Raw genomic sequence first — 128910 nt, forward strand, 5'->3', positions numbered from 1 at the left:
AGTTTGGTGTCATCGGCAAAGACTGACACTGTACTATCAATCCCATCCACAAGGTCATTAATATAGAGAGTAAAAAGAATTGGTCCTAGCACAGATCCCTGCGGCACCCCACTGCTGACTATAGCCCATTTAGAGAATGTAGCATTTATGACTACTCTTTGTTTCCTATCTTTTAGCCAATTCCTTACCCAGTTGCATATTGTGTCCCCTAGTCCTAGAGGAGATGATTGTTGCAGACCACAGGCAGGAACAACTATAAACTGCACCCAAAGCACCCCAGGGTGAGGTTTATAAAGAAAGTTAGAGGCTGGCAACTGATAGGAAAAACTGATAGTTTCCGCTGCTGCAGAAACAGGGAACTGTCAGATAACAACACATGCTGCAAATCTCTGGGAATTTCTAAGACTTGCTGCCACTGAATTGTTAGCCAGACGTGACAACTCCATGGCAGGCCATAACACACCAGTGACAATTTTAGATTATATTGCAAGCAAGTGAAAATAACTTATAAAAAGTAATGCTATACTTATATGGATCTTTCCATTCCATCAATTATAAGCAGGAAGCTGAAGACACACACATGCAGTAATAAGGGGCAAAGGAGAGGCTGCAGCTGTGCATTGTACAGCAGCATGCATGTCACAGGTAGAATGAAAATTCCTTACCATTGCAGAGACTGAAGAGGAGTGATTGGTTAGAGCAATTTAAAATAGTTCACATAAAATTAAAAGATTTTATGAGGAAATGGAAAGACAATAAAATAATACACAAGGCTAAGAAGATTTTAATTCTTGTTAACAACTTTTTCCAGTATGAGGCAATTGGTCTTTTTGTCTGAGGTTTCTTATCCAAATTTATGCTTGGCTGTTGTAAACAAAATCTCTTGAGTACTGGTTACTAGTGATGGGCGAACCCAAACTGTAAAGTTTGGGTTCCATACCGGACACTAAGGGGTACTTTGCACGTTGCAACATCGCTACTGCGATATCGTCGGGGTCAAATTGAAAGTGATGCACATCCGGCTTCCGGTAACGACATCGCAATGTATAAATCCTAGATGCGCCGATAAATGATCGCAAAAGCATCGAAAATCAGTGATCTGTGAAGCGTCGTACATTTCCATAATGTCGGGTCGACCGCAGGTACGATGTTGTTTGTCGTTCCTGCAGGTCCACACATCGCTGTGTGTAAACCCGCAGAAGCGACAAACATCACCTTACCTGCGTCCCGACGGCAATGCGTAAGGGAGAAGGTGGGATGTTCTGTCCCGCTCATCTCCGCCCCTCCGCTTCTATTGGCCGGCCGATTACTGACATCGCGGTGACGTCGCTGTGACGTCGCTGTGAAGCGAGGGATTGTTCGGCAGCCACAGTGACGTCGCCGACCAGGTATGCGCGTGTGAAGCTGCCGTAGCGATAGTGTTTGCTACAGCAGCTATCACAAGATATCGCATGTGCGACGGGGGTGGGTACTATCGCGCTCAGCATCGCTAGCATCGGCTAGCGATGTCACAGAGTGGAAAGTACCCCTTAGTTTCTGTGCACAGACCCTGAATATAAGGACTCCTCATGGAAGTCAAAGCTACTGTTCGGGTTCAGCCACCTGGATAAAAAAAGTTAAAGAAAATAAAATAGAGATTAAAGCAGGAGAATTATACTTTCTGAGTGTCCCATATGGCTGTCACACTGCTTCTGGATCTGATCATTATCTCTCATGCAAATTCACTGCTTTCCCCTCCCACACTCTGGGACAGCATCTGTGATTGGTTGCAGAGTGTAAAAATAAATGTATAATTGTAAAATATTATTTTGGCTGTGTATCAAAATACAAGGACCTTATGGGTATTTCTTAAAAATCATCAAAAATAATTTAAAAAAACAGGGTGAAGTCCCCACTAATTTTGACACCCAACCAAAATTAAGCGGACAGGTGGGGCTGGTATTTTCAGGCTGGGAGGCTTATGATTATTGGGCCTCCCAGCCTAAAAATAACAGCCTACAGCTGCTCCAGAATTATCGCATCCATTAGCTGCAACAATTCTGGCCCTTTACCCGGCTCACATGATTGCCCTGGTGCGGTGGCAATAGTGGGAATATAAGGGCTTAATGACAGCTATGGTTGTCAAAAAATCACAGCTGTATTCAAGCTCGAGGTTAGTAATGATGAGCTGTCTATGAGACACCCCATTACTAACCCTGTAAGTCAAAAGAAAAAAAAACACAAACACACAAAATTCTTTTTTTAAAAAGCAAAACAGAAAAATATCCTCTTTCTCCAATTTATTAACCTCCAAAACTCCCCTGCAGGTCTGACGTAACCCACACAAGAACCCTCGACAATCCCGACTCTGCTACATCTGAGGTTGAATATATAAAAGAAAAAAATGACATAAAATATTGTACATTTTATTAATGTTTTTAATAAAAAACAAGAGTTGAATGCAAAATAATCTGACATACAAAAGGGTTATTTAAAAAACAAAAAACAAAAAAAATCTCCTGGTTTGGTTTTTATTAAATACATTAATAAAATTTACAATATTTTATGACCTTTGTCAGTTTTTTCTTTTTGATACTCTATCCGGTTTCTTTCCGATGGTCAGTATGGTGATGGTCCCATCACACCCCCTATGGACACTTTGATTTAAGTTCAATAATAATATCGATATTTCATATGTAGTGCGGGGTATTATTTTGCTTGTGTTTTTCTATATACATCTGAGGTCGCAGCATGCAGTCACATTAGAAAACGTGCGAGCTGCCGAACACACTGACTGAGCCGCAGCTATGAGCGCTGATGTCTCTGAGTTTATCTGAGGTCACCTCTGGAGGTTCACATGGTACCCCCGATGTGACCTTAGGTGAACTGACCTCTGGTGAACTCATTGAACTCAGTGACCTCACCTCAGTTGAAGTCATTGAACTCAATGCCGGATTTCCAGTTTAGACAATGTACAGGTGCCGGGAAGGTTTTAAATGCTATTAACCTGCAGATTAACCCTATATCTGCAGGTTAATAGCATTTTTTCATGTGACAGGTTGACTTTAAATTAAGATAAATAAAAATGTTAGAAATGTATTCCATGTGCCTTAAAGAGATAAAATTGACAAGAATCTTGTACTCACAACCAAAATGTATCCATCTGCTATTCCTTAGGGAAGGTAAATAAAGTCTTATTTTATTTTAAGATTAAACTTAATGAAACAAACAAGACACAAGTGTTCTCTATTTGGAAAGAGTAAATAGAGAGGTCTTTTGGGTAACTCCTTATTGTATGGGCCATTACTGCATTGTTATCCCGGAAGCTTGGAATATGTGGTGTGTTATGGTATTACTGGAGAGATGTCATCCATCCCATAATACAATAGTTTCTTTACATTTCCAAAGAGTACTTATATCATCCCCAGATACCAGGACGAGTAGAAGAAAATCTGAGAAGATACTCATTCATCCACAATGAGAAACCTGGTCACTTTACTTTGCATGATCTCCGCTCTTGTCATATCAGGTAAGATGGGTGCCGTCACTCTCCAGCATTTACGTAAAGTATAACAAGGAGCATCTGCAAACTTTCCTGCATTATTTGTTTATGATTTTCAATAGGACTTTGCACATTTTAATTTATCTTGCACCTTTTTAGTAAATGAGGTGACATTAAGCCATTTTCAAAGATGGAAAACGATTTTATATCAACATTAGAATTTTTACAAATGCAATTAAAGTATTTTTTCAATTCTTCTCTTACCTGTCTAGTGCTATGTTCCTATAATTCCAAATGTTTTAAGTGCAGTGACTTTTATATATGGACCCATCGATTACTCTTCTAATTCTTTCAAATTTAGTGATAGTTCTAAAAGATTAACCTCTTACCAAAATATAACATACTATTATGTCATATGGTTTTCCTTTTTTATGAAGACCCCCTGTGCCAGTATAGACAGTACTACTATAGATGCCAGACTATGGCTGAAATTCATGGGACACTATAACTTTTGCTATACCCAAAAATACTATGTTATTACTAAATATAGGACAAGTGATTGGATGATCAAATATTTGAGTTCCCAGTACAAAATACATTAAAAAGTTCAAACAAAATGTTTTTTAAAATAGGAGATGAATAAAAAATATACTGGATTTTTTGGCTTATAAGACGTACCTCAAATTTAGAGAAAAAAAAAGGAAAAAAAAATATAGGGTCCGTCTTATAATCCAGTGGTGTCTTACCAGAGGGGGGCGGCAACGGTGTTGGAGCGGGGCGGAGGAGGCAGGGGCAGTGCGAGAATAGGGTGATGCTGCCGTCGGTGCAGCGGTGTCCCAGATGCTCGCTGCGGAAAGGTGGCGTTGAGAGGCTCTTTTGAACTGTGCTGTGGGCTCTGCTGCACTGCGCTGTGGGCTCTGCTGTATTGTGGGCTCTGCTACGCTCCAGACGGTAAGGCAGGGGCCGCCATCCTGAAAATTGGTGGTGTGGGCTTCAAAGAAATGGCGCCTGGAGTTGGCATGTGCGCATATTGAGCTATCGGCTCAATCGCAAGCCTAGATGTCTTCTGCGCATGCGCCACCTCTGGGTTCCACTTTCCTTAAGTCCACTGCTGCGAAATCAGTGGGTCGCAGACGGCGCATGCACAGATGAGCTCTTGAGCCGAGAGCTCCATTTGCGCACGCGCTGACTCCTGGCGCCATTGTTTGAAGCCCGCCAACATTCAGGATGGCGGCCCCTGACTCACCATCTGCAGCGCAGCAGAGCCCACATTGCAGTGCAGCAGAGTCAACAGTGCAGCGCAGCAGAGCCCACAGTGCACTGCTCACAGTACAGCACAGCGCACAGTACAACCTGCAGCATCGTCCCTGCCTCCTATGACCCCTATCTAACAGCCCCGGTAAGCTATATTTGGCTTATAAGACTCACACCTCATTTTTCTCCCAAATTTTTAGGAGGAAAAGTATATCTTATAATCTGAAAAATATAGTAGATGTTAAAATTATACTCCTTTCCCCCCCATAATAACCCAACTATTCATATAAGTCCAATCAATCAAAATATAATATTAATTTGTAAATACAGTTATGAGAAACAAATCAAAATGTCATTATTGTTTTTTTTGGCTGCAACAACATCACAAAAAGTGCAATAAGAGATGAAAAAAAAATTATATAACCCATAAGGATGTCAAACATATCACAAAAATAGGTCTTCACATACAGCCATGGCCGAAAATGTTGGCACCGTTGAAATTTTTCAGAAAATGAAGTATTTCTCCCAGAACATCATTGCAACTATATAAAGTATGTTTTGTTACACGTTCATTTTCTTTGTATGTATTGGAAAAATACAAACAACCAGAGATAAAAAGTCAACTTGGACATATGTTCACACAAAATCCCAAAAATGGGAAGAGAAACGTTTTGGCACCTTTCCAAAATTGTGTGGGAACAACTATGTTTCAAGCATGGGGTGCTCGTATATACTCACCTGGGGCAAGTAACATGTATGGGGAATATGAAAATCCCACCTGAAATCAGATAAAAAGGGGAGAAGGTCACTCAATCTTTGAATTGTCTGTCTGTGTGTGCCACACCAAGCATGGAGGCGAGAAAGACTAGATGAGAACTGAGGATTTGAGAACCAGAATTATTGAAAAATAACAATTTCAAGGTTACAAGTCCATCTCCAAAGATCTTGATGTTCCTTTGTCCATGGTGCACAACATAATCAAGACATTTACAACCTATGGCACTGCAACTAATATCCCGGGATGTGGACAGCAGAAAAAAATGATGAAAGGTTGCGATGTAGAATAGTCCAGATTGTGAATAAGCAGCCCCAATCAAGCGCCAAAGAAATTTAAGCTATCCTAGAGGCTCAGGGGGCATCAGTGATAGCACGAACTTCCTGTTGACGTTTGAATGAAATAAAACATTATGGCAGAGACCCTGGAGGACCCCACTGCTGACACAGACATTAAAAAAACCAGATTGCAGTTTGCCAAAATATATGTGAGCTTCTGGGAAAGCCTCTTGAGACCAATATAGAGCTGTCTAGTAAAATCATTCTAATCATTAGCTAATCATTCAAGCACATCTCCATATTCGTAAAGATCAAGTTACAAAAAAATAAGGTATAAAAAAAGTAATAAAATAAAATTTGGCTTGTATCAATATATAGACGACCGTTATAAGTCATGAAATCATGTTGCTGTAAGACCAAGTTATTTGCATGTGTTTTTGGCTGTGATTATGAAAAACATGATTGTAAGGATAACCAAAATATTTTTTTTTACTGACCTCAAATAACATCCCTGGATTGTCCATTCGATTTTCCAGTAATTTCTTTTAGATGTTACTCTTGCTTGTCCCGCACCTCTGAAAAATGTAACGTGTCTGAGACTGAATGCCTCGGAAATCGATGTATGACCGCCTGTCAATACTTTTACAGTGGTGAGTACAACTCAGTTTTCACTTTAATAAACAAAGTATCAACATCTGCACTCTGATTTTATTATGTCAAATTACTTATTTTGTAGGTGGAAAGGAGTGTAAGTCAATATATAAAGGTTGTGCCAATGATACTTTGTGTGGAATTAAGGGAGAAGAAATTATGGAAAATATCAGATATCGATTTCATGCGATTTGCTGCACTGGGGAATTATGCAACACTGCGCAATATGAACGTAAGTGTCATAATGCTACTAATTATAGATTGATTATACAGTTTTCATTGTATAGTTATTATTGACAAGTGGCAAAATACAGTCTAATGTAAAAGAAAAGTTTTTCAAACTTCCAATAAATGTTAGAGCACTGGAAGGTGGGGCAATAAAAAAAGGAATTATGGTGTTCCAAATTAGTACTAAGAAGGTATTCAAGAAATGGACATGTTTTGACAGCAAGCAAAGATACTTGGCATTTATTGGAATTAAATTAACCCCTTTATGACCGAGGATGTACCTGTGTGTTTTACATCATGAAGGGGTAATCACCTCCGGCTGCTGCGATGAGCTTGCAGCGATCTTTGCACATGTGTGACTTACAGGTGCAGGTGGATCCACAATCCACCCATGCCTGTTAACTCCTTAGATTGCGCTGTAAAAATGTGATGGTGCAATTGAAATGGCCTTTCCCCACCGCCATTGGAGGCCCCATGATGCAGTCACGGGAAGCCAACGGTTGCCATGGTAGCTGTCACGCGGGCCTTCTTCAATTTCACACAATAAAAGCAAGAAATGGATAAACCATCCAAAAAAGATTTATTCCAAGCAAAACAGTTGTCCAAAATATAATCCACCACACAGAGAGTAAAATAGTCCAGTAATGGCATAAATGTCCTGGGGAACAGTCACAATCCTCCAGCAGTCCTTCTCCAGGGAAATAGGGGTTTCTCGCAGTCTCTCTGGGATGCTGGCCGCAGCCTCAGCTTCTCCCTCAGAGGATCAACCTTGCTTCTTCTTTCTTGAAGTTCTCACCCTGAATGACCAATTCTTCAGGTAAGAAGATAGCTTAGGTGGATCCAAGTTCCCCTCCCCCAGAGTTAGGGACAGAAACACTAAGGGGTGATTACCTACAGACAATACAATGTACACACAAGGAATGCACAGAATGGACAGTGAACTATGCCTGCAATATGAACCTACACAACATGATACACAACCCCTCATATTCCACCATCACAGTAGCGATGGGTCATGTGATGACTCCTTTCACTATCATCACGTCAGTCCTTGTAGATCCAGCAAAGCAGCAGCTGTAACAGGATTGTAGCATTTCTGCTGATCAGAGTGGTGCAGCTCTGATCAACAGAAATGAATCAGCAATCAGACTACTGATCCTAGGAGGACTTGTACAATAAAAAAGTAATAAAAAAGTTTTAAAATTTTTTAAAAAAGATAAAAAACCTAAAGTTCAAATCACCTCCTTTCACCCCATTAAAAATTAAACAGTTAGAAAAATAAAAAGTATACACATATTTGGTATTGCCGCATTCAGAAATGTCTAGTCTATCAAAATATAAAATCAATTAACCTTATTCATAAATGGTGTAGAGGCAAAACATTCCAAATGCCAAAATTACGTTTTTGGTCGTTGCAAATAAAAAACATAGCATCTGCGCAAAAAAGTTACCATTAAAAATGTCAGCTCGAGACGCAAAAAATAAGCCGCCACTGAGCCCCATATTCTGAAAAATGAAAACGCTACGGATCGTGGAAAATGGCGCAAAAAGTGTGCCACTTTTTTGGACAAACTTCTGAACTTTTTTAACCCCTTAGATAAACGTAAACCTATACATGTTTAGTATCTACAAACTCGTACTGGCCTGAGGCATCACAACGACACATCAGTTTTACGATATAGGGAACACGGTGAATAAAACACCCTCAAATTATTGTGCAATTGAACTTGTTTTGCAATTTTTCTGCACTTGGAATTTGTTTGCCTTTTTTCAGTACACTATGTGGTAAAATGCATTCATTTAACCCCTTCACGACCTTGGACGGATCTATCCGTCCAGGATCGTGTCCCGTTAAGCCCCACCCCCTGCCATGGGCAGGCGGCGTGGATCGGCACACATATCAGCTGTTTTCAACAGCTGACATGTGTGCCTGCAAGCCGCGGGTGGAATCGCTTCCACCCGCGGCCATTAACCCCTTAAATCTTGCTGCCAAAGTCTGGCAGCAAGATTTAAATGCGCGCGGCCATGTTTGTTACTTACCGCCGCCCCCACCGGAAGTCACGTGTGTTATCACGTGACTATCGGTGGTTGCCATCGTAGCACAGGGTCATGTGTTGACGCCTGCTGCTATGATGTTTCACTTTCATTTTCCCTCGGCCGAGAGCAGAGGGAAAACCAAAGTGACTGTATCTGCTGATTACAGCTGTATTGCTGTGATCAGCAGATAGCGATCGGATTGCTGATTGCTATAGCCCCCTAGGGGGACTAGTAAAATAAAAAAAAAAGTAAAAAAAAAGTTTTAAAAAATAAAAAAAAACCAAAAAACCTAAAAGTTCAAATCACCCCCCTTTCCCCCCATTGAAAATTAAAGGGTTAAAAAAGAAATAAATATACACATATTTGGTATCGCCGCGTTCAGAAATGCCCGATCTATCAAAATATAAAATCAATTAATCTGATTGGTAAACGGCGTAGTGGCAAGAAAATTCCAAATGCCAAAATTACGTTTTTTGGTCGCTGCAAGTTTTACGCAAAATGCAATAACAGGCGATCAAAATGTAGCATCTGCGCAAATATGGTACCATTATAAACGTCAGCTCGAGACGCAAAAAATAAGCCATCACTGAGCCAGAGATCCCAAAAAATAAGAACGCTACGTGTTTCGGAAAATGGCGCAAAACGTGCGCCACTTTTATTGGACAAACTTGTGAATTTTTTTTAACCCCTTAGATACAAGTAAACCTATACATGTTTGGTGTCTACAAACTCGCACCGACCTGAGGCATCACATAGATACATCAGTTTGATCATATAGAGAACACTGTGAATAAAACATCCCAAAAACTATTGTGTGATCACACTTTTTTTGCAGTTTTTCCACACTTGGAATTTTTTTGCTGTTTTCCAGTACAATATATGGTAAAACCTATGGTTTAATTTAAAAGTACAACTCGTCCCGCAAAAAACAAGCCCTCATATGGCAAGATTGACGGAATAATAAAAAAGTTACGGCTCTCGGAAGAAAAGGAGCAAAAAACAAAAACGCAAAAACGGAAAGTGCCCGGGGGCTGAAGGGGTTAAAAGTACAACTTGTCCCTCAAAAAACAAGCCCTTACATGCCAAGATTGACAGAAAAATAAAAAAGTTACGGTTCTCGGAAGAAGGGAAGCAAAAAAAACCAAAAACGAAAAATGGAAAATTGCCCGAGAGTTAAGGGGTTAAGGAGTAACTCTACTTTTGAGTAACTTTTCAGAATAAGCTTTACAGTGTGTATTTATGAAGAATAACATTGTATCAGGTCATTATATAACTTGTATCCTGTATTATCATTTTTTTATTCTATAGGTTCTATTTCTTACCTTATAGTCACTTCTGCGCCCATTTCTCTCATGCACAGTACAGCACGCGGAGATGGATTCTTGCTCTTCATTCCTTTGTACAACTGCTGATGCAGCAGCATGGAATATGGTACTTCTGTGTGTTCCTCTGCTTGTTTCCTCAGTCTGCTCCCCACATATATTCCCTGCTCCATTTCCATAGCATATATAGGGCTGTGCCATAAGGAGCTAAAGTCATTTTTGTCTGAGAACAATGGAGTTGAGCTGTTTTGCAGATTGGATAATGAATTCAGGAGATGGGGAGGGAAGAAAAGGCTCATAAGTGGAGAAAGAAGCAGAATTCTCTCATAAGATGTATTACAAAGTTTCCTAAATTTGCACTTAGTTTATTTATTTTTAAAACATTTTGAGGCATTATTTAACAAAACGAATTTCGAGGACATTTCATCAGTTTTAGCATTTTACATTGGACACATTCAGGAATAGTGGCTGCAGAGCTGAATAAAACATTTGTTAATTTTGTATTTTTCATCTCTATTGCAGAAATATTAACCTGTAAATTTTACTTTCACATTTTAGCTGAGACCAAGGGAAAGTTAGAAGAAATTCTTGTTTGATGGAAGTTTTTCTCCCCTGCATGAATTTGATCAATCGTAAGAAGGGAAGTGTCATAAAATGGAAAAATAGAAAACGGCCCTAGAGAAGGTCAAACCTAGCTTTTTTCTCTGAGACATGTAATGACACACAACCCTCTTCTCAGTGATATGAATGTTTCCACTGCATAGAGTAGAGTAAAACTATATTTCATTACAAACACCTCTTTCATATTTCATTTCACAGCACTGAGTGTGGGGGGAGGGGAAATTGAGAAGAGCTATGTGTCATTACAAACACCTCTTGAATATTTTAATAGTTAACACTGTGAGTGTGGGGGAGGGGTAGTTGAGAAGAGCTATGTGTCATTACAAACACCTCTTGAATATTTTAATAGTTAACACTGTGAGTGTGGGGGAGGGGAAGTTAAGAAGAGCTATGTGTCACTACAAACACCTCTTGCACATTTTAATATGCAAAACGGTAAGTGTGGGGGTAGGGGAAGTTGAGAAGAGCTATATGTTATTACAAACATCTCTTGCATATTTCATTTTCAGCTCTGAGAGTGGGGGAGGGGAAGTTGAGAAGAGCTATGTGTCATTACAAACACCTCTTGGATATGTGATTTTACAGCACAGAGTGGGGGAGGGGGAGTTGAGAAGAGCTATATGTCATTACAAACACCTCTTGCACATTTTAATATGCAAAACTGTGAGTGTGGGGGTAGGGGAAGTTGAGAAGAGCTATGTGTCATTACAAACACCTCTTGCATATTTCATTTTACAGCACAGAAAGGGGGAGGGGAAGTTGAGAAGAGCTATATGTCATTGCAAACACCTCTTGCACATTTTAATATTCAAAACTGTGAGTGTGGGGGTAGGGGAAGTTGAGAAGAGCTATGTGTCATTAAAAACACCTCTTGCATATTTCATTTTACAGCACAGAAAGGGGGAGGGGAAGTTGAGAAGAGCTATATGTCATTACAAACACCTCTTGCACATTTTAATATTCAAAACTGTGAGTGTGGGGGTAGGGGACGTTGAGAAGAGCTATGTGTCATTACATACACCTCTTGCATATTTCATTTTACAGCACAGAGTAGAGGAGGGGAAGTTGAGAAGAGCTATGTGTCATTACAAACACCTCTTGCACATTTTAATATGCAAAACTGTGAGTGTGGGGGGTAGGGGAAGTTGAGAAGTGCTATGTGTCATTACAAACACCTCTTGCATATTTCATTTTACAGTTCAGAGAGTGTGGGAGGGGAAGTTGAGAAGAGCCATGTGCATTGCAGACACCTTTTTCATATTTAATACACAAAACTGTGAGTGTGGGGGTAGGGGAAGTTCAGAAGAGCTATGAGTCATTACAAACACCTCTTGAATATTTTAATAGTTCTCACTGAGTGTGGGGGGAGGTGAAGTTGAGAAGAGCTATTTGTCATTGCAAACACCTCTTGAACTGTTAACTCTGCTCATCTCCCCCTTACTCCGCATTCACAGTGCAATGAGATGAAAACTGCAAGAGGTGATTTTAATGACACATACCTCTAATCTTTTCTAAACCAAACAGGAGGTGTTGACATCCAGATCACAGAAAAGATCAATACAATGTGTTATTACATGTCTCACAGGGGAAAGTCAGGTTTGCCCTTTTCCGAGGATGTGTTCTTTTTTCCCTTGTATGACACCTCCCGTCTGCTTATGATTGTTCTCTGTTGTGGACATATTGGCTTGTAAAGTCAACATAATAATTTTGCTATGAGCAAGAGGGGTATAAGTAGGGATTCTTCTCTGGGGGTGTGTACTTTTCTCCTGAATGCTCTTGCCCAATCATACTCAAGAGGCGTCATTGAGGGGAAGAGGACACACCCCTATAGAAAAATCATTTTACTCAACTCTGCAACTACTGCTCCGTGATGTCGACAGTTTAACTTGTTACTGGTGAAAAATTCTCTTTAATTAGAAAAATAATTGTCTGTATTTCCAGTTGCTGAAGAAGATCCAACACCAAATGGTGTAATATGTCCAAATGCTTACTGTAATGACACTTTGGAGGAATGTATGACTGAGAAGACGATAAACTGCACCGGATCCATGAATAGATGTGTTGACTATAGGGGAAAAGTGAGGAATCCAGGTGAGAAAATGTGATGTTTTTGATTTTGCAATTATGTAAAATAAATCATATATTTTATAAATAATCTAAAATAAATCAAATTCATAATCTTGATCCATAAATAGTCATGTGCACACAGATCCGGGGCATAATTGATTGTTTAGATCCTTTCAATTTACCGGTACATTATTATTGTTTTAGACTGACAAACCAATCTGGCTGTCAGTAAAGAGTCTTATAACTGCAATGCTCCTCTGGGAAATATTTAAATTGTCTCTTCTGGGATGAAGGAAACAAACTCTAGCGCCACCTATTGGAAGTAGCAATCCTAAAAGTCAAAAGTGGCTCTTTAACAAGCCTTGTCCTATGACTTAAGGCTGCTTTACACCAGACAATCTATCGTGCGATAGATCGTCGGGGTCACGGTTTTTGTGACGCGCATCCGGCATCGCTGGCGATGCCGGCCTGTGTGACACCTCCTAGCGACGCAGTATCGCTCACAAATCGTGAGTCGGGTACTGCTCGCTAGGTTCCATAATATTGTTTAATTTAGTTGACCATCGTTTCTGTGGTAGCACACGCCGCTCCGTGTGACACCACGGGAACGATGAGCAGCTCACCTGCCTCCCGCGGCCGCCGCCAGCTCTATGTGGAAGGAAGGAGGTGGGCGGGATGTTTACGTCCCGCTCATCTCCGCCCCTCCGCTTCTATTGGCCGGCGGCCGTGTGACGTCGCTGTGACGCCGAACGTCCCTCCCACTCCAGGAAGTGGACGTTCGCCGCCCACAGCGAGGTCGCACGAGAGGTAAGTATGTGTGACGGGGGTTACTAACTTTGTGTGACACGGGCAGCGATTTGCCCGTGATGCAAAAAGGACGGGGGCGGGTACGATCGATTGTGAAATCGCCCAATCGGTCGTACCGTGTAAAGCAGCCTTTAGGATTTATACCAGATCAGAACCTCAATTTACAGACACGGAGTTTCAGGATGATTGTCCCTCATCAGTGCAAAGTATGAGATCTGATCTGGCTGTATGAGAAGCTCTAGTGGGGTCTACAGGGAAAACTGTTCTCTTTGCGGAGACTGACAAACCAATCTGGCTGTCAGTGGGGAGGAGTCTTATAGCTACAATGCTCCTCTGGGAAATATTTAAATTGTCTCTTCAGGGAAGAAGGAGACAAACTCTAGCACCACCTATTGGAAGTAGCAATCCTAAAAGTCAAAAGTGGCTCTTTAACAAGCCTTTTCATATGACCTAGGACTTATGCCAGATCAGAACCTCAATGTTTCGGGATTATTGTCCCTCGTCAGTGCAAAGTATGAGATCTGAGCTTCTCATATAGCCAGATCAGATCTCTTACTTTGCACTGACGAGGGACAATCATCCTGAAACACCGTATCTGAAAATTGAGGTTCTGAACTGGCATAAATCCTAGGTCATATGAAAAGGCTTGTTAAAGAGCCACTTTTGACTTTTAGGATCACTACTTCCAATAGGTGAAGCTAGAGTTTGTCTCCTTCGTCCCTGAAGAGACAATTTAAATATTATTTAGAGGAATTTTACCACATCTAAAAATTAGAGAATGTAGAAAAGATATTTTACATAGTTTCTGTTGTTTTTATGTCTACAGATGGGACAGTGGAGAAATATTCTATCAAAGGTTGTGTTAATTCTGACTGCTGCCGATACAGCTATGACAGCAACATTGCGATAGAGGAACAATACAGGGCGCTGCTTAAGTGTTAGATGTTGCAGCACAATCCAGAAGACCTCAGGAATAAGTTAATCACCTTCAAATTTAATGATATTTGTTTGATTTGTTTTAATTGCAAATAATATAGTATACAATTTGCAACACCTTCCATATTACCATCAAAATTACTTTTGGACTTGTCGTTGAAAGTTGTTTTTTTATCATAGTCAGTTGAATACAAGGCGATGTTTTTGGTCTACACTCTTGAAAATCCATAACACAATGTTACTGGTAATGCTGGGAGTTGTAGTATCCCAGCAGCCATATATTGCTTATAACCTCATGGGCTGCTCAATATACTGATATACTGGAAAAAATCAATTCTGCAACTTAAGTATTAAATTAAGATGTGATTTTCCTAGCTCTTTAATAAATTTTCACTATGCAATGTGTTGTCTCTGTATAAGTTCATGGAGAGGTGATAATAAAGGTTGGGTTACAAAGAAGAACTGATAAGGGTCAAATTGTTACCATTAGAGAGAATCAATTTTAATTAATAAAAAAAATGTAGCAATGTTATAATTTACATCAATATTTATATTAGAGAATAAAACAATCTTGAAATCTTGCAGTTTTTACACTGAGCCTGAAAATAAGCTGACACTTCCTGTTAGGCCTCTTTTCGACGTCTGTGCCTCTGGTACATGTGTTGTCTGTTTTCACACATACTGGAGACATGTTCACAAGCTTACTTAATAAAATGAATGAGGATCTTAACATCTTTGTGCTTTCACATGAGCCATGTGTCCATTTGAACCACGTGCGAGTCCGTGTGATCCACATTTTTCTGGCAGCACAGATGAAATACATACAGCACACTCATGGCATCTGTGTGACACATACGGATGGCATTCGTGTGACATGTACCGGAAATGACATCAACCCAATAAACCATTACCCTCATTGCCACCCAAGCAGGGTGTGATAGGGAAGAGTTGGGTAAAGCATAAGAATTGGAGCATATAATGTGGCATATAATGTGGCATTTAATGTAGCAGTTGTGGGCTGCTATTTTGAGGCTGTCGGACCCGTACCGGAAAAAAATGCATGACACTTAAATGAATGTTTTTTTATCTGTTAAAGATGGGCAAAAATAGATATATAGATAGATAGATAGATAGTTTGATAGATATATAGCTACATAGATCTTCCAGCTATTTAGCCAAATAAATAATTAAATTAAAAAAAAAATGGCATGGGATCCCTCTATTTTTGATACCCAGCACAGGTAAAGCAGACAACTGTGGGCTGCAGCCCTAAGCTGTCTGCTGTACCTTGGCTGGTTAACAAAAATAGAAGAGATTCCTTTCCCATTTTAACTTAACTATCTAAATAATTTGATAACTAGTCAAGGAAAAGCAGACAGCTGTGGGCTGGTATTATCAGGCTGGGAAGAACCATAGTTATTTAACCCTTCTCAGCCTAAAAATAGCAGTACGCAGCTGCCCCAGAAGTGGCAGATCCATTAGCACCAATTCTGACACTTTGCCACACTCTTCCTGATTACCCTAGTGTAATATCAATTGGTGTAATGGTTTATGGGGTTGATGTCAGCTGGGAATCATCAGCTGACATCAAGCCCAGGAATTAGCAATGTAGAGGTATCTATCAGAAAAAAACACAGAAAAGGCTTTTTTTTATCCCCCCTGATGCTCACCCTTGTTCACCAACTGGTTAAAAAAAAATAAATACATCTGTGAATATCTTACGTAATCCAATCTATCCAAAGTAATCCACAAAAGTGAAAAGAGAGAATTAAAGACTGGACACAGTCCCTTCTTCACCAATTTATTCCCAAAATAACTCTTATGTAGCAACATAGTCCACATGGAAGTTCCTCGATGTTCCCCAACTTTTTCACCCAGCGTATGGAGCCTTGTTTATAGAACGAAGCTCCATTGGCTGTAACAGCAACCTCTGCCGAGTCTAATGCTGCGCTCCGCAAGGGCGTTAGTTCCCTTGGTTAGTCAACCAATTTGCATGCAAGCATGCCTCTGTAGGCGTACTAACAGGCTAATGAATGCGCAGTGTCAGAGGCATGGTCGCGCTCACCTCTTGGCTACCACAGCTGGTTTTCAGCTCATTGTGCATGATCAGAAATCCCGGACTTCCAGTCATGCGTACTTTGAAATTGGGTGTACGCATCCCAGCTTCAAATTGGTGTAAAGTGCATGACCGGAAGTCTGGGGACGTTCTGATCATGTATACTGACCCTTTGCCCAGCAATGCAATGAACACAGGTAATCACATTACTGCCGATAATGACGCTGGGCAATGGGCATTGAATATGTGGGCCCCTGTGGGCATACTAATATGTTAAAAGGGCGGAATGAGCGCAGGAACTAACACCCTTGCAACTAGTCCCCGTGCTCATTAGCATATCATAAAGGATCTTTAGAAATACTTTTCCTAAAAGATCTTTTTATGTATCCTACTAATTGCTGGGTCAGTTGGGCAGGGATTAGCAATATGCAAGCCAAACTACTCATGGTACTGGGTGCATATTGCACTTGACAGGTTCCCCTTAATATGAATGTGAAAAGAAAAGTCATATAAAGCATATGCTACAAGGTGTTGAATGAGACACATAGAAACAGAAAACACTTTAATACATAGGAGTTCTATTCAAAGATATCAGTTTAAAGTACACAGTTTCTACTCCTATTAAAGTTCAATTTGCTGAAGTGTGGCATGAACTGATAAGAATGAATTTAAAGGTCCATTGACACGCTACGATATCGCTAGCGAGCGTACCCGCCCCTGTCAATTGTGCGTCACGGGCAAATCGCTGCCCGTGGTGCACAATATTGCTAGGACGCGTCACACGTACTTACCTGCCTAGCGACGTTGTTGTGGCCGGTGAACAACCTCTTTGTTAAGGTGGAGGTTTGTGCACCGTCACAGCGACGTCACACAGCGGCCGTCCAATAGAAGAGGAGGGGCGGAGCTAAACCGCATTAACGACACGACCACCTCGTTGCTGGAGGACGCAGGTAAGGTGTTGTTCGTTGTTCCCGTGGTGTCACACGTAGCAATGTGTGCTGCCTCAGGAACGACGAACAACCTACGTGCACAACGCCCAACGAGATTTTGAAAATGAACGGCGTGTCAACGATCAACGATTAGGTGAGAATTTTTGATCATTAACACTCGCTCGGAGCTGTTACACGCAACGACGTCACTAAGGACGCCGCTTGTGCGTCACGAATTCTGTGACCCCGACGACATATCGTTAGCGATATCGTTGTGTGTAAATGGGCCTTAAGGGTAATAGATGTACCAGAAAATGTATGGACCTTGTGGGAGATCACATTGAGAAAGTGCTACAAAAAAATAAGAAGTTCAAATGTGGAGAGAAAAGACTGGGCACCACAGACGAGCAATAATCAGCTTTGCACTGGTCTAAGGAACCAGACCGCTATTGCGGACATGGGACACCTGCCCCAGAATGAATTTGAATTCACATTCAACACATTTTATTGTTCAAATATCGATGACATATAGTGCAGGGAGGAGGAGCCAAAGCCGCGGACAACGGTGACCGTTTCGCGCTAGTGTGGCGCTTCTATGGGTCCTATCAATGCACACATCTTTAGTATATAAGACATGGCTAAGAACATAGGGAGAAGCACGACAGTCATGCAAAGAACAAAAAGGCAATATATGACATTGCACAAGCAATTCAATTGTGATGTGATAGTATAACTGTGTGCTACAAATAATAATTATAAATGAGTATAGTAAATAGAAGATAAAACAAAAAATGATAAAGAACTGATAATTGAAGTGCAAGCGAGTGATAGTGAAGAGTAAAAAGAAATATTCTATATAGAATGACAATAACATGTAACAAGCAGTATATTTAAACACAGTCTTTTGTGTATGAATAAAAGGTAATAAAAAATAAGAATAAAGTTGTTACCAGTCATGCATGTGTCCCGCCCCCGGTAGAAATCTGATGTCATGATGGTGGGTCACGCTGTCCGAGTGGCAAAATGGCCGTACCAGGCGCATGCGAGAGGCTTCTCTGATGGGGTTTAAAAATAATATTAAAAAGAGGAGAGAAAAAAAATTAAATAAATAAATAAATAGTCTGTGACGCCAGTTGGGATGTTCAGCTTTGGTATAGCCAGGCACTGCTGAAGGTCCCCAGGCGTTAGGTGATGATGCGCAGTGGCGGAGTGTTGTCCCCTCAGCCACCAAACTAGGATTGGTTCCTAGAGGATAGTGAGGTAGGGATGACGCAGCAAAGAATAATTCAGTCACAGACAGGACAGGAAGCTGTTTCCTTTTACTGAACCTATGCAGAACATGCCGGAACATTTCTTACAACATTCCCAATGATGGCGGTCTGGCCTGCCCTAATGAGTGTTTGGCTTCTCTGGTGTGTGGTGGTTGTGTATTTCTCCTGCTACTTCCCTACCTGGTAGAAGGTGTCTTGAAGTCCTGGGATTTTCAAGACAAGAAAACTCTGGATCTTTGATCACTTCCAGTGAGCGGCGACTTGAATCCTGAGGGAAGTCTCACTGTTTCTTCTAGAGGTTTCCAGACTCAATCATGCAACTGAGCTCTCGGGCAATTTCACTGCTCCTTATGAAAAGGCTAATAGCAGTCTCTCAGTTTGCCACTGACCTTGAAAGTTCTGGTGGCCTAGGGACCGATACCCTGTCAATTGGTAGCTGGCCCCTGCAGAGGTTTCAACAGTCACCTCAGGACAGGGCCATCTCCATGTTACCTCTTCACTTCACCTCACACTGACTTCAACTCCCACTCTCAGAATTTTCCTCACACCTAAGCTCCTCTCCTTTCTCCTTCTAGGGTGCACACACAAGCCTTGTTATTAGCTCAGGTGAAAAGTCCCAGTAAGGGAGTGTGGACAAATGTGTGTTTGTGGTGAACAGCAATTGTAAGGGAGTGTGAGAAAATGTGTGTATGTGGTGACCAGCCCCAGTAAGGGAGTGTGGGCAAATGTGTGTATGTGGTGAACAGCTCTTGTAAGGGAGAGAGGGTAAATGTGTGTATGTGGTGAACAGCCCCAGTAAGGGAGTGAGGGTAAATGTGTGTATGTAGTGAACAGCCCCAGTAAGGGAGTATGGGCAAATGTGTGTATGTGGTGAACAGCCCCAGTAAGGGAGTGTGGGCAAATATGTGTATGTGGTGAACAGCCCCAGTAAGGGAGTGTGGGCAAATGTGTGTATGTGGTGAACAGCCCCAGTAAGGGAGTGTGGGCAAATGTGTGTATGTGGTGACCGGCCCCAGTAAGGGAGTGTGGGCAAATGTGTGTATGTGGTGAACAGCCCCAGTAAGGGAGTGTGTGCAAATGTGTGTATGTGGTGAACAGCTCCAGTAAGGGAGTGTGGGCAAATGTGTGTATGTGGTGAACAGCCCTAGATAGGGAGTGTAGGTGAATGTGTTTATGTGGTGAACGGCCCCAGTAACGGAGTGTAGCCAAATGTGTGTATGTGGTGAAAGGCAGAGAAAACCAAATCTCATTAATGCTGGCAATACATGTTATAGATATTAAAATTAGAGATGAGCGAACCGGTCACGGTCCGGCTCGAGGTCGGTTCGCCGAACGGACGTCCCGTTCGAGTTCGGTTCGTCGAACGTTCTTCGAACCGAACTCGAACCGCATAGGAAACAATGGCAGGCATTCACAAACACAGAACAACACCTAGAAAACACCCTCAAAGGTGTCCAAAAGGTGACAAACAACTCACAACACAACACAAACACATGGGAAAGTGACAAGGACATATACTCACGCGAAAACAAAATAGCTGGACAAGGAAAAAGAGGAGGAGACACAGATATATGAGTATATGCAAGGAAACATCGATGCCATTACTGTGCAACTTGAGCCCTGCTCATTTTAGGCTTCCAATCTGGATAAATTGCCTGAGCTTGCCACGTACGCCTTGGGGATCTTGTCATGTCCTGCAGCCAGCGTTCTCTCGGAACCTGTCTTCAGTGCTGCTGGGGGTCTGCTGGCAGATAAGCACACGTGTCTGTCCACTGACAATGTGGACATGGCTCTCAGAGGACTTTTCTTCCCCTGGCTCAGCCAGGGGAGGCGAAAGGCACGCGTATTTTTGAGAGTGCTTCATGCAAAGCATCTTTTTCTTTTTCAAAAGGGGGGTCAACTGATGCCAGTCAAGTGGGGTGTGTGTGGCCCAATTAGTGGCAACGAGGGAGACTGTGGTTGGAGTCCCCTCGCTGTGTTTCTAAAAGAACCAAGATGAACAAGTCATGGCTCTCAGAGGACTTTTCTTCCCCTGGCTCAGCCAGGGGACGGGAAAGGCACGCATATTTTTGAGAGTGCTTCATGCAAAGCATCTTTTTCTTTTTCAAAAGGGAGGTCAACTGATGTCAGTCAAGTAGAGTGTGTGTGGCCCAATTAGTGGCAACGAGGGAGACTGTGGTTGGAGTCCCCTCGCTGTGTTTCTAAAAGAACCAAGATGAACAAGTCATGGCTCTCAGAGGACTTTTCTTCCCCTGGCTCAGCCAGGGGAGGCGAAAGGCACGCGTATTTTTGAGAGTGCTTCATGCAAAGCATCTTTTTCTTTTTCAAAAGGGGGGTCAACTGATGCCAGTCAAGTGGGGTGTGTGTGGCCCAATTAGTGGCAACGAGGGAGACTGTGGTTGGAGTCCCCTCGCTGTGTTTCTAAAAGAACCAAGATGAACAAGTCATGGCTCTCAGAGGACTTTTCTTCCCCTGGCTCAGCCAGGTGACGGGAAATTCACGCGTATCTTTGAGAGTGCTTCATGCAAAGCATCTTTTTTTTTTCAAAAGGGGGGTCAACTGATGCCAGTCAAGTGGGGTGTGTGTGGCCCAATTAATGGCAACGAGGGAGACTGTGGTTGGAGTCCCCTCGCTGTGTTTCTAAAAGAACCAAGATGAACAAGTCATGGCTCTCAGAGGACTTTTCTTCCCCTGGCTCAGCCAGGGGAAGCGAAAGGCACGCGTATTTTTGAGAGTGCTTCATGCAAAGCATCTTTTTCTTTTTCAAAAGGGGGTCAACTGATGCCAGTCAAGTGGGGTGTGTGTGGCCCAATTAGTGGCAACGAGGGAGACTGTGGTTGGAGTCCCCTCGCTGTGTTTTACATGATTTTCGAAGGGCATGACATGCCTAAGAGGTTGAGCTTCATCATCTGCAACTTGTTGGCAACAGAAAGGCTGCCTTTACACCCTTTTGAGACCGAGGATTTTCGAGACCTTATGCCCATTGCTGTGCCCCAAGAGCCGATGGCCAGTCGTCACTCCTTCTCCAAGAAAGGCGTGCCCGCGCTACCACAGTAGGTCGCACACAACCTCACCGATTCCTTGAGAAACTCTGTGTGTGACAGGGTGCATTTCACCACAGATACTTGGACCAGTAAGCATGGACAGGGGAGTTACATGTTGCTGACTGGGCACTGGGTAACTATGGTGAGAGATGGAGAAGGATTTGCTGTACAAGTCTTGCCGTCCCCACGACTTGTGTGTCAATCCTTCCTCTGTATGTACAAGTTCCTCCACTGCTTCTTCCTCCTCAACCTCGTGTGGGTCCTCCACCTCAGCCCAAACCCTGTGTGGTCAGTCCACCCTTCCTTGTAACTGCGCCCAAGGAATCCCACACACCTCCTTACTATGCTGGCAGCACAGCTCAAGGCCATCAGGCGGTCAAATGTTTACTTTGAAATGTAGGGGAAATGTGAGACACCGCTGAGGAATTGTGGATGGTTAGCTCTGGAGAGTGAGACCGAGTTTCATCAATGGTTGTCTCCACTCAACCAGCAGCCAGGCAAGGTCGGGTGCGACAATGATGCAAACCAGTCTGCGACCCTTCTTCAGGGCAATGTGGAACACGTGCCTTGTATGGCTCACGTGTTGAACCTGGTTGTCCAGCAATTTTTAAAACACTATCCCGGCCTACATGGCCTTCTGACCAGGGCACGGTGTAACGCCTGCCTGGATCGACACACTCAGATGGGCTGTAAAGGATAGGCTAGAGGCAAGCCACTCACCAAGCTGGATACCCAGAACCCTAAAACCCTTTAACCCCTATACAGTGATTTGGAATTACACAGGGCCCAAGTTGATCAATACCTGTGGAAGGCTGCAGTTCCAGAGAATAGTAGTCATGCAGGGTCAAAAACATTAATTGAGGAAGAGGAACAGAATGGGATGGCCAGGACTTAATCAGAAAACAAGCAGAGGTGAAATGCGGATCGGCCAACGAGGTACATAAACAGCAAGCAGGAAAAGTAGTCAGGTAACAAGCACACAAAATCATAAAACTGAACTGGGGGTAACAGTAACAAGAGGTTGATAGCTTTGTCTGGCAGTGGTTTGCAGACAGGAGGGGCCTAAAAAAGTGTGTGGTGTCTTCCCATTGGTTGTAGCTGAATGATGGTACTTCATCTGTGAGATACCCACCAGCTACATTCAGCCAGAGATTCTGCATCTGTCAAGGTAATGCAGCCCAGTGGGTGAGCATAACCTGCGTCCACCTGCGCCGCAGGCATCGACTCCTTTCCCATCATCAGCACTATGCACGAAAGGAACATGTTGTCACCTGGCGACCGGAGTACAAATTGATGGAGCGGACTCCGTTGGTGACTTAACAGCCGTGTGCGGCAATGATGCAAACCTGGCTGCGGGCCATCGTCAGGGCAATGTGACACACGTGCCTTGTATGGCTCACGTGTTGAACCTAATTCTCCAGCAATTTTTAAAACACCATCCCGGCCTACATGGCCTTGTGCAGCGGGCACGCTCGCTATGTGCTCACTTCCATCGTGCGCACACAGCAGCTCAACAACTTTCATCGCTACAGAAGTCTTTAGGTCTGGTGGTTAAACGCCTGAAATGCGATGTGCCGACACGCAGGAATTGGAATCTGCACATGTTGCAGCGTTTGTGGCAGCACCGCCGAACCCTGCTGCAATACGTTATGACATATAGCCTGGGATAACTTGATCCAGAGGTGGTGCAGATCACGCTGCTGGAGTGGTGTCAGATCAAGGACCTATGCACCCTTCTACACAGTTTACAAATGTCGACGAAGATGTTTAGCACTGGCAATGCCATTCTCAGCGTGACGATTCTGGTCATCTACATGATGGAGCACACTGTAAGCATTATTCGGAGTCAGGTATTGGTCCAAGAGGAAGGTGAGGAAGTACAGGAGGAGTCATATGCGGAAGGGATAACAAGATCTACGAGGTCCAGATGGTCAGCGGCACCTAGGCGGCAGTCATGGTGAGGGAGAGGGATTAACAAGGGCGCATAGTATCAGCAAAAAGTGTTGAGGAAGGTGCAGGAGCCCATGAAGAAAAAGAGGACGAACTTGCGATGGGCATGGAAGACTCAGCAGATGAGTGAGAGCTTGCTCACATTTCGGTTGTGCGAGGTTGGGGGGAGAGGGCAGAGGAAGGAGGCACGATTCTCACCTCTCTGCCACCAACACACCAAGGACTTGGTCCTCCTGGATGCACAAGACACATGAGCGCCTTCTTGCTGCACTACCTACAACATGACCCTCGGATTGTACGAATTCAAAGTAATCCTGACTACTGGGTTGCCACACTGTTAGATCCCCGGTACAAGACAAAATTTGGCGAAATAATTCCTGCCATAGAAAGGGACGCACGTATACAGGAGTATCTGCAGAAGGTGGTACGCAATCTTAGATCTGCTTTTCCACTAAACACCAGTGCTGCACAGAGTGAATCTCAACGCTTTGTCATGGATAGGAGGAAATGGTCTTTTACTTGTCCACAGCTGAGGGACCGAGGGCTGGCTGCTGTGCTGAGATGGCGTTGAGTACGGTGTCCCTGCAGAGTTGCACTTTTGGTCATATAACAAAATGAGTTGAAAAAGGACAGATGCTGGTGGAAAGGGGAACAGGTGTGTTGGAAAGGGGAAAAAAGTTTTGGTCCGTGGGTTTGGTGGTTAAGCAACATTAACATTTGCTGAAGAAACACCATCTGTTACAGTGGGACTGGCAGATTTTGATAAGGTGGTATATACTATGTTACCGCTATATAACGAAAATTAATAAGAAAAGAAAGAGAAAGGTATATATCCCCATCAGCAGTCAGTGTCCACCATGCTCCCAGATGGAAAAGGAGAGGTTGGCAACTGGAAGGTTTGGTAGAGGATACAGAGCTGTGTGGCTATGAAACTAATAGTAGACTGAACTGAGTTAGACGCCATTCGGATCTGGAGACTGGGAGCCCTGTTAACGTCACAGGGTCCACATGCCCACCCAGCCCAGGAACTCCCTGTTAACAACACAGGGGCCATTGAGTACGCTGACCGTGTGCATAGGGGCCACACCTGTGGACAGCAGGCGCATCAGCAGCAGCAGGTCTGTTAATGCCACTGGGCTGCACAAGCAGGACTGGTAGGACAGGAGCTGGTCTTAACCGTTCTGCGTTACCAACTGTGGTGGTGGCCTGCATCGACACCCTATCCCTGCCTACCTCTGGCCTAAAGCCGCAATGGGTTCAACACATGGAGGTGTGCTCTTTCGGAGCATAATAGAAGACTGCGTACCTCCTTGTTGGCTCCAGCCCCTTTTATAACCTGGGTCCGCCCCAAACCAGGGTGAACCACAATGCACCTCCTGGAGACAAAAGCAGAGTGACACGTCATGAGTGGCATAACTAGCGTCCTATTTGGAACCGCAACTTCAATGATGACCTCATGGCTGCCATGATCCAAACACCTCACCAGTCATCGTCTGACCATCAATAATGCGGTGACAAGTCATAGGGGCAGGCCTCTGCAAGCCATTTGGGAGTGGCCTGGCCACATCGTCAGGACACCTGATGCCCTGTGGTCTATATGGGACCCCCACATCAGGGGCAGGGCCAAAGAGTTCATTACCGGACCTAGTCTCTGATGCAGTAAGTGCCTGAGCATGCTCAGTAGCATGAAATACAGTCTCTGAAAAAAGACTATCAGCTTTAGCATGGTGTCTAGGCACAAAACAGGACTTAGACCCGGCACGGAATGCAAGTACCTGTGCAAAGAGGCTTTTCGCACTAAGTGTGGGAGCATGCGCTGTATCCTGAAATGAAGACTTAGCCTCAGCAATGGCACAGTCAGGCTCAGCATACTCACTAGGCGAAACACTGTAGTTAGGCTGCGGCTGGGGTAAATCGGCACACGCATGCGCACTAGCTGCCTCTCCACACTTAGACGTGGAGGAGAAAGTAGCCAGCTGGACAACCCAAGGCACAGCCCTAAATGGCAGCTGACGCCTGGGCGCAAATGAAACCGCAGCAGGCTTCAGGTTACAGGTTTTGTAACAACAAATACCATCCAAAAGAACAGGTGTACTTCTTCCCATGGATAATCTGATATGATCCTTTTTTTCACGGACACAACCATCGCTAACAAATGTAGATGAGGCCAAAACAGCAGCTGCTTCAATGGATCTCAAGTGCTCCATAAAGTGGCCTCTCCTCCACCCCAATTTCAAGATCCCAAATACTCCATTCCTCTGTGGTGTCAATCCAATCGCACTTGCTTCCTAACAGCTCTCAAGTTTCCACCAGCCCTGCTGAGTATGGGGTAACAGAGATGGTTGAGTTTGCATAGCTGTTCAATCGCACTATAGCCTGGGAATCAGATGTCTGCTCCAAAGCTGCAATGAGTACAGACAAGGAAGTTATTATTATTTTTATTATTATTGATTTATAGAGCACCATTGATTCCATGGTGCTGTACATGAGAAGGGGGTTACATACAGAATACATATACAAATAACTATAGACAGACTGGTACAGAGGGAAGAGGGCCCTGCCCTTGCGGGATTACATTCTAAAGGATTTTTGGGAGGAGACAGTAGGAGTGGTGTAGGTTGAGCGTCAAGTACGTATGGTGGTGGTGTCATTGAAGGTTATAGTCATTTCTGATCAGATGAGTTTTCAGATTCAGTTTGAAGCTTGCGTGTGTAGCAGATAATCTGACGTGTTGAGGTAGCGAGTTCCATGAGACAGGGGAAATGATCTGCGCAGATGGCCAGAAGCTTTGTGAGTGGGATCCAGGCCCCGATGAAGAAGGTGCTGAGCCTAATCTACACCCTCATTTCCAAAAAGTAAATCCTCCTGGTGGAGACAATGGGGAACATGATGAGGAGCACAGATACCTGATTGGAATGACAACTTTACTATTCGGTCAGGGCAGGAAGAGGTTGTCTCGGAGGACTCAGGACGAGGGGAATGAAAACACACAGGGTTATTGATGAGGTTGGAGACCACACTTACTGTCAAACCAAAGTCAGCCAGTCGATGAGGTCAGCAGAGGAGGTGGAGGAGGATGCTACTGATGACAAGGTTACGTTGCGTCTTCCTGGCCAGAGACAAAGTACTGGAAGCACGTCAACAACTGAATCCTGGACCACAACTTTGACTCTGAGCAGAAGTCGTGTTGGCTATGCAGGTCGCATGGGCTGTAAGCCTTGCCTAGCCTGTGAATTTTTGGACATCGCAAAGGATCACCCAAGTCATGGAATCTGTAAGATTTGTCAACAATCTGTAAGTAGAAGGCAAAAACTCACACCTTTGAGTAGTTCCTCCATGAAGTGTCACATGGATATGAATTGACAGCGTGAAGGTGTATTGCTCAGCTTTAGCCACTGTCAATGCAACATGCTTATTTGCCATTGCATGCATTGTTGCAGACTACACACAAGGGGCTGCTGTTATTTTGGATCTGCCTTTGTTTGGTCACTATAGCAATATAAAATTGCTCTTCGGGTGTGGACTTGGAGATGCTGTCTATGAACAGAAGGAAAAGCTAAAGGTGTGTGTTACAGCAAGGAGCCACCGCGGAAACACTTCGTTCAATTGTGAGGGGAGTCATGTTGTACTTTGATGATGAGCCCCGTAATGCCAGTGAGCAGCATCCTGTGCCACAGACCAACATTCTTACAGTGCTGTCTATACTGTTTACCGTGAGAGGAGCGTAAAGTCTGTATTTCTGGCAACTGGACATCAGAGTACCCGGGTACGGTAGGCTGTGCCCAGACAATAATGCGGGCACGCAACACTTTGTTTTATTAGCTAAACACATATCTGTTCTGGGTAGGCCGACTATATAGACAATAAGACTTGCTGCCTCTGCACTGTCAAATTGTCACGTACAGTTTAAATCATAGAGGGACAGCAACACATGTTTGCATTGACTGTTGCTTTTCAAGATTTCCATGACTGTGTTGCAGAGCTGTGTGGTTTGCATTCACACTGTTATCATCTGCATTATCTGTGAGGTTTCAGCAAACAAGGGTATTCAGGGGGGGTAATATGTTTTGTCTATGTTTAGGTAGATAACTTGGAAGCTCTTGTGATGCGCCACTGGTAAGTCGTGTTCGCACACACACACACACACACACACACACACGCACAAACACACAATTACTGCTACACAGAGGGATTAGCAGGTAGTAGGCAACAGAATAGATTGTTCAATTATTTAAATTGTATGCATGGTTCTTATTGTTTGTTTTGGTAAAGTTAAACAATCATTTATCAACCCAACTGACTAGAGTCCTTTTCCTGTTGCCTGGTTTTGCTGCATACTGGGTAGCCCACCCTGTACACAACTTAAAATGAAGCATAAGTCGCAATGTGAATTTCACTGTGCTACAATGCGGCCTAGCGTGCCTGTGCAACCACCGCCTGCCCCATCAAGTGCATCTGCGTGCTCTTCATCCTCTGTGACTGTGGGGACAGCAGTCACACATGGTTTTTCACACTGAACTTCCACTCCTTAACCCGCAACACGGAGTGTGATTGGCAGGTCATCACTTGTTTTGGAAGTGGAAACAGAAGGTATTGTTGAGCTGTCAGACATCGAGAGAACCATCATTGGATGCAGGCTACATTATATCCACGCCTGCACCTTCGTCACAGATTGCCTGGACTACCTGCAGTTAATAATTGTATTCCAGAAATGGAAAGGAGTGTAGAATGCACATGTGTTGTACCTTGCTTGGCAGCAAAGGAACACTAAAGGCCCTGTCACACACAGAGATAAATCTGTGAAAGATCTGTGGTTGCAGTGAAATTGTGGACAATCAGTGCCAGGTTTGTGGCTGTGTACAAATGGAACAATATGTCCATGATTTCACTGCAACCACAGATCTGCCAAAGATTTATCTCTGTGTGTGACAGGGCCTTTACTTAGTATTCCAGACAATTTTAGGATGGCAGAAAAAGAGTCAGCTCTTTGGGCAAATTAAATAGCGTGGCAGAAGTGGACAGATGGGTACAGTGGCCGTGTTCTGTGGGTACCAGGACAGTAAAAGAAGCCTCACTTTCTATCCCTCCTAATGATCAAATGCAGCAAGGAATTCCCTGAGTTTGCTATAAAATTAGCATAGCAAAATGTGCAGGAGGGTGACATGCAGAGGTGCTTGAGATTGCTTGGCACAAGTGGCACAATAAAGGAGTCCAACAGCCACTTTTTGTATGCCACTAAGTTGCAGTATTTTTTGCTATCATTATAGCTTATTAAAAACAGAGCAGGAGGGTGTCATGCAGAGGTGCTGCACATAGATTTGCACCAGTGGGGCACTAATGGAGTACAACAGCCACTTCTTGTATGCCACTAAGTTTACTCAATTTTTGGTATTATAACGTCTTAGTAAGTAACAATGAGTTTGAGTGTGCAATGCAGGCAGACGTGCTGCAAATATCTGTGCACTACTGGGGCAATACAGCAGTCCAACAGCCACGTTTAGGATGCCACTAGGTACACTGAGTGTTTGCTAGTATAATGTCTTAGTAACAATGAGTTTGAGTGTGCAATGCAGGCAGACGTGCTGCAAATATCTTTGCACTACTGGGACTATACAGAAGTCCAATAGCACGTTTAGGATGCCACTAGGTACACTGAGTGTTTGCTAGTATAATGGCTTAGCTACAATGAGTTTGAGTGTGCAATGCAGGCAGACGTGCTGCAAATATCTGTGTACTACTGGGACTATACAGAAGTCCAACAGCCACGTTTAGGATGCCACTAAGTTCCCTGAGTGTTTGCTAGTATAATGGCTTAGTTATAATGAGTTGGAGTGTGCAGAGGACAGTAGGGTACAGTGCCAGGGTTGTGAATCTCTGGGTAGGGGAAAGGAAGCCTGCCTTTCTATCCCTCCTAATGGGGAAATGCAGCGAGGAAATCCCTGACCTTAGCTACACAGACGCTGTCTCTGTTTTCAGGACCTGTCACCTATGGCTCTGACCCTGCCAGTATGAGCCTTTAAAAGGACTGATAGAAAGTGCTCTCCCTAAGCTGTCCACGCTGTGTATGGAGCGCATACAGCTGTATCGGTGATAGGACTCAGGACGGAGCTGCCCAAGTGATGTCTGACACCAAGGACGCAGAAGAGATAATGGTTTCCGGACGGGCAGATACTCGTTTTTATAATGCAGGGACATGTGACATGGACATCCTATCACACATGCCGTTGCTTCTCTGGCTAAAAGTCCACTTAGCTGTGTGTGTGTCTGGGATTGGCTGACATGCTGGGCCGCCCCACTACACGCGCGCGCTTAGGGAAGGAAGACAAGGAAAAAAAAAAATGGCGATCACCATTATCCAAACAGCAGTGATCTGAATGCGCTGTTCCCGCACACTGAAATGTCATAATAGTGTGAGTCACAGAGTGACTTACACTATTACAGCGGAAAGCCAGCTAGGAATTAGCTGTTTTTTTTGCTGCTAGAGCCGTTCTCGAACGTATCTAGAACTATCGAGCTTTAGCAAAAAGCTCGAGTTCTAGTTCGATCTAGAACAGGCCCCAAAATCACTCGAGCCTCGAACTGGAGAACCACGAACCACGAACCGCGCTCAACTCTAATTAAAATACACATGCAGCCATTCTTTGTAGTGACTCAGGCACAGAGTGCCACATTATAAGAAAGATGGTGAAGCCTATGATGATATATCACAATGTATTCCAGCTAATTTTCCAAAATGAGGGGAGTAATGTAAGGAGATGGATGAGATAAGCTGGAAAATAAATAACAGCTTATAAATAAGTAACCAGTAGAGATGAGCGGCCCCATGGAACTTCGGTTCGGCAGTTTCAGACGGACTTTAGCTAAAGTTTAGTTTGGGACCCGGACTCGACCAGAACCCCAATGAAAGTCACTAATTGGTCAGTTTGGGTCTCTGCCCACATGCAGCCAGCTATAAACAGAACACTTTTTTTGGTGCACATTACATCTGATCAAACACGATCAAACACTGAAAGTAGCTCACATCAGGCTGAGCATTTGACTCGCCCCAGGGCTATGAGGTACTCGGTCCCAGGCCACATATTTACCGGGACAGTTCACTTGGTGGCTATTGCCCAGTTCCGTGACCTAGGGAGTTGCTTTAAAAGGGGGGTTATGTACAGAGGAATATTTATAAAGTTTGTATAGCGACGCCACTTGCGGGTTGCGGTTATGGTGATGCAACCACCACTGCACAATTTCTCACCGCTGGGGCTGATGTTAGTGGCAGCCTGGATGTGGGCCCTCCGCAAGTAGGGCCGGAGCCCCAGGGGCTAGGTGATGGAGTTAGGCACGGAAAGAAGGTAGGCTACACAAGGGATTGCAGTGTAACTATGTTCTTTACTCACAGCGGTTTGATGGCTGGTACTCGGAGGAAGGCTGATCTTCACTATTGGTTTCCTTAGTCCAAGTGCCGGTTTGGTGACCTGGTGGCTTCTTTCCCCTGCAGCTTTCTCAAGTTGATGGGTCCCCATGGCTTGGAGTGTCTGGGAGTCCCCTCTTTGTAGTCTCTCGGTCTTTAGTCCGTATGGTGGGCAGTTTGAACCCTGTAGGGTTGGTATTCTGTTCCGGTCCCTGGTTCTCCCGTCACTGCTGGTGCCCCTGGACTCTTTGGTCAGTGAGGTCCTGGATGGTCCCCTGACTGTGCAGATTTTATCAGTTCTGCTTGGAGCGTTTGCCTGACCTAGAGCTTTGTACCCTGTTTGTGCAACCACACGCCTGGGCCCTCAGGTCACCGTTACACATTCCCGTCAGTACTGTTATGTCCGAATCCTTTCACTTCCAATTACTTACTGTCTGTCCCCTCCCACCTGGTCATTGTCTAGTGGACTGGATCAGCTCCACCCCTAGATGGCCATCCATTGGGTTCAACCCTACTCTGTCACCAGTTCTTGGGGAAAGGGAAAAACAGGGATTATAATATGTTTTGGTATTTCCGGCACTGGTCTTCCAGGTTCCTGGGGGTGGGCCCTGCATCTTTGACAGGATGAAATACCTTGTAGTTCCTGATGGGCTCAGGGGCGCTACATATTGAGCATACCCGAGCACAGTGATGCTCGCATGATTAGGTTGCATACGTAAAGCAACAGATCTCTGAAAGCAAACCCTATGTTTTTTGTAAAACCTGTGTTCGGTACGGACAGTGATCACCAAAACTCGGTTTTGATCATCTCTAGTAACCAGAACTAAAGGTGGCTTTACATGCAATAATATCGCTAACGATATGTCATCGGGGTCGCGGAATTCGTGACGCACATCCGGCGTCGTTAGTGATGTTGTTGCGTGTGAAATCTATGAGTGAGTGTTAACGATCAAAAATACCTAATAGTTGATCGTTGACACGTCGTTCATTTTCAAAAAATCGTTGCTGTTGCAGGACGCAGGTTGTCCGTCGTTCCTGAGGCAGCACACATCGCTACGTGTGACACCCCAGGAACGACGAACAACACTGTACCTGCGTCCTCCGGCAACGAGGTGGGCATGACTTTCATGCGGCTGCGCTCCGCCCCTCCGCTTCTATTGGTGGGCCGCCGTGTGACGTCGCTGTTACACCGAATGAACCGCCCCCTTAGAAAAGAGGCTGTTTGCTGGCTACAGTGGCGTAGTTAGGAAGGTAAGTATGTGTGACGGGTCCTAGCATTATTTGGGTGTCACATGCAGCGATTTGCCCGTGATGCACAAACGACGGGGGCGGGTGCTTTCACGAGCGATAAAACGCTGCGTGTAAAGCAGCCTAAAGTTAAAAACATCAAATAATATATGTGAACGTGTGTTCAAAAGGAAAACACAAGCGCATGGATGAACATTGAATGAAACTTGAATCTTTAGAGCAAACTGGGCAACTAGCGCACATTCACTGGTGGGAAACGCCTGACGGCGGAGGCAACTGGCTCGGGTGCAAGGACAGAGATTTATTGCGTGTTAATCAGACCAGGATTTTAAAGCTATTCAAAATAAGATAAATAAAATTGTTGGAAGAGAAACAATTGACAAGAATCTTGTATTTACAACAAAATGTATCCTCTTACAATTCCTCAGGGAAGGTAAATACAATGATATTTTATTTTGAGATTAAACCTAATTAAACTTTACACAAACAACAAACAAGACTCGTGTTCTCTATTTGGAAAGAGTAAATGCAAAAGTCTTTGGATTAACTCCTTAAAGTTTGAGCCATCCGTGCATTGTCATCCGGCAGACTTGGAATATGTGGTGTGCCATGGTGTTACTGGAGAGATGTCATCCATCCCATAATACAATAGTTTCTTTACTTTCGAAAAGACTATTTATATAATTCCTGTGTACAGACAACAGGACGAGTAGAAGAGAATCCGAGAAGACGCCCATTATCCACAATGAAGAACCTGGTGGCTTTACTTTGCATGATCTCCGCACTTGTTGGCTCAGGTAAGACTGGTGCATATACACAAAGTATAACGAGGAGCGTCGGCAAACATTATTGCGTTGTTTCTTCATAATTTTCAATAGAACTATGCAAATTTGAAGAGATCTTCCACCTTTCTAATAAATGAGATGACATTTTCAAAGATGGAAAAAGATTTTATGTCAACATTAGAATTTTTACAAATGCAATTACATTTTTTTCTATTGATTTCTTACCTGTCTACTGCTATGTTCCTATAATTCCAAATGTTTCCAGTGCAGTGAGTTTTATATATGGACCCATCGATTACTCTTCTAATTCTTCCACATTTAGTGATAGTTCTAAAAGATTATTTGCTTACTAAAATATAAAATATTATTACGTCATATGTCGGCTACCTTTTTTTATGCAGACTCAGGAATTGTGACAGATGATGGCTGTGATATTCAGCCATCATCTACATCTAACAGCCCCGATTGGAGCAGATCTCTGCCCATGGCTGTTAATCAGGTAACATTTAAACTATGCTGTCCGACTAATCCACCTCTCTCCCCGCTATTCCCCAACCTCTCCTCTGCCAATCCCTTCACTGGCTTCCCATTGCCCCATGACTCCAGTTAAAAACCTTAACCATGACATTCAAAGCCATCCACAACCTGTCTCTTCCATATATCTGTGACCTAGTCTCCTGAAACCTCAGATTCTCACAAGATCTCCTTCTCTACTCCTCTCTTATCTCCTCTTCGCACAATCACATACAAGATTTCTCCCTTCCGTGATTCCCCATACTCTGGAACTCTCTGCCGCAGCACATCAGACTCTCACCTACCTTGGAAAGCTTCAAATGGAACTTGAAGACTCACCTCTTCCAACAAGCCTACAACCTGCCATAACCCTGAGTCCGCGATAGCGCGGCACAACCAGCTCTGCTCTAACCTACTGTATGCTCACCTATCCCTTGTAGACTGAGCCCTTGTGGGAAAGGTCCTCTCTCCTCCTGTACCTGTCTGTGGCTTGTTTTGGTTCTGAAAATTGTACTTGTCCCTAATAATGCTGCTGTCAATCTCACAGGGACAGTTATATCTCACAGCCTGCAGGGGGCGCATTGTTATAACCACTCATAATTGCTTATGGGTTCCCATGACAGCTGGGGATCTGCTGAAGTCTACCATGCTTGTCAAGATGGTACCACTATGAAAGCCAGCATATGGCTGGTCTTCATGGGACACTGAGACTTTTGCTTTACCCAGAAATACAGTGTTATTACTGTGTATAGTACAAGTGATTGGATAATCACATTTTCCAGTCCCCTAAGTGAAAACAATTTTTTTTTTGTAAAAAAAAATGAGATAAATAAAAATATATGTTAACCCCTTCACCACCCGTTTTTCGTTTTTTCCTCGCTTTCTTCCAAGAGTAGTAACTTTTTTATTTTTTTCATCAATATAGCCCTATGAGGGCTTGTTTTGAACTGATGTCAAATAATATCCCTGGGTTGTCCCTTCTATTTTGCAGTAATGTCTTTTAGATGTTATTCGTGTGAATCTCTTACCTCTGCAAAGTTTAACATGTCTGAGATCGAATGCCTCGGATCTCAATGTATGACCGCCTCCCAATACTTTCGTAGTGGTGAGTTTGGCTGAAATTTCCCCTTTAACAAACATACAGTTCTGGTTCCGTGATGTCTATAAATTTTTTTTTGTAGGTGAAAAGGTGTTTAAGGCAGTATATAAAGGCTGTGCCAATGGAACTTTGTGTGGTATGAAGGGATCGGAAGTCATGGAAAATATCGCATATAGATTTTATGTGAATTGCTGCACTGGGGAATTATGCAACACTGATGGATATGAACGTAAGTGGCGCCATGGTAATAATTCTACACTAATTAAATATTGTTCTATGGAGTCATTGATTAGTGCCAAAACTGCCATGTTGCAACTAGAGATGAACCCAAGGTTCGGTTTTCGATCCGAGCACCAACCTAAACAAAAACAGAGCTCTGGTTTGGAGTTTAGATACTTTATGTGCAAGCATAACTCTCGCGAGCAATGATGGGTTAAGGTATGCCTTTGGGGTTCTGCCCTATGCGAGCTGCTTGCAGTGTTTGAACGGCTCGCACTGGGGGTAACAACAGAGTGATAAGATGTAGTGTGTGCCCAACAATTTTTTGGGAAAAGCCCACCACTTTTCCCCGGAAGTGATCTGCTTATGGCTGGCTGTATGTGGGTGGAGAATTAAACTGACAATCGGTGATTCCGAACCTCCTCCGGCCATGTTCAGACCAGTGAAGATTCGGTTCATTGGCTGCTAGCAAACCAAACCTCCAAAGGTTTGCTCATCTCTAGTTGCAACCTTCCATTAATCAGTATTTTATTACCTTTCCCTATGTAAGATTCTTATTAAGAGGCTGAAATTCTACAGTAGATGTAGAAACTTGGCCCTCAAGATTCATGTGAATAGTGGTCTTTTATTGGCGTAGTCAGGTTTGCCACATAGACAGCGGTAGACACCGCGTCATACCTTACTAAGCCAGTTGCTATACCTTCTGAGGACCCTCTGCACACACACTGATGAAGTTCTTTGACTGAAATGTCTGTGCTTGGGCTGGTCCTACAAGTTCTTCTCGATAAAAGACCAATTGTCACATTTATCTTGAGTGCCAAGTTTCTACATCTGTTTGAGACGGTTTTGGACCCTACTTGAGCACCACCACAGAAGTGCCGTGAGTTGAAATTCTATAGTAGTCCAGTTACTTTCTGAGGTTAGATCTTTAGAGGTCAAGAAAAGGATATATATTTGTGATGTTGTTTCTCTGCTTGGAAATAATAAAATGTATTATGTTGTTCCAAATTGTTACTAAGAAGGTAAAATTTTTGATAGCAAGAAGAGATTTTCACAGGACGGAATGGAAGTAACGGGGATAAGGGCTCCTGGACTGACCCTCAGGTTAAGGGGGCTGTAGCTAAAACTAATCCCAGAATTACCTCTGATGGTGAGGACGTCTGGGCTGCCACCCTGGCCTTGCTCCTAACCGACCTTGATCTAGTACCCTCTCTCAGAGGGGTAACCCCACAGAAATTAGACAAACAGGGGGAAAACCAAAACTCAGTCACACTGCACCCAAACACAGAGGTATAAGACAAAAAATGGTAAAGGGGGAAAAGCAAAGCAGGGAAGAAAATGCAAGACAAAGGGGTAGCTCCACAAAAACAGCAATCATACAGCAACACTTGCACCAACAGATGCAAACGACTCCCTCTCTCCACGGCAGGACTAGGTAGAATAAGATTCTATCAACCGCAAAGAAGAGGTGGCTGATGGGCCTTTTTTTTAGGAGGGGGAGTGGCCACAAAAGGCTGCAGCTAAACTACAATTAAGCAACTTGCAGCACGGGAAAACTGACATTAACCCTTGCTGCACCAACAGTAAGAAAGTTGGTGAGTAATTTTGATCGTTAGCAGTCGTTCGTGATTTTCATACACAACGACGTTGCTAACAAGGCCGGATGTGCGTCACGAATTCCGTGACCCCTCGTTAGCGATGTCGTTGCGTGTGAAGTGGCCGGTAGTTTTTCCCCATGCAGGCTCTATTTCCTAAATTGCAAATGACTATGAGTTGGTAGGACGAGAATAGTTTTTTCTATGTCCCCTGTACGAAGTACAGCAGGTAGGATTTCTTAATTTCATAGCATACAGAAAAAATCAGCAGCATGGAGGAAATTACACAGCAGTGGATGTGAATCCTGCTTTAGATGAAGTAAAAGACTTGTTAGAAAGCTCAGACTGATGATTCTGTGTCTCCTGTTTCCTCACTCTGTTCTTAACGTCTCCTCCTCTACCCTTCCCACTCAATAGAATATAATAACAGCAGAAAGAGATATCAGTCTGTCTTGTTTGAATAAGGGCAGAGTCACACTTTCGTATTGCTTCTGATGCAAAAGCATCGGATGCGATATGCTAATGACCCTCGGTTCAGGCTCTGCTGGGAGCGTGAGTCGAGTGCCATGCGACTGTGGTCCATTCCTGAGATTGGATCATAGCTGCGGAGGAGAGGGAGAGGTTAATCTCCCTATCTCCTCCTTTGTCAGCCCACGCTTATATCGCACTGCATTTGGATAATATCCGAGTGCAGTTCAATGTTTCTCTTGCACCCATAGACTTGTATGGGTGCGAATGACTAGTCTCTTGCAGACAATCGCTACATGCTGCAATTTTTTCCTCAGTCCATTTAAGGCTGAGGAAAAACTGGGAGATCTGAGCTGCAACATTGTTTTAAATGGGGCCGAGTGCAATGCGAGATTTTCTCACATTGCACTCGTGTGAGTCATACACAAGTGAGATTTTGCCCTAAGATAGATTTGAGCTGTTCTTCGGAGTGGATGGTGAGTTTAGGTGACAAACGAAGAAGTGTCTAAAAATTCGGGAAATAATTAGATTTCTCTCATAAGATATATTACAAGGTTTCTTATGTTTTCATCTACTACTAATTTGTGCTAAACTAGTTAAAAGTACAATTCCATTTTAAAATATTTCAATGTAGAGATACCAGGAGAAGGTTGCTCCCACAATGGCAGAAGTAATCCAACAAAAAGGTTACTAGAGGCATAATATAAAAGAAAAATTGACTTATTAACACAACGTGTTTCGCCTGTTTCCAGACTTCTTCAGGTTCACTGTGTTTTCAATTTGTTTTTATGCTTTATATTATTCCTCTTTTGATTTTTTTCATTGGATTACATCTACTATCATGGTAGTGCCATTCACCGGGTTTCTCTACCCTCATCATGTACTACCGGAAATGTTTTGGACTTATTTCATTAGCACAGAAGGTCGGCTGCACATAGTGGGTATATTTTATGCATCTTTAGGAATTGTGCCCAAACACAGCTCCTTCAGGTGAGCTAATTCCCTGTTTATTTTATTTTAATCTCGCTCTTTTAAACCTACTATGCTCAAAAAGTGCCATCATCTCTCCTTTTCCTCTAGGGGAATTCCACTCTTGGTATATTGTAAAACATTTATAGGATTTACGCAACCAAAACATTTAACTAGAACATAAATTTTGTCTTTTTCCAGTTCCTGAAGAAGATCCAACACCAAATGGTGTAACATGTCCATCCGCCTGCTGTAACGACACTTTAGAGGAATGTAAGACTGACAAGAGGATAAACTGCACCGGATCTATGAAACAATGTGTTGACTACAGGGCGAAAGTGTTTAATCCAGGTCAGAAAGATTATTGTTGATTTATTATTTTACAATTATTTTTTTAAAATTATTTTGCAAATAATTGAAAACAAAACAAGCTTGACCCAAATATAACCCGTAGTCATGTGCACTGCACACAACTCTATGTCATATTTAATTATTTAGACAATTTCTACATACCATCATTTTCATATTATAAAATGCACTTTTCCTCCTAAAAATTTGGAAGGAAAATGAGGGGTGCGTCTTATAATCCGAATGTATCTTACTGGGGAATGGTGGAGAGGGGTAGCAGGAGGCAGGGGGAATGTTGCGGCGACTGTGCTGGGGCTGCGGGTGGCTTTGCTGTAGCGGCTGTGGTGAGGGTGCCGGCAGATGTGCTAGGGCTGCGGGTGTCGCAGGCGGGGGTAAGTCCTCCGTCACGGGGGACTTCTCGGGGGATCACGCTCGGGTCCAGTACCTTCTCCTTGGTGGCTCGAGTGGGGCCAGACCCGGGGCTCGAGCAGTGCTCCTCACCCATGAGTGAAAATAGGGATTGGATTTTGGATAAGGTTCTGATTGTCCGTGATGCCACCCATGGGTTGTGGTGAATAGATGGACACCACCGCTACGGTGAAGGTGGGGGCTCCCGGGAGCGATGTAGTGGCGCAGCTTGGTGTTAACCCCTCCGTGGGTAGGGGCGGTGTGTCCCGGGGTCCGGTTGGGAGGTTGCAGGGTGCAGGGTTGCGGTGCGGTGCAGTGCTGGATAGCACTGTTGTACTCACGATTAAACCACACAGAGTCACTGGTAAACTAGAAACTGCCGGTGTCCGCAGCCTTCGGTACGGAGGGTGTTTGTATCTCACACACGATACAACAGACCCCTGTTCTTGCCCTGCAGCCTGATGCCTCTTTCTCCTTCCTTGTTCTTCACTCTCTCTCGCTCCTCAGTCGGGAACAGGGAGCCCACTTCCCCTGCAGTGATCCGGGTCTTCCCTTGGTGCCGGCGGACCGCTACCCTGCCCCGGTCACCTCAGGCCCCTTCCTCACGCTTCCCTTCTCTTCTCCCTTCTCTTCAGCAGCTGGGAGCTATCTCTCCCCCCGGTCTGCTCTGTTCACCCTCCTCACACACTCTGCACCAGCCCCTCCCCTGCTGCAAAGTTTAGCTCTTAGACTCCAGGGGGGGTGAAGTGGTGTGTCTGCCTTGCTGCACCAGTGTGGGATCTGATTACCAAGGAGGATTAACCCTGTGACTCCCTGGTTTTGCCAGGGCGTCACACGGGCAGCTGTGCTGCAGCAGGTGTGCTGGGGCTGTGAGCGCTGTGCTGAGGCGGCTGTGCTCAGGCTGTGGGCAGCTGTTCTGCTGTGGCTGTGCTGGGGCTGAGGTAGCTGTGCTGGGGCCGGGAGCGCTGTGCTGCGGCAGCTGTGCTGGGCCCCTGGGTGGCTGTTCTGTGGCAGCTGTACTGGGGCTATGGGTGGCTGTTCTGCAGTGGCTGCGCTGGGGCTGCGGGCGGCTGTGCTGGGGCTGCAGATGCTGTGCTGTGGTGGCTGTGCTGGGGCTGTGAGCAGCTGTTCTGTGCCAGCTGTGCTGGGGATGTTCTGTGGTGGCTGTGCTGGGGCTGCGGGTGGCTGTGCTGTGGTAGTTGTGCTGCAGCAGCGGGTGTTGAGGCCTTCAATTAATGGTGCCCGGAGTCAGCGCATGCGTAGATGGAGCTCTAAGCTCAAGATCTCATCTTCACACTTGCTGATCTCCCGGCAGTGGACTTAAGGAACATGGCACCCGGAGGTGGCGCGTGCACAGATGAGATGTCGACTTGTCATGAGATCTCGGCTTGATTGTTCAATCTGTGCACACGCCGAACCCGGGCACCATTTCTTTGCAGTCCACACCGCTGACACTATCTAGGACACCCATTGCACCGCCTACAGCATCACCCTGCTTCACCACCACCCTTTGTTCCTGTGACTCCTCTCCACCACTGCTGCCGCCCCACCAGTAAGACACCACCAGATTATAAAATGGACCCCATTTTCTTTTCATTGTTTTCTCTCAAAATTTGGGGTGCATTTATAATCTGGTGTGTCTGATAAACCGAAAAACACGGTATGTTGTTGCTGTTTTAGAGGAATTATATCACATCTAAAAATTAGAGTATTTAGATAAAATATTCCTTCTAACGATGTCTGTTGGTTTTGTGTCTTCAGATGGGACAGTGGAGAAGTATTCTGTGAAAGGTTGTATTAATTCTGACTGCTGCCGATTCAACTTTGACAGCAACATTGGAATAAAAGAAATCCAGAGGGTGCACCTTGAGTGTTAGATCTTACATCTTATTCTAGACGTCTTAAAGAATGAATCAGTCACCTTTAAGTCTTATACGTTTCATTTGCTTTGTCTTTATTGCAATTGAAGTAGGTTACAGTGTATAACGCCTTCCATTTGGGCATCTAAATTAATTTTTTTGCTTTTGGGGCTTTTTTTTGGTCTACACTGTTGGAAAACTACAACACTCGGTCTTCCGGTCATGCTGGGAAGTGAAGTCTCCAAGCCGCCAAATATTGCAGTCCATTATGTTATCTGAAAACCTAAAACTTCACCTGCTGCTCAAAATACGGAAATAAATTATTTATGAAACTTAAGATTTCATTTAAGGTGTGATTATCTGGACACTTAAATAAACTTCACATTCACTAAGCAATATGGGGTCTCTATATGAGTTTATGGCAAAAGTAATAATGCCGTATATCAGGATGGAACGGCTGTGACGAGGTAAAGAGTTGCGGTTGAAAAAAAAAAAAGGAGTAATATAGTGTTGAGATGAAAGGGGATGAAATAGAAGGTAACACCCAAAGGCGTAAATAGGGTCCGATGGTCTTTGGTGTAGAATTTGGACCTGCATGTTCGGCAGATCTATTGGCCTTTGCAGCATTCCAGATCCTGTGAACACATATGTGTCCCCCCCATGTAATAATATTTCCCATTCTGTAATAATGTCCTCAATCCTGGCTCCTTTGTGTAAAAATGTTCCCTATCCGTACTGCTTCCAGCAATAATGTCCTCCGTCGTGGCTCTTTCCTGTAAAAATGTACCCATCTTGGGCCCCTTTTTGTACTAATTTTGTCCACACTGTTCCCCTTCTTGGTGAAATGTCCACCACTTTGGGCCCCTTTCTGGTATATTATGCCCCATCCTAAGCCCCTTTTTATTCTAATTCTCCTACCCTGTTCCCCCTTCTTAGTATAATGTCCTCCACTCTGAACCCCTTTTTGGTATAATATCTCCCATCCTATGCCCTTTCTTGTACTCATTTCTCCCACCCTGTTCTCATTCTTAGTATAATGTCCTTCATTCTGGCCTCCTTTCTGGTATAATATCTCCCATCCTAGGCCCGTCTTTGTACTCATTTCGCCCACTCTGTTCTCCTTCTTATTATAATGTCATCCAATCTGGCCCCCTTTATTGGTATAATATCCCCCATCCTATACCATTTTTCGTATTCATGTTGCCCAGCCTATTAGCAACAACCAGGACAGTGAAAGCAGACTTATATAAGGTAAAAGGCAACAACTTCAGGAACATATTGAAACAGCAGAAAAAAAGTCTTTAAATTTGCCTTATATTACATCATATCCCATGGCCCAAGAACCACCAACACCAAAGTAAGTTGCACATAGAAAAACTTTAATTGGTTGGGTCAAGCATATAAATATTACATGGGATATAAAAATTGTGACAAGTAAGAAGGTTAAATGACATATAAGAGCGAATAAAGAACCCCATGTGGGGCTGCATGGATCAAATTAGGTGCATACAAAAAGGTGTACTCCCAGCAGGGCCAGTGTAAGTGCCTTTTACAAAACGCAGGTTCACCTAATCAAGAACTCTAGGCACATTACAGATAAATGGACAGGGATATATTCCCAGCAGAGCCAGTGTAAGTGCCTATACAAAAGACAAATTCACAGTCAGTGACAGAATAACACTTTAATAGATGACAATAGGCATGTTACTCACACACATCATCCGGTGAACAGGGATATGTTCCCAGCAAGGTCAGTGTAAATGCCATTGCAATAAACAGGTTCACAGTGAGTGATAGAGTAACATTTAAGTATATGAACATAGGCACATTGCCCAGGCATCTAGTCCAATGGACAGGGATATATTCCCAGCAGGGCCAGTGTACGTGCCTATATCATAAACAGGTTCACAGCAAATGACAGAGTAACACTTTAGTGAATGACAATGGGCACATTACACAAACACATGGTCCAGCGAACAGGGAAGTATTCCCAGCAAAACCAATGTAAGTGCCTTTCCAAGTTCACAGTAATGACAGGATAACACTTAGTACATAATCATCGGCACATTACCCAAACACATAACCCGGTGGATATTCCACCAATTATAGCACTCACATGCAGTCACACAAGGGGAAAAAAGTCCCAATACGTATTTCGTGGTGACTTCCTCAGGGGACCATGGACAAAAGGAGGGAAATGGTTGCATTTATACACTAGTGTATATTAGATCATTTGCAGCACCTGTCGCGGCTACAGAGCACTAAAGCACGCTGAGCAGGCGTGGGTGGCTACTCCAGCGTCACCTGGGCCAGGGAAAACCCCTTTGATGACGTCATTATTACCCAGGGGAAGCTTCAAGGAGAGCCACACACACTGCGCATGCGCAGAGCCGCAAACAGGAAGTAAAGCTGCAAATGCCATGTCTACTCCTGGCACAAGAAAGGGCAAATCGCATTAGGAATCATACAAAGTGCATAGCACTATAGAGGGATAAGAATACATATAATTACATCATAATTACATCCAGTACTGTATACATAGAGAGTAAGGACATTATTCATGCATATAACAACATATTAAACAGTAAGACGCAGTCCAGTGAACAATCTCATATAGACGATCAGGATATACTGTATTCCTTCCCAGCTCATTCTCCAATGCAGGCAGACCACCAGGTTAGTGACACAGAGAAATATTGCACCAAGAGCACAAACGTAGACAACTGTAGAAAAAAAGAGGACACACAAAGAATCCAGTTAAAAAAATATATATAAAAAAACCATTATGTACAAAGCAGATTCAATCACAGGGGATCCGCAACCAAACAAATATTGCCCGTAATGGGGTATATGTCAACCGCAGACGAGACCTACTGGATTATAAATAGGAACTAAAGGTCTGCCTCTCATTCAATCCTCGAGGGGCCACTGTGTCAAGGAGAAATATCCAACGACATTCAACCCGTGCCAACACCTTATGAATATTACCACCCCTCAATCCAAGGCGTACACGGTCAATCCCCCTCACCTTAAAGCTTGAGGGGTCAGACCCGTGATGCACCCTAAAATGGCGGGGGATGGTCTTCAGGAAATCAACATCCTCAGGTTTCGCTTTTTTAGCCGCGATGATGTCCCTAGTATGCTCCCTCGTCCGGACCCGCAATTCACGACTAGTGAATCCGACATATATTAAGTCGCAAGCGCACGTAGCGTAATAAATTACGCCCGTGCTACTGCAAGAAATATATTGCCGGATCTCAAATGTTTTGGAGCCGTCCGAGGAGGCAAAGGATGTTGCCCTGATGATGTTACCGTGACGGCACGCAATGCATGAGCCACATGGAAATGATCCACAGATAGAACGTCCCATCATAAATGATGGTTTTTTTTGTGCCACATAGTGGCTGTGGACCAACATATCACGTAGGCTCCGGCCCCGACGTGCCGTCATGAGGGGTCGGTCTGGAAGCATATCTTTCAGCACAGGTTCCGTTTGTAAGACAGACCAGTGCTTAGTTAATATGCCACGAATATGATCCCATTGGCGGTTGAATGAGGAAATAAAACGCACCTTCGGTTCAGCAGGCTTCGTCTTATCAGGATTGAAATTGCGACTTAATATATGTCGGACTCACTAGTCGTGAATTGCGGGTCCGGACGAGGGAGCATACTAGGGACATCATCGCGGCTAAAAAAGTGAAACCTGAGGATGTTGATTTCCTGAAGACCATCCCCCGCCATTTTAGGGTGCATCACGGGTCTGACCCCTCAAGCTTTAAGGTGAGGGGGATTGACCGTGTACACCTTGGATTGAGGGGTGGTAATATTCATAAGGTGTTGGCACGGGTTGAATGTCGTTGGATATTTCTCCTTGACACAGTGGCCCCTCGAGGATTGAATGAGAGGCAGACCTTTAGTTCCTATTTATAATCCAGTAGGTCTCGTCTGCGGTTGACATATACCCCATTACGGGCAATATTTGTTTGGTTGCGGATCCCCTGTGATTGAATCTGCTTTGTACATAATGGTTTTTTTATATATATTTTTTTAACTGGATTCTTTGTGTGTCCTCTTTTTTTCTACAGTTGTCTACGTTTGTGCTCTTGGTGCAATATTTCTCTGTGTCACTAACCTGGTGGTCTGCCTGCATTGGAGAATGAGCTGGGAAGGAATACAGTATATCCTGATCGTCTATATGAGATTGTTCACTGGACTGCGTCTTACTGTTTAATATGTTGTTATATGCATGAATAATGTCCTTACTCTCTATGTATACAGTACTGGATGTAATTATGATGTAATTATATGTATTCTTATCCCTCTATAGTGCTATGCACTTTGTATGATTCCTAATGCGATTTGCCCTTTCTTTTGCCAGGAGTAGACATGGCATTTGCAGCTTTACTTCCTGTTTGCGGCTCTGCGCATGCGCAGTGTGTGTGGCTCTCCTTGAAGCTTCCCCTGGGTAATAATGACGTCATCAAAGGGGTTTTCCCTGGCCCAGGTGACGCTGGAGTAGCCACCCACGCCTGCTCAGCGTGCTTTAGTGCTCTGTAGCCGCGACAGGTGCTGCAAATGATCTAATATACACTAGTGTATAAATGCAACCATTTCCCTCCTTTTGTCCATGGTCCCCTGAGGAAGTCACCATGAAATACGTATTGGGACTTTTTTCCCCTTGTGTGACTGCATGTGAGTGCTATAATTGGTGGAATATCCACCGGGCTATGTGTTTGGGTAATGTGCCGATGATTATGTACTAAGTGTTATCCTGTCATTACTGTGAACTTGGAAAGGCACTTACATTGGTTTTGCTGGGAATACTTCCCAGTCCGTTGGACCATGTGTTTGCGGTATGTGCCTATTGTCATTCACTAAAGTGTTACCCTGTCAATTGCTGTGAACCTGTTTATGATATAGGCACGTACACTGGCCCTGCTGGGAATATATCCCTGTCCATTGGACTAGATGCCTGGGCAGTGTGCCCATGTTCATATACTTAAGTGTTACTCTATCACTCACTGTGAACCTGTTATTGCAATGGCATTTACACTGACCTTGCTGGGAACACATCCCTGTTCACCGGATGATGTGTGTGGGTAACATGCCTATTGTCATTTACTAAAGTGTTATTCTGTCACTGACTGTGAATTTATCTGTTGTATAGGCACTTACACTGGCTCTGCTGGGAATATATTCCTGTTCATTTATCTGTAATGTGCCTAGAGTTCTTGATTAGGTGAACCTGCGTTTTGTAAAAGGCACTTACACTGGCCCTGCTGGGAGTACACCTTTTTGTATGCACCTAATTTGATCCATGCAGCCCCACATGGGGTTCTTTATTCGCTCTTATATGTCATTTAACCTTCTTACTTGTCACAATTTTTATATCCCATGTAATATTTATATGCTTGACCCAACCAATTAAAGTTTTTCTATGTGCAACTTACTTTGGTGTTGGTGGTTCTTGGGCCATGGGATATGATGTAATATAAGGCAAATTTAAAGACTTTTTTTCTGCTGTTTCAATATGTTGCCCAGCCTGTTCTCCTTCTTAGTATAATATCCTCCATTCTGGCCCCCTTTCTGGTATTTAAGCCTCCATCCTGGGCCCATTTTTGTACTCATTTCACCCACCCTGTTCCCCTTCTTCATATAATGTCCCCCATTCTGGGCCCCTTTCTGGTATGATATCCGCCATCCTAGGCCCCTTCCTTGTATATTGTCCCATGTCCTGGTATACTGTTCTTTATCCTGGGCTCCTTCAAGTAATAATGTCCCTGTTCATCTTCTCCAACAAATGTGAAAAAAATTAAAACGATTTTTCTTACCTTTTTCCTTTCCCATTACATGTGGCGTCCTCTTCTTAAACTAGCACAGAAGCTGGCAAATAACTGTAGCATACAAGTGGCAGGCAATGCATGAGATCATGGCCATCTGCTGCCTGTGACTAGTATGCCAACATCATTTGCTTACCTCTCACAGGCTGCCTGTAACGCACGGAGTAGATGATGTCCATATATAATGCGTGATACCTGCAAACAGACCAACGGGCATCTGACACAATACAAAAAACTTCCCAAAAATGGGGGAACACTGGAGTAACAATACAATGGCAGTCCCTGCTGCTCAGAGGGAAGTGGTGAGGGGGCACCTCCTGAACTCACCTCAAGTTGACTCCTGAGCTCCCTAGTGTCCCTACAGGTTCTTTCAACCTGTCAGGGAGCAGGATATCTTGGTCCCTCAGCTAAGCCTAAACTCACCCTGACTAGTGAATAGACTGACGAGTACACTAGACTCGCCACTACACTAATAAACACGGAAAGGAAAGACAAACAGGGAAATAAACAGAAGGATACAAAAAACAAACTACACTGTAGCAGACGGACTCTAAAATAGCAGGTGGATGAGCACAGGATAAAACCTCAGCAGTTCCTTCCACCAGGCTGGCCAGAGTAGAAATGATTCTAACAGCAGCAGGGTCTGCTGAGAAGGATCCAGTATTTAACCTAAATGGACGTAGGTCTAAAGCAACAACAGCTGACCTGCCCTGCTAAGAGCTGCTGACAACAAAAACTGAAATTTACTCATGAGTTGCCAAAGGGAAAGGAAACTTCATTTAAATTAGGAGTCAAAATGGAGATGGGAGGGTCCGGTCCTACGGCTGTCACTAGTTTTATAACAGCAGGGGACATTGTATAGCATCACTTTAATTCTGTTCAAATTGTCTCTCCTGGGAGGAAGGAGACAAACTCTAACGTCACCTACTGGAAGTAGCAATCCTAAAAGTCAAAAATGGCCCTTAACGAGCCTTTTTATATGACTTTATACGAGATCAGAACCCCAATTTGCAGACACGGTGTTTGGGGTGATTGTCCCTCGTCAGTGCAAAGTATGAGATCTGATCTGGCTGTATGAGAAGCTATAGTGGGGTCTGAAGTGGGCTTTACACGCTGCGATCTCGCTAGCGAGATCGCAAGTGATTGTACCCGCCCCCGTCAGTTGTGCGACACGGGCAAATCGCTGCCCGTTGCACACAACATCGTTTACACCCGTCACACTACTTATCTGTCTGGCGACATCGCTCTGGCCGGTGATCCACCTCCTTTCTAAGGGGGCGGGTTGTGCGGCATCACAGTGACGTCACATGGCAGCCGTCCAATAGAAGCGGAGGGGCGGAGATGAGCGGGACGTAAACATCCAGCCCACCTCCTTCCTTCCGCATTGGCGGTGGAGGCAGGTAAGGAGATGTTCCTCGCTCCTGCGGTGTCACACACAGCGATGTGTGCTGCCGCAGAAACGAGGAACAACATCGCTAATGAGAGGTAAACGATTTTTTGTTTTAGGACAACCTTTCCGAGGCAAACGATTTTTGCCGCTTTTGCGATCGTTTTAGGTCGCACATAACTGTTACACGCTACGATATTGTTAATGGCGCCGGATGTGCGTCACTAACGACGTGACCCCGACGATAATTCATTAACGATATCGTAGCGTGTAAATCCCGCTTAAGGGGAAAACTTTTCTCCTTGCAGAGACTGACAAACCAGTCTGTCTGGTTCTTTTAAAACATCTAAAGGATTAAAAAAAAAAAAAAAAAAAAATGTTATTTTAAATACAATCGGGGTAATTTTTTAAATTCGGGTGATTTTTTTGAGGTTGGTGGAAGAGGTTTATATTTTACACCATCTAAAAACAACTTCAAGCTGGATTTTTTTTACTAAAAATAAATGTTATAAATGTTCTTGAAAAATATCAACATTTCACTTTAAACCATCGGAAAATAAAAACTAAATGTAAAAAAAAATGCTTAAGTAAAGAAGACATTGGTAAACATTTATTTACTAAATTTAAGGGCATAATTTTTTCTTTTAGAATCAAACACTTATTAATAAAATTAGAAGATTGCACTGTACGTTCCATATTTTCTAAAAGTGTTTATTAATGTTTGGAAATCTGCTCACCCCATATGGACTTTAATTTGAAAAATATAAAAAAGCATGAAATCACAAAGCAACAATCTTGCAGTCACTACAATAAATAAACCCCTTCCAAACATTTTTATCAGAAAAAGAGATCCAACTCCTATTTACCATATTTTTTTGATTATAAGACGCACTTTTCCTTCCAAATATTTGAGAGGAAAATGAGGGGTGCGTCTTATAATCCAAATGTTGCTTACTGGGGATAGTAGAGCATGGTTGTAGGAGCAATGCCGCGGGTGCTGTTCTGGAGGTGCGCTGTGCTGGGGCTGCAATCCGAAGGTGCTCTGCTGTGCTAGAGCTGCGGTGTAATGCCTGCCTGGATCCACAGACTCAAACAGGCTGTAATGGATAGGCTAGAGGGAAGCCACTCGCCAAGCAAGACCCCCAGAACCCTGAAACCCTTTAACCTCTATACAGGGATTTGGAATTACACAGGGCCCTGGAGATCACTACCTGTGGAAGGCTGCAGTCTGAGAGAGTAATCGTTAGGCAGGGTCAAACCGGGAATTGCGGGAACAGGGACAGAATCGGCAGGCAAGGACGTAATCAGAAACAAGCAGAGGTCAAAACCGGATCGGGCAGCGAGATTCAAAAACAGCAGGCAGGAGGGTAGTCAGGAAACAAGCGGTAATCAGCACACGAAATCACAGGACGAAACAGGAGCCAGAATTCTCAGAACTATCTCTGGCAGAGGTTAGCAGACAGAAGGGAAATTTAAAAGGGTGTGGTGTCTTCCCATAGGCTGTAGCTGAATGATGGTACCTCAGGTGGGAGACACCCGCCACTTACAGTCAGCCAGTGGCACTGCAGATCCCCAGGAAACCCAGACCAGTGGATAAACGGAGCCTGCGCCCACCAGCGCTGCTGGCATTAACTCCTCTCCCATCCACGGCAGGAATGCGGCGTCACCTGGTGATCGGAGTAAAAGTCAATGGAGCAGACTCCGTTGGTGACGTAACATGCGGGCACCATTCTGAAAATGGTGGTGCGGAGTGCTAAATCATGGCACCTGGAGTCGGCATATGCGCAGATGGAGCTCTTGCCTCAAGATCCCATCTGCGCATGCACCACCTCTGGATGCCATTTTCCTTAAGGCTGGCGTCACATGCACCTATTTATCGTCATTTGTGCGTCACGGGCAATTTGTTGCTCGTGACACACAAAGTCGTTTAACCCCGTCACACGTACTTACCTGCCAAATGACCTCGCTCTGGGCGGCGAACATCCTCTTCCTGAAGGGGGAGACGTTCTGCGTCACAGAGACGTCACACAGCGGCCGCCCAAATGAAGCGGAGGGGCGGAGATGAGCGGGACGTAACATCCCTCCCACCTTTTTCCTTCCGCATTGCCGGCGGACGCAGGTAAGCTGTGTTCGTTGTTCCTGAGGTGTCACACGGAGCGATGTGTGTTGCCATGGGAACGACGAACAACCGGCGCACAGAAGGAGGAACAACTTTATGAAAATGAATGACGTGTCAACGAGCAATGATAAGATGAGTATTTTTGCTCGTTCACAGTCATTCGGAGGTGTCACACTGTACGATATCTCTAACGATGTCGGATGTGCGTCACAGAATCTGTGACCCCGACGACATATCGCCCGATATATCGTACCGTGTGACGCCGCCTTAAGTCCGCTGCTGGGAGATGAATGGTCTGGAGGCGGCGCATGTGCAGATGAGATCTTTAGCCGAGAGCTCCATCTGCACAAGTACTGGCTTCGGGCGCCATTATTTGAAGGCCGCACCGCCAACATTTTCAGGATGTCACCCACAGCCCCAGCACAGCACAGCACAACATCCACGACCTGCAGTCCTAGCACAGCACAGGGCAGCATTCTCTGCTTTAAATTAGAAAAGCTCCATGATACCATAATGATCATAACTGCGGTCAAGGTACCACCCGTGGGTCACATGCCGCAAGCACAAATTCCATATAGACATGTAAAAGACAGGAGAAAAATGGAATAAATAGTGCAAATAAATTTTATTATCAAAAGGAAAGGGGACACACAAAAAAGGGGGGTTCAAGTGGATATACATAAAAACATTGAGTGATTAAGAACATTCAAAATGGGAGCTGGGTGCGGGCACGGATAATACATTAATCTGGTAGAAAAAATGGGTACATATAAGTAATAAATACCGATGAAGAGTGAACATAATCAACAAGCAGAATACTATATTAAAGTGTCAGTGCATACATTTTCACAACAAAACGCTTGTGTCTCAAATAATTTAAAATGTCACATACATCAGTAGCCTAATTTGCAGAGCATAATAGCCATTATAAGTACCCACCAATAAAGTGCAGTCGTGCCAATGATAGTAGCAAGAAAGGCCAAGCAGCCAGGTCCCAGAAGGAAAAGTTCCCCCAAACCCACCAACACGTGTTTCGCTACTGGTGGGGGCTTGTGCACCCCACTAGCTTCATCAGGGAGGGAAAAGAAGACATGAGCGCTTTACTGCGAAAGTGTTTTAAATATGCCGCCCTGTATGGTTTCCGCCTACGTCATCGCATTAGATGACGCATGCGCAGCCGCCCGCAGCATCACCGCAGGCAGGGAAGCCGTCAGACAAACACGACGCATGCGTGGGAGCAAAGACGCGTCATTCCGATCCCGCGCATGCGCCGGCGTCACCAAGACAGCACCCGGCCAGCGGCGACACAGAGGGCAGCAGCGCATGCGTACAGAGATGACGTGCAAGGTAAACACAAATAATGATAGTAATAGTACAAGATGACGTGCACAGCGGATGTAGAGGGTAGCATATAGAAATAGATCTGAACCACCGAAAAGAAAAGGAGAAACACAAAATAAGTAAATCTAAAAGTATTATTGCAGAGTAATAAGAGGAATTGCCACATTATACATTATTATGCAGATAGGGAAAGAAAATATTCTTTGTCTGTTCTAGACTGATGGCAGTATCCATCTCATCCTTTATTCATAATATCGAGAGGCAGAGTAGTTCGGAAAGTAAGGTCTTCAGTGGACCGCTCAATCACTGCAAAGATAGGTGGATCAGATCTAAATAAAAATAAAAGATGTAACACTTTTAATACAAAGCATAAAATACGCTCATGCCAAGGGGGACAAACAAGATAAGAAATTGTTCTTTGCTCCCGCGCATGCGTCGTGTTTGTCTGACGGCTTCCCTGCCTGCGGTGATGCTGCGGGCGGCTGCGCATGCGTCATCTAATGCGATGACGTAGGCGGAAACCATACAGGGCGGCATATTTAAAACACTTTCGCAGTAAAGCGCTCATGTCTTCTTTTCCCTCCCTGATGAAGCTAGTGGGGTGCACAAGCCCCCACCAGTAGCGAAACACGTGTTGGTGGGTTTGGGGGAACTTTTCCTTCTGGGACCTGGCTGCTTGGCCTTTTTTGCTACTATCATTGGCACGACTGCACTTTATTGGTGGGTACTTATAATGGCTATTATGCTCTGCAAATTAGGCTACTGATGTATGTGACATTTTAAATTATTTGAGACACAAGCGTTTTGTTGTGAAAATGTATGCACTGACACTTTAATATAGTATTCTGCTTGTTGATTATGTTCACTCTTCATCGGTATTTATTACTTATATGTACCCATTTTTTCTACCAGATTAATGTATTATCCGTGCCCGCACCCAGCTCCCATTTTGAATGTTCTTAATCACTCAATGTTTTTATGTATATCCACTTGAACCCCCCTTTTTTGTGTGTCCCCTTTCCTTTTGATAATAAAATTTATTTGCACTATTTATTCCATTTTTCTCCTGTCTTTTACATGTCTATATGGAATTTGTGCTTGCGGCATGTGACCCACGGGTGGTACCTTGACCGCAGTTATGATCATTATGGTATCATGGAGCTTTTCTAATTTAATTCTGTGTTTATCTGTGTTTTTCACAGTTTTCTCCATTACCGAAATGGACTTTAGAGCCAGAGACCGAGTATGGCTCGACAAATTTGAGGACTGTCTTAAAGAAACGGGTGGTTCTGGTGCTGTTAATGGTGGTTGCAGCTCTCATGAGACTTTAATACCCAAATATAAAGAACTTTTGAAAAAACGTTTACGCTTATCTTGGAATAAGGCATTACTCATTAAGTATATTGAAAGGGATATGATCCCACGCGGTCTGAGGATCCAGGTCTTCCCGTCATTCACTATTGATGATGAAGAGTTTGTGAACAAGTGGGAAGACCTGGCCCAGACCTGCTCTAAAGGGTTTTTATCCTTATTGAGGGATCATAACAGCCAATCTCTAGCTAAAATGGAGTCCGAGTTAGAAGATATTGAGAAGTCCTTAAAGGATAAATGCTCTCCTGAGTTTGTATCCAAACTTAATGAGGAAATAGAGCAGGAGTTGTCTAAACTTGAGAAGGATATAAAAGAGTATAAACTTAAAAAATTGAACAGGGACATTACAGATTATTCTACATCACGGGCATACAAGTGGCGGTCTGGACAGAATAGGGAACGTGGCAGGACCAGACCTGACCCCTCTTCACGTGAAAGATCCTCATCAACTCACTCTCATACTTCCGGAGACGATTCCTCTTCAGGGGCCTCTGGCGGGACACTGGATATGGACCAGAGTGTTGGGGCAAGAGTCAAAAATGGCCGTAAAAGACAACAATCATCTTGGAAGAACCCTCGTAGGTGTGTCTCTAACCAATTACAGGTCATTAATTTATCCACCCGTGTCCTTACAGAGGCCCAGTTGGAGGTACTGTCATTGGGTTTGTCCTTCTCACCAACTAACAACTTCAATTTATTTTCAGCGCAAAGAGATATTAATCTCTTTGCAAGAAAGGTGATGTTGAGAAGACTCCATCATAGGAACACAATGGACGTTGAGAGTGAGTTGGAAAAGGAGGCTCTACAGGCTCTAGAGGATCTCCTACAAGAACAGGAGACAACTAATTCAGGTGTGTTCCCTAAGGCACTTTTACCCAGATCGACCAGGTTCCCTCCTTTGTCCCTCTGCCCAGCAATCGACATCTTTACCAAGCTCGTCATGAATGATTTCAAAAAAATCTCCACGAGAAGGAGATTTGATAATCTCACACATAGACATCGACGGGCTTTGGAGGAATTAAAATCGTATAAGGATGTCGTTGTTAAGGCGGCGGACAAGGGAGGCAACGTGGTGATCTGGGCCACCGAAAAATACGAGAGGGAGGCTTTACGTCAGCTGAGGGACAGGGACACCTATACTAAGCTCTCACATAGCCCCTTGGTCTCCTTTACTGGGGAATTAGCACGTATCCTGGAGGCGGCGCTTGAGAAAGGTATCATCACTAAGAAGATGATGGAGGGGCTTCTCAATACATCCTCAAAAGTACCAACTTTATATTTTTTACCTAAGATCCACAAAGATGCTGTCAATCCTCCGGGACGTCCGATTGTGTCCGGCATAGAGGGGCTGTGTGAACCAATTTGTAAATTTATAGATCATTTTTTAAAACCTATTGTTGAGACACTCCCCTCTTATGTTAAGGACACTACGGATGTCCTCAACAGGATTGACGGCATCTTTGTGGAAGAGGATGTCCTCATAGTAACGGCAGACATTGAAAGCCTGTATACCAGCATTGGACATGAGGATGGCCTGGCAGCGGTTCGCTTCTTCCTTGGGATGGACAGTCGGTGTGGCAGGATGGGGGATTTGATCATCGAGTTGCTCCACTTTGCCCTCACTCACAATTTTTTTTTTTTTTTTTTTTCTTTTTAAAGATCAATTTTATCTTCAGAGGCGAGGCACTGCGATGGGTGCGGCCTGTGCGCCTTCGTACGCCAACCTCTTCCTGGGTTTCTGGGAGAGGTTGGTTTTTGGTGACGGAGGCGCTGGGGCTAGCGCCCATGTGCAGTGCTGGCTAAGATATATTGACGATGTTTTAATTTTTTGGCAGGGCAGTGTGGAGCAACTCGAACTCTTTATGGGGCAACTGAATCATAATGATCTTAACATCAAACTTACTTACAAGCATAGCAGCAGTTGCGTTGATTTCTTGGATATTAAAATCGAAGTAGGTCCGGATCGTCTCATTCAAACGGACGTTTTCCGTAAAGATACCTCTGTCAACGCACTGCTGCATGCTTCATCTGCCCATACCCCCTCAACTATCCGAGCCATACCGACTGGACAATTCCTAAGGATGAGGCGGATTTGCTCGTCAGACCAAAAATTTGAAGCCCAATCCTCGGATCTCAAGCGCCGTTTCCACGACCGTGGTTATAGCAATAGAGCCATTAAAAGGGGTTATGTGAGAGCTAGGGGGACACCCAGACCTCAGCTCCTCTCGTACACGACTAAGAAAGAACCTCTGGAGCCTAATTTGAGATTTATCGGGACGTTTAATCATGAGTGGGGCACCATGAAGGAAATTTTGAACAGGCATTGGCCTGTCCTTTTATCAGATCCCATTCTATCGGATGTCCTAACTGATGCCCCACTCATGACGGCACGGCGTTCCCGGAATCTCAAAGATATTTTGGTGAATAGCCACTATGTCCCTCCTGCCATTAATCCTTTTAGCACGGGCCCCCCTTTAACAGGGTGCTATAAATGTGGACATTGTATGGCCTGTAGAAATATAATCCGGACCAGGACCTTCTCGTCCTCAGATGGAGTGAGACACTTTGATATAAGGAGATATATCAACTGTGGGACCACACATGTGATATATTACGCCACATGTCCGTGCTCTCTGATCTATGTGGGGCTCACTTCCCGTGAGCTCCGCATTAGGGTCAGGGAGCACGTACGTGAAATTGAGGCTGCCAGATCTGCTGATGATAACGTTTTTCTTAAAACTATCCCTCGACATTTTAAGGCGTTCCACTCCTGTGACTCCTCCAAGTTGGAAATAAGGGGTATTGACGTGGTGAGTGGTGGATCCAGAGGTGGTAACCTCAAAAAAAGATTGGCCCAATGTGAGGCCCGATGGATCAGCACCCTCGACACGTTGGTCCCCAGGGGACTGAACGAAAATATTAGTTTTGCATCATTTTTGTAGCTGCCAACCATTACCAATCCTTTTTCATCATTTTAGGTATATCTGTTTTTAAAAAAAAATTTTTAAAAACAATTTCTTATCTTGTTTGTCCCCCTTGGCATGAGCGTATTTTATGCTTTGTATTAAAAGTGTTACATCTTTTATTTTTATTTAGATCTGATCCACCTATCTTTGCAGTGATTGAGCGGTCCACTGAAGACCTTACTTTCCGAACTACTCTGCCTCTCGATATTATGAATAAAGGATGAGATGGATACTGCCATCAGTCTAGAACAGACAAAGAATATTTTCTTTCCCTATCTGCATAATAATGTATAATGTGGCAATTCCTCTTATTACTCTGCAATAATACTTTTAGATTTACTTATTTTGTGTTTCTCCTTTTCTTTTCGGTGGTTCAGATCTATTTCTATATGCTACCCTCTACATCCGCTGTGCACGTCATCTTGTACTATTACTATCATTATTTGTGTTTACCTTGCACGTCATCTCTGTACGCATGCGCTGCTGCCCTCTGTGTCGCCGCTGGCCGGGTGCTGTCTTGGTGACGCCGGCGCATGCGCGGGATCGGAATGACGCGTCTTTGCTCCCGCGCATGCGTCGTGTTTGTCTGACGGCTTCCCTGCCTGCGGTGATGCTGCGGGCGGCTGCGCATGCGTCATCTAATGCGATGACGTAGGCGGAAACCATACAGGGCGGCATATTTAAAACACTTTCGCAGTAAAGCGCTCATGTCTTCTTTTCCCTCCCTGATGAAGCTAGTGGGGTGCACAAGCCCCCACCAGTAGCGAAACACGTGTTGGTGGGTTTGGGGGAACTTTTCCTTCTGGGACCTGGCTGCTTGGCCTTTTTTGCTACTATCATTGGCACGACTGCACTTTATTGGTGGGTACTTATAATGGCTATTATGCTCTGCAAATTAGGCTACTGATGTATGTGACATTTTAAATTATTTGAGACACAAGCGTTTTGTTGTGAAAATGTATGCACTGGCACTTTAATATAGTATTCTGCTTGTTGATTATGTTCACTCTTCATCGGTATTTATTACTTATATGTACCCATTTTTTCTACCAGATTAATGTATTATCCGTGCCCGCACCCAGCTCCCATTTTGAATGTTCTTAATCACTCAATGTTTTTATGTATATCCACTTGAACCCCCCTTTTTTGTGTGTCCCCTTTCCTTTTGATAATAAAATTTATTTGCACTATTTATTCCATTTTTCTCCTGTCTTTAGCATTCTCTGCTTGCAGCCCCAGCACAGTGCAGCACTCTCGGCCTGCAGCCCCAGCACAGTGCAAATTCTCGGCCTGCAGTCCCAGCACATTGCCCACAGCTCCAGCACAGAAGCCACAGCATTGCCCTATTCCACCACTTCCCTGCTTCATGTGACTCCGCTCCATCACCGCTGCCGCTCACTCCCAGTAAGACACCATCGGATTCTTAAGTGGGCTTTACATGCTACAATATATCTAATGATGTGTCGGCGGGGTCACGTCGTAAGTGACGCACATCCGGCATCGTTAGTGTTGTTGTAGCGTGTGAAACCTATGTGCGACCCAGATTGTGCGATAAATTGTTGGTCGCATTCACGTTATTCAATTTCTAAAAATTGAACATCCGGTTGTTCAATGTTCCCGAGGCAGCACACATCGCAGTGTGTGACACCCCGGGAACGATGAACTCAGCTTACCTGCGTCCCGCGGCTCCCACCGGCTATGCGGAAGGAGGTGGACGGGATGTTTACATCCCACTCATGTTCGCCCCTCCGCTTCTATTGGCCGGCTGCTGTGTGACGTCGCTGTGACGCTGAACGTCCCTCCCACTCTAGGAAGTGGATGTTCGCCGCCCACAGCGAGGTCGTATGGAAGGAAAGTACGTGTGACGGGGGGTTACTCGTTTGTGTGACACGGGCAACAAATTGCACAAGCTGCACAAACGATGGGGGCGTGTCACATCGCATACGAGATCGCATAGGAAATTGAAATGTGTAAAGCAGCCAGACGGACCTAATTTTTTTACCTTTGTTTTCCTCTAAATTTGGGGCGCATCTTATAATAAACATGAAGATGCGAACCGCTCACCAGACTGTTGAATGAGGGTGCACTGACCGGAAACCTGACCGGCAGTCAGATGGAACTTGAGAAAAAAGTGAAGGAAAATCTAGCAAATGCATATAAAATTAAAACATGACTTTATTTGAAAAATTAAAAACTAGAAAAAACCATGACAATACTCCAAGTAGACGTCTAGATAGTCCGTCTACGCGTTTTGAACAGTTAACCTGTTCTTACTCATGACGATGTTTAGGTTGACGATGAGGTTAACTGTTCGATACGCGTAGACGGACTATTTAACCTACTTGGAATATTTTTTCAATAAACCCATGTTTTAATTTTATATGCGGATTCTGGATTTTCCTTCACTTGCGTCTTTTAATCCAAAATATATGGTAAGTGTACTATAAATTAACCTAATGATGTTTGATCATTGACGTTGGTCCGGCATTAAATAGCGTTTCATGAACTCTTAACCTCCCATTTCATGCCTTTTCATTGTTTTGGTTTTTTTTTTACCTTTGAGTAACTTTTTAACCCCTTCACGACCATGGACAGATCTATCCATCATGGAGTGTGTCCCGTTAAGCCCCACCCCCTGCCGCGGGCAGGCGGCTGCGATCGGCGCACATATCAGCTGTTTTCAACATCTGACATGTGTGCCTACATGTTCCGAGTGGAATTGCATTCCACCCATAACGTTAACCCCTTACATCTCGCTGCCAAAGTCTGGCAGCGAGATGTATATACGCGCGGTGAAGATTTTCACTTACCGCCGCCCCCACCGGAAGTCACGTGAGTGATCACGTGACTTTCGGTGGTTGCCATGGTAGCACAGGGTCATCTGATGACGCCTGCAGCTATGACGTTTCACTTGCGTTTTCACCCGGCCCGGAGCCGAATGAATCAGGAAGTGACCGTATCTGATGTTTACAGCTGTATAGCTGTGATCAGCAGATAGATCAGAGCGATCGGATTGCTGATCGCTATAGCCCCCTAAAGGGACTAGTAAAATAAAAAAAAAGTAAAAAAAAGTTTAAAAAAAAACAAAAAACAAACAAACCTAAAAGTTAAAAACTCCCCTTTCCCCCCATTGAAAATTAAAGGGTTAAAAAAAATATATACACATATTTGGTATCGCCGCGTTCAGAATTGCCCGATCTATCAAAATATAAAATCAATTAATCTGATTGGTAAATGGCGCAGTGGCAAAAAATTCCAAACGCCAAAATTACGTTTTTTGGTCGTCGCAAGTTTTACGCAAAATGTAATAACAGGCGATCAAAACGTAGCATCTGCTTAAAAATAGTACCATTAGAAATGTCAACTCAAGACACAAAAAATAAGCCATCACTGAGCCATAGATCCCAAAAAATGAGAACTGTACGGGTTTTGGAAAATGGCGCAAAACGTATGCCACTTTTATTGGACAAGCTTGTGATTTTTTTTAACCCCTTAGATACAAGTAAACCTATACATGTTTGGTGTCTACAAACTCGCACCGACCTCAGGCATCATACCCATACATCAGTTTTACCATATAGTGAACACCGTGAATAAAACATCCCAAAAACTATTGTGCCATCACACTTTTTTTGCAGTTTTTCCGCACTTGTAATTTTTTTGCCGTTTTCCAGTACACGATATGGTAAAACTTATGGTTTCATTTAAAAGTACAACTCGTCTTGCAAAAAACAAGCCCTTAAATGGCAAGATTGACAGAAAAATAAAAAAGTTACGGCTCACGGAAGAAGGGGAGCAAAAAACAAAAACGCAAAAACGGAAAGTCCCCCGGGGCTGAAGGGGTTAACAATAAAATACTCACTTATACTACGTCCTCTTGGATCCACTTTTCATTCCATCCAGACTTCCAGCAAAAAAGGGGCAACCAGTCCAGTTAGCCCAGGCCAACACATCTAATGCACAAACAGGATGCAGACAAGCCTCTCAACATGATGGACACTTCACAGGTGCAAGGTAAATTGCACACCAGTGGCGCGCATAGGGCACTGTTCACACTTGTATGCGCATGGTGTCCAGCCAGCAACCTATTACCACGCCCTTACTATTAGATTAGGCGGGTTACTCGGACACTACTCACTGCAGCACGCAAGGGACAGAAATTCCACTATGCACGGCCGTATTAAGAGGCCCGGCTGCACCCCGCATAGTCAAAGTGCAAAAAATACATATAAAATATATGTGAGGTATTAGTTTGTAAATTGGCCAATGTACGTAAGCCCACAATCCTCATCACGGATCCTCACGCTTGCGGGTCCCTACACTGATAAATATCAAAAATAGCAACAAAAAGAGGAGATAAAAACTCCCCCAAAAAAAAAGTAAAAAAAAGTTTAAAAAAAAACAAAAAACAAACAAACCTAAAAGTTAAAAACTCCCCTTTCCCCCCATTGAAAATTAAAGGGTTAAAAAAAATATATACACATATTTGGTATCGCCGCGTTCAGAATTGCCCGATCTATCAAAAAATAAAATCAATTAATCTGATTGGTAAATGGCGCAGTGGCAAAAAATTCCAAACGCCAAAATTACGTTTCTTGGTCGTCGCAAGTTTTACGCAAAATGTAATAACAGGCGATCAAAACGTAGCATCTGCTTAAAAATAGTACCATTAGAAATGTCAACTCAAGACACAAAAAATAAGCCATCACTGAGCCATAGATCCCAAAAAATGAGAACTGTACGGGTTTTGGAAAATGGCGCAAAACGTATGCCACTTTTATTGGACAAGCTTGTGATTTTTTTTAACCCCTTAGATACAAGTAAACCTATACATGTTTGGTGTCTACAAACTCGCACCGACCTCAGGCATCATACCCATACATCAGTTTTACCATATAGTGAACACCGTGAATAAAACATCCCAAAAACTATTGTGCCATCACACTTTTTTTGCAGTTTTTCCGCACTTGTAATTTTTTTGCCGTTTTCCAGTACACGATATGGTAAAACTTATGGTTTCATTTAAAAGTACAACTCGTCTTGCAAAAAACAAGCCCTTAAATGGCAAGATCGACAGAAAAATAAAAAAGTTACGGCTCACGGAAGAAGGGGAGCAAAAAACAAAAACGCAAAAACGGAAAGTCCCCCGGGGCTGAAGGGGTTAACAATAAAATACTCACTTATACTACGTCCTCTTGGATCCACTTTTCATTCCATCCAGACTTCTTCAGTCAGTAGAGCCCAAAACTCAGTATTTTCCTCCAGGAAGCCTGAAAGAGAAGCAAACAATAACAAGCTTGTACAAACAAAAAAAACAAATCCACCAAAATAGATTTCTCGGAGATATTTTAAGGTAATAAATATTGTACAAAACCAAACAAGACCCAACTGTTCTTCTCTTTTTGGCAAGATCAAATATACAGATATTTTGGTCTCCTCATTATATAAGCCATCACGTCATTTTTGTATAGTGCTAAAAGTATAACTTTTGCAGGGAGGACATTATTCTGCCAGGGATATATGGAAATATTGGTATGTCATTGTGTTATATGAGTGATCTTATCCACCCCATAATACAATAGTTTCGATACCTTATGAAACGGTATTTATATGATCCCGGTGTACAGACAACACGACGAGCAGAAGAGAATCCGAGAAGAAGTCCATCATCCACAATGAAGAACCTGGTGGCTTTGCTTTGCCTGATCTCTGCTCTTGTCGGCTCAGGTAAGACTTAAAAAAGTCAGTCAATTGACTTGAATTGTTCCCCCATTTTTGACCGGTCTACACTAATATAAAATGCAAATTTTCCACTCTTCTGGCTAATCTGGAGACATCAAGTTATAATAACATATGGAAAAAAATATTACAAAATTAGACAATAAATTTGCCCCAAATAATACAGAATTAGTATTATTATTATTTATTATTATAGCATCATTTATTCCATGGTGCTTTACAAGTGAAAAGGGTATACATAAAAACTAGTACAACAATCATGAACATTACAAAACAGACTAGTACAGGAGGAGAGAGGACCCTTCCCGTGAGGGCTAACAGTCCGCAAGAGGAAAGGACCCTGCCCGTGAGGGCTCACTGCCTACAGGAGGAGAGATATTCCAGTCCATGAGGGCTCACAATCTACAGGAGTAGAAAGATCCCTGTCCATGAGGCTTACAGTCTACAGGAGGAGAAATATCCCTGTCCATGAGGGCTCACAATCTACAGGAGGAGAAATATCCCAGTCCATGAGGGCTCACAATCTACAGGAGGAGAAAGATCCCTGTCCATGAGGGCTCACAGTCTACAGGAGGAGAAAGATCCCTGTCCATGACGGCTCACAGTCTACAGGAGGAGAAATATCCTTGTCCATGACGGCTTACAGTCTACAGAAGGAGAAATATCCCTGTCCATGAGGGCTCACAGTCTACAGGAGGAGAGGACCCTGCCCATGAGGGCTCACAGTCTACAGGAGGAGAAATATCTCTTTCCATGAGGGCTCACCACCTACAGGAGGAGAAAGATCCCTGTCCATGAGGGTTCACAGTCTACAGGAGGAGAAATATCCCTGTCCATGAGGGCTCACAGTCTACAGAAGGAGAAATATCCCTGTCCATGAGGGCTCACAGTCTACAGGAGGAGAGGACACTGCCCATGAGGGCTCACAGTCTACAGGAGGAGAAATATCCCTGTCCATGAGGGCTCACAGTCTACAGGAGCAGAAATATCCCTGTCCATGAGGGCTCGAAGTCTACAGGAGGAGAGGACCCTGCCCATGAGAGCTCACAGTCTACAGGAGGAGAAATATCCCTGTCCATGAGGGCTCACAGTCTACAGGAGGAGAGGACCCTGCCCATGAGGGCTCACAGTCTACAGGAGGAGAGGACCCTGCCCATGAGGGCTCACAGTTTACAGGAAGATAGAGGACCATGCCCACGAGGGCTCACAGTCTACAGGGAATGGGAGAGGTGACAGTAGGTGAGGACAGAGCTGGTTGCACCGTGGTGTACTGGTCTGAGATTTACGGCAGGTTGTAGGCTTGTTGGAAGAGTTGGGTCTTCAGGTTCCTTTTGAAGCTTGTCAAGGTAGGCGAGAGTCTGATATGTTGGAGTAAAGCATTCCAGAGTATGGGGAAGGCACGGGAGAAATCTTGTACGTGATTTTGGACAGAGGAGATAAAAGGAAGTAGAGAAGGAGATCTTGTGAGGATCTTAGGTTACATGCAGGTAGGTATTGGGAGACTAGGTCACATATGTACAGAGGAGACAGGTTGTGGATGGCTTTGTAAGTCATGGTTAATGTTTTGAACTGCAGTCTTTGGGCAATGGGAAGCCAATGAAGGGATTGGAAGAGTGGCGAGGCTGCGGAATAGCGATGGGAGAGGTGGATTAATCGGGCCACAGATTTTAGGATAGATTGGAGGGGTGCAAGAGTCTGTGAAGGGAGGACACAGAGCAGGAGGTTGCAGTAGTCGAGACGGGAGATGATGAGGGCATACACTAGGGTTTTTGCTGATTCTTAGTTAAGGATCCACCTCTTCCATGTCTACTGGTGTGTTCGTAGAGCTTCACATCTTTCATGATGGTGTAAAAGATGTAGCAGTTCCTTCCATGAGGCACAACCATATTACAGCAAGTCTAACTCGAAAGATAACTTGACTTTAATTTTTTTTTATTCAGTTACAGTTTTCTGCATCAAAATATTGATATTGTTACCATATTGTGTGTTTTGTAAAAAATGATGCACTTTTGTAATTTTATGGAGTCAAATCTTGCTCTATCAGAGATATTTAAAAAAAACAAAACAATAAAAAAAAGGTCAATTCAAAAAAAGTACAAGTGGGAGTTGAAGAACATCCACAATCTAAATTTGGGGTGCATCTTATAATCTGGGGAATCTTATCAACTGAAAAATGCAGTAAATTAAAAATATTTACCCTTTGAATTGAATGCCACTTTTTGATTGTTTTTAATATTGTCTTTTTTACAGTCTTTTCCTACAAATGTTTATCGGGTGTGTCCTACAACTCTACAACATGTAACGTGTCTGAGGCTGAATGCCTTGGAGATCGATGTATGACCGTCTGCCAATACTTTTATATTGGTAAACAGATCTCAATTTTCCCTTTCCAAAAAAAGTATCACCATCTCACTTTTGGTTTCGTGATATCTACAGTATTTATTTCTTTTATAGATGGAATTTGTTTTAAGTCGATATATAAAAGCTGTGCCAATGAAAGTATTTGTGGACTCAAAGGTTCTGGATTCCATGAAGCTATGATGTTTCGATTTTATGTGAATTGTTGCAGTGGACACTTGTGCAACACTGATGAATATAATCGTAAGTGTCAAACTGGAGTTTAACGAAGGGGAATATTTTACTAATGTCAAACCTCTGTCAATGTAATAATTTACTAGGTCTAAGGGGAAAACTTTTCTCCTTGCGGAGACTGACAAACCAATATTGCTGCCAGTGATGAGTCTTATAGCTGCAATGCTCCTCTGGGAAATATTCAAATTGTCTCTTTAGGGAGGAAGGAGAGAAAATCTAGTGCCACCTATTGGAAGTAGCTATCCTAAAAGTCAAAAGTGGCCATTTAATGAGCTTTTTCATATGACTTAGGATTTATGCCAGATCAGAACCTCAATTTGCAGACACTTTGTTTTAGGGTGATTGCCCCTCGTCTGTGCAAAGTATGAGATCTGATCTGGCTGCATGAGAAGCTATAGTTGGGACTAAGGGGTACTTTGCACACTACGACATCGCAGGTGCGATGTCGGTGGGATCATGTCGAAAGTGACGCACTTCCTGCGTCGCTCTCGACATTGTAGTGTGTAAATTCTAGATGATACAATTAACGAGTGCAAAAGCGTCGTAATCGTATCATCAGTGTAGCGTCGGCGACGGTCCGATGTTGTTCCTCGCTCCTGCGGCAGCACACATCGCTGTGTGTCAAGTCGCAGGAGCGAGGAACACCACCTTACCTGCGTCCCGGCTGCAATGCGGAAAGAAGGAGGTGGGCGGGATGTTTACATCCCACTCATCTCCGCCCCTCCGCTCCTATTGCCGTGTGACGTCGCAGTGACGCCGCATGACCCGTCCCCTTACTAAGGAGGCGGTTCGCCGGCCAGAGAGACGTCGCACGACAGGTGAGTGCATGGGAAGCTGCCGTAGCAATAATATTCGCTACGGCAGCTATCACAATGATATCGCAGCTGCGACGGGGGTGGGGACTATCGCGCTCGGCATCACAGCATCGGCTTGCGATGTCGTAGTGTGCAAAGTACCCCAAAGGGGAACATTTTTCTCCTGGTGGAGATTGACAAACCAATCTGGCTGCCAGTGAGTAGTCTTAAAGCTGCAATGCTCCTCTGGGAAATATTCAAATTGTCTCTGCAGGGAGGTAGGAGACAAACTGTAGTGCCACCTATTGGAAGTAGCAATCCTAAAAGTTAAAAATGACCTTTGAACAAGCCTTTTCATATGACCTAGGATTTATGCCAGACCAGAACCTCAATTTGCAGACACAGTGTTTTGGGGTGATTGCCCCTCATCAGTGCAAAGTATGAGATCTGATCTGGCTGTATGAGAAGCTATAGTGGGGTCTAAGGGGAAAACATTTCTGCTTGTGGAGATTGACAAACCAATCTGGCTGCCAGTGAGGAGTCTTATAGCTGCAATGCTCCTCTGGGAAAGATTCAAATTGTCTTTTCACGGAGGAAGGAGACAAACTCTAGTGCCACCTATTGGAAGCAGCAATCCTAAAAGTCAAAAGTGGCCCTTTAATGAGCCTTTTCATCTGACTTAGGATTTATGTCAGATCAGAACCTCAATTTGCAGATATGGTGTTTCGGGGTGATTGCCCCTCATCAGAGCAAAGTATAAGATCTGATTTCTCTGTATGAGAAGCTATAATGGGGTTTAAGAGAAAAACTTTTCTCCTTGTGGAGACTGACAAAAAGGGCCACTTTTGACTTTTACGATTGCTACTTCCAATAGCTGGCACTAGATTTTGTCTCCTTTCTCCCTGAAGAGACAATTCGAATAATCTACAGAACACTTTTTTTGGCCACTGCTATTGTGACCCAAAGACACAAGGGTGTTTGGCTCAGAAGTGGTGGGGCCTGGCTTAGACTTGTAGCCATAACACAAAGACAAAAATTACCCCCACCCCACACTGGGAATTGACCTATTTTTTTTTTTAGGTTTTACAGCCTTCCAATGAACTTTGGGTCAATCTTTTTCCATTTACCCTGTTCTTGCCTTCAGTAAATGGGAAGATTTTTGTTCGGAGGCTGAAACGCTGCACAGGCCTTTGGTTACTGTTGTGGGTTCGAGCCCCAGAGCTCAAGAAAGACGCGAGAAGAGAAATTTGTTTTTCTTCTGTGTTTGGCTCATACATTTTTTTTTTACAGAGGATTGGAACCAAAAAGATAAATAAAGTAGGCACACATTCGAATGATATTAACATATTTACTTGACCGTGAGTCATAACTAAATGATAATATTTCATGAAAACAATTGTATTCTTTTCTCTAGTTCCTAAAGACGATCCAACGCCGAATGGTAAATTTTGTCCATCCGCCTACTGTAACGACACAGTGGAAGAATGTAAGAGTCCCCACATAGTGGAGTGCACCGGCGCCATGGACACTTGTTTTGATTATAGGGCGGAATCAATAGTTTTTGGTGAGCAAAATGATATTTGATCATTTTTTAATAGTGTATTAGGCTGAGTTCACACAACCATATTTTCTCCAAACAACAAAAACAGTCCCATTAAGTCAGGAACAGCATCTGATCATGGTGGGATCCGTTTTTCTCGAGGTGGAGAGGAAGAAAAGGTTCTTCACCTACTCAATTCTATGAGTCTGTCAAAATTGTTTCTGATTTTTTCCATGGACCCATAGACGTGAATGGTAGAGTGTGATCCGATTTACGAAGGCAAATTGTGCATGCTGCGATTTTTTTCCTCAGACTGAAAAAAAAATTCAGTCATGTACATTGTCTCATTGAATAACATTGGGCCAAGTAAGATCTGACTTTTTGACAGATTGCAAAAATACCACTACCTGCACAAACCCCGTTACGACTTTTTTTGCACATGTGCATCAAAAGTCATGTCCCTGCCTTTGTTGTGAGATTGAACACCAAGCCTGCATCATTCCCTGTAGATGATGTCTGATTTAATTAGCCATCAAGTGTCTTTATCAGGCTTGGCTGGTCCGATGTTCCACTTGCAGCTGTTAAGCAATTAAATCTTTCTATCAATCTCTGACAATATCATTGATCATACATTGCTCGGCCGCCACTGAGATGGTGCATTCATCCTCTTCCCGGGGTTTTAGGTCTCATGGAAGGAGATTGTTCCATCCTACCTCATTTCAGAGGTTGTGCTGCCATATCTTGGTGCTGCTACCTCCGGGACACCGCCAGTAATAGTTCCTGCTCTGCAGCGTGCGCAACTAGTTTCCCATGACTCTGACTCTGATCTGTTCCATCTTCCAGCTACCTTTTTCTGACCTGTGTTCTCTCTGTACCACTTGTCCTTCTCATCCTCCTGACCCCGGTTCCATCCTGTGTCTCTTTAGTCCTTTCTGTCGGACCCGCAGACCCATCCCATGTCTCCACCTCCTCTGTACATACTTTGATCTCCTGGCTACTGACCTTGGTTACTATTCCCGACTTCAGCTTTGTTTTGCCCTTCTGCCTCTGACGTTACTTCCTGGCTTCTGACCCCTTGCATCCACCTGTTAATGGCTTGCTTACTCCCCCGATACTGACGAGACATCCTGGTATTAGACTTTGGCTAGCTGACTATTCTTTTCTGTGCTCTTTCATCCTCTCTTGTTTTTTTTTTCTAAATGCACTTTGGAGCTATCCAACTTGATTCAGTGTTCACCATAAGTGGACTATGACAGACAACATAATTTAACACTAGATCATGGCGTACCAATAGGTTGTAATGACTGACGGAAGTCAGCTGATGACGCATATCGAATTTATCAAAATTTAGAACAAATTAATCCTATCTGTAAAAAAATCAAAACACCAGAAATATTTTCTTTGATTGCCGCAACATTGAAATAAATTGCAATAGGAAGTGATCAAAACAACGTATCTGGCCCATTATGGTGACAGTAAAAACATCAGGTCAGGTAGGGTGCAAAAAAAAAGCTCTGACACAGCTACAAATCCAGAAAAATGAAAACATTATGGTTCTCAACAATTGACGACACAAGTAAAATTTTTTGTAAAGTCTAGGGAGAAACTCACCACCTCGCTGCTTCATTTACCGCTCTCAGAGTCTTGTTTGGGAGACCGGAAAGCCCATCAGCTACAGCTGGGTAATAGTACAAATCCAAGAAAAAAATATTCCGGTATCATTAAAATTAAATTTATTTTAAAAACATCTTTAAAGGTCAGGGAAACAGTCCATGTTGACGCGTTTCGACCTGTCGGTCTAAACCATAACAATTTCAATTACAATTAAGACCGACAGGTTGAAACATGTCAATATGGACTGTTTCCCTGACTTTTAAAGGTGTTTTTATTAATTAAAATAAATTGAATTTTAAGGAGTACAGGAATATTTTTTTCTTGGATTTTTAATTTTTTTTGTATTTACAAATTTTGGATATTTATTTTTACACCACTTAAATGAAAAAAAAAAAAATAACTATACATGTTTGGTATGTGCGTACTCATACTGAGCTGGAGAATAATAATACCGGGTAAGTTTTACCATATAGTGAACATGGTGAATACAAAAAAAAATGTTTGGTAAATTGCACTTTTTTTTGGCAATTTCAATGCACTTATATGCTAAAATTAATGTTGTATTTCAAAATGTCATGTTTTCTTGCTAATACAAGTCAAGGTGGAAAAATAAAAAAGCTATGGCTTTAGAAAAAGGGGAGGAAAAACAAAATGAAAAAACATAAAATGTTCTTTAGATAAAGAGTTTAAAGGGAATCTGTCACCAGATTTTGTGACTATAAGGGGTACTTTGCACGTTGTGACATCGCTACTGCGATATCGTTGGGGTCAAATCGAAAGTGACGCACATCCGGTGCCAGTAACGATGTCGCAACGTAAGGAGCCTAGATGCGCCGATTTACGATCTCAAAAGCGTCGTAAATCGTCGATCTGTGTAGCGTCGGTCATTTCCATAATTTCGGAACGACCGATGTTACGATGTTGTTCCTCATTCTTGTGGCAGCACACATCGCTGTGTGTGAAGCCGCAGGAGCGAGGAAAATCTCCTTACCTGCGTCCCGCTGGCTATGTGGAAGAAAGGAGGTGGGCGGGATGTTTACGTCCCACTCATCTCCACCCCTCCGCTCCTATTGGCCGCCTGCCGTGTGACGTCGCTATGACGCCGCACAACCCACCCCCTTAGGAAGGAGGCGAGTTGCCGGCCAGAGCGACGTCACAGGGCAGGTAAGTGCATGTGAAGCTGCCGTAGCGATAATGTTCGCTACGACAGGTATCACAAGATATCGCATGTGTGACGGGGGCGGGGACTATCATGCTCGGCATCGCTACAAAGGCTAATGATGTTGCAGCATGCAAAGTACCCCTAAGCTGCGGCCACCACCAGTGGGCTCTTATATACAGTATTCTAATTCTAACATGCTGTATATAAGAGCCCAGGCCGCTGTGTATAACGTAAAAATAACTTTATAATCCTCACCTAAGGGGCAGTGCGGTGCAGACTGGTCGGATCGGTGTCTCTGTTCTCCGTTACCGGTGCCTCTTTCGCTCATCTTTGTCCTCCTTCTTCTGAAGCCTTGGTGCATGACGCGTCCTACATAATCCACATTAGCCGGCATTGAGTTCCTGCGCAGGCGCACTACCATACTTTGATATACCTTGCTCAGTGCAGATCACAGTGCACCTACGCAAGACTTCAATGCCGGCTAGTATGGATGACGTAGGATGCGTCATGCACCAAGGCTTAAGAAGAAGGAGCACAAAGATGGCCAAAAGAGGAGGCGCTGGTACCGGAAAACGGAGACACCCATCTGACCAGTCTGTACCGGTGAGTATTATAAAGTGATTTTTACATTCTACACAGCAGCCTGGGCTCTTATATGCAGCATGTTAGAATGCTGTATATAAGAGCCTGGTGGTGGTGGCCGTAGCTTATAGGCCCCAAATCTGGTGGCAGTTTCCTTTTAAAGTAAATTTTCAGCATGCAAAAATTAGAATATGTCTAGGACATCATTTTTCCCCTCTAATAATGTCTGTTGTTTTTGTGTCTACAGATGAAACAAGTAAGAATTATTCCGTTAAAGGTTGCATTAATGCGGCCGCCTGTAGAGTAAGCTTTGCCGGCTCCATTGCGATTTCAGAAACAAAGAAAAGTCTCCTGAACTGTTATGAACCGTCAATAAAATTGAATAAACCTTAATTCTATTGATCTTCCTCTAATCTTTTTTAATCACAATGTATAACATCTTCAAGATTATTTCTTGTCTTCCCATATTCGAGCGGGAAGTCTCTCCTAAATGTTCAGATGTAAACAAAGCAATATTTTGGGGAATTTCCTTAGTTCTGTTACACCGAGAATTGTAGTATCCCAAGACCTATAAATCATAGAACATTGCTCTAGATGTAACCTAAAAACCCATGAATTGCTCAGAATGCTGAAAAAATAGATTTCTGAAGATTTCTAATGAGATTTCATTGTCTGAAGACTTCAATAAATGCTCACTAAGCAATGCGTTGTCTCTGTGTGATTTATGGAAGGTGATACTATCTAAGAGTAAACTAATATCATGTACATTGGGGTTCATAGGCCGGTGTCACACTTGTGAGTGCCTAGCGTGTATCTCGTGCGAGTCTCACGTTACACCACCCGGCACGGACTCACACTCTCCTGACAGGAGCAGGTTGGTTGCATGCATCTCTATGCAACCGGCCCACTCCTGTGAGGAGAGTGTGAATCCGTGATGGGTGATGCAATGCGAGACTCGCGTGAGATACACGTGAGGCACTCGCAAGTGTGATGTACCACCCCGGCGCAAACCGGGGTGCTTGGATCCGGGAGGTGTTTGTTGCTTGAGGGGTCCGGACCCGGGCTTGGCTTACCATTCTATCTTTTAAAGGGGAATTATTTACAGGGGAGAAGTTCGTGACGCCACCTGCGGATTGTGGTAATGGGAGTATCGCCGCTTCTGACCTAGGGTCCTGTACCCCGCCGTGCTTGGTACCAGTTATTGGGCCTTCTGGTGCCAACAGCCTGGCCAGACTATATTTGTTAAGCCTTTCCCAAGTTGCTGCGACAGATTCCCGACTCATCCGGACCCGGACTACAGTCTGCGACCCAATCTAGTCCAGCTCCCCTGGAGCTACTACTCCAGCTCCTCACTTTTTGAGGGCTCTCACTTCACTGTCTGTCACTCCTCCCACCAGTCTGCCTGACCCCTAGGTGGGCGTCCCTTTCCCTACTAGACCTACCCACTGGTTTGTCTGTCCAGTCCTGCTGTGAGTGTTGATTGGGATTTGTGGTGCGGGTGGTAGCAACACCATTGGTTGGGAACCTGGAACCTGGAACCATGGAGGGTAAGCCCTGCATTCCTTGGAGGGGGGGCAGTTCCCTGTAGCACCCTGGTTTAGTCAGGGGTGCTACAGTGACACCGGCCTTAAACTGGAAGAAGGAGCAGAGATGATGGATAGAAGTGGATTCTGAAGTCATGTAGGGAAGTTTGCTTCCAATCACTCTCGTGGTTTGTTTTTTTTTTGCACGTGACTATGTGTACTCTCTTTTATTACATCCCTATGAAGGTCACTGATCACTTTGAGAGCACTGAAATGCAGAAAATTAGACATTATAGGCATTTTTCTAGCCTGTGCCTGAGTCATTAGTGAAGGCATTGTCCCTAATGTGGCTACAATCTGGGATAGTGTTGGAGTTTGGAAAACTGGGCAATTGCTCAAGATCCCCAACTCCAAAGTGGTTCTTTTGAGTTTTTTTCCTGACCAAAATCTGATCTTGTGGCAAGAAATCTTCTTTGAGCCATCTGCATTTTTGGTGCGGATTTGCTGCATTATTCCTACAAAATGAGTTGTATCAATGAAAAACATTGCAATAAAAAGTCTATGCATCACTGCATGCTCCCGCTCCCTTACCTTGGTGGGGGCACCGTTCTCCTCACCTGTCCAATGGTCCCAGATGTCTTGTTCCTGCCCGGGGCCTGTCACAGCCTCCTCCTGCTTCCAGGCCACATGCAGGCCATCTGTTAGTGCCTGCAGGGTGTGCGCGTGGACACACCCTCTTCTTTAAAGTAACGGAATCCTGTTACATGGAAGTGACCCCGGAGGTCAGTAATCATCCAGTGGGTATTTAAGGCATTCTCTACTTAGGGGAAGTGACTGAGCAATGTTGCCTATCCGCAGTGTATTGCTAGTTCTCAGGTCCTATACCAGCTACTGTGTCTACTTCTGCGTGTTGTGTCTTAATACTCGCTAACCTGTGTCTCTTCCTAGAGCTTGTTTGCAACAACCACCTCTGTGCCATCACATCTGAGTCATCTCATCCATGCCATTACAGCTGAGTCATCACCTTCGTGCCGCCACGTCTGAGTCATCTCCTCCATGCCGCTACGTCTGAGTCATCTCCTCCATTCCATCACATCTGAGTCACCTCCTCCATGCCATCAAATCTGAGTCACCTCCTCCGTGCCACCATGTCTGAATTTCCACCTCCATGCCACATCTGACCAAATCCGCATCGAATTTCAGAGACTTTCCTGTCCATCTGAGTTGATTCCACTGGTCCTGGCTGCCATGCATTTAGTTCCTCTGTGGCTGCGCCTGACAATCCCTGTGTAAGGGTTAGCTTGAGGTTAGCTCCTCCAGGGGATTTGGTATATGGCCTAGTGATCCACTCCTGGATGCTCGCCGCCACTCGGCGTCCATAACAATGCCTCTGAGACCTGCTAAGTTGAGTGTCTATTGCAATGTCTATGAATACATGTCTTTCAAGTTGAAATTGACAGGTTTGTAATAGCGCTATATAAGTCAATGTTTTTTCCAGTAAAATTATATAGTCAGTCAGTCAATATTGACTTATAATAATGATTGAATGGTCTACACCTCTATTATTGGTGCTCCAGAACCACATTCTCTGCTCCTTCATTATGCCACTCTTAAATTGGGTAGCAAAACCCAGGTAACAGATTCCCTTTAAAGATTTCTCCTTATGGCTTCTTTTCTCATACAACCTGCTCCTGTGACCACTTCACCACAGGCTAATTCCCGTTCACCTCCCTATGTTACAAAGGCTGTTAGCTACTGTATTTTTTGGATTATAAGATGCACTTTTCCTCCCAAAAATACTGACCAGCTTACCAGGTGCTGCGGGCGCTGGTCAATTTGGCGCTGTTGTGTGCATGGGGCGACTTACGGCTGCTCTGTTCTGCTCGCAGCTGCTCTGTGCGGTGGCCGGTCATTCTGAAGATATCGGCAGTCAGGGATTCAAATGATCGCGACTAGAGTCAGCGCCTGCGCAGATGGAGCTCTCAGCTCAAGCTCTCATCTGCGAGTGCCTCACGTGTATCTCGCGCGAGTCTTGCATTGCATCACCCATCATGGACTCACAATCTCCTCACAGGAGCGGGTCAGTTGGGCTAGAGATGCATGCAACCAGCCCGCTCCTGTCAGGAGAGTGTGAGTCTGTGACGGGTGATGCAACGCGAGACTCGCGCGAGATACACGCGAGGCACTCGCAAGTGTGACACCAGCTTTTGAACCCCAATGTACATGATATTAGTTTATTCTTTGATAGTATCACCTTCCATAAATCACACGGAGACAACGCATTGCTTAGTGAGTATTTATTGAAGTCTTCAGATAATCAAATCTTATTAGAAATCTTCAGAAATGTATTTTTTTCAGCATTCTGAGTAGTTTATGGGTTTTGAGGTTACATCTAGAGCAATGTTCTACGATTTATAGGTCTTGGGATACTACAACTATCAGCATAACAGAAGTATGGAAATTGCCCAAAATATTGCTTTGTTTACATCTGAACATTTAGGAGAGACTTCCCGCTCGAATATGGGAAGACAAGAAATAATCTAGAAGATGTTATACATTGTGATTAAAAAAGATTAGAGGAAGATCAATAGAATTAAGGTTTATTCAATTTTATTGATGGTTCATTACAGGTCAGGAGACTTCTCTTTTTTTCTGTAATCGCAATGCAGTCGCCAAAGTTTAATTTGCAGGCGGCCGCATTAATACAACCTTTAACGGAATAATTCCTACTTGTTCCATCTGTAGACACAAAAACAACAGACATTACTAGGGGGAAAAATTATATCCTAGACATATTCTAATTTTTGCATGATGAAAATTTACTTTTAAAGGAACCTGTCACCAGATTTGATTACTATAAGCTGTGACCACCACCGGTGACCCCTCATATACAGCATTCTAACATGCTGTATATAAGAGCCCAGGCTGCTGTGTTGAATATAAAGATCACCTTATAATACTCACCTAAGTGGCAGTGCGGTGCAGGCTGGTCGGATGGGTGGCTCAGTTCTTCGATACCGATACCTCCTCTTTCAACTATCTTTTTCCTCCTTCTTCTGAAGCCGGGGTGCATGACGTGTCCTACGTCATCCATACTAGCTGACATTGAGGTCCTGTGCAGGCGCACTTTGATCTGCCCTGAGCAGGGTAGATCAAAATATTGTAGTGCGCCTGTGCAAGACCTCAAGAGACCTCGAGTCATGGGAACCAGTTGCACACGCTGCAGAGCAGCAACTATTACTGGCAGCGTCCCGGAGGTAGCAGCACCAAGATATGGTGGCATAACCTCCGAAATGAGGCAGGATGGAACAATCCCCTCCCATGAGACCTAAAACCCCACGGATAGGATGGATGCACTGTCCCAGCGGCGTCAACGGAGCCATGCATGAACTATGACACTGTCAGAGATTGACAGAGGGATTTAATTGCTTAACCCTAGAACGTGCAACCATATAAATCTACCATAGAAAACAAGTAACCTAGCAGGAGAGGCCCCAGGTATATGTTCTAGGGTTAACAGCTACAAGTGGAACATCGGACCAGCTAAACCTGTTACAGACACTTGATGGCTGATTAAATCAGCCGTCATGTACAGGGAATGATGCAGACTTGGTGTGCAATCTCACATCAAAGGCAGGGACACAACCTTTGATGTACATGTACATAAAAAGTAGTAAAGGGGTTAATGACTTGTGCAGGAGATGGTATTTTTGTAATCTGTCAAAAAGTCAGGTCTTACTCGGGCCAAAGTTATTCAATGAGGCAGTGTACATGACTGATTTTTTTTTCAGTCAAAGGAAAAAAATCCCAGCATGCACAATTTGCTTTTGTAAATCGGATAACACTCTGCCATTGAAGTCTATGGATCCATGGAAAAAAAGGGAAGCACTCGATTTTCACAGACTCATAGAATTGAGTAGGTGAAGAACCTTTTTTCCTCTCCACGTCGAGAAAAATAGATCCCACACTGATCAGACTCTGATCTTCTTAATGGGACTGTTTGTCTTGATTGGAGAAAATATGGTTGTGTGAATTCAACCTAATACAGTATTAAAATATGTACAACTATCATTTTGCTCACCAAAAACTATTGCTTCCGTCCTATAATCAAAACAAGTGTCCATGGCTCCGGTGCACTCCACTATGTGGGGACTCTTACATTCTTCCACTGTGTCGTTACAGTAGGCGGATGGACAAAATTTACCATTCGGCGTTGGATCGTCTTTAGGAACTAGAGAAAAGAATATAATCATTTTCATTAAATATTATCATTTAGTTATGACTCACGGTCAAGTAAATATATTAATATCATTCGAATATGTGGCTACTTTATTTATCTTTTTGGTTCAAATCCTCTACCATGAAAAAAAAATGTATGAGTCAAACACACAAGAAAAACAAATTTCTCATCTCGAGTCTTTCTTGAGCTCTAGGCTCTAACCCACAACAGTAACCAAAGGCCTGTGCAGCGTTTCAGCCTCCGAACAAAAATCTTCCCATTCACTGAAGGCAAGAAAAGGGTAACTGGAACGTCAATTCCCAGTGGGGGGTGGGGGAAATTTTTGCCTTTGTGTTATGGCTACAAATCTAAGCCAGGCCCCACCACTTCTAAACTAAACACCCTTGTGCCTTTGGGTCACAATACCAGTGGCCAAAAAAAAGGTGTTCTTTAAATTATTCAAATTGTCTCTTCATGGAGGAAGGAGACGAACTTTAGTGCACCCAATTGGAAGTAGCAATCCTAAAAGTCAAAAGTGGCCCTTTAACGAGCCTTGTCAGATGACTTAGGACTTATGCCAAATCACAACCTCAATTTGTAGGTAGGCACAGTGTTTTGGGGTGATTTCCCCTCATTAGTGCAAAGTATGAGATCTGATGTGGCTGTATGATAAGCAATAGTGGATAGATCAGATCTCATATTTTGCACTGATGAGGGGCAATCACCCTGAAACACCGTGTCTGCAAATTGAGGTTCTGGTCTCTTGCTGTATGAGAAGCTATAGTGGGGTCTAAGGGGAAAACTTAACAAACACCAACCTCTGATTGTCACACCCGGTCAGCGTAGGGGTAATTATACAAACACTATTTGCCCAAAGGGCAACAAGAGGTACCCTAACTAAAAACCTAACCAAATAAACTTTATTAACTTATATAAATTGACAAAGATTAAAATTGGCAGGTGGGAGGTCAATTCCGTATTAGATGAGTGCGGCCGCGGACCGACACCGCCTTGGATAATTCCTAAACGTGATAGCCAGCCATATTATGTTTAGGAATTATCCAGAGCAGTGTCGGCCGCACTCATCTAATACGGAATTGGACTCCTATCTGCCAATTTTAATCTTTGTCCATTTATATAAGTTAATAAAGTTTATTCGATTAGGTCTTTAGTTGGGGTACCTCTTGTTGCCCTTTGGGCAAATAGTGTTTGTAAGGGGAAAACTTTTCTCCTTGCGGAGACTGACAAACCAATCTGGCTGCCAGTGAGGATCCCACTAGAGCTTCTCATACAGCCAGGTCATATCTCATACTTTGCACTGATGAGGGGCAAACAACTCGAAACACCATGTCTGAAAATTGAGGTTCTGATCTGGCATAAATCCTAAGTCAGATGAAAAGGATCATTAAAGGGCCACTTTTGACTTTTAGGATTGCTACTTCCAATAGGTGGCGCTAGACTTTGTCTCCTTTCTCCCTGGAGAGACTATTTGAATATTTCCCAGAGGAGCATTTCAGCTTTAAGACTCCTCACTGGCAGCCAGATTGGTTTGTCAATCTCCACAAGGAGAAAAAATTTCCTCTAAAGGGGGCTTTACACGCAGCGACATTGCTAGCAATGTTGCTCGTGAAAGCACCCGCCCCCGTCGTTTGTACGCCACGGGCAAATCGCTGCCCGTGGCGCACAATATTGCTAACAGCCGTCACATGATCTTACCTTCCTAGCGACGTCGCTGTGGGCGGCGAACAACCTCTTTGTTAAGGGAGGGGTTCGTGCTGACCAATAGAAGTGGAGGGGCGGAGACCAGCCGCATTAACGACACGCCTACCTCATTGCCGGAGGACGCAGGTACGGTGTTGTTCGTCGTTCCTGGGGTGTCACATGTAGCGATGCGTGATGCCTCAGGAAAGATGAACAACCTACGTCCACAACAACCAACGAGATTTTGAAAATGAATGACGTGTCAACGATCAACGATAAGGTGAGTATTTTTGATCGTTAACACTCGCTCGGAGCTGTTACACGCAACGACGTCGCTAACGACGCCGGATGTGCGTCACGAATTCCGTGACCCCGACGATATATCTTTATATATGTCGTTGCGTGTAACGGGGGCTTTAGACTTCTTCTGTAAATTATTACATTGAAAGAGGTTTGCTCATTATTCAAATATTCCCCATCATTAATCTCCAATTTGACACTTACGATAATATTCATCAGTGTTGCACAAGTGTCCACTGCAGCAACTCACATAAAATCGAAATATCACAGTTTCATGAAATCCAGAACCTTTGAGTCCACAAATAGTTTCATTGGCACAGCTTTTATATATAGACTTAAAATAAATTCCATCTATAAGAGAAATAAATAGATATCATGAAATCTGAAGTGAGATGGTGATACTTTTTTAAAAGAAAAAAATGGGTTCTATTTACCAACATAAAAGTATTGGCAGACGGTCATACATCGATCTCCAAGACATTCAGCCTCAGACACGTTACATGTTGTAGAGTTGTGGGACACACCCGATAAACATTTGTAGGAGAAGACTGTAAAAAAAGACAATATTAAATGAAAACAATCAAAAATGACATTTTTTAATATAATTAGAATCATGTTTTTCAAACCATTCCCGACACGGCCATTTTTCATTTTTTCGCTTTTATTTTTTCCTTCTCTTCTTCCGAGAGCCATAACTGTTTTTTTCTCTTTCAATATAGCAGTAAAGGGTACTTTACACACAACGATATTGCTAACGATATATCGTCGGGGTCACAGTGTTCGTGACGCACATCCGGCGCCGTTAGCGATATCGTTGTGTATGACTAAAAGGAGCGACGATCAACGATTGCAAAAACGTCAAAAATCGTTGATCAATGACACGTCGCTCCTTTGCATAATATCGTTGCTGCGGCATCATACATCGCTATGTGTGACACCGCAGGAACGACGAACATCTCCTTACCTGCATCCACCGGCAATGAGGAAGGAAGGAGGTGGGCGGCATGTTCCGGCCGCTCATCTCCGCCCCTCCTCTGCTATTGGGTGGCTACTTGGTGACACCGCTGTGACGCCGAATGAACCTCCCCCTTAAAGGAGAGATTATTCGGTGTCTCCAGTGCCGTCGCTACACAGGTATGTGCGTATGGCTCTGCCGTAGCGATATTGTTCGCTACAGCAGCGATCAACCCCATGACAAAACAGTGACGTGGGCGGGTGCTATCGCACATAGCATCGCTAGCTATCGCTAGTGATGTTGCAGTGTGTGAAGCACCCTTAAGAGGGCTTGTTTTTTGCATGACTAGTTCTACTTTTGAATGAAACCATTGATTTTTCTACAAAGCGTAAAAAAAATCTAGGAGCAATTAATTTGCAAAAAAAATTGCAATTCTACAATGTTTCTGGGAGGGGAAGAATTAATTGGTAATATTATTCGCCAGCTCAATACTAGTGTTAAGAAACAAAACATGTCTATATATATTTTTTTTACTATTTAAATGGTGTAAACAAAATCTGGTTTGTAACAAAAATGGTGCTTTTGGCACCATTTTCTAAAACCCATAACATTAAATTAAAAAAAAAATATTTTGTCGACAAATTCTAAAACCCATAACTTTCCCATTTTTCAGAATCTGGGGCTCAGTGATGGCTTCCTTTCTGTGTCCTTAGCTGATATGTTTAATTATACCATTTTGGTGTAGATAAAACAATCACTGATCTCAGGGAGACCAGCCAGAGAAAACACTGCCGACAGCCAGCAAAGGCACTCAACACAGTGAAATCCTAGGTGCATTGCCCCCTGGGAAGTATGCAAATCAAAAAAGGTCCATGGAGCCTCTGTTAGGAGTCTCGACACAGAAAATAGCCAGATATCCCTCCGGGAAGGACCTAGCCAAGGAATGGCTCTTTTTAAGGAGCCCACCATAACCACCATATTAAGTAGCCCTTTTAGTCAATATCCAACTCTTTGAAGAGTTTAAAGATATGACAAGGAAAATACCAAGGCCAGGTAACCATCCACAGACAGCTGTTTCGGGGTATTGCCCCTCATCAGTGTGTAGTAGGATTCTGGCTAGGTTGGAGCAATGCCTAGTGGACCAGCAAGACAAAGCAATCACTGTTCTCGGGGAGACCAGCCAGAGAAAACACTGCCGGCAGCCAGCAAAGGCGCTCAACACATTGAAATCCTAGGTGAATTGCCCCCTGGGAAGTATACAAATTAAAAAACATCCGTGGAGCCTCTGTTAGGAGTCTCGACACAGAAAATAGCCCTTCCCGGAGGGATATCTGGCTATTTTCTGTGTCGAGACTCCTAACAGAGGCTCCATGGATTTTTTTTTATTTTGGTGTAGATGTAATGTTTTGATCCCCTCCTATTGATAATTCTGGCATTTTGATTTTTTTTCTCGTTACACCCTTTACTGATTGGTTTAATTTATTTTATAAATTGATAGATCGGGCATTTCTGAATGGTGTGATACCAGATATGTTTTTCTTTATTGTTTGATTCTCAATGGAACCAAAGGGGGGTGATTTTAACTTTTGAATTTTTGATTTTTTTTAATATTTTTAAAAGCTATTTTTCCACTTTTTATTGTCATCACGGATCTACTGGGAGCGCCAGCTGTGAGCTTGCTTTCATAGGAAATCATCATTTCTGCTGTACAGAGAAGTGTTGATGCTGAAGCTGATGCTGATGCCATGCTTTGTACAGCACAAGTGATTGGATGATCTTGGTTTCAAGTCCCCTAAACGTTTTACTAGTCCCCTCAGGGGACTTGAAGCCTAGATCATCCTATCGCTTGTGCTGTACAGAGCAGTGAATCAACGTAAGCATCATCACTGCTCTGTACAGCAGAAATTATGATTTCCTATGAATGCCAGCTCACGGCTGGCATTCACAGTAGATTCTTCATGACAGACACGGTGATCATCAGTTGACCCCCAGCTGTCATGACAACTAGAGTTGAGCAAGTACCTAACTATTCGTAGTATTGAAGAGTATTGTCTAATACTCGCGTATTCGCTCCGAATAGCGTGTGCAATGCAAGTCAATGGGGAAAAACTCGCAAAGTAATGAGTAACCTAAATGCCGTACTATTCGTTCGAGTAGTGAATAGTGCGGAATTCGGGTTACTCGCTACATTGCGAGTATTCCCCATTGACTTGCATTGCATATGCTATTCGGAATGGATATGTGAGTATTAGACAAGTACATCATGTTTTACAAAACACACAAAATGATAACAATATGATAGTTCAGAAAAAAATATTTTGATGTAGAAAACTAACTGAACAAACAAATTTAAACAAGTTAAGTGATCTTTCGAGTTAGACTTCCTGCAATCTGGTTGTGCCTCATGGAAGGAACTGCTACATCTTTTACACAATCATGAAAGATGTGAAGCTATACGAACACACCACTAGGCATAGAAGAGGTGAATTCTCCTTAACCAAAAGGTTATTTCTTAACCAAAAATCAGCAGAAACATTAGTGCATAACCTTATCATTTCCCACCTAGACTACTGCAACCTACTGCTCTCTGGCCTCCCTTCCAACACTCTTGCACTCCGCCAATCTATCTTGAACTCTGCTGTCCGATTAATCCACTTGTCCCCTTGCTATTCACTGGCCTTGCCACTTTGTCAATCTCTTCACTGGCTTCCCATTGCCCAAAGACTCCAGTTCAAAACACTAACAATGATACATAAAGCCATCCACAATCTGTCTCCTCCGTACATCTGTGACCTAGTCTCCTGATACCTACCGGAATGCAACCTAAGATCCTCACAAGATCTTCTCCTCTACTCCTCTCTTATCTCCTCTTCCCACAATTGAATACAAGATTTCTTCCACGCTTCCCCCGTACTCTGGAACTCTCTATCCCAGTACATAAGACTCTCCCCTACCGTGGAAAGCTTCAAAAAGAACCTGAAGACCCACGTCTTCCAACAAGCCTACAACCTGCCGCAACCCTCAGACCAGTACACCACTGCGCAACCAGCTCTGTCCTCACCTACTGTCCCCTCACCCATCCTCTGTAGACTGTGAGCCCTCCTCATGTACCAGTCTGTTTTTGTAATGTTGTACTTGTTTTTTCTGTATACCCTTTTCGCTTGTAAAGCACCATGGAATAAATGGCGATATAATAATACATTTATAATAATAATAATCCTGTATTATTTGGAGGCAAATTTATTACTTGCCTAATTTTGTAATATTTTTTTCCACGTGTGATTATAAGTTGATGCCATCACATTAGCCAGAATAGTGGAAAATTTGCATTTCATATTAGTGTGGACCTGTCAAAAGTTGCTGAAAAATTCAAGTCAATTGACTTTTATAAGTCTTACCTGAGCTGTGAAGAGCAAAGACCAAGCAAAGCAAAGCCACCAGGTTCTTCATTGTGGATGATGGACGTCTTCACGGATTCTCTTCTGCTCGTCCTGTTGTCTGTACACCGGGATCATATAAATATTGTTTCATAAGGTAAAGGAACTATTGTATCATGGGATGGATGAGATCACTCATATAACACAATAGCATGCCAATATTTCCATATATCCCTGGCAGAAAAATGTCCTCCCTGCAAAAGTTAAATTTTTGGCACAATACAAAAATGACGTGATGGCTTATATAACGAGAAGTCCAAAATATCTGTAGACTTGATCTTGCCAAAAAGAAAAGAACAATTGTGTCTTGTTTGGTTTTGTACAATATTTATTACCTTAAAATATCTCTGAGAAATCTATTTTGTTGGATTTAGTTTATTGGTGTGCACAAGCCTGTTATTGTTTGCTTCTCTTTCAGGCTTCCTGAAGGAAAATACTAAGTCTTGGGCTCTACCGGTTTAAGACGTCTGGATGGAATGAAAAATGTATTTAACAGGACGTAGAATAAGTGAGTATTTTATTGTTAAAAAGTTACTCAAAGGTAAAAAAGAAACACTAAAAAGGCATGAAATGGGAGGTTAAGAGTTCATGAAATGCTTTCAATGCCTGACCAACGTCTTGCTCAAGCATCAGTAGATTTCTTTATAGTAGACTTACCATATTTTTTCGGATTAAAGATGTACCCCAATTTAGAGGAAAACAAAGGTTAAAAAAAAATGAGGTCCGTCTTACAATTCGGTGGTGTCTTACCGCGAGTGAGTGGCAGCGGAGGTGGAGCAGGGTCACATGAGGCAGAGGTGGTGGTGGAATAGGGCTATGCTGTGGGGGCTGTGCTGTGGCTGCGAGTGCTGTGTTGGAGCTGCGGGCAATGTGCTGGAGCTGCGCTGTCCTGAGACTGCAGGCCGAGAGCGCTGCACTGTGCTGGGACTGCAGGACGAGGGTGCTTTGTGCCTGGGCTGTGGGCACCATCCTGAAAATGTCGGTGCCCTGAGTTGATGCATGCACAGATGGAGCTCTGGGCTCAAGATCTCACCTGCACACATGCCGCCTCCAGTCCATTGATCCATCAGTAGCAGACTTAAGGAAAACGGCGCCCGGAGGTGGCGCATGCACAGATGAGATCTTGAGCTTCAATAAGACACCACCAGATTCTGCCTATTTTTTTTCCTTTTTTTTATCTTTTTCTTCTCTAAATTTGTGGGGCTTCTTATAATCCAGTGCGTCTTATAAACCGAAAAATATGCGACTGATGCCGGAACTTCCGTTTCCAGAGCGCTGACAGCAAAGGCAGGAGCCACTTGCCTCTGATTGGTCAGCGCACTGCCTTTCAGTAGCATCTGACAGAGAAAGTTTCTCCCTTGTTGCAATGGTTACCCGATAAACGTAGTTCGCCGCTACAGGATGTGTATCGGGTAACCATCGCGACAAGGGAGGAACTTCCTCTGTCAGACGCTACGCTATGGCAGTGCGCTGGCCAATCAGAGGCAAGCGGCTCCTGCCTTTGACGTCAGCGCTCTGGCCACGGACGTTCCGGCATCGGTCATGATGGTTACTCGATACAAATCCTGTACTAGTGAACTACATGTATCGAGTAACCATCTCAATGAGGGAAGAACTTCCTCTGTCAGACACTACTGAAAGGCAGCGCGCTGGCCAATCAGAGGCAACGGTCGCATGGTTACCCAATACACATCTCGTACCGGCGAACTGCAAGTCCCAGGAGGCCAGCGATGGAACGGAAGATAAGGTGAGCATAATATGTGTGTGTGCATTCGTGTTTGTGCATGTTTGTATGTGTTTGTGTTTGCCTGCTATTGTTTTCAATGGTGTTCGAATGTGTTCGACGAATGTTCGTCGAACGTTCGACGAACACACCTGCCGTTCGACAAACCGAACTCGAACATTAGGGGGGTGGCTCATCTCTAATTCTGGCTTTGGCAACTGAATATAAAATTATATTGGGTATCATGTTAGCCAAAAAAAATCCATGTAAATATCAAAAATGACAAACGTATTCTAGGAGTGATACCTTTATTCGTTAATCAAATATATATTTTTTGGGGTCGCAACAAAATTGTAATAAAATTCAATAAAAGGCAATCAAAACATTGCATCTCCACCAAAATGGTATGATTAACATCAGCTCAGAACACAAAAAATAAGCCATCAATTAGCACCAAAAATGAGAACGTTATGGGTCTTGGAAAATGGCGTCAAATGCACAAGTTTTTGTTGGCAAATGTCTGATTTTTTTCAACACTTAAATGCTTAAAAACTAAACAAGTTTGTTATCTATAAACCCATACTGACCTGGGGAATAATATGGTCATGTTAGTTTTGCCATATAATGAAAATAGTAAATATAAAAAAAACAAATTGAGAAGTTGTAGTTGAATTTTTTTTCCTGTTTTCCAGTACAATATTTGGCAGTGTGAATTGTGTCATTCAAATGTAAACTCGTCCTCCAAAAAACAAGCCCTCATATGTCTATATTGATGGATAAATATTAATGTTATGGCTCTTGGAAAAAAGGGAGAAAAACCACGAAAAAGAGAAACGAAAAATTGCCGGGTGGTATTGCTGTTAAAGGGAATCTGTCACATGACAAAATGCTATTAACCTACAAATATAGAGTAATCTGTGTGTTAATAGTGTTTTTATCCTTCCCGGTGCCAGCCCTTATATCCCCACTGTGTCACGCTGGATGTAGAAAGCGTGACAGGGTGCGTTCAGACCTACGGGCATCTGATGCAGAACAAAAAAACACAAAAAGGGGGGTATTAGGGACACAAAAACAATGGGAGTCCCTGGGACTAGTGATCGGAGTTGATTGGGCACCTCCTTTTATCACCTGCAGCTGGCCCTCCTCTCCTAGCCAGTTCCTATAGTCTCCACAACTGTCGCGGAACAGGAAACCTGAGACCCTTTGAAAACTCTATAGTAGTCCTCACTAGTGAGGGGCAGGTGGGGTTCTCTACACCTCACCACTACACTAACAACACACAAAGGATGAAAAGACAAACAGGGAGAAAAAACCCCCAAAGCATATTGCTGAGCACAGAAAACTACAACTGCAGAACCTTCCTCAAAGGCGGCCTGAGACCAAGTGAGATTGTATCTTCAGCAGGGATTGCTGGGATGCACCACTATTTAAAGCAGAAGGGAGGGACAACAAAGTGAGTGCAGCTGAAAACACTCAGCAAGGAACTGCTTGGAAGAGCTGAAAGAGAAAAACTGGCACTTAACCACTTCAGTCCCAAGTGAAACAAATTCCATTTAAATGTACAGAGCCAGATGAGAGATTTCAGACCAAAGGCTCTCACTGGTCTCTACATGCAGGGAGATGAATGTGACACACTGCCAGGAGAAAACTAACTTATTCCTCCTGACAGCATTCAACTTCCAGTTATTGGGGTGGTGCCGGTGTGACTTCTGTCATTGCTCAGTGTACAGTGAGTGGTGGCTGTAACTACAACCCTGCAATGACTGAAAGCCACCTCTGCAATCCCATATCTGCAGGTATTAGTGTTGTACAAATGACCGGATCCCTATAAATGGGAAAGATCCAGAGGAGCCCTTGGGAATGGGGACTTTGAGCAATTGTCCAGTTTTCCAGCCTCTAGCATCATCCGAGATTGCAGCAACATTAACAATAGTGGTTGTAAGTATAAACCCCTATATGACTTCATAATTCACTTCTGAAATCATCTCTGAAATCAGAAATCATCTCTGCTCCTCCTTCCTGATTAGCAACCCCAGTTTGCATGATAGTTTAATGTTATATATTATCACTAGGGTTGTCAAATTGCTTATTGGGCCACCCCCAGCCTAAAAATAGCAGCCTGCAGTTAATTTATTATGTTTTTTTCTAATGGGTTCATAAAAATATTGTTTGTCCTTCATTTTTTAATAAGATGTCCAGAAAAAAAAATAACTCAATTTGACAACTCTACGGATAATGAGGACACAATTTTTTTATTATTTTGTTTCAACAGTCATAACAATATTGGAGTACATTACATACCATATTTTTCGGTTTATAAGACGCACTGGATTTATAAGATACACCCCAAAGTTAGAGAAGAAAAAGGTCTTACTGGAGGGGGAGGCAGCAGTGGTGGAACAGGGTTACAGGAGGCAGGGGTGGTGAAGGAACAGGGCGATGTTGCAAGTGGTGCGGCGGGTGTCCCAGAGGCTCCCTGCAGGTGCTGGGAGGAAGCCAACATCCATAAACAGTCGGCAGTGTGTGCTTCAAAGAAATGGTGTGTGCTATTGGCAATGACAAACCAAAATTCCATCTGTGCACGTGCCATTTTCCTTAAATCTGCTGTTGGGAGATCAATGGGCTGGAGGCGGCAATTGCCCATATAAGATCTTGAGCCAAGAGCTCCTTCTGAGCAAGCGCCGGGCACCATTATTTGAAGCTCACATTGCCAACATTTTCAGAATGTCCCCTGCCTCATCACCTGCAGCACAGCAGTCCGCATCACGATGCCCTCAGCCCCAGCAAAGCGTTTGCAGCCCGCAGCATTGCCCCTGCCTCCTGCGACCCCTCTCCACCACCCCACAGTAAGCTACATTCAGATTATAAGATGCACCCATAATTTTCCTTCCAAATTTCTAAGCTTACTGGGAGGGGAGAATGGGTGCTGTGTTGGCTGTGGTGGAACTGTACTGGCTGTGGTAGAGCTGTGCTGGCTGTGGGGACTTGTGCTGGCTGTGGTGGGGGCTGTGCTGGCTGCGGTGGAGCTGTGCTGGCTGCAGTGGGGGCTGTGTGGAGCAGGGCGCTGCGGAAGGTGAGATGCTCGGTCAACGGTGCGGGGTGCAAATAATAGTGCCTGAAGTCGGTCCATGCGTAGACGAAGCTCTCGGCTCAAGATATCATCTGTTCACATGCCGCCTCCGGCCCATTGATTTCCCAGCAGCGGACTTAAGGATAATGGCACCCAGAGGGGGCACATGCGCAGATAAGATCTCGGCTTGACATTGATTAGAGAGCTCAGTCTGCACACACATTAACTCTGGGCACCATTTATTTGAAGCTCGCCACACCACCCTGCTCCACACAGCCAGCACAGCACCCGCAGACAACACAGTCCCCACTAGAGCCAGCACAGCCCCCACCACAGCGCCTGCTTACTGGGAAGGGGAGAATGGGTGCTTTACTGGCTGTGGTGGGGGCTGTGCTGGCTGCAGTGGAGCTGTGCTGGCTGTGGTGGGGGCTGTGCTGGCTGTGGTGGGGGCTGTGCTGGCTGTGGTGGGGGCTGTGCTGGCTGTGGTTGGGGCTGTGCTGGCTGCGGTGGAGCTATGCTGGCTGTGGGGCCTTGTGCTGGCTGTGGTGGGGGCTGTGCTGGCTGCGGTGGAGCTATGCTGGCTGTGGGGCCTTGTGCTGGCTGTGGTGGGGGCTGTGCTGGCTGCGGTGGAGCTATGCTGGCTGTGGGGCCTTGTGCTGGCTGTGGTGGGGGCTGTGCTGGTTGTGGTGGGGGCACAGCAACTGCAGCCAACACAGTCCCCACCACTGCCAGCACAGCCCCCACTAGAGCCAGCACAGCCCCCACCACAGCGCCTGCATCATCGCCCTACTCCAACACCATCCCTGCCTTCTCTGACCCTGCTCCACCACCGCTGCCACCCCCTCCAGTAAGACACGACAGGAGTATAAGAGGGACCTCATTTTTTTTTACCTTTGTTATCTCTAAACTTGGGGTGTTTCTTATAAAATGAAAAATAGGGTATTTCAATAAGGTTTATTTTACTATTTAGAAGTGTTTATGTGTTTAGCTTTACCTAGAGGTTGACATATTTGTTTATTTAACTACTTTTCACTGTGGAAGCTTTATCCGTACCTTCGGGATCCAAACCCAATTAATAATAAATTTGACATTTCCATCCCTTTTTCATAAAAATGGCATTTAGAGTTGTAAGTTTGGAAATGTAATTAAGCCATCCGAGAAGAGAAACAAACAATAAGAATCTTGAGCACCTCAACAACATGAATCCACCCAAAATTCCTCAGGCAAGGTAAATACATTTTCTTGAGATATTCTAAGGTGGTTAAACATTTTCTTTTTGGATAGATTATATCAACAGATATTCTTAACTTTCCATTGTATGCGCCATCACGTCATAGTTTTATTGCACCATAACCCTTAATTTTGCCGAGAGCAGAATGACATGGCACGAAAACTTGGAACGTCTTGGGCGCCATAGTGTGATGGGAGGGATCTCAACCATCTCATGATACAATCATTTACTTAACTTTCCATAAATAGTTATATGATCCTGGTGTACAGACAGGACGAGCAGAAGAGAACCCGAGAGGACGCCCAATCATCCACAATGAAGAACCTGGTGGCTTTGCTTTGCCTGATCTCCACTCTTGTCGGTCCAGGTAAGACTGATGACTACATAGTCACTGCACAATGTATACAAATACAAGATAGAATAAGGTATTCAACTTTATTTTCATGTTCCTAAATTATTTTTGCCTTCTCTACTATTGTGTGAAATTCAAATTCTTGTAGATTTTGCAATTAGACCATATTTGTAGATAAATCCCTTCACCATCCGGTGGTTTTCCATTTTTGCCCACTGATTTTGTCCTCCTCTTCTTCCAAGAGCCATAATTTTTTTTATTTCTCCATCAATATAGCCGTATGAGAGCTTATTTTTTGCACAGCAAGTTGTACTTTTGATTGAAACCAATCATTTTACCATATAGGGGACTGGAAAATGGGAAACAAACTCCAAGTGCGGTGAAACTGCAAAAAATTACTATTTAAAGAATGTTTTGGGCTTTGTTTATTTCCCAAGTTCACTATAAGAAAAAAATGAACAGTAATATGATTCCTTAGGTCAGTATGAGTATGTAGATACCAAACATGTATAATTTTCTTTTAATTTTAATTTAATTAAAGTTTAAATTATGTAAAAACAAATAAATCATTTTTTTTGTAAAAAAAAATAAAAAAAAACATTTTTTGGTACCAATTTCCGAAACCCGTAAGGTTTTTTTTTTTTTTGTGATATTGAGCTAAATGATGGCTTATTTTTTAAATGCTAAGCTGACTTTTATACTGATACTATTTTTGAGTAGCAGCAATGTTTTTATGACCTCTTATTGCATTATATTGCATTGTAGTGGTAGACAAAAACATCATCCAGGGCCCTAATTTTTTTCCATTACACTGTTTACCAATCAAATTTATTTATTTTATATTTTGATAGATCTATCAATTTTGAACCCATATAAAAAATTGTGTATTTTTAATTTTTTTTTTAACTGTTTTATTTTCAATGCGGCAAAAGGAGGGTTATTTGCACTTTTTGTTTTTTATTTTTTCATATTTTTACAGACATTTTCTTAACTTTTTCTGGCACCTTTATTAAATTTGATGGGCAGGCATAGCTTATTTTTGCAGAGTTAAGCGGGCTTTACACACAGCGACATTGCTAGCGATGTCGCTGATAAAAGCACCCACCCCCGTCGGTTGTGCGTCACGGGCAAATTGCTGCCCATGGTGCACAACATCGCTAGGACCCGTCACACATACTTACCTGTCTAGCGATGTCTCTGTGGCCGGCAAACCGACTCCTTTCTAAGGGGACGGTTCGTTCGGTGTCACTAAGCGGCCACCCAATAGAAGCAGAGGGGCGGAGATGAGCGGGCCAAACATCCCTCCCACCTCCTTCCTTCCTCATTGCGGGTGGCCGCAGGTACGGTGATGTTCCTCGTTCCTGCGGTGTCACACATAGCGATGTGTGCTGCCGCAGGAACGACGAACAACCTGAGTCCTGCAACAGCAACGATATTCAGGAAAGGAACGACGTGTCAACGATCTACGATTAGGTAAGTAATTTTGATTGTTAACGGTCGTTCCTGCGTTTCACATGCAACAACATCGCTAACGAGGCCGGATGTGCGTCACGAATTCCGTGACCCCAAGAACATCTCGTTAGCGATGTTATTGCGTGTAAAGCCCGGTTTACTTCACAGTCATTTGACAATGCCAAAATTCACAACGACTTTGCCCAACCACATTCACACGCCGTAACTTTCCAAAACATTTTACGCTAGTCTTCTGGTATAAAAGCTTTGATAAATCGGTCTATATGAGTTTTCAGAACTTGGTTCATTTCAGGTTGACTCCCAAATGTCTGGTTAAAGCACAGCCCCTTTATTCAGAGCAAAATTAAAAAGAACCATCAAGCCAAAACTGGAGACTTTAATCCACAGTGGAGTCACAAAAACAATGTTGACAATGACCAATGTCTGTGTGATGCCGAGCACCCAGGTGTAATGAGATGCTAGACCACGAGGAGTCACTAGATACCCTAGTGGAGGAAATCTGTGGGGAAGTCAAACAAGCCAGGGGTCAGGAGCCGGGAGATCACGTCAGTAACAGAGGGAGAGAGAAGCTGAAGTCAGTGTGTGAACCAAGGGTCATTAAACCAGGAAGTCACATAAAGCACCAGGAAGAGAGCAGAGCCGAGGTCAGAATACAAGCCGAGGTCGGTAGCCAAGAAGGACAAATCAGGTAGATGCGAGAGAGCGGAGTCGGGGGTCAGGAACAAGCTGAAGGTCAGGGAGTCAAGACGGAGTAGGGGAGGAGATGGGATGGAGTATGAGGAACTAGAAAGTAGGGTCAGTCTCTTACAAGAACCAGAAACGAGCACTGCTAAACAGGAACTATAAATGGCGGTGATCCGGGTGGACTGGCTCCCGGATAAAGCAAAGCCATAACCTGGAGCGAGGCTTTAAAGAACAGACCCCTCCCACACCACACAGGACTTAGACCAGTACAGACTGTGCAGGAGAGTAGAGCACCTCTCATCAGAATCATGAAAGTCTTGGTCTCCTTTGCTATAATTATGAATATCATGTTTCTAATGATACCCAGAATATAAATAATCTAATATATAAAGCTGAGTGTATGTATGTATGTACAGTTAGGTCCAGAAATATTTGGACAGTGACACAAGTTTTGTTATTTTAGCTGTTTACAAAAACATGTTCAGAAATACAATTATATATATAATATGGGCTGAAAGTGCACACTCCCAGCTGCAATATGAGAGTTTTCACATCCAAATCGGAGAAAGGGTTTAGGAATCATAGCTCTGTAATGCATAGCCTCCTCTTTTTCAAGGGACCAAAAGTAATTGGACAAGGGACTCTAAGGGCTACAATTAACTCTGAAGGCGTCTCCCTCGTTAACCTGTAATCAATGAAGTAGTTAAAAGGTCTGGGGTTGATTACAGGTGTGTGGTTTTGCATTTGGAAGCTGTTGCTGTGACCAGACAACATGCGGTCTAAGGAACTCTCAATTGAGGTGAAGCAGAACATCCTGAGGCTGAAAAAAAAGAAAAAATCCATCAGAGAGATAGCAGACATGCTTGGAGTAGCAAAATCAACAGTCGGGTACATTCTGAGAAAAAAGGAATTGACTGGTGAGCTTGGGAACTCAAAAAGGCCTGGGCGTCCACGGATGACAACAGTGGTGGATGATCGCCGCATAATTTCTTTGGTGAAGAAGAACCCGTTCACAACATCAACTGAAGTCCAGAACACTCTCAGTGAAGTAGGTGTATCTGTCTCTAAGTCAACAGTAAAGAGAAGACTCCATGAAAGTAAATACAAAGGGTTCACATCTAGATGCAAACCATTCATCAATTCCAAAAATAGACAGGCCAGAGTTAAATTTGCTGAAAAACACCTCATGAAGCCAGCTCAGTTCTGGAAAAGTATTCTATGGACAGATGAGACAAAAATCAACCTGTACCAGAATGATGGGAAGAAAAAAGTTTGGAGAAGAAAGGGAACGGCACATGATCCAAGGCACACCACATCCTCTGTAAAATATGGTGGAGGCAACGTGATGGCATGGACATGCATGGCTTTCTATGGCACTGGGTCACTTGTGTTTATTGATGACATAACAGCAGACAAGAGTAGCTGGATGAATTCTGAAGTGTACCGGGATATACTTTCAGCCCAGATTCAGCCAAATGCCGCAAAGTTGATCGGACAGCGCTTCATAGTACAGATGGACAATGACCCCAAGCATACAGCCAAAGCTACCCAGGAGTTCATGAGTGCAAAAAAGTGGAACATTCTGCAATGGCCAAGTCAATCACCAGATCTTAACCCAATTGAGCATGCATTTCACTTGCTCAAATACAGACTTAAGACGGAAAGACCCACAAACAAGCAAGACCTGAAGGCTGCGGCTGTAAAGGCCTGGCAAAGCATTAAGAAGGAGGAAACCCAGCGTTTGGTGATGTCCATGGGTTCCAGACTTAAGGCAGTGATTGCCTCCAAAGGATTCGCAACAAAATATTGAAAATAAAAATATTTTGTTTGGGTTTGGTTTATTTGTCCAATTACTTTTGACCTCCTAAAATGTGGAGTGTTTGTAAAGAAATGTGTACAATTCCTACAATTTCTATCAGATATTTTTGTTCAAACCTTCAAATTAAACGTTACAATCTGCACTTGAATTCTGTTGTAGAGGTTTCATTTCAAATCCAATGTGGTGGCATGCAGAGCCCAACTCGCGAAAATTGTGTCACTGTCCAAATATTTCTGGACCTAACTGTATGTGTGTATGTCCGCTAAGGAATCCGCACCGTCGCATTTACAGTCACAAAATTTTGCACAGACACCCCATGTTACTTAGGGAACGTCATAGATTATGTTTTGATGGGAAAATGTAACCCCGCGCTTTACAAATACTATCCAAAAATACTGCCTCCATTAAAGTCAAAGGAGCTTTGAGCTGCAGGTTATTAATAGCAGCTGTGATTGGTTGCTATAGAAACAAAAGATATGCATAGTATAAGAAGCTTATGTGTGAGGCAATATGATGTCGGTGTGGAGACGGATAGAGAAAGACAGAAACAGGCAGACAGATATAGGCACAGAAAGAGTAAAGGGTGCTTTACACGAGACAATCTATCGTGCGATAGATCGTCGGGGTCACGGTTTTTGTGACGCACATCCGGCATTGCTTTCGACGTGGGGCTGTGTGACACCTCGGAGCAACCCAGTGTCACTCACAAATCGTGAGTCGTGTACTCGTCGCTCGGTTTCATAATCTCGTTTAATTAAAATGGCGCCGGTTACTCATCGTTCCCGGGGTAGCACACGCCTCTCCGTGTGACACCCCGGGAATGATGACCAGCAGCTTACCTCCATCCCGCGGCACCCGCCGGCTATGCGGAAGGAAGGAGGTGGGCGGGATGTTTACATCCCGCTCATCTCTGCCTCTATTGGCCGGCCACCGTGTGACGTCGCTGTGACGCTGAACATCCCTCCCATTTCAGGAAGTGGATGTTTGCTGCCTATAGCGACGTCGCACGGGAGGTACGTACGTGTGACGGGGGGGTTTACGACTTTGTGCGCCATGGGCAATCAATTGCCTGTGACAAACAAATGACGGGGGCGGGTACGATCAATCGTGAAATCGCACGATCGGTCATCCCGTGTAAAGCAGGCTTAAGAGGCAGACAGGGAAAGAGACAGATAGACCGACAGACAGAAACAGACAGGGAAAGAGACAAGAGAGAGAGACAGACAGTCAAATAGACAGAGGCAGACAGGCACGGACAGACAGGGAAAGAGACAGGCAGATAGGGAAAGAGACAGTCAGACAGGGAAAAAGACAGACAGGGAAAGAGACAGACAGACAGACAGACAGGAAAAGAGACAGACAGACGGGGAAAGAGACAGACGGGGAAAGAGACAGATGGGGAAAGATACAGAAATAGACAGACAGACATTGATAGAGACAGAGACATACATGGATACAGACACACAGACAGACAGAGACAGACAGGGAAAGAGACAGACACACAGGGAAAAAGTCAGAGAGACAGACACACAGAGACATACAGAGACTGGGACAGAGATAGAGAGACAGTTACTATCCCGAGCAACGCCCGGGTTCCACAGCTAGTCTAACACAAATACTTATTTCTTATTGTGTCTATATAATATCACCCGATTATCTCCTTTTTTTCTAGTCTTTTCCTATAAATGTTATTCGTGCATGTCCCCCAACATCACAACATGTAATGCGTCTGTGACTGAATGTCTCGGCGGTCGATGTTGCACCGTCTCTCAATACTTTCTCTTTGGTAAGTTTATGAATACAAATTAGTTCTTCCATTTACCAAAATTACATTATGATGTTTGCGCTCTAATTCTGTGATATTTATTTACTTTTTTGTTAGGTGACAAGTATTTTAAGTCAATATTTAAAGGTTGTGCCAATGAAACTTTGTGTGGAGCCAAAGGTGCAGGAATGGTGAATACGATGAAATACCGATTTTATGCAAAATGCTGCCATGGAGACTTTTGCAACAATCAAACTTATGAAAGTAAGTGTTATAATGGAAATAATTATATGACAGCATTAAATAACTGATTGATTTTTTCCCTTTTGTGATTTCGCTTTTCCATCTTTTCTTCCAAGAGCCATAATGTTTTCATTTTTATGCATACTTGGGATTTGGCCACACCAGCACGTTAGTCAGATGTATGTGCCCCTATAATAATGTACTCCATACTAGCCCCCAACCAGTAATAATGTCCCCCATCTTGACCCTTTTCTTTTACAAAAGTCCTTCTTTTGCCTCCTCTCCTGTAATGATGTCTCCTATCCTGACCACTATCTTATAATAATATCACTTATCCTGGACGTCATCCTCTAATAATGAACATTGTCATCTTAGCACCCCTACTGTAATAATGTTCCTTGTCCTAGCCCCCATTCTGTAATAATCTCCTGGGCTCCTTCCTATAATTATATCCCCATCCTGTAATGTCTGCATCCTAAAATAATGTCCCATTCTGGCCTTCATTATGTAGTAATGTACCCTGTGATTTTCTCTTATTTCTCCTTTCTTTAAAAATGTCCCCCGTATTGGCAAATTTCGGCAACACATTTTTTTTTTTAAAAAAAGATTCTTGATACCTGTCCATGTTCTCACTGTGATCAATGTCTTCTTTGTGCTTCATAGCCAACACGGGGGGGGGGACCAGGAGAATGATGCCATCTACAAACCATAATGGGCACACCGACATCAACTGTCAGCCTTATCGGTTGGCCATGTGTATTGCTATTACAGCCAGTGGCCCTTCGGGGGGCCAATACATTTCATCTGACTATATATCCTTGGACACACATTAATCTGAAAATTGACATGCTCTACTTGTGGGGAACACTGAAGAAAGTTGGAGAGGCAATTCCAAGGTGTGGAAGTTAGGAAAAAACCCACAAGAGGGCAAAAGAGTGCCCAAAAGAATAGTCAGCTAGCCCAAGTCTAATATCAGGATGTCTCGTCAGTATCGGGGAGAAAGCAAGCCTTTAACAGGTGGAAGCAAGGGGTCGGAGGCCAGGAAGTAACGTCAGAGGCAGAAGGGCAAAACAAAGGAGAAAGTCGGGGATAGTAACCAAAGCCAGTAGCTGGGAGATCAAAGTATGTACAGAGGAGGTGGAGACATGGGATGAGACCAGGGGTCAGACAGACAGGACTAAGGAGACACATGATGGAACAGGGGTCAGGAGGACGGGGAGGGCAAGTGGTACAGATAGAACACAAGTCAGGAAGAGGTAGCTGGGAGATGGGATGGATCAGACTCAGAGGAACCAGTTGCACATGCTGCAGAGCAATAACTATTACTGGCGGCGAACCGGAGGTAGCAGCACTAAGATATGCCGCCACATCCTCCGGAACAAGGCAGGATGGAACAAGCTCCTCCTATGAGACCTAAAACTCCGAGGAGAGGATGCATGCACCAGGTCAGCCGCAGCAGAGCCATGCATGAACCATGACAAAAATGGTGCTTGGATTGGTGGGCTCCATGACTTCATGGTCTCACCCACTGCAACTTCAATTATTATATTCCTATTTGCATAGATGTTTATGAATGTGGCAATACCAAATATACTTTTTAAAATCTTTTATAAATGTCTTTATTTCTTTTATTGTTTTTAGTATTTTATAAAGAATTTTTATTAATTTTTTCATTTTAGTTTTTAGTCTTTTTTGTGTATTTGAACCATTGATCATTTGATTGCTTGTTATAGTGCTACAGTATTGCAATATTTAGTGAAATTAGCAGCTTGTTAGGAAGCTTTAGATTGTGGACCATGATGGCAGCGACTGGGACCTTGTATTAGGGCCTGGCTGTCATGTGAACCCCTCCGCACCCTGTTGAGTGGCCGTTGACTATATACCATGGCTCCAAAGACCTGCAACCAGATGGATGTGTGGAGGTATTCAAACACTAATAAAATTTCTTTCTCCAGTTCCTGAAGAGGATCCAGCACCAAATGGTGTAAAATGTCCATGCTCCTTCTGTCTCGGCACCTTGGATGAATGTAAAAGTGACAAGGAGATAAACTGTACTGGATCCATGAACCGATGTATGGAATATAGAGCAAAAATGAGGAATGTGGGTAAGTAATTCGTATTTAAAGGGAACCAGCCAACAGGTTTTGCCTCAGAGGCAGTGCCATAATGGTGCTAGGAAGCTGATTAAAATGATACCTTTAGAGAAGAAATCTGAAGCTTGATTGCAGAATAATCTTTGTTCAAACTTTCAGAAATAACATCTTTGGTGCAGTGGCTGGAGCATCGGGTTGGAACTTCTGCCTTGCCTCCTTTTCTTTATTTAAATTTTGTGCCGCTGCCATTACCATTTTTGGCGGTGCGTGTGACTCACCCGCCCCAGGGCCTTAGGTGACTCGGTGTCGGGCCGGACTAGTCCGGGGTAGTCAGTGGCCTCCGCCACCGAGCCTATCCAAAGGGTGGTTGACCTCGGTCCTTTTATTGCTCCCCCTTGCAGGTGATGGGTGGCAGGTTGTGGCCTCAGGTTTCTGCAGCAATCCCCTGAGCCTTCGGATTACTAAAGGGAAATGTTTTCTTCCTTTAGCCTGGGGACCAAACCGTTGTTGCAACCAGATTCCTCCACCCTGGCGTTCTTGGTGGAACAAGTCCACGGAGGCCTCCCGCACATCCGTGGCACTCTGGAACCCTTTTCCTCCTCTTCTTCGGTGTCATCTGAACCTAGCAGGGCCCCAGGGTCTTCACCACAAAAACCCAGTCTCCTCACTCCTTTCTCTCAGACTTCCTGTCACAGACTCTCTTGTCCTCCTTTCAACTGTCACTTCCCTGACAGACTGCCTGGTTCAAACTTGAACTCACCGGTTTTCCTAACTGACCCACTGACTCCTCCTACACTCCCCCCTGCCAGGCTCCACCCCTCTAGGCCAGTGAATGGGACTTAAGGCCCCATAACCAGGTATATTGGTCGCTACTCCCAGCATTAATGGGGTACCTGCCTTAAACCCTGACCCAGTGTGTGACCTTAACAATTGGTGTGTGCAGGTTTTGTCTGTGAACCGGTAGATGACCCCCCTTTCTACTTAGGATGGGATACCACACCTCTGGCTGAGGTGCAGTACCTCTGTGGCGACGAAAGCCTCAGGGGCGCCACACGTGTGCATTGCTATTGTGATCTTGTCTTCAATAAAATGGTGTAGGAATCAGCCAATGAGGAGTGGTGGTGCATGCACATCATTAATCTTTCTTCATCAACGCATGCGCAACTAAATACTCTTTTTGTTCCAATGTATGTAAAGTAAAAAAATAATCATGTTCACACATAGTCTGGTGTAATCTACCAATTTGTGTTTTTTTATTGTTGTTTTTTTTTATTTCATCATTGTGCTTGTATGTTCATACTATGTAACCTTATGTGTTCACTTATTATCTACCTGGTGTTAGCACATTTGTTTTGTCAATTAGACTTATTCTTCACATTGGATAGAGTGAGTTTAAATAGCCTAGTGTCATTTCAAATATTTGGGCTTGACAAAGAATGCAGGCTGCGTTTGAAATGCGTTGCCACGCTGGGGATTCCTGACCTGTACTGTACCCTATTTATATCGTTGAAAATAAAGTTTGAAAGAATTTTATTACTATCCGGAAGCTGTATCCTCCTTTTTTCCAAAGTAAAAAAAATAATCATGTTCACACATAGTTTGGTGTAATCTACCATTTTGTGTAAACAGCTCCTGTGCGTACTTGATCATTTAAAAGGATCACATTGATACTGCATTAAAAGAATGTAGAACTTGTGACTTTTCCCCTAATGGCGTCTGTTGGTTTTTCTGCCTACAGATAATACGGTGGAGGATTATTCTTTTAAAGGATGTATTAATTCTGACTCCTGCAATAACAACTTTGACAGCTACATTGGGATGGAAGAAATACAGAGGGTCTACAAGAAATGCTAAATTTTATAGTATAATCCAGGCATTTTCAATGAATGAATTTACAAATAAATCAGCCGACATCCATTCTAATGCTCTTTTTACGAATACAGTAGAAGGATACAATGTATAACGCCGTCCATTGGCTTATCGAAATTATTTTTTTTGGGCTTTTCAGTTGGGAGATGAGGCTTATTTCTGAATAGTCACATCAAAGTAGAAAAATGTTGTTGTCATACTGGGAGTTGTAGTATACCGGCAGCCATAAATTGCACATATGGAAGCCTATAAATACATGATAATAAAACCGCAATTTTTAATATCTTAAGAATTAAAGTATTTTTTTGATTATCTGGACACTTCAATAAAAGCTTGCTAATTAACGAAGCATTGTGATGTCTCTGCCTGACTTCATGGTAAATAGTTATTATCTAAGGACAGGATGTCATGGATTTCTAGGGGAAACACAGGGAAGCCAAAGCTGACCCTAAGGTTTGGGTCTCTGCATCACCCTAACACTTGGAGGTACCCTTAAAGGTAGGGAGGTCCGGGCCTCCAACCTAGGCCCTATATCTTGTCCTTGTCTCTCCACAACCCACCACCCATGGGGGAAGGGACAAGAGCCGAAAACAACCACCCCACCAAGAGAAAGAGACAAAACAGGGGTAACAACTACAACAACAACTACTCATTCACACAGCAACCACACACCAAGGAACAACAACAAAAAGGGGAGAAAACAAACTACTAGGGAACATCCATAATATTCAAACAGCACACCTAGAAGTGCTGCAGCAAACTCCAATACTGCAGCCCGCAACAGAGGACCCTCAGAGAGGTTAGCGCCAGCTCCTTCCTCCTCCTGGCCAAACTTCCAAATGATGAAAATAACTGGCACCTTCTGGTGGAAGTAGAGGGTATTTATAGAACCTGGGCGTGGACCCAACCGGAAACACCTGACCAGGAGTCAGGAGCTGCTGGAAGGACAACTAACATTAACCCTCTCCTGCCTGAAAGAAAAGGGAATCCATTTAATAAACAGAGTCCCACAAGATAAAGTGAGACTCAGACTCAGAACCTGTCACCAAAATCTGCAACAAAGGAAGGTCCGTGACACAGGAGCGCAAAGATGAGGAAAAGAGTAGCTCTTAAAGCGTACCTACTGTTTCAGGTGACTTCCTTATTTCTGACCATTATATGATTTTTACTGTGTACTGCATTTTTTTTACCAGTTCTCCTTTCTGAAGGCTCAGTCTCCAATTTTTAGTTGCTTCTGAGCTAGTGGGTCAAGACTGAGTGTTATAGTTTTTCCCATAAACAGCACATGCAGATAGGAGGGATTACTGAACCTATGTCAATTTGTACCAGATATTTAGTAGCAGAAGCATAGAAGACATTATTCTGGCATATCGAGCAATGTACGTGTGAATCAAGCAATGAGGTGAGATAAAACACATACTAGAAAGGAATAATAGCATGGAGAACATTAGCAGCAATACTTAGCAGGATAGTGTCACGAGTGTGTCACGAATCCTGATGTGCTCTTGGGGTAATTTGGGATCAGAAGGTCACAGATTTTTGTTAATCGCCGATCTACTTTAGTGTCCACTCGTCGTTTATCCTGAGTTGGTGTGTATTTAATTCCATCTAGTAAAGAAAGGGGTTATGGCTCATCTCTATCCTGCAGTGATCTAACCTGTAGTGTAATCTCAGCTGCAGACACTCCCTTCTGCTATAAGAATCCATTCCTCACTCCTTCCTATGCCGGATATACCTCATATCTATGCTATCCACTTTGAAGGAGCCAGTCTCTGGAGCATCTGAGGTGTCGCTTCTGTTGCAGCTTAGAAGTTCCTGCTGGAGAAGCTGTGGAGAGTTATTTGTTGTGTCTTTTTCTACATGTTTGTCTTACCTTCTCTTATTGCCTTATTGCAGTGGTGAGACTTGCGTCTTGCTGGCCTTCACTACTCAGGGTGAATCCAGGGCCAGTGAGCGGCGTGGAACTTGACGGCGCATGGAGGAAGGACCTGTATAGGGAGATTAAGGAGTGGAAATATTAGCTGCAGGTATACATGCTGTATTCCGTGCTCCTCAGTATACCGCGCTCCGTTGTATTCTGCACTCTGCTGGGTACCGCGCTCCGCTGTATTCTGCGTTCCGATGTATATTGTGCCCCGCTGTATTATGTGCTCTACTGTATACCGTGCTCCTCCATATAGCACACTCCGCTGTATACCGCATTCCTCCGTATAACGCACTCCGCTGTATACTGTGAGCCGCTGCATTCTGCGCCCCACTGTATTCCGTTGAATACTGCGCTCCTCAGTATACTGTGGTCCGCTAAGCTGCAAAGATTGGAGGCCTGAGGTGAGCACACAGGAGTGGGGGGAGCAGCGAGGGCGAGGGGTGTGTGGCTGGAGCGGTGGGTGGAGGGGGGTAGCAGGGCTGGGGGGAATGGTGGCAGTGGGGGGAGGGGTGGCAGTGAGGAGAGCGGGCAGGGGTGAGGGGTGAGGGTAGTGGTGGCGGCCCGGCACTAGTATTCCCACATCCTGGCGTGTGACGGGGGAAAGTTCAGTGCACAGCATATGCTGTGAGCTCCACAAAGATGGGGGTGATCTCCTCCCTCTGGTGTGATCTGGACAGCCCAGGGGGCGCATCCATTTCACAGCAGAAGCTGTTTCTGTGTTATGTATAGGGGTTGGAGTCTGACAACTGTCTTTTTACACAGGGGCTGCCATAAATGAGGTGAGTAACTGTCATTACTCACAGCAAATCCAAGATGGCCGCCCCCAGTGCTTCAGTAAAACTAGAATTAAATAAATACTAAATCAGCAAAAATACCTAAAATATAACCATTATTGGTTTCTTTTTAAAAAGGAAAGGATTACCTTACCTCATAAAATATAAAAACAATGTCTGCTGCAGAGACTGAGGTACTGCAATACCCTTCAATCACATCAAGGGGTTAATGCACTCTGCCACATGACACGTCGGTGTTATGAATGGTACAAACAGGTATTACATCCGACCACACAGGTACACACTGGTTCTGCACAATTCACCAACCCTGAGGCACATGACCAGAATGCACTAGCGTCCACAAAGTCCGCCCCTCCACAGATAAGAAACAGCGCCCTGCATATAACTTCATTGCGCATGCGCTGAAACCTTAAAAGGGCAATTCCTTCTGTGTATACAATAACCGCTTCTATCAAATAGAGCGTAAAGGTAGCGGAACAGTAAATTACCAGATAATATATGCAGGCCTACAATGACCCAGGGATTGCTCAAATATAAACTGAATCTTTATGGAGATTTCCTGAGTGCCTCAGGGTTGGTGATGTCATGACCGCGCCGGGTGGTTCTGATGTCGCATCTTAAGGGACGTGCGGTCCATGTATGCGTTCCACCATGATAGGCGGAAGTGGGGAGCGCAGTTACGGATGTGACGTCAGACGCCGGTGGGAGAGCGGCGATTATTTAAACATGGTGAATACTGACAGCGGTGTAAAGCAGAGAGGATTCATGCTGTCACCGTCTGGTAAGCCTGCTGCTCCCGGTTTCTTAGCTAAGGGAAAGGTGTTCAGGGGATTGTTGTTTATAGAACCCCTGTTTATTGTCCCGATTTTTTCTCTTTCTAGTTAACCCATGAGAGGTTTTCACATTAGAAACCTCTTTATCTCTTCAAGCTCCCCTGATGAATAACAAAGTAGGAAACGCGTCGGGAGGAGGAGAATTTGGGATGGGACAGCAAGTGCTCTAAAGGGATCCTAGGCCCAGTTTATGAGGGGTCGTGGAGACGCCTATAATGAGGACAAGCTGCCCTTGTGGGAATAGGCCACACCGAAACGGGTGAGATTGTTCCTTTTCCACATTTCTGGACATTGTTATATTTGGGATCCTTATGTATGGTTATCTCAGAACATTGTCATGTTTCATCTGAACCCTGAGTACGTATTTGGTTAGATGCCCGGACACCAGGCTGGTGGTTTGGGTATCTGTTTGTCAATGTGCATTAGTAATCCTTTCCTTTTTAAAAAGAAACCAATAAAGGTTATATTTTAGGTATTTTTGCTGATTTAGTATTCACTGTACCTTCAAATACCATACCAGTGGCTGTATTAATTTAGAATTAAATAAAAATGAAATAAACAGTGAATTTCATTTTGTATTAAAAATACTTGATTTCATAATCTGTATTATTAATACAAAAATAAAAAAAATTCGAGGCCTTCCCTTTAATCAGCTTCTTCTTCCTGGCTTCCCTCCAACTCAATACATTTAATTACTCAGCAGTAATCTGATCTCTCAGTGACCTGGCACGCCATCTTATACTTTCTAAGTAGTCATTGCTGTAAAAGGGCAGGGATGGGGTTAAAGTTGACACCTTTATTATAATATATTTTCACAGTATAACCAGTAGGTAATGGACACTGCACAGGTTTCCCCATACAAGGCTTCAATAAATCAAATTTCTGGATTGCTATTTACAGCTAAGTAGCACTAGCAACTCACACAAAATGACAATTTTCATAAAAGAAATATTTATGTATAATTATAATTTTTATTTATAATTGCACAATCAGAAATATTAATCAAAAGTATAAAAAAGTAATTTTAATATAGTTTTTATGTAATATTTTATTAATTATTAATTAATATTATTTTATATTTTGCTTTTATTACTTTTTCTAAATTTATTTTATTAATATTGATTTTGCTAAAATTATTTAGACTTTATTTTAGCTGTGTGATTGCTTGTCCTAGATACTCATTGCCTTATGAAGGGAAATTTACATTCTCCTGTGGCCTATTCAAGCTGTAGAATTGGCACATTAACCTTATTCTGCTAAGTAATATGATTCTGTAAATGCTAAATATATAGTTTTTATGAAAAAATATGTAAAAAATATTTAAAAGCCAAGATTTATTAATTTATAATCAGCCATCATGTGCCGCTAACAACTGTTAACCAGTTAAATCCCACTGTCAATCTCTGACAGCGGGTTGTAACACAAGCCAGGGGGGAGCGGATCATTCCCTGCTTCCTTTGGCGCACCCATGATGTAATCACAGGAGGCCAATGGATTATGACAGCCGGGGGGTCAGCTGATGAACCCTGTGTTTGTCATTACGGTTCTCCTGTGAATGCGGTGAGCGACATTCATAGGAAGTGATGATTTCTGCTGCATAGAAAAGTGCTGATGCTGATGTTGATGCTGATTCTGATGCTGATGTTGATGTTGATTCTGATGCTGATGTTGATGTTGGTGATGATGCTGATGTTGATGTTTATTCTGATGCTGATGTTGAAGCTGACTTTGCTGATGCTGATGTTGATGTTGATGCTAATATTGATACTAATGTTGCTGCTGATGTTGATGGTGATGTTCATGTTGATTTTGATGTTGATGTTGATGCTGATGGTGATGTTCATGTTGATTCTGATAGTGATGTTGACGCTCACTTTCATGTTGATGTTGGTGATTATGCTAATGTTGATGCTGATGTTGATGCTGATGTTGATGTTAATTCTGATGCTGATGTTGATGTTGAAGTTGATGTTGATACTGATGTTGATGTTGATTCTGATGCTGATGTTGATGCTGACTTTGATGTTGATACTGATGTTGATGTTAATGCTGATGTTGATGCTGATGCTGATACTGATATTGATGTTGATGCTGATACTTATGCTAATGTTGATGCTGATGTTGGTGCTGATGTTGATGCTGATGTTGATGCTGATATTGATGTTGATGCTCATGTTGATGCTGAAGTTAATGCTGATGTTGATGTTGATTCTGATGCTGATGTTGATGCAGACTTTGTTGTTGATGTTGATGCTGATGTTGATGCTGATGCTCATATTGATGTTGAGTCTGATGATGTTGATGCTGACTTTGATGTTGATGCTGATATTGATGTTGATGCTGATATTGATGTTGATGCTGATGCTGATATTGATGTTGATTCTGATGATGTTGATGCTGATTTTGATGTTGATGCTGAGTTGATGCTGATATTGATGTTGATGCTGATGTTGATGCTGATGTTGATGCTGATGTTGATGCTGATGCTGATATTGATGTTGATTCTGATGCTGATGTTGATGCTGACATTGATGTTGATGCTGATGTTGGTCATGATGCTGATGTTTATGCTGACTTTTATGTTGATGCTGATGATGATGCTGATGTTGGTGATGATGCTGATGTTGATGCTAATGCCAGAATAATTTTTTTTTGACTAATGCAAAATTTCATTAAAATTCAATAAGAGGCAATCAAAATATTATATTTACCCAACAATAGAAAAAGTAAAAACATCAGCTCAGGGAGCAAAAAAAAAAGCCATCACACAGCCACAGCCCCAGATCCGCCTCCCCCTAAAAATGTTATAGTTCTTACAAAATGGCGCCAAAAGAAAACTTTTTCACACACTCCTGAAACTTTTTTATCACTTAAATACCAAACTAGTATTTTTTATAAATATCAAAAAACCTTTAAATAAGAATCCGGGATACAATAAATAAAGGAAATAGTGATGGAATTGATGTTAAAATTAATATTTTTATTCAATTATTAAAATAAATATTTATCACAAATGTATAGAAGTACCAGGCAGGAGAAAATCCCATATATTATAGCAGAGGTTTACCATATAATAAAGTGCTTGATGCAATGACCACTATTATATATATATATATATATATATATATATATATATATATATATATATATATATATATATATATATATATATATATAAAATCTATTCATCATATATAACAAAGTACAAAAAATGCAAAAAATAAATATCAAAGTGATATAGCACATATGATTCAGATGCAGTATAAAACCCTATAATATCAAAAGATGTGAAGAATTTAAATATACTATTCTATAAAGGGTGTTATACCTTCTATGTGGTCACAAGAGTCCTGGCGTGCCATTATGCCCCGACGCGTGTTTCACTGATCCTTTCCTCAGGGTGTTTATCCCTTAAATACCAAACTAGTATTTTTTTTAATGTATGTACTCATACTAACATGGAAAAATCATACTGTCAAGTTAATTGTACCACATAGTGAACATGGTATATATATATATATATATATATATATATATATATATATATATAAAAAAATCTATTCATCATATATAACAAAGTGCAAAAAATGCAAAAAATAAATATCAAAGTGATATAGTATATATGATTCAGATGCGGTATAAAACCCTATAATATCAAGAGATGTGGAGTATTTAAATATACTATTCTATAAAGGGTGTTATACCTTCTATGTGGTCACAAGAGTCCTGGCGTGCCGCTATGCCCCGACGTGTGTTTCACCGATCCTTTCCTCAGGGTGTTTATCCCTAAATAATATGGTAAAATCAATGGCATCATTAGAAAGTACAACTTGTCCCTCAAACAAATAAGCCCTTGTAAGTTATTGCTCTTGGAAGAAGGGGTGGAAAAAAAAGAATTACAAAAACGATAAATGGCCATGATGTGAAGTGGTTAATACCTTCACCATGCAACTTGAATATTATGTTGTTTTTAAAGGTGGAGGGTGATACCAAATAAGTTTTCTTATTATGTTATCTTTCTACATGATAAAGAAATAGGAAAAAGCAATGAAATAAATAAAAGCATTTTTTCTTACCGTTTGTGTATGCGTTAAGCTTAAACTACCAGTGGCCATATGGGGCCCGAGAAGTATTTATTCTACTTTGGTTTCTTTGCAAGGACATTCCCAGAAATACAAATATCCAATGCTGTACAGATAAACCATTAATTCATCAGATGAGGACAGTGAATACACATTGCATTCAATGTTAGAAATTGACTTTCCGCGTCTGACAAGGAGGCAAACAAAGGAATCTTGAGTGCACAACCAAAAGGAACCCACCCAAAATATTTACAGGAAAGTAAATATATTTTCTTTAAGACAGTTAATCATTCTCATTTTGCAAATAAACATATTCAGGGCACATCATAACATAAACCAACATGTCATTGTCACATTACATGAGAACATTTAGCTTTCTCGAGAAGAGAATGTCCTGCCAACGATACTTGGAATATGTTTTGTGCCCTAGTGTTATAGGAGTGATCTCATCCATCCCATAATACAATACTTTCTTTACCTTTATAAGAATATCTATATACGAGCAGAAGAGAATTCGAGAAGACGCCCAATCATTCACGATGAAGAACCTGGTGGCTTTACTTTGCGTGATCTCCGCTCTTGTCGGCTCAGGTAAGACTAATGCAACAACTTAACAGTATATACACATAGTACAATGAGGAGTGTCTGCAATTTATTGTACTGTTCCTTAAAGATTTTTAACACCTCTACACTTTTAATAAATGTAAATTCTTGTAAATCTTGCATTTTTTTGGGGGGGGGAAAGTGTTGGCATGAGATCTAGTTTGCAAAAAGAAAAAAAATTGTTTAGAAGATGAGACCTTTAACACTAGAAGTCCCAGAAATTTCGCACTCCCCCCTGAAGTCCCGAAAAAGGATCAAATAACCCTTAGTCCAAACTGTAATTAAGGCCATTACTGTCGCACCACAGGAGGTTGGAAAACAACAACCTCCTGTGGTGCGACAGTAATGGCCTTAATTACAGAACAAAAGACGGTGATTATAGGATGTTAGCTAAAATCCTTCAGGTCATTCGACCTGTCTCTGGGTTCCATAGGTAGAAATGTTAAATGACCCCTCTCTGGGACTTCAAGTGTTAATAAATGGGTTCCAAAATCTTACAAGTACCCACTAAAGATGGGCGAATAGGGAAATATTTGGGTTTGGATTATGCTATCTGAATACTGAGTACTATTCCGTGAAAAATAAAAAGGAGAAAAACTGTGAAATTCCAAAAAGGGGTGCTGATTAAAATGTATACTTTTATTAAATATGATTAAAAATGTCAGCCATACAAAAACATACATGAAGAGACAAACAGTAATGTGACATATTTGGCCCATGCAATGTCACAAATAGTCATGGTACATACATTATTGTAATATCCACACAGAAAGAGCCTATTGTAAAACAAGGTTGATTGCCTGTGAAGGATTAATCATCTAGTGGCTGCAGAGTTGTATCAATAGACCAAATCACCTTATTCAGTAGTAAATACAATACAAATTCAAATGCTAGTTACCCAGTGGTCTTTGAATAGTTAAGTCTGCAGGAGGGCACAGTCCAAAAGCCCCAACGCACGTTTCGTGTGTCTCACTGCTTGCTTCGTCCAGGGAGATGAGTACTACTCCAGTATTCGTCATGAATATAATTGAAGTCAATGGTGATCCGAGCTTTTTTTTTTAAGATTTCCCCAAAAATTGCTTGTGTTCCCTATTGACTTGCATTATTCATTATTCATGATGAATACTGGAATAGAGCTTGGTATTCGAATAGCATAATCTAGACCTGAATATTTGACTATTCGCTCATCACTAGTACCCACGTGTGCTCCTATAAACCTAACTCTTCCCTTGACAGTGATTGTTTAGTGTGGATCCATCCCTTACCATTTCTTTTTGACTTCATGGAGTCAATTCATACTCTAAAATATTACATTTCAGCAATCATAACATTTTTTACCATATGTCTCTTTGAAAACTTGAACAACAAATAGTTAATCTTTTGGGGGTACATACAAAATAATTCAGTATTTATTATTTTTTACAGATGTAGAAAAATGTAATATTTAATTTTGTTTTTAATGTTGTTATTTTGGTTTTTAACATGTTTCTCTTCAATCTTTAGATGATTTTGCTCTTTTGGATACCTACTGTATATACTCGAGTATACGCTGACCCGAGTATACGCCAAGGCCCCTAATTTTAGCATAAAAAAAATGGGAAAACCTTTTGACTCGAGTATAAGCCTAGGGTGGGAAATGCAGCAGCTACTGATAATTTTCAAAAATAAAAAAAGATACCAATAAAATGCAATGCCCCCATCCTTGTCCCCCATTGTAGTAATGTGCCCCATCCTTGTCACCCCCTTGAAGTAATGTGCCCCAGCCTGATCCATCTTGTAGTAATGCCCTATCCTGGTCCCCTTGTAGTAATATACCCCATCCTGTAGTAATGCATCACATCCTGCGTTAATGTGCCCATCCCATTCCTCTTGTAGTATTGTGCCCCCTCATTACCCCCCCTTGAAATAATGTGCCCATTCTTGTCCCCTGTAGTAATTTGCCCATATTTGTGCCCTGTAATAATGTGCCAATACTTGTGCCCTGTAGTAATGTGCCCCATCCTTGTTCTCCCCTTGTAGTAATGTGCCCTAGTCTGGTCCATTTTGTCTGTAATGATCCATCCTGGTCCCCTTGTAGTAATGTTCCCCATCCTGCATTAATGTGCCCATCCTGGTCCCCTTGTAGTAATGTGCCCATCCTTGTCCCCTGTAGTAATATGCCCATACTTGTGCCCTGTAGTAATGTGCCCCATCCTTGTTCCCCTTGTAGTAATGTGCTCCAGCCTGGTCCATCTTGTAGTAATACCACATAGTGGTCCCCTTGTAGTAATATGCCCCATACCGTAGTAATGTGCCCCATTCTGTAGTAATGTGCCCATCCTGGTCCCCTTGTAGTAATGTGCCTCATCCTTGTACCCTGCAGTAATATGCCCCATCCTGTAGTAATGTTCCCATCTTGGTTCTTTGTAGTAATGTTCCCATCCCTTAGTAATGCCCTCATTCTGGGCTCCTTCTTGTCCCCTATTATGCCGTTGTTCACATACACACATAAAATGATTCTCACCTGTCCTCCATGCCTATGGTGTCCTCTTGCTGCTTCTTGTGAACCACAAGCACATAGACAGCTCGATGATCTCGTCTGGTGCACAGTGCTGCCGTCTACCTTAAACACTTTACTGCAGTTGAATGGTTTGCGGTGCCATAAAGCATTCAACTGCAGTAAAACAATGATGGTAGACAGCAGCTTCGGCCCTGTGCACCAGACGCAATCATGCAGGGGTCTATGTGTTTGCGGTCCACATGAAGCAGGTAAGAGGACACCACAGGAATGGAGGACAGGTGAGAATAATTTTTTGTGGGAACCTCACTCGAGTTTAAACCGAGGGGGTCGTTTTCAGCAAAAAAAAAAATAAGCTGAAAAACTTGGCTTATGCTCAAATGCTCAAGTATATACGGTAATTTGTGGTTTTTTAAGTCTTTTTTGATAAGCTTTGAGACTTTGGTTTTCACAACCTTTGCTGCATCATTATTTTGGATCTTTTTCCCAAATATTTCTTTGGTTGACGAAGTCCAATTATAAACATTTCGTATGTTTTTTGGCAGATGCATTACATTTATGCAAAGACTCAATATGTACAATGTTCAGCCTTATGGGCGTGCTAACAAGCTAAGAGGGTGAACTGGTCGGAGGAACTAACGCCCTTGTGACTAGTCCCTGCGCTTATAATACTTTATCTAAAGATCTCTTTATCTATGCTTGTGTATACAAGGATAGTTAGGCAGGGATTAGCGATATGCACCCAGAACTGCTCGTGGATCTTTTTGTGCATATTGGACCTGACAGGTTCCCTTTAAAGGGAACCTGTCACCAGTTTTTTGCCCTATAAGCTGTGGCCACCACCACTGAGCTCTTATATACAGCATTCTAACATGCTGTATATAAGAGCCCAGGCCGCTGGGTATAACATAAAAAACACTTTATAATACTCACCTAAAAGGTCGCTCCGGTGCACAACGGTCAGATGGGTGGCGCCGTTCTCCGAGACTGGCCATCTTGGTCTTCCTTATTCTGAAGCTGCGGTACATGACGCGTCTACGTCCTACACACTCTCCGGCATTGAGGTCCTGCGCAGGCGCACTACAATACTTTGCTCTGGTTAATGTGTGCCTGCCCAGGACCTCAATGCTGGTGCGTGTGTATGACATAGACGTGTCATGCACCATGGCTTCAGAATAAGGAAGACCAAGATGGCCGAAAAGGGAGGCACCGGACCTGGAGAATGGCACCACCCATCCGACCATTGTGCACCCGAGCGACCTTCTAGGTGAGTATTATAAAGTGTTTTTTATGTTATACCAGGCGGCCTTTACTCTTATATTCAGCATGTTAGAATGCTGTATATAAGAGCCCAGTGGTGGTGGCCACAGCTTATCGAGCACAAACTGATGACCAGTTCCCTTTAATAGCAAATAATTGTAACTTTTTTCATGAAACTCAGTTCTAATAAATATATTTAAGTAAAAGTGTCCTCTAAAGCCTATTACCAAGCCCCATAAATTTAATAAGATTGCTTGTTACCATTTTTAAATAAAAGTAGAGGTTGACGTACCCCCATATTCATACTTATCAAGCAAAAATGAATCAATAAACCAAAAATGAGGCACTTATTATAGACGACCTTTATGAGTCAAGCTTTCAAGCTGCAATATAATTAAAGGCCGCTTTACATGCAACGACATCGCTAACGAGATGTCATTTGGGTCACTGACTTCGTGACGCACATCCGGCCTCGTTAGCGAAGTCGTTGCATGTGAAACGCACGATCGACCGTTAACGATCAAAATTACTTACCTAACCGTTGATCGTTGACGCGTCATTCCATTCCCGATTATTGTTGCTGTTGTAGGACGCAGGTTGTTCGTCGTTCCTGCGGCAGCACACATCGCTACGTGTGACCCCGCAGGAATGAGGAAATCACCTTACCTGCGGACGCCCGCAATGAGTAAGGAAGGAGGTGGGCGGGATGTTCGTCCCGCTCATCTTCGCCCATCCACTTCTATTGGGCGGCCGCTCAGTGACGCCATTGTGATGCCGCACAAACTGTCCCCTTAGAAAGGAGGCGGTTCGCCGGCCACAGCGACGTCGCTGGGCAGGTATGTGTGATGGGTGTAAGCGATGTTGTGCACCACGGGCAGCGATTTGCCTGTGACGCACATCCGACGGGAGCGGGTACGCTCGCTAGCAATATCGATAGCGATATCACTGCGTTAAAAGTGCCCTTAAGGTAACAATTTTAGCGCTGTCCCAAATTCAAGACTTGTTGGCCGCAATTACGAAAAGTATAAAACTATTGACAATTATTATATATTCAACAATTCATCTAAATACCTATTTAATAGTACATCGTTGTCAAATATATTTTCCAGTCTTTTCCAATAAATGCCATCTGTGTTGGTCCCACAACTCTACAACATGTAACGTGACTGAGACTGAGTGTCTTGGAGATCGATGTATGACCGCCTCCCAATACTTTAACGCTGGTGAGTACAACTTTTTTGGGGTCTTGATGTCTTGATGAGGATGAAATTGTTTGATGTCAGACAACCAGCATCTCGTTGATCTGCTATTATGTTCTCTGGCGGTTGCAGGACGCTAATCTTTTAAAGGAGCTGCAAAGTAGAGCTACAGTCAATGTCTAGTGGTCAGTGATGGGTACTACAGTGCAACTACAACCACTTGCACCCCCACCACTATAACCATCAATAACGTGTGTCCAAACAATTTGTTCATTTTTCCTTTTAAGATACACACAGTATCACCATCTCGGTTCTGTTTCTGTGATGTCTATATATTAATTTTGCAGATAAAACTGTGTTTAAGTCAATATATAAAGGTTGTGCCAATGATACGTTGTGTGAAACGAAGGGCTCTGGAATGGTGGAAAAATTGAATTTTCGATTTTATGCGCATTGCTGTACTGGGGATTTATGCAACAATCAAACATATCAACGTGAGTATCACAATGGGGTTAATCACAAGGCTTTAATTGAATAATTATCATAAGCATAGTCTTATGCCGGCGTCACACAGTACGATATATTGGGCGATATGTTGTCGTGGTCACGTCATTAGTGACGCACATCTGGCATCGTTAGAGATGTCGTAGCATGTGACACTTCCGAACGACTGTGAGTGAGCAAAAATACTCACCTTATCGTTGCTCGTTGACACGTCGTTCATTTTCAAAATGTCGGTCCTCCTTCTGTGCTCCGGTTGTTCATCGTTCCCGAGGCAGCACACATCGCTCTGTGTGACACCCCGGGAACGACGAACAAACCTTACCTGCGTCCCACCGGCAATGCGGAAGCAAGGAGGTGGGCGGAATGTTACGTCCCGCTTATCTCCGCCCCTCCGCTTCTATTGGCCGGCCGCTGTGTGACGTCGCTGTGACGCTGAACATCCCTCCCGCTTCAGGAAGAGGATGTTCGGCGCCCACAGCAACGTTGTCCGGGAGGTAAGTACGTGTGACGGGGATTTAACGACTTTGTGCGCCACGGGCAACTAATTGCCTGTGATGCACAAATGACAGGGGCGGCTATGATCGCTTGTGCGATCGCACGATAGATCATACCATGTGACGCCGGCCTTACTTACATGTAGGGTCTGATTGATCATGTAATTTGTGCCAGAATTCTAGCGAAAACACTAAATACTCCAGACACTAATATGATGATTAATTACAGTAGGGAAGAATTTGAAAGTGGTTGTCTGAAAATAATACTACAGATTCAATTGAAATAGGGAATGACAGGAGAGTTATCTGTCTTGATGAATTAATTTACAATTTTTGTTTTTTTCGGATTATAAGACACACTTTGCCTCCCAAAAATTTGGGAGGAAAATGAGAGGTGCATCTTATAATTCGAATGTAGCTTACCGGAAGGTGGAGAATGGGAACTGTGCTGGCTGTGGTGGGGTCTGTGCTGGCTGCAGTGGGGGCTGTGCTGCCTGTGGTGGGGTCTGTGCTGGCTGCGGGGTGGGCTGTGCTGGCTGTTGAGGGGGCTCTGCTGGCTGGGGTGTGAGCTGTGCTGGCTGTGGGGCACTGTGCTGCGTGCAGTGGGAGCTGTGCTGGCTGTGGAGTAGGCTGTGCAGGCTGTAGTGGGAGCTGTTCAGGCTGTGACTCTGGGCTGTGTGGAGCAGGGTGGTGTCCCAGATGCTCTGTCAGCAGTACGGGCTTTAAATAATGGTGCCTGGAGTCAGCATAAGCGCAGATGGAGTTCTCGGCTCAAGATCTAATCTGCAGACATGCCACCTCTGGCCCATTGATCTCCCATCAACTGACTTAAAAAAATGGTGCCCAGAGGTGCAACGTGCGCAGATGAGATCTCAGCTTGTCATTGAGCCGAGAGATCAATCTGCTCACACGCCAACTCCAGGTGCCATTTCTTTGAGGCCCACACTGCTGACAGAGCACCTGTGACACCCGCCGCACCACCCTGCTTCACAAAGCCAGCACGGTGCCCGCAGCCAGCACAGCCCCACCTCAACCAGCACAGCCCCCACTGCAGCACGTGCAGCATTGCCCTTCTCTTGCACCACCCCTGCCCCTGTGACCCCGCTCCACCACTGCTGCCGACTACGGCCACCATTTCTTTGAAGCCCGTACCACCGACAGAGCATCTGTGACACCTGCCACACTGCCCTGCAACCAGCACAGCCCCACCTCAACCAGCACAGCCCCCACTGCAGCGCCTGCAGCATTGCCCTCCTCTTGCACCCCCCTGCCCCTGTGACCCTGCTGCACCACTGCTACCACCACCCCATCAGTAATACACCACCAGAGTATAAGAAGGACCCCATTTTTTTTACTTTTTTATGTCTAAATTTGGGGTGTGTCTTATATTCTGGTGCGTCTTATAAAACTAAAAATACGTTATATATTTTTTTTTAATTCTTGATGCACTAGAAAGCAGAAGTAATACAGAACATTAGTTTTTACAGCTAATACAGGATTATTAGAGACAGGGTATAATGGACACTTTGTCTGTGGGTGAGAGGCAATGGCAATATGCCCTAGTAGTAGCCTATATCCTTGAAATCACTGTAAAGAGGCAGACCTGTTTGTATGTTTATTCATCTATATTGAACGTTCAATTTTCTTGTATCTATGTCCCTGATGAAGGCTCCAACTTGAGCCGAAACGTCAGACCATATTTCTTTTTGAACGTTTTTGGATTCTTAATTTTTTGGATTCTGTTTTACATTAATAAAGACCCAAGCATTCTAACAATACAACTGTTTGTCTTCTAATCTTTGGTGTGCCGAAGTCATATATATTTTGATATTGACATTTTTACTTCTGAGCACCTACTTAGTGGTCGAGCCAAGCCTAACCTCTTTTCCTTGAGGTTTGTTCAGACCCCAAAGCATAATAGATAGTTGGAAGGAATGAGGTTCAAAAATAGCAAAAGCCCATTTTACTTACCTCTCCCAAGCCCTCACTGACTCCTTCTGCCGCTTATGCCCCCATCGCCACTCCTCAGTTCTCCACTGTTTACTTTGGTATTTTCATTCATGAGGTTTTTTAGTTGATTCACTGAGTCATCAGAAAGTGGTTTTGATGTCAATGATGTTTATCACCCTACATATGACCATATGAGGTCAATCATTGGCCTCAGAGCTTAAAGAACCAAAAACTTGGGATGGAAACAGAGATTAAGGCCAATGTGAGAATGTGAGATGACAGGGTGAGTACAATAAGTTTTTGTCATTGTTCCAGTGTACAGACCATTCTGTATTGTTCTGCCATAAACTCCTGCAGAGACGGTATATGTTGCCTATATGCAGAGCGTTTTGTAGTATTATGCTCTTCTGGTTGTTTCACAGCACAGGGTTCCACGTTGGTCCAGGTTGGTGCTCTCGCAGATGCTTCTTGTTCCCGGTGATTGCTCTGCTTCTTTAGGAAGCATATTAGCTCAGGACACCGCCAGTCATATCTCCTGTTTACAGTTGTGCTGTTGGCTCCTGTGGTGCTCAGTGTTCAGCTCTTGGACTCTTGACTCAGGACTGCTATTTACCCGTCTCTGCCTGTCTTCCCCTGTTTCTGTTGTGACTTCCCGGCTTCTGACCTTGGACTTCCTCCTGACCATGTACCCGCCTGCTTCCTGTATTTTGTACGTACTCTCCTGGAACCATAACCTTCGTCATGTATCCTGACCTCGTCTCTCTCTGTCCCCCGTGTACTGTCGTGCCCTCCTGGTTTATGATCTTGTCCTGTCTGACTGCCTCTGCATTTATTGCATATATTAGTTACTATTATAAGTTAGGACACTGACGAGTAAGAAAAGAGAGATGGGTGCTGCTGATTTTGTCTTTGTTTTTATCTATTTAAAACAATAACTGGGCTTGTTTCTCCAGTTCATGAAGAGGATTTAACACCAAATGGTAAAATATGTCCAACTGCCCTCTGTCTCGATACTTTGGAGGAATGTGAGACTGACAAGAAGATGAACTGCACCGGATCCATGGATCGATGCTTAGAGTATCGGGCAAAATTGCGGAATCCAGGTGAAGAAATCTTTCTTAAAGTTGTGTAAAACATTTGCAACATTATGTTTTTTGGGATCAGAAAGTAGAATAACAATGTATGTTGTTTTTCTCTCTACAGATGACACAGTGGTGGAATATTCTGTCAAAGGTTGTGTTAATTCCGACTGCTGCAATTACAACTTTGACAGCATCGTTGGGTTCAAAGTACTCCACCGGGAACTCTTAAAGTGCTAGATGTTACAATATGCTCGAGGCATCCTTAATAAATACATTTATGAATTAATTAACCTCTTTATTTCTAATGACTCCCTAATTACAAAAAAACAGAGGGATACGATGTGTAATTGTAACATCCGAACTGCTTCTTTTTTCCTTTTCTTTGGGAGCTGAAACATAAATTACAGATCATTGCTCTATCATCAAACCAATAAAAACATGGATTAATCAAAATAATGAAAAGAAAGAAAATGTTTCTGATATCTTACAATATAAATTACCATGCAATTATCTGAGCACTTGAATAAATCTTCTCTAAGCAATGTGTTGTCTTGTTATCATGTAATAGCAAAGTATTAATTAGTGACGAGCGAGCGTGACCATGCTCAGCTGCTCGGTTCTCGTTAAGCATCAGTGTATAATGGAAGTCAATGGGGGAATCGAACAAAAAATACTGTCCCCCCATTGACTTCCATTACACTCAGGTGCTGAAGTTGCACCCACATGAGCACCAACTGCTCTTAACAGGTACTGAGCACCTGAGCATGGTAGTGCTCGCTCGTCACCACTGCTCAGGTGATCCAAAGACTAAAGCAGGCTTTACACGCAACGACATTGCTAACGAGATGTTGTTGGGGTCACGGAATTCGTGACGCACATCCGGCCTCGTTAGCGTCGTCGTTGCGTGTGAAATGAACGAACGACCGTTAACAATCAAAATTACTTACCTAATCATTGATCGTTGACATGTCGTTCTAATCCCAATTATCGTTGCTGTAGCAGGACGCAGGTTGTTCGTTGTTCCAGCGGCAGCACACATCGCTACGTGTGACACCGCAGGAATGAGGAACATCACCGTACCTGCGGCTGCCAGCAATGAGGAAGGAAGGAGGTGGGCGGGATGTTCCGTCCGCTCATCTCCGCCCCTCCGGTTCTATTGGGCGGCCGCTTAAGGCTGCTTTACACGGTACGATTGATTGTGCAATTTCACAATCGATCGTACCCGCCCCCGTCCTTTTTGCGTCACGGGCAAATCGCTGCCCGTGTCGCACAAAGTCAGTAACCCCCGTCACACATACATACCTCTCTTGCGACCTCGCTGTGGGCGGCGAACGTCCACTTCCTGGAGTGGGAGGGACGTTCGGCATCACAGCGACGTCACACGGCCGCCGGCCAATGGAAGCAGAGGGGCGGAGATGAGCGGGACGTAAATATCCCGCCCACCTCCTTCCTTCACATAGCCGGCGGCGGCCGCGTGACACAGGTGAGCTGCTGTTCATTGTTCCCGGGGTGTCACACAGAGCGGCGTGTGCTACCCCGGAAACGATGAACTACTAAAATAAACGATATTATGGAACCTAGCGAGCAGTACACGACTCACGATTTGTGAGCGATACTGCATCGCTAGGAGGTGTCACACAGGCCGGCATCAACAGCGATGCTGGATGTGCGTCACAAAAACCGTGACCCCGACGATTTATCGCACGATAGATTGTCTGGTGTAAAGCAGCCTTTAGTGACGCCGCTGTGACACCGAACAAACCTCCCCCTTAAAGGAGAGATTGTTCGGTGGCCACAGCGACGTCGGTGAAGAGGTAATTGTGTGTGACGCTGGCGTAGCAATATTGTTCACTACGGCAGCGATCACCCCATGACGCGCCAATGACGTGGGCGGGTGCTATCGCTCACGACATCGCTAGCGATGTCACAGTGTGTAAAGCCCGCTTAAGGGTCAGCACACAAGGTGAGTAATATGGAGCACATGGAATACGAAAAAAATCGCCTTCCACTCGGACCAATATTACTCCATAGGGTAGATCCCATGAGCGATTTTTTTTCATTAGCCCTAATTGGACCAAGAAAACAATCTCAGCATGATGCGGGTGGAATGCAATCCTGTTTCACTCACACCCATTCAAGTTTATGGTGGTGAGAGAAACATCGCATTGCACTCGCAGTACAGCGAAGTGAAATGCGATTCTTGCATCAGCCGGCAACGGAGGAGATGGGGAGATAAATCCATCCCTCTCCTATGCAGCGCCAGCCCTCCCCTTTGCAAAGACGGCCTTCCCCTCCACAGTACCACCTCCCTGCAGAGCTGGCCCACCCTTCCGCAGCGCCAGCCCTCCCCTCCACAGAGCTGGCCCTTCCCTCCGCAGCGCTGTCCCTCCTCTCTGCACTGCTGTCCCTCCTGTCTGCAGCGCCGTCCCTCCCTTCCGCAGCGCTGGCCCACCCTTCCGCAGCGCTGGCCCACCCTTCGACAGCACCGGCCCTTCCCTCCGCAGTGCCAGCTCTCCCCTACGCAGCGCCGGACCTCTCCTCCGCAGCGTGGGCCTCCCCTCCACAGGGCCGACCCTCTCCTCCGCAGCGCCGTCCCCTCCATCTGCAGCGTTGGCCCTCCCCTCTGCAGCTGTGGTCTGATCGCAAAATTGGACCACAGTTGCATGACACTCGCATGACACTCGGCTCCCGGTGTGCTGCCAGTGTTAGCCGAGTGTCATGCGAGCACTCACACACATCCCCGTGTGGCCTCAGCCTAACCATTCAAGTAAATTTTGTTGTTTCCAGTAACTTCAGAATAAGCTGCCACCTAAAAGAAATAATGCTAATTATATACCTAACACCAGGATGCAAAGTTGATTAATTCATCTCTTTTTATTCTTGTACAGGTCTATGCGTTTCAGATATTTCAATCTCCTTCATCAGGACATCAAGAGAAAATGAACAATCAAAATTGTGATTCTTCATTTTCTCTTGATGTCCTGATGAAGAAGATTGAAGGACATGGATTGAGGAGACCCTTCTCAATACATAACATATCCATGCAAAACACATATATTTTGCCCGGTCCGTGGTTTGGGTGCATATGTGTGTTCAGCGTGTGCTGTCAGTGTGCTCTCCGTGTGCTCTTTGTGATAGCACACGGACAGAAGAACTTATGAGTATGATTTAAAAAGAGAAAACACAGTAGATGACAATAATTGGCTTCACCCAACCACTAACCATGTGTGTTATCATTCATATTCTCCGAAAAAAGGCCAAGAAAGCAAAAAATCTGCCGAATTGTGTAAACTTTTGAGCTCACACAACTGTGTATATATATATATATATATATATATATATATATATATATATATATATGTATATATATATACAGTATATATATATACACACAGATACACATACATAAGTATAGAAATATATATATATATAGTACAGACCAAAAGTTTGGACACACCTTCTCATCTCTAGAACAACTGTTAAGAGGAGACTTTGTGCAGCAGCTTTCATGGTAAAATGGCTGCTAGGAAACCACTGTTAAGGACAGGCAACAAGCAGAAGAGACTTGTTTGGGCTAAAGAACACAAGGAATGGACATTAGACCAGTGGAAATCTGTGCTTTGGTCTGATGAGTCCAAATTTGAGATCTTTGGATCCAACCATCGTGTCTTTGTAGAATAGGTGAACGGATGGACTGTACATGGCTGGTTCCCACTGTGAAGCATGGAGGAGGAGGTGTGATGGTGTGGGGGTGCTTTGCTGGTGACACTGTTGGGGATTTATTCAAAATTGAAGGCATACAGAACCAGCATGGCTGCCACAGCATCTTGCAGCGGCGTGCTATTCCATTCGGTTTGCGTTGGACCATCATTTATTTTTCAACAGGACAATGACCCCAAACACCCCTCCAGGCTGTGTAAGGGCTATTTGACTAAGAAGGAGAGTGATGGAGTGCTACGCCAGATGACCTGGCCTCCACAGTCACCAGACCTGAACCCAATCAAGATGGTTTGGGGTGAGCTGGACCGCAGAGTGAAGGCACAAGAGCCAACAAGTGCTAAGCATCTCTGGGAACTCCTTCAAGACTGTTGGAAAACCATTTCCGGTGACTACCTCTTGAAGCTCATCAGAAGAATGCCAAGAGTGTGCAAAGCAGTAATCAAAGCAAAAGGTGGCTACTGTGAAGAACCTAGAATATAAGACATATTTTCAGTTGTTTCACACTTTATTTAAATATTTCATTCCACATGTAATAATTCATAGTTTTGAAGCTTTCAATGTGAATCTACAATTTTAAGAGTCCTGAAAATAAAGAAAACTCTTTGAATGAGAAGGTGTGTCCAAACTTTTGGTCTGTACTATATATATATATATATATATATATATGTATGTATATGTATATATATTTATATTTATTTATAAATATATATATATATATATATATATATATATATATATATATATATATAATGTATATATATCATGGCATGAAAATGAGATACAGAAGCATAAAATATATTCAAATAATATGATAAAAATCTAAATTAAAAATTATGTGAGTTACAAGGTGTCAAGAAAATAGAATTTCAGAGTCCTTCAGATATTAAAAAGCTCTTCCTTACCAAGCTTGAAGTCCTGTATATGTGTATATAGAAATTTTGGATACATTGATAAAATTTACTTTAAGCACCTGAAATGGAAAAAACAATTAGAAGTTTGTGAATACAGCCAACGTGAGTTTTATTTTCTCAGAGAAAGTAAATATATTTTCTTGACAAATTTTAAAATTTTAAGAAAAATAAACATTCTTTTTTGGCGAGATCAAACATAGAGATATTCTAATTCCATATATATATATATATATATATATATATATATATGTATATATGTATATATATAATATAGAATGCCACATCATTGTTATTTGCTAGACTAACCTTTAACTTTGCTGTGGGCAATTTTTTTTTTCAAAGAATATTTATGTGTGGTGTGCCCTTGCAAATGTAATGGCAGAAATCTAATCCATCCCATAATACAATAGTTTCTTTACATTTCCGAAGAGTACTTATATCATCCCCAGATACCAGGACGAGTAGAAGAAAATCCGAGAAGATACTCATTCATCCACAATGAAGAACCTGGTGGCTTTACTTTGCTAAAAAGTTTAAAATCATTCCACATTGCTCTATGTATATATTCTGTAAAGTGGCTGCACCCATCTTACCAGATCCGATAAGAGCAGAGATCATTCTCTGCTCTTGTCGGATCTGGTAAGATGGGTGCAGCCACTTTACAGAATATATGCATAGAGCAATGTGGAATGATTTTAAACTTTTTTGTCATCTTAATCTATAGCTTAGAATATTACCTTTAAATTCTTGCTGATTTTACACTTTTTATGGTAAATATGGGGGCATTATAACAAATTCATAAGTGGAAAAATTAGTGTTAGGAAAACGGGACCCAAAATGTCACATGTCTTACATGTGCCAGTGGTATGTTCATAACTACCTAACTTTTGCCTCTACAAGAATTATTTTATGCGGGCTTATCTCTTACACTTCGGTGGTGGTATCATTGACTCGATCCTTCCTTATACTATTAACCCATTAATGACAAGGTTTGAAAGGGCTTTTAAAGATATCGACATGTTTGAGTACTTTTTTATAATAATAACAATAATAATAACAATAATAATAACAATAATAATAATAATAATAATAATACTAATTCATCATTATTTCTATAGCACCAACATATTCTGCAGCACATTACAATTCAGGAGGATCATATACAAACAAGTAACAGTTATAGAAAATACAATAATTAGAGTAGGAAAAAAAAAGACAACCCTGCTCATGAAAGCTTACAATCTACAATGAGATGGGGGGACAACAAGGTGCAAGTGCTTATTTACAATGACAATCCAGCCATCTTAAGGAAATGGGGGATAGATAAAGGGTGCCTGGACCAGTCAGCCAGAACCTTGAGATGCATTTGGGTGCCATGAAGTTTGACGTGGGGTTATGTTCTGAGAAGACGTGGAGGGACTATGTGATTTGGTTAGGAAGTGAGATAGGCCACCCTAAAAAGATGCGTTTTTAGGGTGCATCTGAAAATGAGTAAGTTGTGATTCGGCCTAGCTTCTTGAGGTACAGCTTTCCAGAAAATTGGTGCAGCTCGGGAAAAGTCTTGGATTCGGGAGTGGGAAGTTCGGATTAGTGTGGATGTTAGTCAAAAGTCATTTGCAGAGTGTAGGGAATGGGTAGGGTGATAGACAGAGAGGAGGATGGAGAGCAATGTAGGGGGGTGCCGCACTGTGGAGAGCTTTGTGGTGATAGAGAGGAGGGTGGAGATGTAGGGGGTGCCGCACTGTGGAGAGCTTTGTAGTGATAGACAGAGAGGAGGGTGGAGATGTAGGGGGTGCTGCACTGTGGAGAGCTTTGTGGTGATAGACAGAGAGGAGGGTGGAGATGTAGGGGGTGCCGCACTGTGGAGAGCTTTGTGGTGATAGACAGAGAGGAGGGCGGAGATGTAGGGGGGTGCCGCACTGTGGAGAGCTTTGTGGTGATAGACAGAGATGAGGGCAGAGATGTAGGGGGTGCTGCACTGTGGAGAGCTTTGTGGGTGATAGACAGAGATGAGGGCGGAGATGTAGGGGGTGCCGCACTGTGAAGAGCTTTGTGGGTGATTGACAGAGACGAGGGCGGATATGTAGGGGGGTGCCGCACTGTGGAGAGCTTTGTGGGTGATAGACAGAGACGAGGGCGGAGATGTAGGGGGGTGCCGCGCTGTGGAGAGCTTTGTGGGTGATAGACAGAGACGAGGGCGGAGATGTAGGGGGGTGCCACACTGTGGAGAGCTTTGTGGTTGATAGACAGAGACGAGGGCGGAGATGTAGGGGGTGCTGCACTGTGGAGAGCTTTGTGGGTGATAGACAGAGAGGAGGGTGGAGATGTAGGGGGGTGCCACACTGTGAAGAGGACGGGTAGGTGATAGACAGATGAGGGTGGAGATGTAGGGGGGTGCCGCACTGTGGAGAGCTTTGTGGGTGAGAACAAGCAATTTAAATTGGATCCTGTGATATATGGGCAACCAGTGCAATGACTGGCACAGAGAGGAGGCATCCGAGTAGCAGTTAGCCAGATAGGTGACCCTGGCTGCTGCATTAAGGATAGATTATAGAGAAGAGAGTCCAGTTAGGGGGAGACCAATTAATAGAGAGTTACAGTGGTCAAGGCGGGAGTGGATCAGGGCCACGGTGAGGGTTTTTGTCGTTTCCATTGTGAAAAAGGGGCGGATTCTAGAGATGTTCTTGAGGTGCAAGCGGCAGGAGCGGGCAAGAGATTGTATGTGGGAGGTGAAGGAGAGATCAGTGTCAAGTATAACCCCCAGACAGCGGGCCTGCGGCCTAGGACTTATAATTGTGCCACACACAGAGAGGGAGATGTCAGGTTTAGGAAGGTTTGAAGATGGAGGGAAGAGAAGAGGTTCAGTTTTGGAAAAGTTAAGATTAGGTTAAAAGGTTTTATAAAAATGTATGTTTTTTTGCAATTGGATGTAATTCAAACTTTTCCATGGTTTGTCTTCTACAAGACCCTTGTTAGGGCGCAGTCAGATGGAGACATAACATGGATGAGGATTGCATCGCAATGCTCAGACTGGCCGGTGAAACTCCTGTCCCAAGACACTGGCCAGTCCGACATGTCCATGTGATCAACTGTGTGATATGAATATCTGACTGCGCCATTGCACTGTTTATTGCTGAATTAACTACACAATAACCAATCAAGGAACAGATTATAATGAGACGTTTGTAGCTGTGTTTTATTAAAAGGAAGCTGTCATCAGATTTGGCGACTAAAAGAAGCTGCGGCCACCACTGAGCTCTTATATACAGCATTCCAGAATACTGTATATAAGAGCCCAGGCCGCTGTGTAGAACATAAAAAACACTATTCTAATACTCACCTAAAGGGCGGTCTGGTCCAATGGATGTCGCTGCTCTCTGGTTCGGCGCCTCCTCTCTCCGGTACGGCGCCTCTTCTCTGCAGTAATCGCCGTCGTTCTTCTTCTAAGGCCAGTGTGCATGACACATCCTATGTCATCCACAATGGCCGGCATTGAGGTCCTGCGCAGGCGCACTCTAATCTGCCCCACGCAGTGCATATTAAATTATTGTAGTGCGCATGTGCGGGCGGTCTTTGACCTTTCTTCGTGCCTGTGCATTACAGCACTTTGATCTGACCTCAGCAGGGCAGATCAAAGTGCACAATGTCAGCTTGTGTGGATGACGTAGTATGTGTCATCCACACTGGACTGGATAGAAAGGGGATGTAGATTGCAGCCGAGATGATGCACTGGACCGGAGATCAACGACACCCATCTGACCGAAGAGCAGCGACACCCATCACACCGAACCTCCCCCTAGTTGAGTATTATTAAAGTGTTTTTTATGTTATACAGCGCAGCCTGGGCTCTTACATATGGTATGCTGTATATTAATTCCTTTTCCTACACAAAATTATACACAACCCCCATATTCCACCATCACACATGCCTTTTTTCATTTTTTTCCCCTTAGGTTCTATAGGGTTTCTAGGTGTACAGTACGTGGTCTGTCATATTGTGTTATTTTCTTGTGTCGGGAGATATCCCCTTATTGTTTCATGTTGTATTGTAAATGTGAAAAAAATATATAATAAATATATAATGAATAATAATAATAATAATAATAATAATAATAATTAAATAAAATTGGGACTTGAAGTCCTGTATATGTGTATATAAAAATTTTGGATTAATTGATGGAAATTTACTTTAAGCACCTGAAATGGAAACAAACAATAAGAAGCTTGTGTATACATCCAACGTGAGTTCTATTTTCTCAAGGAAGGTAAATATATTTTCTTGACACATTTTAAGAAAATTAAACATTCCTTTTTTGGCGAGATCAAACATGCAGATAACGGATTCCATAATATAGACTGCCAAATCATTGTTACTTGCTTGAATAACCTTTAACTTTGCTTTGGGGATTATTTTTTGCCAATGAATATTTATAAGTGAGGTGTGCCCTTGAAAATGTTAGGGCAGCAATCTAATCCATCCCATAATACAATAGTTTCTTTACATTTCTAAATAGTATTTATATTATTCCAAGACAACAGGATGAGCAGAAGAGAATCCGAGAAGATACTCGATCCACAATGAAGAACCTGGTGGCTTTACTTTGCATGACCTCTTCTCTTGTCGGATCTGGTAAGACGGGTGCAGCCCCTTTACAGAATATATATATATACTGCACTGTGGAATGATTGCAAACTTTATTGTCATGTTCCTCTATTAATCTATAGCTTAGAATATTATCTTTAAATTATTGCTGATCTTACACTTTTTTATGGTAAATATGGGGAAATTATAACACATTTTTAAGTGGAAAAATGAGTGTTAGGAAAATGGGACCTTTAATACATGTGCCCCAAATTTTACATCCCTTACATGTGCCAGTGGTATGTTCATAAAGACCTGACTCTTTCCTCTACAATGATTATTTTATGCGGGCTCATCTCTTACACTTTGGTGGTGGTATCATAGACTCGAGCTTTCCTTATACTATTAACCCCTTAATGACAAGGTCTGAAAGGGCCTTAAAAGATATTGACATGTTTGAGTGCATTTTTTTTTTATAAAAATGTATGATTTTTTGCAATTGGATGTTAAAAGTTTTCCATGGTTTGTCTTCTACAAGATACTTGTTAGGGCACAGTCAGACAGAGATATAATATGGACGACGATTGCATCTCAATGCTCAGACTGGCCGGTGGAACTCCTGACCCGAGCCACTGGCTAGTCCGACATTTCCATGTGATCATCAACTGTGTGATATGACCGTCTGACTGCGCCATTGCACTGTTTATTGCTGAATTAGTTACATAATAAGCAATCAAGGAAATGATTATGATGAGAAGTTTGTAGATCTTTAAAATGTGTTTTATTAAAGGGAACCTGTCATCAGATTTGGCGACTAAAAGCTGCGGCCACCACCAGTGGGCTCTTATATACAGCATTCCAGAATACTGTATATAAGAGCCCAAGCCACTGTGTAGAATATAAAAAAACACTTTTATAATACTCACCTAAGAGGCAGTCCGGTCCAATGGGTGTCGCTGCTCTCCGTTCCAGTGCCTCCTCCCTCCAGTCCAGCGCCTCCTCTCTGCGGCAGTTTCCATCCCCCTTCTTCTAAGGCCCGTGTGCATGATGTATCCTACATCATGCACACTAGCCGACATTTAGGTCCTGCTCAGGCGCACTTTGATCTGCCTGACTCAGGCGATGCTCTGTGCAGCGAAGCTCTGTGCGGTAGGCTGGCATCGAGGCTTTGTGGCAGGCTTCCCCGCTCTGTGCGGCAGGTGGGCAGCAAGGTTCTGTGTGGCTGGCGGGTGGTGAAGCTCTGTGTGGTGGGGTGCCCTGCTCTGTGAGGCAGGTGGTCAGTGAGGTTCTGTGCAGTAGGTGGACAGCGAGGCATGGGCCATTCTAAAGATATTAGTGGTAAGTTCTTCACATAATGGCTAGTTTGTGACGAGGTGTACAGCAGAGCAAGGAGAGACAACAGGCCGAGGGATGATCCAACAGGTTTACTAACAGGAATACAGGAACAGCACACGAAAAGTCCAAATGAAACAGATTCGGGGGCACCTCCCGATAATCCAAAGTGCCAGATCACGACGTAATAGTTCTTTTCAGAGTCCCAGAAATTCCACACAATCCACTGGACGGCGAGATCTGTCCGCAGAATCAGATCTCACTCCCTTCCTTTTCAAAGCTCAGCTTTCAACTGCACTTAGAAACAGGAGTGTATTGTCTGAGCTCGTGGGCCCACCCCTCAAGGGTAGGGGTCTATGCAATGGTTGGGCCCACTAGAAGATTCTAGAAGGTTGGCAGACCTCACTACTTCACCACCGTGCGGAGCTGCCGCCCGACCACCGTGTGGAGCTGCCGCCCGACCACTATGCGGAGCTGCAGCCTGACCACCGTGCGGAGCTGCCGCCCGACCACCGTGCAGAGCTTCCGCCCGACCCCCCACCCCACCTACTGTCTCCTCCCCAAAATCCTTTAGAATGTAAGCCTGCAAGGGCAGGGCCCTCTTCCCTCTGTACTAGTCTGTCTTTTGTAACTTGTATATGTGTTCTTTATGTAACCCCCTTCTCATGTACAGCACCATGAAATCAATGGTGCTTTATAAATAAATAATAATAATCATAATAATAATGGCACCCAGAGTCGGCGCGTGCGCAGATGGAGCTCTTGGCTTCAGCTCTCATTTGTGCAAGTGCCGACTCTGGACGCCATTTCTTTGAAGCTCGCATCACCGACATCTTCAGAATGGCCAGTGCCTCTCTGCCCTTAGTGAGCACCAGCACACAGCAGCAGCGGCTGCCCAAGCACACAACAGTGCCCACTGCCGCAGCACAGCACCGCAGTGAACATCTGGTCCCCCCTCTGCACCACCCGCAGCATCGACCTGCTCCACCACCGCCACTGCCTCCTGTGATCCCAGCTCCACCACCGCTGCTGCACCCTCTGGTAAGACACCATTGGATTATAAAATGGACCCAATATTTTTATTTTATTTTTACATTTTTTAGCTCTAAATTTGGGGTGCGTCTTATAATCCAGTGTGTCATATAAAATGAAAAATATGATAAAGAAAATAATAAAAACCCACAAAGGATACAGTTATTAAAATAGGAGACCTTTATTAGTCAAGAATACAAGTGGCTGTGGAGACAAGTGAGGAATCTTGGCAATGACCAACGTACGGATCTTGCCGGCTGTGGTTATAAAATAGAGAAATCTCATGATAATCAATATATACATTTTTTCACTTGAAGTCCTCTTACTGATTATTTCCACAAAATGTAATTGGTTAGTTTGTTTTTTCTCCAGACTCTTCCTATAAATGTTTTTCTTGTTGGTCTTACAACTCCACAACATGTAACGTGTCTGCGACTGAATGCCTCGGAGATCGATGTATGACCGCCTCTCAATACTTTAACATTGGTGAGTACAATTTAATTATTTTAACAAACATACAGTATGACCCTCTCAGCTCTTTCTATTTATTTCTTTTGTAGGTGATAAGACCTTTAAGTCAGTATATAGAGGATGTGCCAATAAAACTTTGTGCGGAACCAAGGGCTCAGGCATAGTAAAAAATATGAAATTTCGATTTTACGTTTTCTGCTGCACTGGAAACTTATGCAACAATCAAAGTTATGAGCGTAAGTATCACAATGGTATTAACTTTAAGGGGTTAAGTGATGACCAGAATAACACTTTTAAAGAGTTATTCCTATCGTCATATATCAGAGTTGATAGATGTCTAAAAAACAAGCACTTTTGCAATTTACTGGTTAGTCAAGACAGCCTTTCACTCTCCAAAACTCAAATTCGACCATATATGCATTCATGTAGGGGACGTAACCCCTATAAAAACCATACATGGGCTATAGATTTTACTTATTGAATTTTAAAACAGTTTTATTAGATATGTGTCACGTCTCAACCAGAGTTTGCGGCTGTGATTTATGGCTCCGGCCACTAGACACCCCCACATTCCTATGAAGGGCGGTGGTGGTGATAGAGGCGGAATCAGTACCAGTAGCTCTGGTAAGCACAGTCTCCGCTAATCCACCAAGCTTGGTAGGCCTGTGACTTGAAGAACCATTGGGTGACTCTGATGGTGTGTACCTTCCAGGTGACGTTATCACTTCCAATTCCAGCCATACCCTTCTTATACCTTTAGTGGACTGCTGCTCCCTGCCAGATATATTCTAGTTTTATTGCTTGTATTTGATCCCTGTGTTTGGACCTCTGCCTGCTCTCTGTTGACTCTCCTACCTGCTGTTTTTGTACTCCGGTTTGACCTTAGCCTGATTTCCTGACTATGCTCTTGCCTGCCAATTTTGTCTATTTTCTGTACCTCCTGGTTTAACCAGGCATGACGACCAATCTTCCCTCGATTGCAGCCTTCCATAGGCAGCAACCTGCTGGACCCTGTAGTAATTCCAAATCCCTGTACAAGAGTTAAAGGGTTTCAGGGTTCTCGGAATCCTGCTTAGTGGGTGACTTGCCTCTAGTCTGTCTGTTACACAACTGTTAGGCAACTTCAACCTTCCGTTCAGCTTTAATCTTGAAACACACCGGCCTAAACAAATAAAAACAAACCAGTATATACAGCACAGTTGTTAGAACAATCGCTATCGCTATACACTCTTCATGCATCTGAATCATCCGAAGCAGACACTTCTACCCCTGAATCCACACCATTTTCTGTGAACCTGTAGTTATGGATAATCTGGCCCCTTCACAGTGGTATATATCACATGGTTTTTACTATAAAATTCCAATTCTTTCCCAATGCATGAGCATGGGGTACAACATGCAGAGGAATGACCCTATATGCTTTACCTCTCTTAGTATAATCATGCTGTAACAGGTGCTAAATGAATTCTTTCTAAAAACCACACCTGTGATCTACCTCTCTTTACCAGAGTCACTG

The 128910-nt window shown here is 43.5% G+C and overlaps 5 protein-coding genes across 5 annotated transcripts in view; 4 read left to right on the forward strand and 1 right to left on the reverse strand.

Annotated features, from left to right (window-relative positions):
• Positions 1-3456: 3456 nt before the first annotated feature.
• On the forward strand, positions 3457-14463 carry LOC142256721 (phospholipase A2 inhibitor and Ly6/PLAUR domain-containing protein-like). Its single transcript, XM_075328576.1, has 5 exons — positions 3457-3508; positions 6325-6438; positions 6525-6671; positions 12589-12738; positions 14348-14463. Exons 1-5 carry the CDS (start codon positions 3457-3459, stop codon positions 14461-14463), a joined length of 579 nt encoding a protein of 192 aa, XP_075184691.1.
• A 46810-nt stretch (positions 14464-61273) lies between these two features.
• On the forward strand, positions 61274-70334 carry LOC142256701 (phospholipase A2 inhibitor gamma subunit A-like). The gene is made up of 5 exons (XM_075328549.1): positions 61274-61368; positions 63631-63744; positions 63835-63981; positions 66181-66330; positions 69912-70334. Exons 1-5 carry the CDS (start codon positions 61317-61319, stop codon positions 70055-70057), a joined length of 609 nt encoding a protein of 202 aa, XP_075184664.1. The 5' UTR covers positions 61274-61316; the 3' UTR covers positions 70058-70334.
• A 3143-nt stretch (positions 70335-73477) lies between these two features.
• Positions 73478-81902, reverse strand: LOC142256499 (phospholipase A2 inhibitor 31 kDa subunit-like). Its single transcript, XM_075328216.1, has 5 exons — positions 81761-81902; positions 77842-77955; positions 77612-77758; positions 75269-75418; positions 73478-73926 (listed from the first exon to the last, which is right to left on the reverse strand). Exons 1-5 carry the CDS (start codon positions 81810-81812, stop codon positions 73781-73783), a joined length of 609 nt encoding a protein of 202 aa, XP_075184331.1. The 5' UTR covers positions 81813-81902; the 3' UTR covers positions 73478-73780.
• Positions 81903-106263: 24361 nt separating this feature from the next.
• On the forward strand, positions 106264-115888 carry LOC142256261 (phospholipase A2 inhibitor 31 kDa subunit-like). Its single transcript, XM_075327840.1, has 5 exons — positions 106264-106348; positions 111227-111340; positions 111664-111810; positions 115218-115367; positions 115468-115888. The coding sequence occupies exons 1-5, from the start codon at positions 106297-106299 to the stop codon at positions 115581-115583; spliced, it is 579 nt and encodes a 192-aa protein (XP_075183955.1). The 5' UTR covers positions 106264-106296; the 3' UTR covers positions 115584-115888.
• Positions 115889-124555: 8667 nt separating this feature from the next.
• The window catches only part of LOC142256936 (phospholipase A2 inhibitor NAI-like), a 22888-nt gene continuing 18533 nt past the window's right edge, over positions 124556-128910 (forward strand). The window contains exons 1-3 of the mRNA XM_075328937.1: positions 124556-124607; positions 127296-127409; positions 127484-127630. Coding sequence (XP_075185052.1) covers positions 124556-124607; positions 127296-127409; positions 127484-127630 — 313 coding nt within the window. The remainder of the gene's footprint in view (positions 124608-127295; positions 127410-127483; positions 127631-128910) is intronic.

Source organism: Anomaloglossus baeobatrachus, chromosome 11 (assembly GCF_048569485.1).
Source record: "Anomaloglossus baeobatrachus isolate aAnoBae1 chromosome 11, aAnoBae1.hap1, whole genome shotgun sequence".
Classification (NCBI taxonomy): domain Eukaryota; kingdom Metazoa; phylum Chordata; class Amphibia; order Anura; family Aromobatidae; genus Anomaloglossus; species Anomaloglossus baeobatrachus.

What these genes read in the sequence shown, in the direction of transcription:
- LOC142256499 (XM_075328216.1), bottom strand. Translation starts at nt 81,812, where the DNA reads ATGAAGAACCTGGTGGCTTTGCTTTGCTTGGTCTTTGCTCTTCACAGC. An exon ending in CTTTGCTCTTCACAGCTCAG is followed by an intron (nt 77,956 to 81,760) that starts GTAAGACTTATA and finishes CTTTTTTTACAG; the next exon opens with TCTTCTCCTACAAATGTTTA. An exon ending in CTGCCAATACTTTTATGTTG is followed by an intron (nt 77,759 to 77,841) that starts GTAAATAGAACC and finishes TTTCTCTTATAG; the next exon opens with ATGGAATTTATTTTAAGTCT.
- LOC142256261 (XM_075327840.1), top strand. Translation starts at nt 106,297, where the DNA reads ATGAAGAACCTGGTGGCTTTACTTTGCGTGATCTCCGCTCTTGTCGGC. An exon ending in CTCCCAATACTTTAACGCTG is followed by an intron (nt 111,341 to 111,663) that starts GTGAGTACAACT and finishes TTAATTTTGCAG; the next exon opens with ATAAAACTGTGTTTAAGTCA. An exon ending in CAACAATCAAACATATCAAC is followed by an intron (nt 111,811 to 115,217) that starts GTGAGTATCACA and finishes TTGTTTCTCCAG; the next exon opens with TTCATGAAGAGGATTTAACA.
- LOC142256701 (XM_075328549.1), top strand. Translation starts at nt 61,317, where the DNA reads ATGAAGAACCTGGTGGCTTTGCTTTGCCTGATCTCTGCTCTTGTCGGC. An exon ending in CTCTGCTCTTGTCGGCTCAG is followed by an intron (nt 61,369 to 63,630) that starts GTAAGACTTAAA and finishes TCTTTTTTACAG; the next exon opens with TCTTTTCCTACAAATGTTTA. An exon ending in CTGCCAATACTTTTATATTG is followed by an intron (nt 63,745 to 63,834) that starts GTAAACAGATCT and finishes TTTCTTTTATAG; the next exon opens with ATGGAATTTGTTTTAAGTCG.
- LOC142256721 (XM_075328576.1), top strand. Translation starts at nt 3,457, where the DNA reads ATGAGAAACCTGGTCACTTTACTTTGCATGATCTCCGCTCTTGTCATA. An exon ending in CTCCGCTCTTGTCATATCAG is followed by an intron (nt 3,509 to 6,324) that starts GTAAGATGGGTG and finishes TCGATTTTCCAG; the next exon opens with TAATTTCTTTTAGATGTTAC. An exon ending in CTGTCAATACTTTTACAGTG is followed by an intron (nt 6,439 to 6,524) that starts GTGAGTACAACT and finishes CTTATTTTGTAG; the next exon opens with GTGGAAAGGAGTGTAAGTCA.